The sequence below is a fragment of the Loxodonta africana genome, chromosome 3 (assembly GCF_030014295.1).
Source record: "Loxodonta africana isolate mLoxAfr1 chromosome 3, mLoxAfr1.hap2, whole genome shotgun sequence".
Taxonomy (NCBI): domain Eukaryota; kingdom Metazoa; phylum Chordata; class Mammalia; order Proboscidea; family Elephantidae; genus Loxodonta; species Loxodonta africana.
This window is the reverse complement of record NC_087344.1, coordinates 193804697-193948875: the sequence shown is the minus strand read 5'-3', so window position 1 is coordinate 193948875 and position 144179 is coordinate 193804697. Positions and strand designations below refer to the sequence as shown.

The window sequence follows — 144179 nt, the reverse complement described above, 5'->3', positions numbered from 1 at the left end:
TCACTGATTAGATAGTAGATAAGAACTATTTTAGGTGAAGGGAAAGGCAACACAAGATACAGGAGAGGTTGGCATAACTGGACTAAACCAAAAGCAAAGAAGTTTCCTGAATAAACTGAATGCTTCAAAGGCCAGGTAGCAGGGACGGGGGTTTGGGGCCCATGGTTTCAGGGGACATCTAAGTCAACTGGCATAATAAAATCTATTAAGAAAGCATTCTGCATCCCACTTTGGAGAGTGGTGTCTGGGATCTTAAACTCCAGCAAGCGGCCATCTAAGATGCATCAATTGGCCTCAACCCACCTGGAGCAAAGGAGAATGAAGAACACCAAAGACACAAGGTAATTATGAGCCCAAGAAAGAGAAAGGGCCCCATAAAGCAGAGACTACATTAGTCTGAGACCAGAAGAACTAGATGATACCCGGCTACACCCGATGATTGCCCTGATAGGGAACACAACAGAGAACCCCTGAGGGAGCAGGACAGGAGTGGGGTGCAGACCCCAAATTCTCATAAAAAGACCAAACTTAATGGTCTGACTGAGCCTAGGAGGACCCTGGAGGTCACAGTCCTCAGACCTTCTGTTAGCCCAAGACAGGAACCATTCCCAGAGCCAACTTTTCAGAGAGGGATTGGACTGGACTATGGGATAGAAAATGATAGTGGTGAAGAATGAGCTTCTTGGATCAAGTAGACACATGAGACTATGTTGGCATCTCATGTCTGAAGGGGAGATGAGAGGGCAGACGGGGTCAGAAGCTGTCCGAATGGACATGAAAAGAGAGAGGGGAGGGAAGGAGTGTGCTGTCTCATTAGGGGGACAGCAATTAGGAGCATATAGCAAGGTGTATATAAGTTTTTGTACGAGAGTCTGACTTGATTTGTAAACTTTCACTTAAAAAAAAATTAAAGCACAATAAAAATTAAAATAAGTAAAAAGATATTAACAACTAGGATAAAGTAGAATTGCCCCATAGGGTTTCCAAGGAGCGGCTGTTGGATTCAAACTGCCGAACTTTTTGATTAGCTGCTGAGCTCTTTACCACTGTGCCACCAGGGCTCCGATTAAAAAGATATTAATAACTAACTGACCTTGTTTTATATTTGAATGTACAATTCATTTATGGTGCTGTTAAGTTGTATGTGTTGGATTTCTTATAGACTGATCCCACAGTCATGAGGTAGAGAGTAAATACAAGGAAATCCTTTTGTTAATTGGACTGGATAACGTCACTGATGACACGTTTCATAGGTTTAAGTTCTTTCATGCAGAAGAGTTGAAGGTCTCCACAGGCAAGCTAGAAAAGGCACATGGAGCTGAGGCAGCTAAGCTGATGATTCAAAATGCTGACATAGTCTCTGCTGTGATGAAGATTATATGTCTTTTTTCAGAAGTTGAATTATATGCATGTGGCCAAAAGTCTGCAGGAGGAGAAGGAAGAAGGTAACATGGAAATATTCTCTCCTTTTGGTCACTTTGCTATCTAATCTAGGTATTTTATTTCATAACATCAGTGGTTTAATGTCCAGTGCATAATGCTGGAATAGTTTGCTAACTTCATGCACCTCCCCTCCGCCTCCTTTCACTGAGAATTGCTTTGTTTCAAATCCCACAAATCTATTCCAAGGCTTGTCATCTCTTGTTCTAACCCATAGGCTTACCACTTACCACCTCGTAATCTTTTCAGGAAACCTGGTGGTGTAGTGGTTAAGTGCTACAGCTGCTAACCAAAAGGTCAGCAGTTCTAATCCACCAGGTGCTCCTTGGAAACTCTGTGGGGCAGTTCTACTCTGTCTTACAGGGTCACTATGAGTCAGAATCAACTCGATGGCAACAGGTAATCTTTTCACTTTGCCCTATCTTTGCCTCCAGTCTACTTTGCAGTGAACGTGGACATAGGACTTCTATGTTAACGTCCCAAAGCACAGCTTACACAAGTATGCAATGTTCTTCAAATTTCACCAAAGGTTTGAAGATCACATAAAGGAATTACAGCACTAAAAAAAACCTTAAGCTGAAGTATTAGGCACATTGGTTTCTCCAAAAAGAATGGCTATCCTTCTCCTTGGTCCCAACTGTATAAAAAAAAAAAAAAAAAAAAGGTCACAGCTAATTAGCTGTATGGTCCCAGCTAGTCCTCCTTTCTTGAGTAGAAGTCATCTTTCCCCATATTCTCTCTTCCTCTAACTCAGGCTTCTCTCTTCTTCTCTCTATGTATCATTAAATGAAGCACTGAACAGCTCCATCTGAAGTATCTGCAATTGGTTTACATCCCTGATTTTCCTCCTAAGGACAGCTGACAATAAAAAGGACCAGCAAAGAAGCATCTCACCCACAGACTCTCCCAAATCAATGTTTCCAAATGCAACAATTCTAGGATTCTAAATTCAATTCTAACAGAAAGCAAAACTTACTGACAGGTTTTGTATAGTATTTGTATGCGCGCGCACGCGTGTGTGTGTGTACAACAGGGCAAATATGACTTCTCCCACATCATTTCTGTGAAGGCTAAGCGAGACCATGTAAGTGCATATCTAAAGCACTATAGTATTATACAGATATAAATAATGTGCTGCCATTGGCAAGTCAGAGAAAGGACTGATTTCATCATGCACTGTATTTTCCTGGTGTTACGGAAGGTGCTTTGTTAGGGAAGGTGCAGCTCTTAGAGATGGCCTCAAAGTGGCAGTAACTACACATAACTGCTCCAAAGTAACTAACATGCCTGTGTTTTTCTGATTCTGGGACAAGAGCCAGGAATCTAGGAATACCGGCAAACTTAAGCTGAAGATATTTAAGAATGCCTTCTATTTTCTTCCCCAAATCAAGAATTTGTTCTTCTCTCTGGCTAGGATAGCACCAGATTTCCTATAATGGAATTTTTGTTTAAAAAATTTTTATTTACTTATTTTTATTGTGGTAAATATATATATTTTTCTTTTTTTAATATATATATAATAAAACATACAGCAATTCAACATTTTTACATGTATAATTCAGTGATATTGATCACGTCTATCATGTACAACCATTAGCACTATCCTTTTCCAGATTATTCTATCACCATTAACAGATACTCAGTGCCCCCTAAGCAATGACTCCCCCTTCCCTCCTCCCTCCCACCCCTGGTAACTACAAATAAACTTATCTCTAGATATCTGCCTACTTCATATAAGTAGGATCATACAATATTTGTCCCTTTGTTACTGACTTATTTTAGTCAACTGAATGTTTTCAAAGTTCATCCATGTTGCAGCATGTACCAGGGCTTCATTTCTCATTACAGCTGAGTACTATTCCGTTGTATGTTTATGACACACTTTACTTATCCATTCATCTGTTGGGAGTGTCCCTGGGTAGCACAAATGGTTAAGTGCTCAACTATTAGCTGAAAGGTTGGAGGTTCGAACCTACCCAGAAGCACCTTGGAACACAGGCCTGGTGATCTGCTTCTGAAAACACAGCCTTGAAAATCCTATGGATGTGGAGCACGGTTTTGCTCTGCACATATGGAAATGCCATGGGTTGGAATAGACTTGACAATAACTAACAACAATAATTCATCTGTATAATGAGGTATGCTCTTCCACAAATGGAAACCTTGGTGGCGTAGTGGGTTGGGTACCACAGCTGCTACCCAAGAGGCTGGCAGTTCGAATCCACCAGGCGCTCCTTGGAAACTCTACGCGGCAGTTCTACTCTGTCCTATAGGGTTGCTATGAGTTGGAATCAACTTGACGGCAGCGGGTCTGGGTTTTTTTTTTCTTCCACAAATATTTCTTTGGTGCCACTATGGCTGAGCTGAAAATGGCTGATATGATGTAACGGAAAGGTATTTTGATTCCCTTGAACTCTCTTGCTTCTGTTTTCTCTCATATATGGTCAGTACAGAAGAGGGACATTACCTTCCTGAAACACCTGTTTCATGGAACTGACTTAGACATTGGAAGGTTAGTTTAACTTCACCAAAGCAGAAATCCCTCTATAATATCCCTGACGTATAGTCAACCACTTTCCGCTCTTTAATTTCAGTGACAGAAAATCCACTACCTCATAAGACAGCTTATTCTACTCTTTAGACAGTGCTAATAATTAAATCATTCTTCTTTCTTGACTGTTACTTCAGCCCAGAACTGTTCAAATTATGTTGAGAATAACACCCAATAATTTCTCACCAGCTCTTCTGCCTGGTAGTGAGTTAAATAATTGAACATGGCCATCTTGATACATGGCCTTTTTCAAATCAGGACTGAAAGTTGGATTTTCATAATTAAATATAATTTAGACATAGAGCTGAGAAACCAAATCCAGATTATACAGCCCTATTATGGTGGTGAGGAGCTAACACGTCATCCATCCATCCATCCATCCATCCATCCATCCATCCATCCATCCATCCATCCATCCATCCATCCACCCATCCACTCATCCACCCACCCACCCATCCATTAAATATTTATGGAGTTCCTTTTTTATAGGTACAAGGAACTCTTTTAGGTTCTGGAGATAAAACAGTAGGTTAAAAAAAATCCAAATGTTTACAAAGTTTATACTGTAATGTGGGTGGTAGATATTTTTAAAAAAGCAAACTAAGCAATGTAATGAACTGAGATAAGTACTCTGACAGAAAGGAAGACATTCCTTATACAGCATGTGTCAAGGGATCTTAACACAGGCAGGGGCTGGAATTAGAATTAGAAGAGGCTGTCTCAAGGAAGTGACCCTGAAGCTAAGAGCTGAAAAATGAACAGGAGTGAAAGGTCTCTTCAATCAGAGGAAGCACCATGTGAAAAGACCTTGTAGCAGAAGGTGTTGCCTTGCCTGAGGACTTGAAAGAGAGCCAGTGTGGCTGGAGTGCGGAGAACAGCTGGGGGGACACAGACAATGCAAGGCATTGTAGAACATGATTAGAATTATGTCTTTGTTTCAAGAGAAATTGAAAGGTATCAAAAGGTTTAAGCAGGGAATTGACTCTTGACTTGCATTTTGAAGTGTTCCCTCTGGATTCCTTGTGGAAGAAAAATTTGAGGAAGCCAATTTGGCTATGGGGAGATCAACTATCACCACAGTTTAGGAAGAGACAGTTGTACCTTCGATCAGGTTATAAAATGGAAAAGGAGGGAAATTTACTGAATTGAGAGAGATTTGGAGAGAGGAAGCATTAAGACTTGGTGTTAGATGGGAAATGAAAGGTTAACGTGTAGGCATTGCCAGGGAGGATGCTTTGGTTTCACTCAGATAACTAAGGTTACTTGAGTGATGTATATGTTTGTGTGTGTACATGTACACACTCTGTCAGTGATAGAATAATATCCATACACCTACAAGAAAGATGGAGCCCTGATGGCACTGTGGTTAGGCATTCAACTAGTAACCAAAATGCTGGCGGTTCGAATCCACCAGCCACTTCTTGGAAACCGTATGGGGGCAGTTCTACTCTGTTCTACAGGGTCGCTATGGGTCAGAATCGACTTGACGGCAGTGGGCGTACAAGGAAGACAATCTATTCTTCAGATGGTCTCTAAATTCTGGTGTGATATATTCAAAGTGGTACTTTGGCTCTCGCAGACTTGTTCTAATTTTCTTCTCCTTCAACTTGAACTTGCATATGAGCAATTGATGATCTGTTCCACAGTCGGCCCCTGGCCTTGTTCTGACTGATGATATTGAGCTTTTACCTCTTCAATTAAAAAAAAAAAAAAAATTTGTTTTTTTAATAAAAAATATACACAGTCAATTTGATTCCTGTGTATTCCATCCAGTGAGGTCCACATGTATAGTCTCATTTTACATTGTTGAAAAAAGGTGTTTGCAATAAAGAAGTCATCGGTCTTGCAAAATTCAATCATGCGATCTCTGGCATCGTTTCTATCACTAAGACCGTATTTTCTACCTACCAGTTCTTCTTTGTTTCCAACTTTTGCATTCCAATCGCCAGCAATTATCAATGCATCTTGATTGTGTGTTTGATCTATTTCAGACTGCAGAAGTTGGTAAAAGTCTTCAATTTCTTCATCTTTGGCATTAGTGGTTGGTGGGTAAATTTGAATAATAGTCATATTAACTGGTCTTCCTTTTAGGCATATGGTATTATGCTGTCACTGACAGTGTTGTACTTCAGGATAGATCTTGATCTTTTTGATGATGAATACAACACCATTCCACTTCAATTTGTCATTCTCTGTATAGTATACTACATGATTGTCTGATTCGAAATGGCTAATAACAGCCCATTTCAGCTCACTAATGCCTAGGTCATTGATGTTTATGTGTTCCATTTAATTTTTAACAATTTCTAATTTTCTTAGATTTATACTTCATACATTCCATGTTCCTATTGTTAATGGATGTTTGCAGCTGTCTCTTCTCATTTTGAGTTGTGCCACATCAGCAAATAAAGGTCTTGAAAGCTTGACTCTATCCATGTCATTAAGGTCGACTCTACTTTGAGGAGGCAGCTCTTGCCCAGTCCTATTTTGAGTGCCTTCCAACCTGAGGGGCTTATCTATTGGCACTATATCGACAATGTTTTGTTGCTATTCATAAGGTTTTAACTGGCTATTTTCTTTTCTTTTTTTTTTTCCAGAAGTAGACTGCCAGGTCCTTCTTCCTAGTCTGTCTTAATCTGGAAGCTCAGCTGAAACCTGTCCACCATGGGTGACCCCGCTCATATTTGAATACCAGTGGCATACTCAAGTATGGTGAATCAAAGCTTTGAGCCCACTGGGTTTGACAGCTGTCAGTATAGCCAAGAGGACTTCGAAGGGGCCAGCCCACTTCTGCTAAAGGGGGTTGTCTTTCAACAACTTGAGAAGGACTCAATCACCAGGCTGGAATGAATGAAGGGGCACCTCTGAATCAGGTGGACTCCTCAGGTAGGAATTTAGGGCACTCTCTTCCAATACCCTCTCTCCTTGCACCAGGAGTACTGGTCTTGGCTTAATGGATACTAGAGCCTCTCACCTCCCTCTCTCCTCAGGGGCCCTCCTCTTCTTGGGGTGCCAGAAGATGGGTCATTTTTCCACAAGATGGCGGCCAGAAATGTGGTCTGACTCTTCTGATTGGTGATTTTTCTATTTTCCTGTTCCCAGTCCTGATTGAAATATACCTGGTAGGCAAGCTCAACAAGCCATGAGATCCCCAACTCCACACCTCCCTCAAGTTTCTGAAGTTTTCTCCACATGTGAGGGGCACTCTGCCTAATGAAAATCATATTCACCATGTGAGCACTGTCAGGACTCTTAGGGTCCGTGTTTGGAAATTGTCTGAAAGCCTCATAAATTCTTTCCAGAAACTTGAGGAGATCTTCAGTTAGTTCTTGTTTTTTCTTTTTAATTTTTATTGTGCTTTAAGTAAAAGTCCACAAATCAAGTTAGTCTCTCACACTGAAACTTATATACACCTTGATACATACTCCCAATTGCTCTCCCCCTGATGAGACAGCCCGCTCCCTCCCTCCACTCTCTCTTTTCATGTCCATTTCGCCAGCCTCTAACCCCCTCTACCCTCTTGTCTCCCCTCTAGGGAGGAGATGCCAACGTAGTCTCAAGTGTCCACCTGATCGAAGAAGCTCACTCCTCACCAGTATCTCTCTCCAACCCATTGTCCAGTCCAATCCCTGTCTGAAGAATTGGCTTTGGGAATGGTTCCTGTCCTGGGTCAACAGAAGATCTGGGGGCCATGACCACCGGGGTCCTTCTAGTCTCAGTCAGACCATTAAGTCTGGTCTTTTTATGAGAATTTGTGGTCTGCATCCCATTGGTCCCCTGCTCCCTCAGGGGTTCTCTGTTGTGGTCGCTGTCAGGTTAGCCATCAGTTGTACTCAGACACCATCTAGTTCTTCTGGTCTCAGGCTGATGTAGTCTCTGGTTTATGTGGCCCTTTCTGTCTCTTGGGCTTGTAATTACCTTGTGTCCTTGGTGTTCTTCATTCTCCTTTGATCCAGGTGGGTTGAGACCAATTGATGCATCTTGGATTGCCACTTGCTAGCATTTAAGACCCCAGATACCACTTTCCAAAGTGGGGTGCAGAATGTTTTCTTAATAGATTTTACTATGTCAATTGAGTTAGCTGTCCCCTGAAACCATGGTCCCCAAACCCCTGCCACTGCTACACTGGCCTTCGAAGCATTCAGTTTATTCTGGAAACTTCTTTGCTTTTGGTTTAGTCCAGTTGTGCTGACCTCCCCTGTATTGTGTGTTGTCTTTCCCGTCACCTAAAGTAGTTCTTATCTACTATCTAATTAGTGAATACCTCTCTCCCACCCTCTCACCATCCCCCCTCTCACAACCATCAAAGAATACTTTCTTCTCTGTTTGAACTATTTCTTGAGTTCTTATACTAGTGGTCTTATATAATATTTGTCCTTTTGCATCTAACTAATTTCACTCGGAAATCCTGGTGGTGTAGTGGTTAAGTGCTACAGCTGCTAACCAAAGGGTCAGCAGTTCAAACCCGCCAGGTGCTCCTTGGAAACTCTATGGGGCAGTTCTACTCTGTCCTATAGGGTCGTTATGAGTCGGAATCAACTCGACGGCACTGCGTTTTTTTTAATTTCACTCAGCACAATGGCTTCCAGATTCCTCCGTGTTATGAAATGTTTCACAGATTCTTCACTGTTCTTTATCGATGCGTAGTATTCCATTGTGTGAATATACCATAATTTATTTATCCATTCATCCGTTGATGGACACCTTGGTTGCTTTCATCTTTTTGCTGTTGTAAACAGTGCTGCAATAAACATGGGTGTACATATATCTGTTCGTGTAAAGGCTCTTATTTCTCTAGGATATATTCCAAGGACTGGTATTGCTGGATTGTATGGAAGTTCTATTTCTAGCTTTTTAAGGAAGTGCCATATCGATTTCCAAAGTGGTTGTACCATTTTACATTCCCACCAGCAGTGTATAAGTGTTCCAATCTCTCCACAACCTCTTCAACATTTATTGTTTTGTGTTTTTTGGATTAACGCCAGCCTTGTTGGAGTGAGATGAAATGTCATTGTAGTATTGATTTGCATTTCTCTAATGGCTAATGATTGTGAGCATTTCCTCGTGTGTCTGTTAGCTACCTGAATGTCTTCTTTAGTGAATTGTCTGTTCATATCTTTTGCCCATTTTTAATTGGGCTATTTGTCTTTTTGCAGTTGAGTTTTTGCAGTATCATGTAGATTTTAGAGATCAGGTGCTGAACAGAAATCTCATAGCTAAAAACTTTTTCCCAGTCTGTAGGTAATCTTTTTACTCTTTTGGTGAAGTCTTTGGAGGAGCAGAGGTGTTTGATTTTTAGGAGCTCCCAGTTATCTAGTTTTTCTTCTGCATTGTTAGTACTGTTTTGTATACTGTTTATGCTATGTATTAGGGCTCCTAATGTTGTCCCTATTTTTTTCTTCCATGATCTTTATTGTTTCAGATTTTATATTTAGGTCTTTGATCTATTTTGAGCTCGTTTTTGTGCATGGAGTGAGGCATGGGTCTTATTTCATTTTTTTGCAAATGGACATCCAATTATGCCAGCACCATTTGTTAAAAAGACTGTCTTTTCCCCCTTTAACAGTTTTGGGGACTTTGTGAAATATCACCTGCTCATATGTGGATGGCTTTATGTGTGGATTCTCAGTTCTTTTCCATTGGTCTATGGATCTGTTGTACCAGTACCTGGCTGTTTTGACTACTGTGGCAGTATAAAAAAAAGGTCCTAAAATCAGGTAGGGTAAGGCCTCTCACTTTGCTCTTCTTTTTCAGTAATGCTTTACTTATCTGGGGCCTCTTTCCTTTCCATATGAAGTTGGTGATTTGTTTCTCTGTCTCATTAAAGAATGTCATTGGAATTTGGATTGGAATTGCATTAAATGTATAGATCGCCTTTGGTAGAATAGACATTTTTATAATGTTAAGTCTTCCTATCCATGAGTAAGGTATGTTTTTCCACTTATGTAGGTCTCTTTCGGTTTCTTGCAGAAGTGTATTGTGGTTTTCTTTGTATAAGCCTTTTACATCTCCGGTAAGATTTATTCCTAAGTATTTTATCTTCTTTGGGACTACTGTAAGTGGTATTGATTTGGTGATTTCCTCTTCAATGTTCTTTTTGTTGGTGTAGAGGAATCCAACTGATTTTTGTATGTTTATCTTGTATCCCGATAGTCTGCTGAACTCTTCTATTAGTTTCAGTAGTTTTCTGGAGGATTCCTTAGGGTTTTCTGTGTATAGGATCATGTCATCTGCAAATAGAGATAATTTTACTTCTTCCTTGCCAATCTGGATGTCCTTTATTTCTTTATCTAGCCTAATTGCTCTTGCTAGGACCTCCAGGACAATGTTGAAAAAGAGTGGTGATAAAGGGCATCCTAGTCTGGTTCCTGATCTCAAGGGGAATGCTTTCAGGCTCTCTCCATTTAGGGTGATGTTTGCTGTTGGCTGTGTATAAATGCCCTTTATTATGCTGAGGAATTTTCCTTTTATTCCTGTTTTGCTCAGAGTTTTTATCATGAATGAGTGTTGAACTTTGTCAAACGCCTTTTCTGCATCAATTGATAAAATCATGTGATTCTTGTGTTTTGTTTTATTTATGTGATGGATTACATTGTTTTTCTAATCTTGAACCATCCCTGCATACCTGGTATGAATCCCACCTGGTCATGATTAATTATTTTTTTGATATGTTGTTGAATTCTATTGGCCAGAATTTTGTTGAGGATTTTTGCGTCTAAGTTCATGAGGGATATAGGTCTGTAATGTTCTTTTTTTTGTGGTGTCTTTACCTGGTTTTAGTATCAGGGATATGGTGGCTTCATAGCATGAGTTTGGGAGTATCCTGTCCTTTTCTATGCTCTGAAATACCTTTAGTAGTAGTAGTGTTAACTCTTCTCTGAAAGTTTGGTAGAACTCTGCAGTGAAGCCGTCCGGGTGAGGGCTTTTTTGGGGGGGAGTTTTTTGACTACCTTTTCAATTTCTTCTTTTGTTATGTGTTTATTTAGTTGTTCTACCTCTGTGTTAGTTTAGGTAGGTAGTCTGTTTCTAAGAATTCATCCATTTCTTCTAGGTTTTCAAATTTGTTAGAGTACAATTTTTCATAGTAATCCAATATGATTCTTTTAATTTCAGTTGGGTCTGTTGTAATATCGCCCATCTCATTTCTTATTCAGGTTATTTGCTTCCTCTTCTGTTTTTCTTTTGTCAGTTTGGCCAATGGTTTATCAATTTTGTTGATTTTTTCAAAGAACCAATTTTTTTGGTCTTGTTAATTCTTTCAATTGTTTTTCTGTTTTCTATTTCATTTAGTTCTGCTCTAATTTTCATTATTTGTTTTCTTCTGGTGCCTGAGGGTTTCTTTAGTTGTTCTCTATTTTTTCAGGTTATAGGGATAATTCTATGATTTTGGTCCTTTCTTCTTTTTGTATGTGTGCATTTTTTCATATAAACTGGTCTCTGAGCACTGCTTTTGCTGTGTCCCAAAGTTTTGGATAGGAAGTGTTTTCATTCTCATTGGATTCTATGAATTTTTTTATTCCCTCCTTAATGTCTTCTATAACCCAGTTTTTTTTTTTTTTTTTTTTTTGAGCAGGGTATTGTTCAGTTTCCAAGTGTTTGATTTCTTTTCCCGTTATTGATTTCCACTTTTATGGCCTTATGATCAGAGAAGATGTTTTGTAATATTTCAATGTTTTGGATTCTGCTAAGGCTTGCTTTATGACCTAATATGTGATCTATTCTAGAGAATGTTCCATGTGCACTAGAAAAGAAAGTATACTTCTTTGCTGTTGGGTGGAGTGTTCTGTATATGTCTATGAGGTCAAGTTGGTTGATTGTGGCATTTAGATCTTGCGTGTCTTTATTGAGCTTCTTTCTGGATGTCCTGTCCTGTCCTTCACCGAAAGTGGTGTGTTGAAGTCTCCTACTATTATTGTGGAGCTGTCTATCCCACTTTTCAGTGCTGATAGACTTTATGTTATCTTGCAGCCCTGTCATTGGGTGCATAACTATTTAATATGGTTTTATCTTCTTGGTATATTGTCCCTTTAATCATTATATAGTGTCCTTCCTTATTGTTTATGATGGGTTTAACTTTAAAGTCTATTTTGTCAGAAATTAATATTGCCACTGCTGCCCTTTTTTGATTGTTGTTTGCTGGATATATTTTTTCCCATCCTTTGAGTTTTAGTTTGTTTGTGTCTCTAAGTCTAAGGCGTGTCTCTTGTAGGCAACATATAGACGGATCTTGTTTTTAAATCCATTCTGCCACTCTCTGTCTCTTTATTGGTGTATTTAATCCATTTACATTCAGCTTAATTATGGATAGGTATGGATTTAGTGCTATCTTTTTGATGCCTTTTTGTGTGTGTTGTTGACAGTTTCTTTTTCCCACTTAATTTTATGTGCTGAGTAAATTATCTTTATATATTGTCCTTTTGTCATATTCGTTGTTGTTGATTTTGTTTCTGCTGACTCTATTTTTTTCTTGTATTTTAATGAGTAGGATAGTTTGTCTCCTTTGTGATTACCTTATTATTTACCCCTATTTTTCTAAATTTAAACCTAACTTTTATTTCTTTGTATCACCATATCTTCCTCTCCATATGGAAGATCTATGATTACATTTCTTAGTCCCTCTTTATTGTTTTAGTGTTGTCTTCTTTTACATTGTATTAGTTTATGCTTGCTTACTGTGTCATAGCTCTAAAGCCATCTATAAGTTGTTGTATTTGTTTATGCTTGCTTACTGTGTCGTAGCTTTTTGCTTTGTTTTGTTTTGATATACACAAATGGGTTGTTTGAGTGAGCTAGCTTGATTATTTTCACCTTTGGAGCTCTGACGACCTGTACCCAGATGGCTAGAGCTGTTATCAGGTATATCAGTCTAGGAGTCCATTCATTTTTCTTGTATGAATTCAGCTCAGGTTTCCAGGTAGCTGATCATCAAGTGTGTGGTGCAGGCTCTGTCCTACAGTCTTTGAGGGGCAGAAGTGATTAGTGTAGGTACTGGTATCTGATTGCAGCAGGGGGTCATGCTCTGAGCAAGGCAGTGGGCTGAGAACTGAGTGTCTCTGAGGAAAGCGCATCCCTGTTCCCTAAAGCATGCAGGAGGGTGGGTTCTGTAGAGGGACCATGGGCACCCAATATTTTTTGGTTGTTAGGACTCGTAGGTACCAGTTATCCTTGCACCCCTATCGCAGGTGGCTGGGTGACCTGAGTGGAGCTACCAGTCCTTAGTCCCCTGATGTGGGTAGGTGAGGACCCTGTTTAATAGCCAACACAATGTCAAACATCAAAAACCCACCTCTCCACCACACGGCTGAAATGGTTGGAGTATGCCTACAAAGGCCTATTCTCCTGAAATAGGCCCATACAGGTCCATGTGGAAGGGAAAGGTTCTCAACGTCCACAGAACGTTTATGCCTGTACAGGAGCTGCTTCTGTCCTGAGCTCCCCCTGGTTAGTGGAGCAGGCAAATTATCTTTTCCCCCAGTTGCAAGTTTTTTCCTTCTCCAAGGCTGGGTGCATGGCTCTCAGTGCTCAACAGGGCCTATCTCAGGCCCAGGGAATTCAGCTGCTGAAGCCGGCTTGGGGGTGAGTTGGTGTGGTAAAACATATGCAAACACTTAGCTTTTGCCGAGAGTGCTGTTCTTCTCAGGTTCCAGAGGTGTCAGTAGGCTGTGTGGCTGGTGCTTCTACCTGAGGAAACTGCAGCCAAACACTAGTACCAGCGCGCCGTCCCCACTCCAGGAATGGTGCCTCAGGGCTCCCTGCAATTCAGGTCCAGTAACTCCCCTCTGCTTCTGAGCCATCTCTTCATCCCCTGCTCCTCAGTTCATTTTCTAAGCTTGCCTTTGATGCTCAGGGTTCCTAGCTTGTCATAAATATACTCATTTCACTTGTTTTTTTTGAGTCTTTGTTGTAGAGGGCTCACCGGAAATGTCTGTCTATTCCACCATCTTGGCTTTGCCTCTAGTTCTTGTTTGATCCCATGTATTTTGCTAAGGTTTTTTGTTTGTTTGTTTGTTTGCTTAGGCACCCCTTTTTTTCAGCCTTTCTAAAAGACACTCCGTATGATAACAAAGCAGGCCCATCCCTCAGCCATATTCTGATCCCAGCCAGGGTTCTCCATGGGGAAAGTCTCTGCCCCTGGCTGATTTACTGCCTGTACTTCATGGCACCTGTCGGCCTCAGCCTTAGCCTTTTCTAGGACTACGCACCTTTCTTTTGGGGTTGGGAGCACATCTAACAGCACCTGACAACATGCTCAGTTAGGGTTATGAGTGAAGAAAGTGGAGGCAAAAATATCCTGTATTCTTTTAGGGTCTTCCCAATACCCAGGACAATGGTTTTTCCAGCTATAAAGATCACTTGTTGAAAAAGATTGGTGGCCCCAGACCATGCTGGCATCTCCTGCTGGGACTTGTCAGAGGGAATGTATTCCCCTGGGCTTGACCGTGCTATGGCTCTCCCGAGAATTGGTCACCCTCACTTTCTTTCATTCTCCCTAGTCACCTAAAGAGGTGTCCAGAGGTCTTTCTGCTCCACATATGGGGCAATGAACTCATCACCAGGGTGGAAGGGCTTGGGAGGGGTGAATACAAAGGTTGAGGGAGCTTAACAGTAGGGGCTGTCACTGGCATGGCAGCTCAATTGGGTAGAGGCAGGGTGTAGGGAAGGGGCGGCATGGGCGCCTAGGAAGAAGACAACAAGAATTTTTCCTCAGGATCAGAGGGGAGGACTGGTGGTCGAGAACCACCAGTTCCCTTCTGGAGTAGAATTTTAAATTTCTTTTGCAGTCTCTTGTTCCGATACAGAGTCATGAAAACTTCCACATACTACTTCTCATCCCACTTTCCCTCATGGGTACGGAAAAGGTCTAATTGAAGGATGGTATGATAATTTAGGGACCCGTCCCCTAGCCTTTCCTCTCAGTCTGCCAGTTTATAATGTGGCCAGGCAGTATTGCAAAAGAAATTTTTTCCCTCGTGAGGCTTGGCCTGGAATAATTCCAGTTCTAAAGACACAGCCTAAGGGGCTGCAATTGGGAATCCCCTGAATGTTCCACCTTCTCTGGATACACACACACACCTTACACACTCACACAACCCATTTGGGTGCACCAACCTAATAACAGATACCTAGAACATTTTACACCCTCAACACTCAATTCCGCCCTCTTCTTGGAAATGATTAAATGCTAATGACTAAAGATCAGATAAGTTGTGGAATGACATCAAGGACATCATACACGAAGAAAGCAAGAGGTCATTAAAACGAAAGAAAAGACCAAAATGGATGCCAGAAGAGACTCTGAAAGTTGCTCTTGAACATAGAGTAAGTACAGTGAAAGGAAGAAATGATGAAGTAAAAGAGCTGAACAGAAGATTTCAAAGGGCAGCTCAGAAAAACAAAGTAAAGTATTATAATGAAATATGCAAAGATCTGGAGACAGAAAACTAAAAGGGAAGAATACCCTCCACATTTCTCAAGCTGAAAGAACTGAAGAAAAAATTCAATCCTCCAGTTGTAATATTGAAGGATTCTATATGGAAAATACAAAATGATGCAGAAAGCATCAAAAGGAGATGAAAGGATACACAGAGTCATTGTACCAAAAAGGATTGGTCGACATTCAACCATTTCAAAAGGTAGCATATGATCAAGAACCAGTGGTACTGAAGGAAGAGGTCCAAGCTGCAATGAAAGCTTTGGCTCAAGGGATTGAAACAATACCAATTGAGATGTTTCAACAAATGGATGCAGCACTGAAAGTGTTCACTTATCTATGCCAAAAATTTGGAAGACAGCTATCTGACCAATTGAAAGGAAAAGGTCCATATTTGTACTCATTCCAAAGAAAGGTGATCCAACAGAATGAAGAAACTATAGAACAATATCATTAATATCACACACAAGTAAAATTTTCCTGAAGATCTTTCAAAAGCAGTTGTAGCAGTACATTGACAAGGAACTGCCAGAAATTCAAGCCAGATTCAGAAGAGGACGTGGAATAAGGGATATCATTGCTGATGTCAGATGGATCATGGCTGAAAGCACCAAATACAAGAAAGATGTTTACCTATGTTTTATTGACTATGCGAAGGCATTTGACTGTGTGGATCGTAACAAATTATGGATAACATTGTTAAGAATGGGAATTCCAGGACACTTAATTGTTTTCATGAAGAACCTGTGCTTAGACCAAGAGGCAGTTGTTCCAGTAGAACAAGGGGATATGGCATGGTTGGTTTAAAGACAGGAAAGGTGTGTGTCAGGGTTGTATCCTTTCACCATACTTATTCAATCCGTATGCTGAGTAAATAATCTGAGAAGCCGTAGTCAATGAAGAACATGGCATCAGAATTGGAAGAAGACTCATTAACAACTTGCGATATGCAGACAACACAACTTTGCTAGCTGAAAGTGAAGAAGACTTGAAGTACTTAGTGATGAAGATCACTTCAGTATGAATTACACTTTGACTTAAAGAAAATTAAAAAATTCTCACAACCGAACCAATAAGCAACATCATGATAAATGGAGAAAAGATTGAAGTTGTCAAGGATTTCATTTTACTTGGATCCGCAATCAAAACTCATGGAAGCAGCAGTCAGTCAAGAAATCAAAGGAGAGGTGGGGCCAAGATGGCAGAGTAGTCAGATTCTGTGGTCCCTCTTACAAGAAATACCCAAAAAATACAAGTGAATCGATTGTATACGACAATCTAGGATCTCTGAACATCAAAGACAAAGTTGAGGAGCTAGACTGAGCAGCAGGGGGAGGGAGAGACAGTTCAGAAGCAGCAAGGATTTGCCAGATCTAACCTGGCCAGCACCCTGTAGGCTGGATTGGCCAACTCGTGCATGCTCAGGTAAGCAGGAGCACTCGGGATGCGTTTTCTGCACCAGGAGAAACTAAGTGGTAGAGGGTCTGCACAACCATGCAGAACCAGGGGAAAGAAGCACTAGATCTGTGTAAGTTAAGCACAAGCTTCTAACCCACCATGCAGGATCATAAAAATAAAATCTTCCCCCTCTGGGAAGTACCCCTCTCCCATTTACCCACCTCCCTCCCCACTCTGCTCCAGTCCCTGGTCCAGCTTCAGTGATTGTCGTGACCCCTGGGCTGGAAATGGGACATGTGGTGGGCCCTGAGGCATTCTCCAAGCTTTGGAGAGGGAAAAAATTAACACACAAATAACAAACAGGAGGTCCCTAAACCAGGACCTCACAGCAGGCACAGCCCCTTTGCCTAGGCAAAGCCATAAGGGGTCCATGGATTTTGAATGCCTTTCACTCGTGCCTAGACCTGTGTGGGCCCATTTCAACAGTGTAGACCCTCATTAGCATAGTACAACAGGGTGCATACCTGAAGCCTATTTTCAAGTGCAACAGCTAAGGTGAAGCAGCAGATTCATGACATTTGACACTTCCCTACCCATTAAGCAGGGTCCTTACCTACACACATCAGGCGCTGAGGACTGGTGGCTCCACCCATTCCACCTAGCCCCAAAACAGGGGTCTGAGAACAAATGGTGCCTCCCAGACTTTACAGCCAACAGCACTGGGTGCCCAAATTCTGGCTGCAAAAACCACCTACCTATGTGCTCTAGGGAATAGGGACATGCCTTCCACCCAGGCACTCGGGGCAGCTGTTAGCCCCCTACCTTGCTCAGCAGATAACCTACTATTGCAGCCAGATAACTGTGTCTGCTCTAATCACTCCTATATAGCCATGCCAGCCTAGGACTGTAGGTGAGAGCCAGCACCACACACTCAGTGACTGATGACCTAGACACCTGAACTGAATCCACATAAGAAAAGTAAATGGACTTCTGGGCTCACATACATAGTAGCAGCTCTAACCAGCTGGTGACAGGACGTGAGAGCTTAAAAGGCGCCAATAATCAAAGTAACTCGCATGACCAGCCAATCTGGACATATCAAACAAAACAAAACAAGAAGCTAGGACACAGTAAGTAAACATAAAATAAATAAATATAATAACTTATTGAGGACTCGGAGACAGCAGTCAATATCAAATCACATACAGTCTTGATGGCTAGTGACCATGATGGCTTCAGCAAGTAACTAAAACAAAGAATTAAGAAACCTTCCAGAGGAAGAAAAGATCTTGGAATTACCGGAGGTAGAATTCAAAAGATTAATATACAGAGCTCTTCAAGAGATCAGGTATATCAGGAAAAATGCAGATCAAGCCAAGAAACACGCAGACAAAGCAACAGAGGAACTTCAGAAGATTATACAAGAGCATAATTACAAATTTAACAGGTTGCAAGACTCTACAGAAAGGCAGCAAAGAGAAATCCAAAAGATTAACAATAAAATTTCAGAATTAGTCAACTCAGTAGAAAGTCATAGGAGCAGCATTGAGGTAATGGAAGTCTGAATGGCTGAGATTAAAGATAAAGCACTTGATACCAATTTATTTGAGGAAAAATCAGATAAAATAATTAAAAAAAATGAAGAAACCCTAAGAGCTATGTGGGATTATATCAAGAGAAATAACCTACGAGTGATTGGTGTACCAGAACAGGGAGTGATAACAAAGAATACAGAGAGAATTGATGAAGATTTGTTGGCAGAAACTTCCTTGATATTGTGAAAGATGAGAAGATATCTATCCAAGAAGCTCATTGAACCCCACACAAGGTAGATCCCAAAAGAAAGTCATGAAGACATATTATAATCAAACTTGTCAAAACCAAAGATAAAGAGAGAATTTTAAGAGTGGCTAGGGATAAATGAGAAGTCATCTACAAAGGAGAGTCAATAAAACTAAGCTCAGACTACTCAGCAGAAACCATGCAGGCAAGAAGGCAATGGCACGACATACATAAAGGAAAAAAATTACCAGCCAAGAATTACATATCCAACAAAACTGTTTCTCAAATATGATGGTGAAATTAGGACATTTCCAGATAAACAGAAGTTTATGGAATTTGTAAAAACCAAACCAAAATTAAAAGAAATACTAAAGGAAGTCTTCTGGTTAGAGAATTAATAACATCAGATAACAACCCAAGACTAGAATGCAGCACAGAACAACCAGATATCAACCCAGGTAGAGAAGTCACAAATATAAATCAAAGCTAAAACATTGAAAATAGGGAAAGAAAGATGTCATTACATCAAAGACAAGAACATTAAAACAAAAAAGAGGGACTAAATAATGTAGTCATAGAACCTTCATATGGAGAGGAAGTCAAGGTGATATCAAGAAATAAAAAGATTGGTTTAAACTTAGAAAAACAGGGGTAAACATTAAGGTAACCACAAATGAAACAAACAATCCTACACATCAAAATAAAGAAAAGGAAAAACAAAGACTCGGCAAGTACAAAATTAACAACAATGAAAAAGATGAAAAGAAAATACATAAGGAAAACAACTCAGCACAGAAAATTAAGTGGAACAAAGAAACTGTCAACAACACACACACACAAATACATCAAAATGACAGCACTAAATGCATAAACCCATCAAAAATTACACTGAATGTAAATGGGCTAAATGCACCAAAAAAAAAGAGAGACAGAGAGTGGCAGAATGGATTAAAAAAATACAATCTGTCTATATGCTGTCTACAAGAGACACACCTTAGACTCAGAGGCATAAACAAACTAAAACTCAAAGAATGTAAAAATATATATATCAAGCAAACAGCAATCAAAAAAGAGCAGGAGTGGCAATATTAATTTCTGACAAAATGGACTTTAAAGTTAAATCCACCACACAAAGGATAAGGAAGGAACCTATATAATGATTAAAGGGTCAATACACCAGAAGGATATAACCATAATAAATATTTACACACCCAATGACAGAGCTCCAAAATACGCAAAACAAACTCTAACAGCACTGAAAAGAGAAATAGACAGCTCCACGATAATAGTAGGAGACTTCAACACACCACTTCTGGTGAAGGACAGAACATCCAGAAGAAGCTCAGTAAAGACCCTGAAGATCTAAATGCCACAATCAACCAACTTAATCTCATAGACATATATAGAACAATCTACCCAACAGCAGTCAAGTATACTTCCTTTTCCAACCCACATGGAACATGCTCCAGTATAGCTCACATATTAGAGCACAAAGCAAGCCTTAACAGAATCCAAAACATCAAAACATTATAAAGCATCTTTTCTGACCATAAAGCCATAAAAGCAGAAATCAATAACAGAAAAATCAAGGGGAAAAAAAAATTCAAATACATGGAAATTGAACAATGCCTTGCTCAAAAATTACTGGGTAATAGAAGAAATTAAGGACAGAATAAAGAAATGCACAGAATCAAATGAGAATGAAAACACATCCTACCAGAACCTTTGGAACAAGGTTCCAAAAAAAAAAGCAAAAGCAGTGTTCAGAGGTCAATTTATAGCAATAAATGCACACATCCAAAAGAAGAAATGGCCAAAATAAAAACTTTAAACAACTTGAACAAATAGAAAGAGAGCAGTAAAAGAACCCCATGGGAACCAGAAGAAAGGAAATTATAAAAATTAGAGCAGAAATAAATGAAATAGAGAAAAAAAAAAAAAAAAAAACATTGAAAGAGTTAAGAGACCAAAACTGGTTTGTTGAAAAGATCAACAAAATTGAGACACCACTGGTCAAACTGACAAAAAAAAAAAAAAACAGAAGAGGAAGCAAATAACCCAAATAAGAAATGAAATGGATGATATAACAACAGACCCAACTGAAATTAAAAGAATCATAACAGAATACTATGAAAAACTGTGCTCCAACAAATACGAAAACCTAGAGGAAATGGAAAAATTTGTAGAAACACACTATTTACCTAAACTAACACAAGCAGAGGTAGAACAACTAAATAAATCTATAACAAAAAAGAGAGATTGAAAATGTAATTTAAAAACTCCAAACAAAAACCCTGGCTCTGAAGGCTTAACTGGAGAAGTCTACCAAACTTTCAGAGAAGAGTTAACACCACTTCTACTAAAGGTATTTCAGAGCATAGAAAAGGATAGAATACTCCCAAACTCATTCTATGAAGCAAGCATAACCCTGATACCAAAATCAGGTAAAGACACTGCAAAAAAGAAAATTACAGAACAATATCCCTCCTGAGAATAGATGCAAAAATCTCCAAGAAAATTCTAGCCAATAGAATTTAACAACGTATCAAAAAAATAATTCACCATAACCAAGTGGGATTCATACCAGGTATGTGGGGATGGTTCAACATTAGGAAAACAATCAAAGTAATCCATCACATAAATAAAATAAGTGACAAGAACCACATGATCCTATCAATTGATACAGAAAAGGCATTTGACAAAGTCCAACACCCATTCGTGACAAAAACTCTCAGCAAAATAGGAATAGAAGGGAAACCCCTCGACATAATAAAGGGCATTTATACAAAGCCAACAGCCAACATCATCCTAAATGGAGAGAGCCTGAAAGGATTTCCCTTGAGAACAGGAACCAGATAAGGATGCCCTTTATCACGACTCTTGTTCAACATTGTGCTGGAGAGCCTAGCCAGAGCAATAAGGCAATAAAAAGGAATAAAGGGTATCAAAATTGGTAAGAAAGAAGTAAAAGTATCCCTGTTTGCAGATGATATGATCTTATACACAGAAAACCCCAAGAATCCACAAGAAAACTACTGGAACTAATATGACTATTATTCAAATTTACACACCAGCCACTAATGCCAAAAATAAAGATTTTTACCAATTTTTGCAGTCTGAAATTGATGAAACATGCAATTAAAATCAAACATCGATAATTACTGCTGATTGGAATGCAAAATTTGGAAACAAAGAAGAGTGATTGGTAGTGGGAAAATACGTCCTTGGTGATGAAACCATGCTGGAGATTGCATGATAGGATTTTGCAAGACCAGTGATTTCATTGCAAATACCTTTTTTCAACAACATAAATGGCGACTATACACCTGAATCTCACAAGATGAAATACACTGGAATCAAATCAACTACATCTGTGGACAGAGATGATGGGGAAGCTCAGTATCATCAGTCTGAACAAGGCCAAGGGCCAGCTGCAGAACAGATCATCAATTGCTCATATGTAAGTTCAAGTTGAAGCTGAAAAAATTAAAATAAGTCTATGAGAGCCAAAGTACGACCTTGAGTATGTCCCACTTGAATTTAGAGACCATCTCAAGAATAGATTTGATGCATTGAACAACTAATCACAAAAGACCAGATGAATTGTGGGATGACATCAAGGACATTGTACGTGAAGAAAGCAAAAGGTCATTAGAAAGACAGGAAAGAAAGAAAAGACCAAAATGGATGTCAGAAATGAGGATGGTGAGATTATGTCTCACATACTTTGGATGCGTTATCTTGAAGGTCCAGTCCCTGGAAAGGACACCGTGCTTGGTATTAATTACCAAAAAGTAAATATACCATGGTGTCCCATCACCCTGATTAATAAGTGGAATTTTATCAGCACCCTCGAAGTCCCTTTTGCGCCCCCTTAAGCCTTGAGCTCAAAAATAATCATTAGCTTGTATTCAAACACCTCAGATTAGTTTTTTTCTGTTTTTGAACATAAAATTATACAATACAATCTCTTTTGCATCTTTCTTCCTTTTATCTAGTGGTATTAATAGAATCATCATAATGATTATTGTGATATTAAACTGTCAATATTATTTTATACTTACCTATATATATATATTTTTATATAGTTGCTTTATTTAATGCTCTTCAGTCCTTCTTGAAATTCTTGCTTCCATATGGGATTACAGGTAGTCCCAGGGTTAAAAACACCCAACCACCATACAATCTGTAGTTACAAACCAACTCTCAAAAGTCTATTATGTTAAAAATTCAAAGTATATACAATGGTTCATAATAACTAACAGGCACTATTTTGTGATGCACCTCAAAACATTATTATTATTACTGTGCTATTTTTTTTTTTTATTAAGTTAAAGACAAAACCCTGGTGGTGTAGTGGTTAAGAGCTAAGACTGCTAACCAAAAGGTTGGTAGTTTGAATGCACCAGGTACTTCTTGGAGACCGTATGGGGCAGTTCTACTCTGTCCTATAGCATCACTATGAGTCAAAATTGACTTTGAAAGCAACAGGTTTTATTTTGGTTTATTATGTTAAAGACATTTTAGTGTATCCGGAAGTGTTTTTCTTTTTTAAGTTTTTTAGGCATAGAAAGGTACACTATTAGGCTGGTTTCTCTAGAGAAGCAAAACCAGTAAAGCATGTAAACATATACATAGAGAGAGATTAATATCAAGGAAATGGCTCACGGGATTGTAGAAGCTGGAACATCCCAAGTCAATTGATCAGGATAGAGGCTTCTCTCAATTCACGTAGCTTCAGGGGCTGGGGAACCCAAGATCATCAGGTCGGAGAGCAGGGCTCCCACTCACTGGGTGTGAAGATTGACGAATCTCAAGATGATTGGCAGATAAACTGATAGCTCAAGTCCCAAGAACCAGAGGTCAGATGAAGAAGAGACAGATGCAGGATCCAGAGCGAGCAAGAAACCCAAAATGTCTGCTTATATTCATATGCAGTCCACACCCCAAGGAAACTCTCTTTCAGCTGATTGGCTACTCACAGAATGTTCATGGAAGTGATCGCGTATAAACACTAAGAATCATGGCCCAGCCAAGTTGACACACAATCTTAACCATCACAACTATATACTAACATAAGCATTTTACTAATGATGTTAGATACAAATCTTACCTAACTGTTCTGATATATGTACAAATTTGAATTAAAGATAGATTTAGGAAAGAAAGTTGTTCATAATCCGGGTACCACCTGTAGTTTCTTTCAGTCTGAAAAGTTCTCTTTGTCGTTTCTTGTAGTGGATTTCTGATAGTAATCAGTTATCCTAGATTTTGTCTGAAAATATTTGGCTTTTATTTTTGAAGGATATTTTCACTGGGTATAAAATCTTAAAATCTTAGGTTGGCAGTATTTTTCCCTCAGTACTTTAAGGACAAAGAATAAGGAAGATGGAAAGAGAATTGATGCTTTTGAATTGTGGTATTAGGGAAGAATATTGAACATACCACGAACTGCCAAAAGAACGAACGAATCTGTCTTCTTTGAAGAACAAACAGAATGTTCCTTGGAAGCAATTATGGTGAGACTATGTCTTACATATGTCAGATGTGTTATCAGGAGAGATCAGTCCCTGGAAATGGACATCATGCTTGGTAAATAGATGGTCATCAAAAAAGATGAAGAACCTCAGTGAGACGGATTGACACAGTGGCTGCAAGAATGGGCTCAAGCATAACGATTGTGAGGATGGCACAGGACTGGGCAGTGTTTTGTTCTGTTGTACATAGGGTTGCTATGAGTAGAACCAACTTGATGGCACTGAACAACAGCAACAACTTTAAATATGTCGAACTATGTCTGGCTTCCATAGTATTGATTAAAAAGTAATCTATTGGTCTTACTGTGTTTCCTTTGAAAGTAGTCTCTTTTTTTTTTCTCCTTTCACTGTTTTTAGGATTTTCTCTGTTTCTGTTTTTCAGCAGTTTGAGTATGATGTACCTAGTTGTTTTCTTTTATATTTTCTGCGTGTGGTTTACTGAAATCTGTTAATTGATGCCTTTCATCAAGGTTGACAAATTCCAAATCATTTTCTCAAATATTGTTTCTGCACTATTTTCCTTCTCTTCTCATTATGGAATTCCAGTCACGTACATGTTACAGCTGTTTGGAATGTCCTACGTATTTCTTATGCTCTGTTCTGTTTTTCCTTTTTTTTTTCTTTATGATTCTGTTTATACAATTTCCTTTGGACTGCCTTCCAGTTGACTAATCCTACCTTCTTCTGTGGTCAGTCTTCTCTATTAAACCCAGCTAATCAGTAATTAATATGTAATTAATATGAGATACTACATTTTCCCCATTATAGCATAGATTTGACTATTTGATTCTTTGTTTATGGATGACAATTCTATGTTGAAATCAACATTTTCCTCATTATTTTGAGCACATTTATTTTATTTAACATAATAAAATGTTTTTTTTTTATTTTTCCCAAAATTTTTTTTTTATTGTACTATTTAATGAGAACAAAGTAGTTTCTCATTAAATAGTAAGTACACATATTGTTTTATGACATTGGTTAACAACTCCGCAACATGTCAACACTCTTCCTTCTGAAACTTGAGTTCCCTATTACCAGCTTTCCTGTTTCCTCCTGCCTTCTAGTCCTTGCCCCTGAGCTGGTGTGCCCCTCTAGTTTCATTCTGTTTTATGGCCCTGTCCAAGTTTTGGCTGAAGGATGAACCTCAGGAGTGACTTTATTACTGAGCTGAAAGGTTGCCTGGGGGCTATACTCTCAGGGTTTCTCCAGTCTCTGTCAGGCCAGCAAGTCTGGTCTTTCTTTTTGAGTTAGAATTTTGTTCTACATTTTTTTCCAGCTCTGTCCAGGACCCTCTACTGTGATTCCTGTGAGAGCAGTCAGTGGTAGCCTGGAACCATCTAGTTGTACTGGACCCAGTCTGGTGGAGGCCGTGGTAGATGTGTTCTTTGGACTAATGTTTCCATTAGTCCTTTGGACTAATGTTTCCATTAGTCCTTTGGACTAATGTTTCCATTAGTCCTTTGGACTAATGTTTCCATTAGTCCTTTGGACTAATGTTTCCATTAGTCCTTTGGACTAATGTTTCTCTTCTATCTTTAATTTTCTTCATTCTTCTTCGTTGCTCCTGAAGGGGTGAGCATCCTAGATGGCCACTGGCAGACTTTTAAGACCCCAGACACTACTCACCAAAGTGGAATGTAGAACATTTTCTTATAAACTATTTTATGCCAGTTGAGCTAGATATTCCTAGAGACCATGTTCCCCACAGCTCTCAGGCCAGCAGTTAGGTCCCACAGGGAATTTGGATGTGTCTACGGAGCTTCCATGACCTTGACTTGTACAAGTTGTGCTGGCTTCCCCAGTATTGTGTACTGTCTTACCCTTTACAAAAGTTACCACTTATTTATTGTCTATTTAGTGTTTTTCCACTAAATAGACAATAGGAGCTTGCCTCACCAATTTCTCCCCCCTGTGGAACAGATATCATATCACTTTATAGTTGTAAACTTAGGGAAACTGCTTATATGTCACTCCCTTCTCTTTTTTTTCTCTAGAGCAGTCACTTACATGTTGACCAAAACTCCAGTGGCTTAGCCCAGAGTCCTCTGGAGTTGTCAGGGAGACTAGATTTAGAAATATTTTTTTATTTTTATAATGTCTCCCAGGCAATAGTAATGATAATGTACATTATTTAGTCTGGAAGACCCAAGTAAGGAAACATGACTATACCATAATTTATTTAATCAAACTCTTATTTTAGAATATTTAAATTGTTCAATTTTTATAATTATAGATAACTAGATATAATTATTGTACATGAACATAGTCATAGTGCACAGTAACATTATTTCTAAGGTTAAATTCATAAAATGTAGAATTGATTTTACTTTTTAATTCCACTTTTAACTCACTTGTAGGAACTCTGACCAAGGTCTCCCTCTGTACTCATTTTTAACAGAGTAGAACGAGTATCCAGACAGTTTTGGATGGGGGAACAAGAACATTGTGCATTCTAATAGAGTCGATAGAAGAGGACAGGGTCAGACTTACCCTTTTTGCCTTAGCAATGCTTCAGAGATCTGAAGTGCTCTTTACACATGATAGATGGTAAAGTAAGGACTCAGGCTAGGAGTCTGCCTCCAACACCTGTATTCTCAGGTACCATATTGTATTATCTCATTTGAACAAAGGACTTGAAATCATTCTTCTGTGTTTTTTCTTTGTATTATTTATTTATTTTTATTGTGCTTTAGGTGAAAGTTTACAGCTCAAGTTAATTTCTCATTCAAAAATTTATATACATATTGTTTTTTGACATTTGTTTCAATCCCCATAATGTGACAGCATGTTCCCCCTTTCCACCCCAGGTTCCCTGTGCCTGTTCATCCAATTGCTGTCCCTTCCTGACTTTTTGGTCTTACATTTGGACAGGAGATGCCCACTTGGTCTCTTATATTTGATTGAGCTAAGAAGCATGTCTCTAGCATGTGTTATTTTCTGTTTTATAGTCCTGACTAATCTTTGTCGGAAAAGTGGGCTACAGGAATAGTTTCAGCTCTGGGTTAGCAGAGTGTCTAGGGGCTGTCATTTCGTGGGTTCCTCCAGTCTCTGTCAGACCAGTAAGTCTGCTAATTTTTGTGAATTTGAATTCTGTTCTACATTTTTCTCCCACCCTGGATGGGACTGTCTGCTGTGATCCCTGTCAGAGGGGTTGTTAGTGGTAGCCAGGCACCACCTAGTCCTGGTCTCAGGCTGATGGAATCTCTGGCTTATGTGTTCCTTTAGTCCTTTGAGCTAATGTTTTCCTTGTGTCTTTGGTTTTCTTCTTTCTTTTTTGCTCCAGATTGGATAGGACCAATTGATGTATCTTAGATGGCTGCTCGCAAGGTTTTAAGACCCCAGATGCTACTCACCAATATGGGATGTAGAACATTTTCTTTAGGAACTATGTTATCCCATTGACCTAGATATCCCCTCAGACTATGATTTCCAGCCCTCAGCCACAGCTACTAGGTCCCTCAAAGTATTTGGGTGTGTCTAGGAAACTTCTATGCTTTTGCTTTTGTTCAGTTTTATTGACTTCCCATATATTGTGTGCTGTCCTTTCTGTCACTGAAGTTGACGCTCGTCTATTGTCTAGTTAGTGATTTCCCCTTCCCCTCCTTCCCCACCCTTGCAACCTCAAAAGCATCAAAGAATTTTTTTTCTGTGTTTAAACCTTTCTCTCTTCTCTTTTTTTTTCCAACTGCCAACAATGGCCAGATATGGGCTCTAGTTAGTGCCTTCATTTTCAGGCCTAGTTGATTCGGTCATTAAAAAGACAGGAAAGAAAAGGCAAAAATGGTTGTCAGAAGAGACTCTAAAACTTGCTTTTGAACGTTGAGTAAACTAAAGCAAAAGGAAGAAATGTTGAAGTAAAAAAGCTGAACAGAAGATTTCAAAGGGCAGCTTGAGAAGGCAAAGCAAAGTATTATAAGGACATGTAAAAAGACCTGGAGCTAGAAAACCAAAAGGGAAGAACGCACGTGCAGTTTCTCAAACTGAAAGAAGTGAAGAAAAAATTCAATCCCGAGTTGCAGTATTGAAGGATTTTACAAGGAAAGTATTAAATAACACAAGACACATCAAAAGAAGATGAAAGGAATACACAGAGTCAGTATACCGTGAAAAACTGGTCAACATTCAACTGTTTCAGGAGGTAGCATATGATCAGGAACTGATGGTACTGAAGGAAGGAGTCCAAATTGCACTGAAGGAATTGGCGAAAAACAAGACTCCAGGAATTAAGGGAATACCTATTGAGATGTTTCCACAGATGAATGCAGTTCTGGAACTATTCACTCATTTATGTCAAGAAATTTGGAAGACAGCTCTCTGGCCAACTGACTGGAAAAAAAAAAAAAAAAAAGGAAGAGATCCTTATTTATGCCTATTCACAAGAAAGATGATCCAATCGAGTGTGGAAATTATCGAACAATATCATTAACATCACATGCAAGCAAAATTTTGCTGAAGATCATTCAAAAGTGGCTGTAGCAGTATATCAACAGGGAACTGCCAGAAATTCAAGCCACATTTAGAAGAGGATGTGGAAGTAGGGGTATCATTGCTGATGTTAGATGGATCCTGGCTAAAAGCAGAGAATACTAGAAAGATGTTTACCTGTGGTTTATTGACTATGCTAAGGCATTTGACTGTGTGTACGATAACAAATTATGTATAATATTGCAGAGAATGGGAATTCTGGAACGCTTAATTGTGATCATGAGGAATCTGTACATGGATCAAAAGGCAGTTGTTTGAACAGAACAAGGGGACGCTGCATGATTTAAAGTTAGTTAAAGGTGTGTGTCGGGGTTGTATCCTTTCACCATGTCTATTCAATCTGCCAAAAGAATGAACAAATCTGTCTTGGAAGAAGTATAACCAGAATGCTCCTTAGAAGCAAGGATGGTGAGACTATGTCTCACATACTTTGGACATGTTATCAGAAGAGATCAGTCCCTAGAGAAGGGCATCATGCTTGGTAAAGTACAGGGTCAGCGGAAAAGAATAAGACCCTCAACAAGATGCACTGACACAATGGCTGCAACAATGGGCTCAAGCATAATGATGATTGTAAGGATGGTGCAGGACCTGGCAGGGTTTCGTTCTGTGGTACATAGGGTCGCTATGAGTCGGAACCGACTCCACGGCACCTAACAGCAACAACAACAGAAAATCAGTTGATCATGTATGTGTGGGTCCATTTCTGGACTCTGTTCTCTTCCATTCATCTATATGTCTACCCTTTTTCCAGCACCACAAAATTATCTCACTGTTTATATTTCTTTAAAAATTTCAGTGATTTCTCTAGGGCTTGCAATATACCTCTTTAATTAATTGGACTGTATCTTCAAATAATATTACACTGCTTCATGTGTTTTGTAAGGACCTTCCAAAAACATACTTCTAATTTCTCCATTTCACATTTCTCGAATAGTCTACAGACACACAATACATTGTTACTATTTTTGCTTTAGACCAAGGGTTGTCAAACTATGATCCCTGGGCCAAGTCTGGCCTGTTGCCTGTTTTTTTTTTTTTTTTTGAGTCTGCCACCTGTTTTTGTATAACCCACAAGCTAAAAGCAGTTTTTATACTTTTTTACTGATTGGAAAAATCAAAAGAAAAATACTTTGTGACACATTAAAATTGTATAACATTCAAATTTCAGCCTCCATAATGAAGTTTTATTGGAACAGAGACATGCTCATTCATTTATGTATTTTCTTTAACTGCTTTAAAAGTCAGTGGCAGAGTTAAGTAGCTGCAACAGAAACTGTACATCCCACAAAGCTTAAAATATATACTTTTTGGTTCTTCACAGAAAGCACTTTTTAAAAAATGAATTTTATATTACGTTTTTACGCCACTTTTCAAGATAGATTTTTGTGTAGATCCAAGTATCTGTTGGTATTTTTTTTTTTCCTAAAGAACTTTTAAAACATTTTTTTAACTGCACAATTTCTTGCAATAAATTCTCTGAATTTCATTTTCCTGAAAGTATCTTTTTTTCTCCTCTGTTTTTCAATGATATTTTTACTGGTTCTAAATTCTGGTTTGACAGATTTTGTTTTTTCTGTCAGAACTTTAACCTGTCAGTCCATAGTTTTCTGGCTTGCATAGTATCTGACAAGAAGTTTGCTGTAACTCTTATATTTGTACCTGTGTAATATATAATGTGTCATTTTTATCTGGCTGCCTCAAGATTTTTTTGCCTTTGGTTTTTAGTACTTCAAGTATGATACGCCTAGGGGAGTGTACAGGGGGGTATTATTCTGATTTATGTTTGCTGAGCTTTTTGGATATGTGGTTTGATGTCTCTCATTACTTTTGAATAATTCTTGGACTTCATCTCTTCAAATATTTCTTATGCTCCATTCTCTCTCCTCCTTCTGGAACTCTAGTGACACATATATTAAATCTCTGGATATTGTCCCACATCTCGTAGACCTTCTGATTTCTTTTTCACCCCCCTCCCCTTTTCACTTTCTTTCTCTTTGTGTTTCAGTTTGAGTAAATTTTTATTGACCCATCTTCAAGTTCAGGAGCCCTGGGAGTGCAGTGGTTAAGCATTAGGCAGCTAACCAAAAGGTCGGTGGTCAAAACCTACCAGCTGCTTCATAGGAGAAAGGTGTAACAGCCTGCTTCCGTGGAGATTATAGCCTTGGAAACTATGGGGCAGCTCTATTGTAGGGTCACTATGAGTGAAAATCGACTTGACAGCAATAGGTTATCTTCAAGTTTATTGATTCTTTCCTGTAATGGAGCAAGCCTCCTGGTGATTCCATTGAAGGCATTCTTCATCTCTGTAACTGTATTTTTTCATTTGTAGTTATTTCATTAGATTCTTCCTCATAGTTCCCATTTTTCTATTAAAATTATCTATCTGAAGATGCATGTTGTTGTTGTTTTTAGTTCCTGTCAAGTTGATCCCAACTCATAGCAACCACGTGTGCATAGAGTCGAGCTACTCCATAGCATGTTGTCCACCTATTTTAAATTTCCTATCTAAAAGTTTCAACATATGTACCATATCTAAATCAGGATCTTTTTTAGTGATTTGTCTCTTTATGGTGTTTTTTGTTTGTTTTATTCATTTTTTTTCCTTTGCTTCTTTGTCTGCCTCACAATTTTTGCTAAAAGCTGTCTGTGATGGTCAATAGTATGTATGCCTGTAAATGAGCATGGGTTGTCTTTCGCTATGACTTTACTGTGGAGGTTGAGTCAATCTGGTCAGGAGTAGAGCCTAGTATGTGATTTGTTGCATCGCTATGGTTACCACGGACTTAAAATTCCTCTAGTGCTACACTGTGTTTGTGCCAGGGATTTTGCCGGATGTGTATTCTTGGTGTTTGCCTCGCCATCGATTTTAAGTCTTCCCTTTATATCAGCAGGAAAGAGAACGTTTCTTTGCATGTAGTTAACTTGTTGTTTGATACTTGTTCAACCTGGTGAAAGGAAGTAGAGTGGGGAGCAGTGTGTGGGGAGTTCTCTATTGTTTTGGTTCAGCCTCAGTATTTAATAGACACTGTGTCCCTTGGTCTTGAGGATGGGATTTTCATTGTGATTCTGCCTTTGCTCAAGCTGTGAGAAACCCCTAATGTTCTATGGCCAGAATATATTCCTTCTGTTTCCCCAGGGATAGAACAACTTTTTTTTCTGCTTGCTTCCCTCTGTTACAATGCATTTTTCCCTGTGCTCCAAAGATTATAAGGTTTGCTGCCTTTCCCCCAGAGGTTTAAAACTTTGGTTCCATTAAAAATATATATATATATATATATGTAGTGGAGAAGAATTCAGGCAGGGGTCCATGCATTTCCTACAGTGGCTGCTCTTTCCAACCTCCCGGTCTCTCCTCAATATTTTCAAAAATTACCTAGTTAGGTCCTAAACAAACATATTTTATAAGGATCAGCACAAAGCTGGTTTCTATTATGTGGAGGTTAAAGATGTCCCAAATGTCCAGCTTTTCCAAACTGCTGTACCACCCCATCATTTCTAACATCTACTACTCCCTCTCTCTTCAGTACTCTCCCTCCTCTCTTTGGGTTCCCTAATTTGCTACAACGTCCCACAGAACTCATCAACTTATAAAGGAAATGACTCATGTGGTTGTGGAGGCTGTCAAGTCTCAAATTTGTGGGGCAGGCGTAGGCTTCTTCTCACCCACATGGTTGCAGGAGCTGATGAACCCAAACCGGCAGTTCAGACCACAGGCTGCTGGCTCACAAGGCTGTGGAAGCTGCCAAGTCAGGTCAGACAATAGGCCTCCAGCCCAAGGGGCTGTGGAGGCTGGAAAATCCCAGAATTGGCAGATCAGGCAGCAGAGTCCCAAGAGGCAGGAGGTCAATCGATCATGAACCAGACTTGAGGTCCAGATGCAAAGGCAGAGAGCCTTGCCAGGACACACACATCTTAGATGCAGGCTACACTCCAGGGAGGAGTGTAACTTCAGTAAGGGTGGGACTTGAGTCACTCCCTCCTGCCAGGTTGCAACTAAGCTGAAAACACACCCTGTACAAATCCTGCCTCATCAACATGTAGAGGTCAGGATCCACAACACATAAAATGGAGGACAACCATGCAATGTTGGGAATTATGGCCTAGCCAATTTGACAGATAGTTCCAACTGTCACAGGTTCCATATACTCTATTTGCATTGTCCCACTCAATCATCACGTGTGAGTCGTGAAGACCATGGCTAGATGGGCCATATTAAATAATTCATTGCACCACAGGACTATGGAAAAGACTGAAGGTGGGTACAAATTCTCATGGTTGTCGTTCCCAGTGATTCTATATTCTCGTGGTAGCCCAAGTGGAACCTTTAGCAATTCATTAAAAATTATAGATAAATTATTTTATTTTGTGTCATATGTAGAGTCCACTGTCTGCTCCTAGGTAAGCAAGTGTTTTCATCTCATCTCTCCTTGGAAGTGTAAGTCTTTCCTTAGATTTTAGAATAGTTGGTTGCCTACAAACTCAGCTCTCTAATGACTTCAAAAAGGTTGTGATTTCACAGGTTATATGACTTAACTTTTTTATTGTAAGTGTGAGAGCGAGGCTCTTTTCAGCTTTCTAAATCATAAGTGGACAACAGAGTTTTGTTCATTGTTTAATTATGTTTCTCTGGTTATTAGGGAAGTTGACAACATTTTCACATTTACTAGCTATCTTAGTTGGTTAGTGCTGCTATAATAGAAATACCATAAGTGGGTGACTTTAACAAACAGAAATTTATTCTCTCACAATTCAGGAGGCTATAAGTCTGAATTCAGGGTGCCAGTTTTAGGGGAAGTCTTTCTCTGTCGACTCAGAGGAAGGCCCTTGTCTCCTGGAGCTTCTGCTCTTGGGTGATCTTCATGTGACTTGTCGTCTCTCATCCCCCATCTCTGCTACTTAGCTTGCTTGTTTAATCTCTTTTATATCTCAAAAGAGATTGAAACAATATACACTCTAATCCTACCTCATTAACATAGCAAACATAACCTAATCCAGCCTCATTAATATAACAAACATAACCCATTTACAAATGAGATTATAACCACAGGAAGAGGTTAGGATTTACAACACATCAAAAAATGGAGAAAAATTACATAGGATCACAAAATGGAGGACAACCACACGATATTGGAAATCATGGCCTAGCCAAATTGACACATATTTTTGGGAGACGCAATTCAATCATAACACTAGCCTTACGTATTTTCTTTCTGTGAAATTAGTTATTTATATCTTTAATCAATGCATTAGAGTACTCCAGAAAAACAGGACCAATAGGAGATATACGTATATATGTATGTGTATGTACATACACACATATATGTATATATATCACAATGATAGTCACTTAAAATAAAAATCATATGTATTTATAAAGTACAAAAATAATGCAGAGAAGTAATCCCTTTTTCAGAGGCTACAAGGGTAAAAAAAAAAAAAGTTGAAACAGGACGGTGACGGCTTCATGAGAATAAAAAGACTTCTAATGTACTTGAGTTTGGCTACATCATTAACTTTGTGGCACATTAGTTTTTTGGGTTTACTTGTTCAGATTTTTATGTTTGTTTTTCCTCTATATAAAGCATTAAAACGAATGATTTCTAAAGGCCCTTCAATCTCAGAGTGGAGAATAAGTTGTTCTTACTAATCAATACAAAATTATTTATAGGAACTTATCTTCTGTATTACAAACACCCCATTCACAACTTTTCCAAGAGGTTGAGTTTGAAGCTTATTGATATTTGGGGTTTCACCAGCTTTTCTGAAAATGTGGTTTGGGACACTGATCTTTCAGTCAGATTCAGCATCAAACACAAATGGGGTACTATTTATCTCCAGAAAACCATTGTTCCAACACTACTGTGATATTATAATTATTCTCTTTGGGGCGCATTATCTTTTAGCTTTGTATTGAAAATTTCTACTAAAAAGAATTCACGCTCAGTAGCCACTGAAGCATGAAACATCATCTCCTCCTTCCCTTCTTAGGGTCTCAAGTTTGAATGGCTTCACTGCTTTCAGCACCATTGCTGCAATATGGCCTTTCTGCAACCCTCCTTCTTGGAGGAGTCCTCCTGGGGCACCATCTGCTTCTGCTCAGGATGAAGACACCAGAATAAGACATAAGCTGTGACTAAATAAGGTATTATCCAGGAACCTTACTTCACTCACAATGTTCAGTGTCAGGAAATCAGGTAAAGATAGGTTGAATAAAAGGAGGAGGTCTAGAGGGGTTAGGAAGAGATTTGAAACCTAGAACTATCTAGATAGAAAAGAGAATGCAAAGACCTATACAAAGAAAACTACAAAAACTACTGTAGGAAACCAGAGACCTACATAAGTGAAAAAACATACCATGCTCTTGGATCGGAAGACTTAACATTGTGAAAACGTCAATTCTACCCAAAAGACACAGATACAATGCAATCCCAATCCAAATTCCAACAGCATTCTTTAATGAGATGGAGAAGCAAATCACCAACTTCTTATGGAAAGGGAAGAGGCCCTGAATAAGTAAAGCATTACTGAAGAAGAAGAACAAAATGAGAGGCCTCACAGTTCCAGATTTTAGAGCTTATTATACAGCCACTGAAGTCAAAACAGCCTGGTACTGGTACAACAACAGACACATAGACCAATGGAACAGAATTGAGGACCCAGACATAAATTCATCCATCTATGAGAAGCTAATATTTGATAAAGACCCAAAGTCTGTTAAATGGGGAAAAGACAATCTCTCTAACAAAAAGTTTTGGCATAACTGGATGTCTGTCTGTAAAAACATGAAGCAATATCCATGCCTCACACCATACACAAAAACTAACTCGAAATGGATTAAAGACTTAAATATAAAATCTAAAACGATAAAGATCCTGGAATAAAAAATAGGGGCAATGCTGTTGTTGTTGTTGTTAGGTGCTGTGCCATCGAGTCACTTCCAAATCATAGTGACCCTATGCACAACAGAATGAAACACTCCCCAGTCCTGTGCCATCCTCACAATTGTCACTATGCTTGAGCCTACTGCTGCAGCCTCTGTGTCAATACACCTCGTTGAAGGTCTTCCTCTTTTCCACTGACCCTCTAACAAGCATGATGCCTTTCTCCAGGGACTGATCCCTCCTGATAACATGTCCAAAGTATGTGAGACACAGTCTCGGCATCCTTGCCTCTAAGGAGCATTCTGGCTGCACTTCCTCCAACACAGATTTGTTCGTTCTTTTGGCAGTCCATGGTATATTCAATAGTCTTAGCCAACACCACAATTCAAAGACATCAATTCTTCCTCGGTCTTCCTTATTCATTGTCCAGCTTTTGCATGCATATGAGGCAATTGAAAATACCATGGCTTGTGTCAGGCACACCTTAGTCTTCAAGGTGACATCTTTGCTTTTCAACACTTTAAAGATTTTTTTTTTGTAGCAGATTTGCCCAATGCAATGGATCTCTTGATTTCTTGACTGCTGTTTCCACGAGTGTTGGTTGTGGATCCAAGTAAAATGAAATCCTTGACAACTTCAGTCTTTTCTCCATCTATCATGATGTTGCTCATTGGTCCATTTGTGAGGATTTTTGTTTTCTTTCTGATGAGGTGTAATCCATACTGAAGCTGTGGTGTTCGATCTTTGTCAGTAAGTGCTTTCAAGTTCTCTTCACTTTCAGCAAGCAAGGTTATACCATCTGCATAACCCAGGTTGTTAATGAGTCTTTCTCAAATCCTGATGCCCTTTCTTCTTCATATAGTCCAGTATACTTGATCAACTGATTTTCTTCTAAGAGGCTAATACAATTCAACGAAAAAAGGGTAATATTTTCAACAAATGCACAGATAAGCCTTTATCCATTCCTAACTGTTTATACAAAAATGAATTCAAAATAGATCATTGACTTAGACGTAAAAACCTAAAGTAAAACTTCTGGAAGAAAACAGAGAAAACCTTTGTGAATCTTGGCTTAGACAAAGATTTTTTAGGTATGACACCAAAAGCACAACATATAAAATACTTTTCATAATTTGAAATTTTTCAAAATGATGAACTTCTCTTAAAAAGATACTGTTAACAGCATGAAAAGGTAAGCTATAGATTGTGAGTTAATATTTGCCAGTTACATAACTGAGAAAGAACTGCCTTTCAGAATTTATAAAGAACTCTCAAAACTAAATATTATGAAAACAGACAATGGAGTTTTTTTGTTTTTATTATTAATACTATTTTTACAATGAGGAGACTGAGGCATTCTAATTACAATTTCTATAAAGAAAGATGTATTTGTTTATGTACATATAAACATATAAATGAATGGAAAGATCTGGGGTCTGGAATGATACACAATGAACTTGATGATGATGATTTTCTTTGGAGAAAAAAGTATGATTGTTCCGGGTTTCAACAAGGATATCAACTTACTTGATTTTTTTTTTTACAGTAAAAATATAGTCATTTATCTTATGGGTGGATAAAAATATACATAAGAATGACTTTAAAATTAATCATGAAAATTTTAAGATGAGTAAAATATATAAAAAATGATGCAATTAATTTCCATGTCTCTCCATGCAGCTATAAAGAATATTGCCAGTACAGTTGAGTTTGTCTCTTCTAGTTGAAGGCATACTATGATACCCTAGAGATCCTCCCAGAGCTATTTCTTTGCCTCCTGCATTGGTAGAAACCACATTTCTATGATATCTTTGGTGGCAGATTAACATCTCTGTGGACTGCTGAGGCCATCTCTTTGGTCCATGCACTACAAATCTAGGAGAATCTCTAGCTTTTTCCTTACTTTCCTCTAAGGAGGGGCTCTGATATGAGGCAAATTGCAAAATATAAGATAAAGTAGGGGGCATGGAATTAGAGGACTAAGCTGTATAAGCAAAAAAAGAAAAAAAATCAGTGAGGCAAACTCTTTTGGATGGAGTGTCATTTCTTGCTTATCTCCATTTAGGGGCACCCTTATACTTAGAAGACAGATGCTTAAATGGAAATTAACATGATATTAAGGGAAAAACGGCATTGGGCAGGTCACTTAAATGATTCATTTTCTAACTCTTAATCACCATTACCTACATGCTCAAAAACAGTCAGTAACAGAAAGTTTACAGAAAGCAATATGAATTTGAAGTATTGGAATAGCTCAGAATATAAACATCATTTGTTCATGAAGCAGTCTTTTTTTTCAGTGTCCATAAATCAAATTTGAATTTGAGGTTTTAGTAATCTTTCATATTTTCTCAGGAGGAAATCTATTTCCTAACTGGCTGAGTGATCTTGTAATTTTGACCACTTCACCCAACCTCTCTGGACTTGAATTTTCTCATTTTCAGATGAACAAACTGGATTATATAACTTTTCAAGGGCCTTCAAAATCTGGTCTCTAAAGATGACTAAAATTATCTTGAATATATCTAACAGAATGCTATAGAATAATATTGGGCTAGGAAACAAAAAATGTCTAAATCTTATTCTCGGCATCTAAACCTCCCCCCTCACACACACACACAAAAAAAACAAGTGTGGTGAGTCAATAAATTGACTTTAACTCATGGAGACCCCATGTGTGTCAGAGGAGAAGTGCTCCATAGGGTTTTCAATGGCTATTTTTTTCATGGTAGATTGCCAGGCCTCTAATTTCCAAGGCACCTCTGTGTGGACTCTTTGGGTTAGCGGCTGAATGCATTACCTATGTGCACCATCCAGGGACTCTTATATGAAATGTAGAGCCAGAAAATGTGACTGCAGAGCTACTGAGGAGCTGTTGTTACTTGGGTAAATGAATGGGATATTTCAAATCAGACAGGACTAGAAATGCTTCTAACCTACACTACTGCCTTCATACAGATCATCAGAAGGTACCTCTTTGGGCAGTCAAATTACCCAGTTATGTCCTCTCTGAGAAGCTAATTCTGAAAAGATATCGCTTGTTCTGAGCTAAAGCAGTTCCTCTTCAGGAAAAAGGGCTTGGTAATGGAAGTACAGGCTGGATTTCAGCCCTATCCACCCCTTTGCCCGTGTTCCTTGGGGTAGGGCAAACCAACCAACCCATTGCCGCTGAGTTGATTCTGACACATAGCAACCCTATAGAACAGAGTAGAACCGCCCTATAGGGTTTTCAAGGAGCGGCTGGTGGATTCGACTGCTGATCTTTTGGTTAGTAGCCGAGCTCTTAACCACTGTGTCACAGACTGTTTATTCTTAGCCAGGGCCTTCTCCTCTGAAGATCCCACTGTCTTAGTCATCTAGTGTCACTATAATGGAAATACCGCAAGTAAATGGCTTTAATAAAGAGAAGTTTATTCCCTCATAGTCCAGTAGGCTAGAAGTCTGAATTCAGTGTGTCGGTCCACGGTAGGCTTTCTTTCTATGTCAGCTTGGGAGGAAGTTCCTTGTCGTCAGTCTTTCCTTGGTCTGGGAGTTTCTCAGTGCAGGAACCTCAGGTCCAAAGGACGAGGTCTGCTCCCAGCGCTGCTTTCTTGGTGTTATGAGGCTCCCACTCTCTGATTGCTTCCCTTTCCTTTTTATCTCTTGAGAGATAAAAGGTGGCGCAGGCCACACCTCAGGGAAACTCCCTTTACATTGGATTAGGGATGTGACCTGCGTAAGGGTGGTGTTACAATCCCACCCTAATCCTCTTTAACATAAAATTGCAATCACAAAATTGAGGACAACCATGCAATACTGGGGATCATGGCCTAACAAAGTTAATACACACATGTTTGGGGTGACATAATTCAATCCATGACACCCAGAGTGTGGGCCTGTGTGCCTCATCTTGATTTACAGGTCACAAAACATTTGCTTTTAAGCAACTGACAAATGGATTAGAGACTCTTAGGAAGCACCTTTGGAGGTGTGGGGGGAGAAGGTTTTTATTTTTTTTCAAATTATAAAAATTATACACAAAAATATGCTACTTAGGAAACACACACGCACACAAAAAAATTCTAATGCAGTTACCAAGAGCTAATAGCTGGCAAATATATTGCATATTTCAACTAGATATACGTATATGTTTCTTTTTCCATATCTGGGTCTCTTCTCCATCAACATCTTTATGATGACATCCAGGGTTTTAGAAGAAGGGCTCTAATCTAGTTTCTGTACTTGAATGAGGATGGAGGGGCCATTTGGTGTGTTGTTTGGTCTTGATAACCTTGAAGAATAAAGAGATAAAGATAGATAAATTGAAATGCAGCTGGTCATACATATTTCCCTTCACTCAATCTGTAGTTACCTACTCCTCTTGGGCTACATTCTTTTCCCTCATCCCTTTTTAAAGTCTTTTCTCTCACTCTCACCTATGTCCTTAAATGTACTCCTGTCCTTTAGCTACCATCCACCTCCCTCAATTGGGAGCCTGAAATCAAATATTCACTCATACCCAAGAGCACCTGTGGACTGGACAGGAGGAGTCAAGTAGCAACAGCAGAGAGGAAGGAGCTGGTGTACCCAATGTCGGAAAGTGAGGGGAAGATTTTGATACAGGAAGAAAGGTGAGAAGAGGGTTCAAAAGGTATTTCTGATGCAGTTGCTGGGAGGATAAATGTTGGGACATTTGCAATGATGGATCCAAGAAATAGAGATCTGAGAGTGTGTGCATTTTTGCGTGTCTGGATATATCAGCATCTGTATTTTATTTGTTTGGATTCCAATGTTAGCTTGGGTTAGTGTTACCACGAATCCCAAAGGGGTGTGCTTGAGTGTGACAAAGAGCATGTACTTTGTCATGTAGACCCAGCCACCTCTGTCTGTTGTTGACCAGGATGCACATTTCACTAAAGGCAGATACCACCGTGTTCTGAAATGCTCAGGGGAATCCTTGGTCTTTTAGGTTTGTTATGGGCTCTGTTGATCATCCTTTCCCTCCCTTGGCTGTTGTTTACCACAAAGTATTAAATGAGTTAATAAGTTAATACATGGAAGGCCTTAGAAGAGTCTCTGGCTCATTCTGAGCCCTACAGTCACTTCAAACCTAACCTGTTGAAAACAACACATTTTTGTTCTCTGAAATCTGCTCTTCCTACGGTGTCCTTTTTTAGTGAACAGTACCATCATCATCCATGAGACAGGGCCCCCACAGTGTTGCATTAAAAGTACTGTTTTCTTTGCTTGGCTTCCTCCCCCACAGCATTGCATTAAAAATCTTCTTTTCTTTGCTGGGCTTACTCTACACCTCCCCCCACCCCCAGCTTTAGATTTGAATCCTGCTTTTGTTTGGTGGTTTTATGTAAAAGCCCTATTGCGTAGTATGATTAAGACTGTTGCTGACGTAATTTGTATGAACTCCCTACTTGTAAACCCATTTTTGAATGATCTTCAGCAAAATTTTGCTTGCGTGGGATATTAATGATATTGATCTATAATTTCCACATTCAGTTGGATCACCTTTCTTGGGAATAGGCATAAATATGGATTTCTTCCAGTCAGTTGTCCAGGAAGCTGCCTTCCATATTTCTCTAGACGAGTGAGCACCTCCGGCACTGCATCTCTTTGTTGAAACATCTCAATTGATATTCCATCAATTCCTGGAGCCTTGTTTTTCACCAATGCCTTCAGAGCAGCTTGGACTTCTTCCTTCAGTACCATCGGTTCCTCATCACATGCCACCTCTTGAAACAGTTGAACATCGACCAATTCTTTTTGCTATAATGACTCTGTGTATTCCTTCCATCTTCTTTTGATGCTTCCTGTGTCGTTTAATATTTTCCCCATAGAATCATTCACTATTGCAACTCGAGGCTTGAATTTTTTCTTCGGTTCTTTCAGCTTGAGAAATGCTGAGCGTGTTCTTCCCTTTTGGTTTTCCAGCTCCAGCTCTTTGCACATGTCATTATAATACTTTACTTTGTCTTTCAAGTCGCCCTTTGAAATCTTCTGTTCAATTCTTTTACTTCATCAATTCTCCCTTTTGCTTTAGCTGCTCGATGCTCAAGAGCAAGTTTCAGAGTCTCCTCTGACATCCATCTCGGTCTTTTCTTTCTTTCCTGTCTTTTCAATGACCTCTTGCTATCTTCATGGATGATGTCCTTGATGTCATTCCACAACCCGTCTGGCCTTTGGTCACTGGTATTCAATGCGTCAGTCTATTCTTGAGATGGTCTCTAAATTCAGGTGGGATATACTCAAGGTCATATTTTGGCTCCTGTGGTGGACTTGCTCTGATTTTCTTCAGTTTCAGCTTGAACTTGCATATGAGCAATGGATGGTCTGTTCCACAGTCGGCCCCTGGCCTTGTTGTGACTGAGGATATTGAGCTTTTCCATTGTCTCTTTCCACAGATGTAGTCAATTTGATTTCTGTGTGTTCCATCTGGCGAGGTCCATGTGTATAGTTGCCGTTTATGTTGGTGAAAGAAGGTATTTGCAATGAAGAAGTTGTTGGTCTTGCAAAATTCTATCATTTGATCTCTCATATTGTTTCTATCACCAAGGCCATATTTTCCAACTACTGATCCTTCTTCTTTGTTTCTAACTTTCGTATTCCAATTGCCAGTAATTATCAATGCATCTTGATTGCATGTTTGATCAATTTCGGACTGCAGCAGCTGATAAAAATCTTCTATTTCTTCATCGTTGGCCCTGGTGGTTGGTGCGTAAATTTGAATAATAGTTGTATTAACTGGTCTTCCTTGTAGGGGTATGGATATTATTCTATCACTGACAGCGTTGTACTTCAGGATAGGTCTTGAAACGTCCTTTTTGACTATGAATGCAACACCTTTCCTCTTTGAGTTGTTATTCCCAGCAGAGCAGACTATATGATTGTCTAATTCAAAATGGCCAACACCAGTCTATTTCAGCTCACTAATGCCTAGGATATCGATGTTTATGCATTCCATTTCATTCCACGTCATACATTCCAGGTTCCAATGATTAATGGATGTTTGCAGCTGTTTCTTCTCATTTTGAGTCATGCCACATCAGCAAATGAAGGTCCCAAAAGCTTTATTCCATCCATATCATTAAGGTCGACTCTACTTTGAGGAGGCAGCTCTTTCCCAGTCATCTTTTGAGTGCTTTCCAACCTGGGGGGCTCATCTTCCAGCACTATATCAGACAATGTTCCACTCCTATTCATAAGGTTTTCACTGGCTAATGATTTTCAAAAATAGACTGCTGGGTCCTTCTTCCTAGTCGGTCTTAGTCTGGAAGCTCAGCTGAAACCTGTCCTCCATGGGTGACCCTGCTGGTATCTGAATATCGGTGGCATAGCTTCCAGGATCACAACAACACACAAGCCCCCACAGTACAACAAACTGACATTCAAAAATGGTTGCAGCAGTATATCGACAGGGAACTGCCAGAAATTCAGGCCGGTTTCAGAAGAGGACTTGGAACCAGGGATATCATTGCTGATGTCAGGTGGATCCTGGCTGAAAGCAGAGAATACCAGAAGGATGTTTATCTGTGTTTTATTGATTATGCAAAGGCATTCGACTGTGTAGATCATAACAAACTACGGATAACACTGCAAAAAATGGGAATTCCAGAACAGTTAATTGTGCTTATGAGGAACCTTTACATAGATCAAGAGGCAGTTGTTCGGAGAGAACAAGTGGACACTGATTGCTTTAAAGTCAGGAAAGGTGTGTGTCAGGGTTGTATTCTTTCACAATACCTATTTAATCTGTATGCTGAACAGATAATATGAGAAGCTGGACTATATGAAGAAGAATGGGGCATCAGGATTGGAGGAAGACTCATTAACAACCTGCGTCATGCAGATGAAACAACCTTGTTTGCTGAAAGTGAAGAGGACTTGAAGCACTTACTAATGAAGATCAAAGAACACAGCCTTCAGTATGGATACCACCTCAACATAAAGAAAACAAACATCCTCACAACTGGACCAATAAGCAACATCATGATAAACAGAGAAAAGATTGAAGTTGTCAAGGATTTCATTTTACTTGGATCCACAATCAACAGCCATGGAAGTAGCAGTCAAGAAATCAAAAGACGCATTGCATTGGGCAAATCTGCTGCAAAGGACCTCTTCAAAGTGTGGAAGAGCAAAGATGTCACCTTGAAGACTAAGTTGCGCCTGACCCAAGCCATGGTATTTTCAATCTCATCATATGCATGTAAAAGCTGGACAGCGAATAAGGAAGACCAAAGAAGAGTTGATGCCTTTGAATTGTGGTGTTGGTGAAGAATATTGAATATACCATGGACTGCCAAAAGAATGAACAAATTTGTGTTGGAGGAAGTACAGCCAGAATGCTCCTTAGAGGCAAGGATGGCGAGACTGCGTCTTACATACTTTGGACATGTTGTCAGGAGGGATCAGTCTCTGGAGAAGGATATCATGCTTGGCAGAGCACAGGTTCAGCGGAAAAGAGGAAGACCCTCAGCGAGGTGGATTGACACAGTGGCTGCAAGAATGAGGTCAAGCATAAAAACGATTGTAAGGATGGCACAGGACTGGGCAGTGTTTCGTTCTGTTGTGCATAGGGTTGCTATAAGTCAGAATCGACTCGATGGCACCTAACAACAACAACAACTTGTAAACCCTTTAAATGTAACTTGTCTCCTCACCCTTGGGAACAGTTTTGGTGAGAACAGTTCCAGCTGGTGCTTTCCTGTTCTTCCACCTCGGTCTTGTTTATTGGCCCATAGGAGTCATGTGGAACAAGAACCTGGGGTTTCCACCAGTTAACCCCCAGATGCCTGTGATAGCCACCTGGAAATTATCTTTGAACCCTTCTTCTCCCTTACCAATATCCTGTAAGTAGTCAGAAGGTAGCTAATAATACAAGGCTTTCCTCTTCATCTGCCTAAGGCTGCCTATACTTTTCACTTCTTGTTTGGGTTTCTGCAATAACCTTCTAAGTGATCTTGCCATCTCCAGGGACCTACTTCTAACATATTCTAGCTTGCTGTCAGAACATCATGGGTTCTCCTCCTAAAAAGCCTTCATTTCCATTCCACATATGTTTCTTTTCTCTCTTTCTGCCTTTCTTCCTCCCTTCTTCCCTTTCTTCCTTCTCCCTCTCTCTCTTTCATTCTTTACTATGAAATTTGTGTTCCTTAGCTTTTGACAAAAGACCAATCATTATCTGGCTCCCTCCACTCCACATTTACCAAAATTATGATTTTCTGAAACACCTTATGGTGCTTAACAGTTTTGGATCATTATATGCAGTGTTCTTTTTTCTAGAAGGTTACTCTCCATTTTTTTTTCATTTGTGTATGTGAAGCTGACAGTAATAGCTACAATATATTGAATGCTCATGATTTGTGAGTCACTGTTATAAATGATGTCTATGTACTATCTCATCAAATCTTCAGGACTACTTTTTGAGGTTGAAAATATTTCCCCCATTTTCCAGCTAAGGAACCTGAGGTTCATGGCATTTCATTTCCTCAGGCAAAAAGAAAAATCTCAGAGCCAGGGTTTGAAACAAATCTACCTTAATCAAGCCCAAATTCTTCTCTCTCAGGCTTGGTAGATTTTACCAATTCTTTAATATTTAACCTAGGTATCATATCATTTGAAAAAAAAAAAAAGAAAGCACCTCTGAATTTTCTTTCTTCAATATAATTAAAAATACCCTTCTTTAAGGAAGGAAGGAAGGAAAGAAATGAAAGGAAAAAAGGAGACAAAAAGAGAAAGTTTGTGCATATTAAAGAGCAAGGGTTAATTCTTTTGCTACCTACTGAAATCTCGGTGTAATAGCAGCAGTCTAGTTTTCCTAAACCTAAATGAAGTAATCCACCGTGATAGGAGAATGGTATTAACCAAGCAGTTCTCACCTTGAGGAAACTATGAAGTACAGATCTCAGCTGCCTCCTGTCCACATTTAATGCCAATTCAAAGCAGATGAATTGACATTCATCACCTTCCTCACATTTGACCTGCGTTAATCGTCCATACACCATTACTTCCATCTTCTCTGTATCATCTTGTATTTCATAGAATATGCATTTATTCTTCATGATTTTCTGCAAAAAATAAAATGAAAACAGGACCATCTTCTAAATGATTGAATAAGGAATTTTCACATCTCTGAGAAATACAAGAGTTTTAGTGGAAATTTGTCCCTGACAAGGTATATAGAAGAAGTAGACCAGGAATTACCACTAGGAAGTAGTTTTAGATGAACTGCTAAGAATATCCCACCTTTTAGATCTTCTGTCTAAGCTACCTAGTTTTAGGTCTTTATCTACCTGACTCTTCCAGAAAATTGTTTTCCTTATTTTTGCTGTTTCTATCTCAGGATAGCTGAGGTTTCTTAAGGAGCCTGGATATACAGGAATCTGATAAACTTGGTAGATTTCTTTGGGAGCTATCCCAGGGCGGGGGTGGGGGGAGCAGGGGGAAGACCACTCAAGATTCATTGTAAGGCTGAAAAGATTGTTTCAAGTCCTGATTAAGTAGATTGTTACCCAAGATGCAATTCTTTTTACTATCTTCTCCATTTATTCACCCTTCTCCAACCTGCCTACCCTCTTTGAATCTAGATCATCAAGTCCAGTCTAATTGTTCTAGTTTCTATTTCACTTATAATTTTATTCCTTTGTCCTACAAATACATATATAAGCCCTGTCATTGTTATGGATTAATCTGTGCCACCCCAGAAAATATGAGGAAATCCTAACTCCTGTACCTCTGAATGTGAACTTGTTTGAACATAGGGTCTTTGATGATGTTGTCAGTCAATTTATTATGAGGTAACATGGAAGTAAGGTGGATCCTAATCCTATATGACTGGTGTTTTTATAAAAAAATGAGAAGAGATACAGAGACAGAGACAGAGGATTGACAATCATGTAAAGATGCATATACAAGCCAAGGAACACCTGGGGCTACAAGAAGCTGGGAGAGAGAAGTAGCAATCTTCCCTAGAGACTTTGGAGGGAGCATGCCTTGACTGAAATCTTGATTTTTATTTCTAGCCTCCGGAACTGTGAGACAATAAATTTCCGGTGTTATAGACTATACAGTTTTGGGTATTTTGTTAGAGTTGGCAGGTGCTGTCGAGTCGGTTCCAAATCATAGCAACCCTATGTACAACAGAACAAAACCCTGCCTGGTCCTGACCCATCCTTACAATTGTTGTTATGCTTGAGCTCATTGTTACAGCCGCTGTGTCAATCCACCTCGTTGAGGGTCTTCCTCTTTTCTGCTGACCTTGTACTTGCCAAGCATGATGTCCTTCTCCAGAGACTGATCCCTCCTGACAACACATCCAAAGTATGTAAGATGCAGTCTCACCATCCTTGCTTCTAAGGAGCATTCTGGTTGTGCTTCTTCCAACACAGATTTGTTCGTTCTTTTGGCAGTCCACGGTATATTCAATATTCTTCACCAACACCACAATTCAAAGGCGTCAACTCTTCTTTGGTCTTCCTTATTCATTGTCCAGCTTTCACATGCATATGATGTGATTGAAAATACCATGGCTTGGGTCAGGCGCAACTTAGTCTTCAAGGTGACATCTTTGCTCTTCCACACTTTGAAGAGGTCTTTTGCAGCAGATTTACCTAATGCAATGCATCTTTTGGTTTCTTGACTGCTGCTTCCATGGCTGTTGATTGTGGATCCAAGTAAAATGAAATCCTTGACAACTTCAATCTTTCCTCCATTTATCACGATGTTGCTCATTGGTCCAGTTGTAAGGATTTTTGTTTTCTTTATGTTGAGGTGGAATCCATACTGAAGGCTGTGTTCTTTGATCTTCATTAGTAAGTGCTTCAAGCCCTCTTCACTTTCAGCAAGCAAGGTTGTGTCATCTGCATAATGTAGGTTGTTAATGAGTTTTCCTCCAATCCCGATGCCCTGTTCTTCATATAGTCCAGCTTCTCGGATTGTTTGATCTGCATACAGATTGAATAGGCATGGTGAAAGAACACAACCCTGACGCACACCTTTCCTGACGTTAAACCAATCAGTATTCCCTTGTTCTGTCTGAACAACTGCCTCTTGATCTATGTAATGGTCCCTCATGAGCACAATTAAGTGTCCTGGAATTACCATTCTTCGCAATGTTATCCATAACTTGTTATGATCCACACAATCGAATGCCTTTGCATAATCAATAAAACACAGGTAAACATCCTTCTGGTATTCTCTGCTTTCAGCCAGGATCCATCTGACATCAGGAATGATATCCCTGGTTCCACATCCTCTTCTGAAACCGGCCTGAATTTCTGGCAGTTCCCTATCGATATACTGCTGTGGCCATTTTTGAATGATTTTCAGCAAAATTTTGCTTGCGTGTGATATTAATGATATTGTTCTATAATTTCCACATTCAGTTGGATTGCCTTTCTTGGGAATAGGCATGAATATGGATTTCTTCCAGTCAGTTGTCCAGGAAGCTGTCTTCCATATTTCTCTAGACGAGTGAGCACCTCCGGCACTGCATCTCTTTGTTGAAACATCTCAATTGATATTCCATCAATTCCTGGAGCCTTGTTTTTCACCAATGCCTTCAGAGCAGCTTGGACTTCTTCCTTCAGTACCATCGGTTCCTCATCACATGCCACCTCTTGAAACAGTTGAACATCGACCAATTCTTTTTGCTATAATGACTCAGTGTATTCCTTCCATCTTCTTTTGATGCTTCCTGTGTCGTTTAATATTTTCCCCATAGAATCATTCACTATTGCAACTCGAGGCTTGAATTTTTTCTTCGGTTCTTTCAGCTTGAGAAATGCTGAGCGTGTTCTTCCCTTTTGGTTTTCCAGCTCCAGCTCTTTGCACATGTCATTATAATACTTTACTTTGTCTTTCAAGTCGCCCTTTGAAATCTTCTGTTCAGTTCTTTTACTTCATCAATTCTCCCTTTTGCTTTAGCTGCTCGATGCTCAAGAGCAAGTTTCAGAGTCTCCTCTGACATCCATCTCGGTCTTTTCTTTCTTTCCTGTCTTTTCAATGACCTCTTGCTATCTTCATGGATGATGTCCTTGATGTCATTCCACAACCCGTCTGGTCTTTGGTCACTGGTATTCAATGCGTCAGTCTATTCTTGAGATGGTCTCTAAATTCAGGTGGGATATACTCAAGGTCATATTTTGGCTCCTGTGGTGGACTTGCTCTGATTTTCTTCAGTTTCAGCTTGAACTTGCATATGAGCAATGGATGGTCTGTTCCACAGTCGGCCCCTGGCCTTGTTGTGACTGAGGATATTGAGCTTTTCCATTGTCTCTTTCCACAGATGTAGTCAATTTGATTTCTGTGTGTTCCATCTGGCGAGGTCCATGTGTATAGTTGCCGTTTATGTTGGTGAAAGAAGGTATTTGCAATGAAGAAGTTGTTGGTCTTGCAAAATTCTATCATTCGATCTCTCATATTGTTTCTATCACCAAGGCCATATTTTCCAACTACTGATCCTTCTTCTTTGTTTCTAACTTTCGTATTCCAATTGCCAGTAATTATCAACGCATCTTGATTGCATGTTTGATCAATTTCGGACTGCAGCAGCTGATAAAAATCTTCTATTTCTTCATCGTTGGCCCTGGTGGTTGGTGCGTAAATTTGAATAATAGTTGTATTAACTGGTCTTCCTTGTAGGCGTATGGATATTATCCTATCATTGACGGTTTGTACTTCAGGTTAGATCTTGAATTTTATTACAGTAGCCCTAGGAAACTAATAGAGCCATTTAAACAAACTATAGAAAATAGCACAGGTAAAAGTAAAGAGTCAGTGTAGAAGACATATATAATGGCGTGTGAAAAAATACTTCGAACAAGATGTTAAGTCAGCTAAGCTTAGTGTTTACATGGTTTGTTAGGGCAAAAGGACATACCCTAATTTTGGATCTCAACAAACTTTTCTGTATTTTATGGTCCATATTTATAAACTGAGTGTTAAACTGCATGAGTTCTTATGCTTTTTATCTTCTGTCTCTTATCAATTAATGCCAAAATCAATTGCTCAACATTAATTTGACAAATGAATAAATGGGACAAAGGTGATAGCCCTTTAGTATTCAGATGATTATAATCTTAGCTCACTATTGATCATAGCTGCATTCTAATGGAGAGTGGTCTATTGATTTCTTACCCAGGTGGTCCCAACCAGAATATAAACTCAGGTGGGCAATTCTTAATCCACAATTAAGTTCATGTAGTCACTAATACAAATGGGACGGAACTGAAAGAAATAAAATCCTAAGGATATATACGGTGATCTAAACTCGGTGCTGCTCTGGACCCCTATGGCTGTGAATGATCATCAGAGCTGAAAAAAATGGCAAAGTTTCCAGCTGAATTGCTTTCTAAAAAACTTCCATGGCAATATTTTGGGAAGAGGAATACAAAAAATAACTGAGTCCATATTCTTAAGTGGGAAGACTCCATCCAACTATCCCTGCTCAGGGGGGCCTTGAATTCCTGGGTTCATAATTTGACCAAATTCCAGTTAGCAAGTGAAGACTTAAATTCTAGTGTGGTAGAAGATGATATAAAACAATGGGGTTTAGACTTACCTTATGGACCTTAAACACCCCATTCACAAATGTTCCTAGATCTTGCAAGTAAAGATGACAGATTTTAGGAGTTGCATTTGCATTTTTAAAGACTGTACTTGAGATCTCCATCTTTTGGTCCACATTAAGGTCAGAAACAGATGAGACATTATGCACCTCTAAGAAGCCATTGAAGACAACATAATTCCATATGACAATGACCCTCTTCGGGGTAAACTTCTCCTTCAGGCTTATATCAAAAACCTTCACCCGGAAGAATTCACTCTCAGTAGCCACTGTGGCATGAAACATCCTTCTCTCCTCTTCTCTGTACTCATATGCAAATGGCTCTGTTGCTTTCAGCACCATCACTTTTTTGGGGCCCATCTGTGTACCCTCTTCTCTGGAAGCTTTTTTAGGTTCAGTCTTCAATCTTGGTTTCTAGAATGGACATACGAAACAGCAGGCATAATTAGGACAGGGAATACAGGGCCACTTTTTACTGAGAACTCTCTCGGATTCAAGGTTGAGTCACAAGAAACACAAAAATTGGATGGAGTTGTAGAATAACTATCCAAGGATGGCTGACATGGATGGAGAGAAGCTTATAAATTGTTATAATTTAGCTAATGGAAGAAGTTTGAGAAGATTTAAAAATTAATTTCATTTTTATTCTTTATTGCTTTATAAGTATACAAAGAAGAATACTTTTCTTTAACAAGAATAAACCCTAGGAGAAAAAATTTGTATCCTAGGAAAAGCTACACAGAAATAGTGAGCACAATGCTGTTTTGAAAGGTCTCCCAAGATATATGAGGATGGAAAATAGCGTCAATTTTTCCTTCTTCTTTCACATTAGTGACCAAAGTAAGATAAAAATAGGAATAAAATAAACCACACTTAATAGCGCTGAAGGAGTCCCTGAGTGGCACAAACAATTAAGTGCTTGGCTCCTAACAGAAAGTTTGGAAGTTCTAAGTGACCCAGAGACACCTCAGAAGAAAGGCCTGGTGATGTACTTCTGAAAAATCACAGCCATTGAAAACCCTATGGAGCACAGTTCTACTCTGACATGGGGTTTCCATGAATCAGAATTAACTCCGTGGAAAGTAGTTTGGTTTTGGTTTTTCAATGGCACTCAGAATGGAAAATGGTTCCAACCACACACTATAGATTTAAGGGGTTTCAGCTAGAAATAATCCCAGTAGACGGGACAGCTTAAAAACCCAAATCACAAAGCCCCTTTCTAAGAAAGCAGTGCTGTGTTACAAAGGGGTTAGTAAGGCAGTCGCCCGGAGAACATCATAAATTTTCATAATTTGGAAGGGTCCAGACTAGAGCTCTCCAATTAGAATAATGGCAGGACTCTGTGAGAAGCATGAAAATGGAAAAGTCTGGGTACTTTTCTCTAACCATCTTTTTCCACAGTGGTCTACACTATTTCTGAGTTGTGGGAGAGCACTTCGAATTAGCCCCACCTGTTGCTGTCAAGTCAATTCCGAGGCAAGGGTGGGCTGCTGGAGTCCTAAAAAAAAAAAAACTATGAGACTAAACTGCTCCTGAACCGTCTCTCCCTCCCCATGCTGCTCAGTTAGTGTCCTCAAATTTGCCTTTGATGTTCAAGACTCCTAGATTGTCATATTACAATTGATTTCACTCATTTTGGGGGGTCTTTGTTGTAAGATAGACCGCAGGAAGTGTCTGACTACTCCACCATATTGGCCCCATGTAGGGTAATGTTATTCAGCTATATGCATCCTCTCCTAATGGAATCAGCTTTGCTCTTCCCCGGAGCATGCTGGGGAAGAATTCGGGATGGACTACAATGCCAGGAGTGGCATGGCTGGGCCAGCGGCCAAGGCTGAGGAATGCCTTAGCAACAGGAAGGAAAACATCTGGGCCTGGATGTGAAGTCCCTGGGAACACTGACTGACCAATGATGTGGGAGAAAAACAATGAGCCTTGGTCCCAGCTGGAATGGTATATAAGCTTGTGTCCCTTGTTAGGTGGTTGCAGAGTGCTAAACTGGTCCAGCCATTGCCCTGGTCCACGGGCCTGTAAGTAAGCTTCCCAAATAAACCCTATGTCATGATCGCTGGTTCCAGAGTCTTTCTTCCGTCTCTTTGAGATGCGGCTGACCTTGGGTTCAGGTGCCGCTGGGTTGTTACCCAACACCCTGCTTCTCTCTTCTATCTTTTTAAAGCAAGCTATTTACTTTGCCAATTTTCTCTGGAATAATAGTTCCGTCTTCAGATACTTCTGACACCTCTGTTGTTCTACTTCCAAATAGATTTTACCTCTCATATTTAGGTCATTGATCCATTTTTAATTAATTTTTGTATGTGGTGTGAGGTATGAGTCCAACTTCATTTTTTTGGATGTAGAGATTCAATTGTCCTAGCATCATTTGTTGAAGAGAATTTTTGTTTTTCTTATTGAACAGATTTGGCACCCGTATCAAAAGTCAATTCGCCATAGATGTTTGGGTTTATTTCTGGGTTCTCAATTCTATTCCATTGGTCTATAAGTCTATCCTTATATGAGTATCATACCGTTTTGATTGCTGTAGTTTTGTAATACATTTTGAAATCAGGATGTGTGAGTCTTCCTACTCCCCCCCTCCTCCAATATTGCTTTTGCTATTCAGAGCCCATTGCTATTCCATATGAATTTAAGGACTGACTTTTTCATTTCTTGCAAATAAGACTATTTTATTTTTATAGGAATTGTGGTGTATCTACAGATCATTTTGGGTATAGTTGACATCTTTACAATATCAAATCTTCCAATCCATGAACTTGGAATGTCTTTCCATTAATTTAGATCTCCTTTAATTTCTTTTAGCAGTGTTTTATATTTTTCAGTGTAAAGGTCTTTCACCTCTGCTAAAATTTATTTGTAGGTATTTTATTCTTTTAGATTCTATTGTAAATAGAATGATTTTCTTAATTTCCTTTTCAGAATGTTTATTGCCGGTGTATGGAAGCACAACTGATTTCTGTATATTGGTTGATCTTGTACCCTGCACCTTTGCTGAATTTGTTTTTTAGTTCTAGTAGCTTTCTTGTTGATTCTTTGGGACTATCTACATATAGTGTCACGTCATCTGCAAACAGAGATAGTTTTATTTCTTCTTTTCTCATTTGGAAACATTTTATTTCTTTTTCTTGCATAATTGCTCTGACTAGAACTTCCACTACAATGCTGATTAGCAGCAGTAAAAGTGGGCGCCCTTGTCTTGTTCTTGAACGTACAGGTAAAGATTTTAGTCTTTTGCCACTGAGTATGATGTTTGCGGAAACCCTGGTGGCGTAGTGGTTAAGTGCTACATCTGCTAACCAAAAGGTCGGCAGTTCGAATCTCTTAGGTGCTCCTTGGAAACTCTATTGTTGCAATTCTACTCTGTCCTATAGGGTTTCTATGAGTCAGAATTGACTCGACGCCACTGGGTTTTTTTTTTTTTTTTTTTGGTTTATGATGTTCGCTGTAGACTTTTTTTAAAAATGCTGTTTATCACACTGAGGAATTTTCCTTCTGTTCCTAATTTGTTGAGTACTTTTATCATAAAAAGCTGTTGGTTTTTGTCAAATGCTGTTTCTGTGTTGAGATGATCATGTGAATTTTTTTTTCTTCATTCTATTAATGTGGTGTATCACATTACATTTTTTTTTTATGTTGAACCACACTATTACTCTTGGGATAAATATGACTTGGTCATGGTGTGATAATCCTTTTAATATACCATATCTTTACACAAATAACGCATGCCTTCTATATTTGTTTGCAAACCGCTCCCTCCCCCTGACAGATATAATATTAAGTGCTGCTATGCCAATTTTTTTTTACATGCTGTTGTAAAAAAAAAAAAAAAAGCATAGAATATTTACAAAAATACCTCAAGTAGGGAGGGAGCAGTTGGCAAACAAACATAGAAGACGTACATTATTTGTGTAAAAATGCAGTATGTTGAACTCAGTTTACTAGTATTTTTTGAGGAATTTTTTATTCTGTGTTCATAAGAGACATTGGCCTGTACTTCTTCTTTTCTTGTGGTATTTTTTATCTGACTTTGTTATCAGGGTAATGCTGGACTCATAGAATGGTCCTTCCTCTTCTATTTTTTGGAAGCATTTGAGAAGAATTGATGTTAATTCTTCTTTAAGTGTTTGGTAGAGTTTACCAATGAAGCCATCTGGTCCTGGATTATTCTTTGTTGGGAGATTTTTGATTTCTGACTCAATCTGTTCCCTTGTTACAGACCTGTTGAGATTTTCTATTTCTTCTTAAGAAAATTCAGGTAGTTTGAATGTTTCTAGGAATTCGTGCATTTCATCAATTACTATCATTAGTTGCCATAGAGTCAATGCTGATTCATGGTGATCCCACGTGTACAGAGTAGAATTGCTCCATAGGATTTTCAAGGCTGAGTCCTCTCAGAAACATCACCAGGCCTCCCTTCCGAGAGAAAAGAGGTGTTTATTTTCCACATTTCTGTGAAATATCTATCTAATATTAATTTCTAGTTTCATTGCACTGTTGTCAGAGAACATACTTTGTATGTTTCCAGTCTTTTAAAATTTATTGAGTTTCGTTTTGTGTTCTAACATGTAGTCTACCTTGGAGAATGATCCATATGCATTGGAGAAGAATGTATATCCTGCTGTCATCTGGCAAAGTGTTCTACAGATGCCTGTTAGGTCTAGTTGGTTTATAGTGTAGTTCAGGTTCTCCATTTCCTTGTCGATTTTCTGTCTCAATGTTCTATCTATTATTGAAAGTGATGCATTGAAGTCTCCAACTATTGTTGTAGAATTGTCTATTTCTCCTTTTAGATTTGTCAGTATTTCCTTCACATATTTTCAGGATCTACTTTTAGGTGCATATATATTTAAAGTTGTTATCTCTTCTTCATGAATTGATCCCTTTATCATTATATAATGTCCTTCTTTGTCTCATAACTTTTTTTCTACTTAAAATCTGTTTTATCTGATGTTAAGATAGCCACTCCAGCTTTCTTTTGGTTTCTATTACATAGAACTTTTTTTCCCCAGTCTTTCATTTTCAACCTATTTGTGTCTTTTGATTTAAAATTGGTCTCTTGTAGACAACATATAAATGTGCTATGTTTTCTTATCCATTATGCCAATCTGATCCTCTTGATTGGAAATTTCTAGAAGAAAGATAGCAGTAAGGATTTCTACAAGAAAAGGATTTAGCCTGGCATTAAAAAGATTTGGGTGAGGACACAAAAGAAAGGGATTATAAATAAACAGGTTTCTTGTTGCTGTTGTTAGGTGCTGTTAATATCAACACCATGTATGAAAGAAGGATACACAGCTTGGTCCTGCGCCATCCTCACAATCATTGCTAAGGAAAAAATAAAGTCTAAAGTGGGCCAAAGGCCACTGGGGAATGATAAGAGTGAGGGCCATGAGATGACTAGCCTCTACATGTCTTCTTTCCCACACTTATTGTTCACCCTGACCCCTTCTAAGAACTGATGACCTTGAAGTAAGAGATACTTGTTGTTGTTAGGTGTCGTTGACTTCTGACTCATAGCAACCTTATGTACAACAGAATGAAACACTGCCCTTTATCTCACCATTCTCACAATCATTGTTATGTTTGAGCCTGTCATTGCAACCACTGTGTCAATCCATCTTGTAGAGATTCTTCTCTTTTTTGTTGACCTTAACAAGCATGATGACCTTCTCCAGGGACTGGTCCCTCCTGATCACATGTCCAAAGTAGGTGAGAGAAATTTCTCCATCCTCACCTCCAAGGAGCACTCTGGTTGTACTTCTCCCAAGACAGGCTTGTTGGTTCTTCTGGCAGTCCATGGTATATTCAATATTCTTTGCCAACACCATAATTCAGGGACGTCAATTCTTCTTTAGTCTTCTTTATTCATTGTCCAGCTTTCCCATGTATATAAGGAGATTGAAAATACCATGGTTTGGGTCAGGTGCATGTTAGTCCCCAAACTGACATCTTTGTTTTTCAACACTTTAAAGAGGTCTTTTGGGCAGATTTGCCCAATGCAATGCGTCTTTTGATTTCTCGACTGCTGCTTCCATGGGTGTTGACTGTGGCTCTGAGTAAAATGAAATCCTTAACAGCTTCAATCTTTTCTCTGTTTATCATGATGTCACTTATTTGTCCAGTTGTGAGGATTTTTGTTTTCCTTATGTTGAAGTTTAATTCATGAAGGCTGTGGTCTTTGATCTTCATATGTAAGTGCTTCATGTCCTCTTCATTTTCAGCAAGCCAGGTTGTGTCATCTACATCTTCCAGGTTATTAATAGTCTTCCTCCAATCCTGATGTTGCATTCCTCATTATATAGTCCAGCTTCACGGATTATTTGCTTAACATACAGATTGAATAAGTATGAAGAAAGGATCAAACCCCAATGTACACCTTTCCTGATTTTAAGCCACACAGTATCTCCTTGTTCTGTTCAAATGACTGCCTCGATGTATGTACAGGTTGTGCATGAGCACAATTTAGTGTTCTGGAATTCCTCTTACTTGCAGTATCCATAATTTTTTATGATCCACACAGTCAAATGCCTTTATATAGTCATTAAAACAGAGGTAAATATCTTTCTGGTATTCTTCCTTTCAGCGCAGATCCATCTGACATCAGCAATGATATCCCTCATTCCATGTCCTCTTCTGAATCTGGCTTGACTTTCTGGCAGTTCCCTGTCAATGTCCTGCTGCAGCTATTTTTGAATTATCTTCACCAAAATTTTACTTATGTGTGGTATTGATGATATTATCCAATAATTTCTGCATTCTTTTGGGTCACCTTTCTTTGGAATGGGTACAAATATGGATTTCTTCCAATCTGTTGTTAAGGCAGCTGTCTTCCAAATTTCTTGACATAGATGAGCAAGCACCTCCAGTGCTACCTATGTTTGTCGAAACATCTCAGTTGGTATTCCATCAATTCCTGGAGCCTTGTTTTTCATAAATGCCTCCAGGGTGGTGTGTATTCCTCCCATCTTCTTTTAATGATTCTTGTACTGTTTAATATGTTATGCAGACAAAGGAGGTAGCATATGTCAAAACAGCTGATGTGGGAAGGAACATTAGTATTTGAAAATAATCCCTGAAGTAATGTCATTGATCAAAGGGGAAAAGGGCGTAAGGAAATAAGGAGGTAGATGATGAAAATACTTTGTGTTCATATCTACTTGTCTGATTATTTCCCAAACTTTCTCTACACATAAACTAACATAACACAGGAATTATCTTGTGGTCTGGAGTTGGTTTATGAATTCACACATTATAAATAGCAAAGGACTCAGATTCTTATGGAATTTCAAATTATGAACTTGACAATTGAATGAATGATTTAATGAAAACAAGGAATTGCTATAGTATAGGATTAAAGGAGAGGCTCTCGAAAGAGTCCGATCACCCTATTATTATGTTGTAGGGAGACAAAAGGAGTGGGAACAGCAAGTTATTACCTCAGATAAGGAATTACTGGGTGGAGTGAATAGAAACATCGGAGAAAGCTCAAGAGCACTCTGAGCTGGAGGTGTGATGGCCACTAAAACTTGTTGCAACTGGCACTGCTCCTGGGGTAGTTTCATCCCTTTGACATCAGTTTGGGTGACTGTGTCTTTCATTCCCTAAAAGAAAACAGATATTTATTTTGGCTAAAGATTTCCAATATGAGATGAGGCATGGTATATTTTGTCTTTTTTCTTTTGAACAGGGTCTATACTGTGCTTGTTTTGTAAGAAATAACAACATAGAACCGTGTTCTCTAACCCCTGCTCTGCTACCACTGCAACCAGAATTACACTCTTCACTCTGAAAAAAACAAAACTCAAGTGATTGAAATTTCATTGATCTGTGATAGAGTCTCTACATCTGTTGAAAATTAGCCCAACAAAACATGGCGAGTTACAGGTCTTGAGATTCTTTGGTAGATAATCCTACATGCTATAAAGAAAGAAAGTCTCCCAATAATTTCTTATGGATATTTATTAACTAAATTTTCTCATCAGCCAAATACATAAGTTGGTTCCTATCATCTGCTCTTCATGCTCCAGGAAACCAAGCTGTCTGCCCTTTTGGGTGCATTATCATCACTGTGTTGGTAGGATTCTCTCAACGCTGCAATTCTAGAAGCAGGGTTCTGTTGATAATCTAGTCTGCATTAGGCAACCAGATTTCTTCAGGGTTCTCAGACATATTCAGGACTATTCAGGATTCCACCTAGTGTATTACCATTAGCTGGACTTATATACTTTGTTTAAGAAAGGACAGTGAGTGTCACTAAAATAATACATCTTGACTACCTTTAATTTCACTAATAAAAGTCCATTTCTAATATTCAGTATACTAGGTCAATTTGTCCCCGTTTTTCCATTTATGGTATTCATTAATCTAAATTGTGCAGTTCCAATAGTTTATAGATAGGTGAATGAGTAAGCAACTTGAAGTACCTACTTCTAGCGTGTGGTTTCATAAGTAGAACACGCTCTAAACTACTTGAGGGCACCTCATTCCTCATCAAAAGGTTTTCATAATCTGGGTTATAAAAACGAACCCTAAATAGAACACTGTCGATTCTGAAATATTTCAATACAAATTACTGACATTGCAACATCTGGATCGAGGCTTGAAGCAATCAATGCTCAAGTGTTACAGTTGAATAAGGTTGAATTCGAATGCTGACCTTAACGCATTATTTTCCTGACATTGGGGGTATTTTTAGCTTCTATGAACCTGAGTATTCCCATATGTGAAAAGGAACTTAGAGTAGCATTTTCATAGAGATGTTATGAAGAATAAATAAGATAGTGTACATGAATAACAGAAGTTTTAGAATCCAGCATCCAGTAAATGCTCAGTAAACAAAATATCGTTATTGTCATTGTTATTGCATTATGTATGCTATGGTTTGTATGTCTGCTCTGATCCTCAGATGGTTCCTATTTTATGCTGACCCTGACTTGATGGCACTGGGTGTTTTTTGGATTGATGGAAACCCCAGATGGAGGTGTCAAGGAAACACGTTATGAAAGAAGCATTTCTATTTCACCTTGGGCCGGAGTAATTAATGTAATCTCATTGACTGAAGCTTCTTGAGTGACTATTTTTTCAAAATCAGTTGAATTAAATATCTCCATTACTCTAGAAGGGTTTGGGTGCCTAAAATATATCTTTAGTTAGATAATATCTCAAAACAGAAACTAATTTTTGTTTCTTAGAGGAATGCATTCCCAACTCTCAGTAATCTTCACAAATCATGCCATTCTGTGTTTTTTGTTTTTGTTTTTTCCCTTAAGGGTAGACTTGGCAGTAGAAATGAAAAGTAATAATGGTCTGCTTCTGGTTTGGAATTCAAAATAGATAAAGATCTCCTATCATGGAACAAATGTTTGGAGAACTTGTGCTTCGAAGAAGCATAGATTTCCTGCTGACATGGTGCATAAAGACGGGAGTCATCAGACACCCTTTTAGTGGCATCCAAGGAAGATGTCTGGACCCCAAAGAACGCATGGTGTATTTAGGTGTTTGAGAATGTGGGCACATATCATCCTCCCTGGGATTCCTCTGCTCAAGGTGCTGTTCAGGCCTAGTTAAATTATTCATACGGATGTAGAAATGTCCACGTGGCATATTTAGGCAGGTAAGACACTAGAAAACATCACATAGACCCTTACAACTTAGTATGTTTGGAAAAGCAGAGATGTCCTGAGATATCCACTTTATGTCATTGAAGTAGCAGAGAAACCATGGGTCTGAAATGGTATTGTCTAGACAAGGGCTCCATTCACAGTCAATTGGGTCGAAATGGCACAGTAGAAACTATAGAGGGATATGTAGATTCTTGGCACTAACAGCACAACAATACCTGCAAAAACAAGAAACAATTGAGAACCATTATGCATTCCTTGGACACTCTGTGGGGCAGTTCTACTGTGTCCTATAGGGTCGCTATGAGTTGGAATCGACTTGACGGCAGTGGAGTGGGGTACATAGGAACCTTGACTTCCAATGATATGTGTGGGTTCTGCCACCTAGGTCAGAGGGAAGTATAGGCCTTGTGTAAGTAACTATATTAGAAAATAGTGATATAATATTTCCTCTTGTTTTTCACTCAAATTGCATGCACAACCACCTCAGACACCAGCTTCTGAGCCCCAGATGCTGGTGATTATAGGGCTCATGACAAAACACAGCAAAAGACAGAATAGGGATAGGAGTAAATGAACACAGGTATGACCCCACATTTCCAGTCTTGTCTTCTGTTTTCCTTGGTCTGGGGATCTATTATCTGAGTGTTATATCTGATAAGGGGTGAAACACACATTTATTACAGTTGTAATCATTGCTACAGCAAAAAGTAAAGGGACCGGGAGGCGGGGCCAAGATGGCTGACTAGGTAGGATCCCTCTTGCAACAAAGACTCAGAAAAACAAGTGAATAGATCACATACATGACAATCTACGAACCCTGACCATCAAACACAGATCTAAAGAGGTGGCCTGAGTGACAGAGACTGAGAATTAACAACCACGGGGAAGCAGCAACTGTTTTCAGAGCCTGGAGCCAGCATCCCAGTCAGGAAACCTTGGTGCCGGGCTTTGGACTGGGTGCCAGGGAGCTGAGCACGGCATCCTGAGATGGCGCAAACACGGGGCGCAGCCCCAGCCACCTGAAGTGACATCAGGGGAAGCCCAGCCAGTGCATGCAGGCAGCGCAGTGATGTGGCTGACAGGAGGAGAAGTCACCAGGACGTAGCAACTGGTTTTGGAGCCAGGAGTGCAGCGTCCCAGCCGGGGAACCTTGGCACTGGGCTTTGGACTGGGAGCGGAGGAACTAACCACAGCTTCTGAGACAGCGCAAGCACGGGATGCGGGCCTGACCCTTGGGGGCAATCTTTACCCAGCCAGCTCACGCAGTCGATGTGCCCCTCAGGAATCTCAGATAAAACAGTCATCCCAAGCAAGATAAGTAACTTTGTCTATATTCCAGGGTTCTACTCTCTCTTATTTATCCGAACCCTCCCCTCCCCTTCCCAGGCGGCTTCATTAACATTGGAATTTCCTGAGCCAGAGAGTGAACTGCGCCACAGTTTTTCCTTCTTTTTTGGTCTTTTCCTAACCCATTCTCCTGGCCTGAGAGAAGCAGCTACAAAAAACCCAGGGACCAAAAATCCTTCCCTAACTGGACTAAAAATACAGAACCAGCTCCAGCCAAACATATGTGATCCACAGTCTTGGGCTTTCATCCCTACAGGGAACAAGGTGGCTATTATAATGCAAAGGCAATTCTGATAGGGATCTGACTGTAATTGTTTTAGCAGATTCCTGGAAAGACAAGTTTCCCAGGTCTGATATCTCTGCGTATTCAGCAGAGCCCTCACTGACCCACAACAGGGAACTGAGGGCTGAAGCTCTCCCCGAACCACCTAGCCTCCTGCCTTAGGGGTCTAAGGAGGGTGACACCTACCAATCTGTAGAGGTACTTGCATTGGGGGCCTAAGGTACAGCTGCAGAGCCCACCCACCAAAGAGCTTTAGGAATAGAGACACACCTACCTCACTGGCACTTGGGGGAAGCCTGCCAGCATCCTGACCCCCCTGCCCCCTGGAGTGTGAAACCCTCCTGCTACTAGAATCTGGTGCACACAACTATCACAACTACTTCTCTAGGTGGACAGGTGACAGTCTGCACCACACACTTGATGACCAAAATCAGATTCTACTCAAGAATAGTGAATGGACTCTCAGGCTTATATACCTGGTAACAGCCCAAACCAGCTGGTAATAGGACATAAGTGATTCAAGGGCTACAACAATCAAGACAGTGCAATCTAGTAGCCCATCTACGTATATTGAAAGAAAACAAAACAAGATAAGACTCAGTGAGCAAATATAGAATAAACCACTACAATATCATAGATGGCTCGGAGACAGCAGTTGACATCAAACCACATAAAGAAGCAGACCATGATTGCTTCTACAAGTCCCCAAACAAAAGAATCAAAATCTTTCCCAAGTGAAGATACAATCCTGGAATTGCCAGATGCAGAATATAAAAAACTAATTTACAGAATGCTTCAAGACATAAGGGATGACCTCAGAAATGAAATAAGGCAATCTACCGAAAAAGCCAAGGAACACGTTGATAAAGCAGTTGAAGAAATCAAAAAGATTATTCAAGAACATAGTGGAAAAATTAATAAGCTGCAAGAATCCATAGAAAGATATCATTCAGAAATCCAAAAGATTAACAGTAAAATTACAGAATTAGACAATTCAATAGGCAGAGGAGCAGACTCAAGCAATGGAAATGCAGGGTGGGGGATCTGGAGGACAAGGGAATTGAGACCAATATAGCTGAAAAAAAATCAGATAAAAGAATTTTAAAAAATGAAGAAACCCTAAGAATCATGTGGGACTCTATCAAGAAGAATAACTTGTGTGTCATTGGAGTCCCAGAACAAGGAGGGATAACAGAAAATACAGAGAGAATAGTTGAAGATCTGTTGGCAGAAAACTTCCCTGACATCATGAAAGACGAAAGGATATCTATCCAAGATGCTCATTGAACCCCATATAAGAATGATCCAAAAAGAAAATCACCAAGACATATTATCATCAAACTTGACAAAACCAAAGATAAAGGGAAAATTTTAAATGCAGCCAGGGAGAAAAGAAAGGCCTCCTACAAAGGAGAATCAATAAGAATAAGTTCAGACTACTCAGCAGAAACCATGCAGGCAAGAAGGCAATGGGATGACATATATAGAACATTGAAGGAGAAAAACTGCCAGCCAAGGATCATATATGCAGCAAAACTCTCTCTCAAATATGAAGGCGAAATTAAGACATTTACAGAAAAACACAAGCTTAGAGAATTTGCAAAAACCAAACCAAAGCTATAAGAAATACTAAAGGAAATTGGTCAGAAAACCAATAATATCAGATACCAGCACAACACAAGGTCACAGAACAGAACATCCTGATATCAACTCAAATAGAGAAATCACAAACACAAATTAAGATTAATTTGAAAAAGAAAAAAATGCTCAAAACAGGGAATCATTAAAGTCAAAATGTAAAAGATCACAATAATCAAAAAGAGGGACTAAATACAGGAGGCATAGAACTGCCATATGGAGAGGGAAACAAGGCGATATACGACAATACAAGTTAGGTTTTTCCTTAGAAAAATAAGGGTAAATATTAAGGTAACCACAAAGAGGTATAACAACTCCATAACTCAAAGTAAAAACCAAGAAAAACATACCAACTCAGCAAACATAAATTCAACTACTATGAAAATGAGGAACACACAATTTGCAAAGAAAAAAGTCTCAGCACAAAAAAGTAAGTGGAAAAATGAAATTGTCAACAACACACCCAAAAAGGCATCAAAACGACAGCACTAAACACACGGTTATCTATAATTACATTGAATGTAAATGGACTAAAAGCACCAATAAAGAGACAGAGAGTCTCAGACTGGATAAAGAAACACCATCCATCTATATGCTGCCTACAAGAGACACATCTTAGACTTAGAGACACAAACAAACTAAAACTCAAAGGATGGAAAAAAAATATACCAAGCAAACAATAAGCAAAAAAGGAGTAGCAATATTAATTTCTGACAAAATAGACTTTAAACTTAAATCCACCACAAAGGATGAAGAAGGACACTACATAATGATAAAAAGGGACAATTGACCAGGACGATATAACCGTACTGAATATTTATGCACCCAATGACAGGGCTGCAAGATACATAAAACAAACTTTAACAGAAGTGAAAAGTGAGATAGACACCTCCACAATTAAAGTAGGAGACTTCAACACACCACTTTCAGAGAAGGACGGGACTTCCAGTAAGAAGCTCAATAGAGACACGGAAGACCTAATTGCTACAATCAACCCACTTGACCTCATAGACTTATACAGAACACTCCACCCAACTGCTGCAAAGTATACTTTTTTTTCTAGCGCACATGGAACATTCTCTAGAATAGACCACATATTAGGTCATAAAACAAATCTTTGCAGAATTGAAAACACTGAAATATTACAAAGCATCTTCTCAGACCACAAGGCCATAAAAGTGGAAATCAATAACAAAAAAATTAGGGAAAAGAAATCAAATACTTGGAAAATGAACAATACCCTGCTGAAAAAAGACTGGGTTATAGAAGACATCAAGGAGGGAATAAAGAAATTCATAGAATGCAACAAGAATGAAAACACTTCCTATCAAAACCTCTGGGACACAGCAAAAGCAATGCTCAGAGGTCAATTTGTATCGATAAATGCACACATACAAAAAGAAGAAAGAGCCAAAATCAGAGAACTGTCCCTACAACTTGAATAAATAGAAAGTGAGCAACAAAACAATCCATCAGGCACCAGAAGAAAACAAATAGTAAAAATTAGAGCTGAACTAAATGAAATAGAGAACAGAAAAACAATTGAAAGAATTAACAAAGCCAAAAGCTGGTTCTTTGAAAAAATTAACAAAATTGATAAACCATTGGCCAGACTGACTAAAGAAACACAGGAAAAGAAACAAATAACCCGAATAAGAAACGAGATGGGCCACATCACAACAGACCCAACTGAAATTAAAAGAATCATATCAGATTATTACGAAAAATTGTACTCTAACAAATTTGCAAACCTAGAAGAAACGGATGAATTCCTGGAAAAACACTACCTACCTAAACTAACACAATCAGAAGTAGAACAACTAAATAGACCCATAGCAAAAAAAGAGATTGAAAAGGTAATCAAAAAACGCCCAACAAAAAAAAGCCCTGGCCCGGACTGCTTCACTGCAGAGTTCTACGAAACTTTCAGAGAAGACTTATCACCACTACTACTAAAGGTATTTCAAAGCATAGAAAATGACGGAATACTACCTAACTCATTCTACGAAGCCACCATATCCCTGATACCAAAACCAGGTAAAGACATCACAAAAAAAGAACATTACAGACCTATATCCCTCATGAACATAGATGCAAAAATCCTCAACAAAATTCTAGCCAATAGAATTCAACAACATATCAAAAAAATAATCCACCATGACCAAGTGGGATTTATACCAGGTATGCAAGGCTGGTTTAATATTAGAAAAACCATTCATATAATCCACCATAGAAATAAAACAAAAGACAAAAACCACATGATCTTATCAATTGATGCAGAAAAGGCATTTGACAAAGTCCAACACCCATTTATGATAAAAACTCTCACTAAAATAGGAATTGAAGGAAAATTCTTCAACATAATAAAGGGCATCTACACAAAGCTAACAGCCAACATCACTCTAAATGGAGAGAGCCTAAAAGCATTTCCCTTGAGAACGGAAACCAGACAAGGATGCCCTTTATCCCCGCTCTTATTCAACATTGTGCTAGAGATCCTAGCCAGAGCAATTAGGCTAGACAAAGAACTAAAGGGTATCCGGATTGGCAAGGAGGAAGTAAAATTATCTCTATTTGCAGATGACATGATCTTATACACAGAAAACTCCAAGGAATCCTCCAGAAAACTACTGAAACTAATAGAAGAGTTTGGCAGAGTCTCAGGTTATAAGATAAACATACAAAAATCACTTGGATTCCTCTACATCAACAAAAAGAACATCGAAGAGGAAATCACCAAATCAATACCATTCACAGTAGCCCCCAAGAAGATAAAATACTTAGGAATAAACCTTACCAAAGATGTAAAAGACCTATACAAAGAAAACTACAAAGTACTAGTGCAAGAAACTAAAAAGGACATACATAAGTGGAAAAACATACCTTGCTCATGGATAGGAAGACTTAACATAGTAAAAATGTCTATTCTACCAAAAGCCATCTACACATACAATGCACTTCCGATCCAAATTCCAATGACATTTTTGAATGTGATGGACAAACAAATCACCAACTTCGTATGGAAGGGAAAGAAGCCCTGGATAAGTAAAGCATTACTGAAAAAGAAGAAGAAAGTGAGAGGCCTCACTCTACCTGATTTTAGAACCTATTATACAGCCACAGTAATCAAAACAGCCTGGTACTGGTACAACAACAGGCACATAGACCAATGGAACAGAATTGAGAACCCAGATATAAATCCATACACATACCAGCAGCTGATATTTGCCAAAGGCCCAATGTCAGTTAATTGGGGAAAAGATAGTCTTTTTAACAAATGGTGCTGGCATAACTGGATATCCATTTGTAAAAAAATGGAACAGGACCCATACCTCAAACCATGCACAAAAACTAACTCCAAGTGGATCGAAGACCTAAACATAAAGACTAAAACAATAAAGATCATGGCATAAAAAATAGGGACAACATTAGGAGCTCTAATACAAGGCATAAACAGAATATAAAACATTACCAAAAATGATGAAGAGAAACCAGGTAACTGGGAGCTCCTAAAAATCAAACACCTATGCTCATCTAAAGACTTCACCTAAAAAGTAAAAAGACCACCTACAGACTGGGAAAGAATTTTCAGCTATGACATCTCCGACCAGTGCCTGATCTCTAAAATCTATATGATTCTGTTAAAACTCAACCACAAAAAGACAAACAACCCAATCAAAAAGTGGGCAAAGGATATGAACATGCACTTCCCTAAAGAAGATATTCAGGCAGCTAACAGATACATGAGAAAATGCTCTCAATCATCAGCCATTAGAGAAATGCAAATTAAAACTACGATGAGATTCCATCTCACTCCAACAAGGCTGGCATTAATCCAAAAAACACAAAATAATAAATGTTGGAGAGGCTGCGGAGAGATTGGAACTCTTATACACTGCTGGTGAGAATGTAAAATGGTACAACCACTTTGGAAATCTATGTGGCATTCTCTTAAAAAGTTAGGAATAGAACTACCATACAACCCAGAAATCCCACTCCTCGGAATATACCCTAGAGAAATAAGAGCCTTCACACAAACAGATATATGCACACCCATGTTTATTGCAGCTCTGTTTACAATAGCAAAAAGCTGGAAGCAACCAAGGTGTCCAACTACAGATGAATGGTTGAATAAATTGTGGTATATTCACACAATGGAATACTATGCATCGATAAGGAACAGTGACGAATCTGTGAAACATTTCATAACATGCAGGAACCTGCAAGGCATTATGCTGAGTGAAATTAGAGGTACAAGGACAAATATCGTATAAGACCACTATTATAAGACCTTGAGAAATAGTATAAACTGAGAACACATACTTTTGAGGTTACAAGGAGGGGAGGGAGGGAGGGAAGGTGGGAGAGGGTTATATACTGATTAGTTAGTAGATAAGAACTACTTTGGGTGAAGGGAAGGACAATAGTCAATACACGGAAGGTCAGCTCAACTGGACTGGACCAAAAGCAAAGAAGTTTCCAGGGTAAATTGAATGCTTCAAAGGTCAGCGGAGCAAGGGTGGGGGTTTGGGGACTATGGCTTAAGAGGACTTCTAAGTCAATTGGCAAAATAATTGTATTACGAAAACATTCTGCATCCCACTTTGAAATGTGGCGCCTGGGGTCTTAAATGCTAACAAGAGGCCATCTAAGATGCATCAATTGGTCTCAACCCACTTGGAGCAAAGGAGAATGAAGAACACCAAGGTCACAGTATAACTAAGAGCCCAAGAGACAGAAAGGGCCACATGAACCAGAGACTTACATCATCCTGAGACCAGAAGAACTAGATGGTGCCTGGCCACAACGAATGACTGCCCTGACAGGGAGCACAACAGAGAACCCCTGAGGGAGCAGGAGAACAGTGGGATGCAGATCCCAAATTCTCATAAAAAGACCAGACTTAATGGCCTGACTGAGACTAGAGGAATCCCGGCGGTCATGGTCCCCAAACCTTCTCTTGGCCCAGGACAGGAACCATTCCCGAAGACAACTCATCAGACATGGAAGGGACTGGACAATGGGTGGGAGAGAGATGCTGACGAAGAGTGAGCTACTTGTATTAGGTGGACACCTGAGACTGTGTTGGCATCTCCTGTCTGGAGGGGAGGTAGGAGGTTAGAGAGGGTTAGAACCTGGCAAAATTGTCACGAAAGGAGAGACTGGAAGAGATGACTCATTAGGGGGAGAGTAAGTGGGAGTATGGAGTAAGGTGTATATAAGCTTATATGTGACAAATTGACTTGATTTGTAAACTTTCACTTAAAGCACAATAAAAATTATTAAAAAAATATTGAATATACCCTCGACTGGTAGAAGAATGAACAAATCTGCCTTGGAAAAAATACAGCCAGAATGTTCCTTAGAAGCAAAGATGGTGAAACTTTGCCTCACGTACTCTGGACATGTTATCAGGAGGGACCAGTTCCTGGAGAAGGACACCATGCTTGGTAAAGTAGAGGGTCAGCGAAAATGGGGAAGACTCTTGACAAGATGGATTGAGGAAATGATTGCAACAATGGGTCCAAACATAGGAACAATTGTGAAAATGGTGCAGGACTGGGCAATATTTCATTTTGTTGTACATAGTGTCTCAATGAGTCAGAACCAACTCGAAGGCACCTAACAACAACAATCATGTCACAGTTCCTTTTCCTTACTGAGTGCTTTCTGTGTGCCAGTCACTGAATCATGCAATACACATTCAGTCTTTCACTTAATCCTTAAAAGCAACTTTTATTATTACTAACTGTTATTAAAGTGGATATTATTAGCTTTATTTTATAGAGGAGGAAATTGGGACTCTGAGGAATTGATGAAATTACCCAAAATCATGAAAGAGGGCATAAAAAGTGGCAAAATAGGAGTTGAACTGTATTCTGTCACTGAGGTCCCTGAATTTTCCATTATGTAACATGGAGTGAGAAACACCAGTGAGAATTACAAATTCAGTAGAAAGGAGCAAACCACCTTAAAAGAAAGCAAATAAAGTAATTACTTTGCATAATGGGTATTTATGTGCGTGTGTGTAATTTTAAATAACAAAGAATAAAAGTAATTAATCCGTAAAAAAAAAAAAAAAAAAGTAAAAGAATCGATGAAAGCATACATTTGGAGCCCTGAGCTATTCTGGGAGTGATGTGGAGTGAAAACTTGCGGGAGGAAGGAATTTAGTTTGGCACCTGAAGAGATTTGGGGCCAGGGAAGACACAGAAGAAAGGGATTCCAAATAAAGAGCCTGCCATATCTCAGAATACCTGATGTGGGAAGGAATATGTTGCTGCTGTTATGTGTTGGAGAGTAGATTTCAACTCATAGTGGCCTCTTGTGACAGAGTAGAACTGCTCTATAGGGTTTTCTTGGCTGTAATCTTTAAAGAAGCAGATCACTAGGTCTTTCTCCCGAGGAGCCACTGGGTGGGTTCAAACTGCAAACCTTTCGGTTAGCAGCCAAGCACTTAACTGTTTGCGCCACCAGGGCTCCTGCAAATAAACCCTGAAATAAGGTAGGTGATCAAGGGCAAGGGGTTGAAAGGCAACAGGGATGTAAGGAGTGAACAGACTCTTGCATTCATTTCTCCTTGTCTAGATACTTTCCAAAATTTTCTTTCTACACCTGGATCAACACATGACAGTAACACTCTTGAGGTCAGGAATTATTTCATGAACACATACATAGTACATAGCAAAGTACTTAGAATCTTGTGGAAATCTCAATTTTTACATTTGACGAATGAGAGATTTAATTAAATCAAGAAATTGTTATAGGATTAATGAAGAAGCTCTTTAAAGATTCTGATCACCCCTGTAATTATATTGTAGGGAGCAAAAGATAGTGCTTCTGGGATAGCTTCATTCTTTGAAGTCATAAGTCTGGATGATTGTGTCTTTTAGTTTCTGGAAGTAATTTGATTTTTTTTTTTCTGGTTAATGGATTTATTTTAGAGCACAATACTCACTTTGCCAATTCTCTGAAACAATAGGCCATATTCAGATTCCCTGTGCATCTACCCTCTTCCCACCACACCTTACATTACAAACATCACTGAGAAAATATCAAAACTCAGATGATTGAGTTTTTGTTTGGGATGGAGTTCTATTGATCTTGGATGGAGTCTCATTGATCTGGAATAAAGTTTCATTGATCTGGGATGGGTTCTTGGCTCTACATTTGCTGCCACCTTGCCAATGCCAGCGTGGTGGTGTGCAACTGTTAGAGTTGTTTTTGGTTGGTAGATAACACTACCAGTTGATAAAGGAAGGAAGTCTCAGAACAAAGTATGCTGCACTTATGGACATCTGCTAAGTCCTTCTCATCAAGAAAATACACAAATGGGTTCGTATCATCTATTTTTCAGTCTCCAGGAAACCTAGCTGTCTGTCTTTTCAGGTGCTCTGATTATCACCATGCTGGGCGGAGTCCCTCTAATCCACAATTTTAGAAGCAAGATTATCTTAATTTTGTAGTGTACATCAGGCACCTAGAAAACTTCATAGTTCTCAAATGAATTCAGAATAATTCAAGATTCCAACTAGGACATTACTATTAGCTGGATTTTTATCCCTTGTTTAAGAAAGCAGCAAGTGTCTCTAAAATCATACATCTTGCCTACCTTTAATATTACTAATGAAAGCCCATTTCTAACATTCAATATACTAGGTTACTTGGTCATTTACTAATCTAAGTCATTCAGTGTCACAAGCTTATGGATAGGTGGATAAGCAAACAACTTGAAGTACCTGCTCTCAGAGTTAAACCTCCTGACTATTTCTTCTACTGACCACCCCTGGGCTCCTCATTCCTCAGCTGAAGGCTTATAGATACTGAGCTATGGAAACAAACCCCCCAAATATCAGTGTCTATTCTGAAATTAAAAAAAAAAATTACAGACACTGTAACAGCTGCACTTCAAATCTGGAAGACATAAGCTCATTAAATGCTTATGTTTCAGAGTTGAATGAGGCTAGATTCGACTTGTGGGAAAATTTTTAACACCTATGAGCCTCAGTTTTCTCATAAGAAAATGGACTTATACTAAATTATTCCTGGAGGTGTTATGAAGAATAAATGAGATAATATACAGAAATAACACAGGTTTTAGAATCCAGCACCCAGTAAATACTCAATAAACAAAATATCATTATTGTCATTGTTATTGGTGAGGTTCAATGGAAAGCAGTTTACAAAAGTAGCTTCTCTATTCTTTAATACTCCACATAGTAACGCAAGTTTATTGACAGAAGTGTCTTTAGGGACTGTCTCTTTAAAATTAGTTAATCCAAATGTTTCCATATAGCAGAAGGATTTGGGTGCTTCAAATATACTCTTGGGCCAGTGAAGAGATAGGAGAAATGTATCCCAAACAAAGGAAGTAGCATAGGTCTAAAGATCTGATGTGGGAAGAAGCATGGAATGGTAAACCTAAGCCCTGAAGGATGGTCAATGAGCAAAGAAGGAAAGGATGAAAGCAAACTGGGATGTAGGGAATTACCACACTCTTGTATTTATCTCACCTTGTCTGGCTGCTTCCTCAAACTCTCTTTATATACCAGGACCAACCTAAGACAGTAAGCTTGTTGAGGTCAGGAATTATTTTATGAACACATTCATTGCAAATTGCCAGGATTTAGAATCTAGTGGGAATCTCAAATTATACACTTGATAATTGAATGAGAGATTTAATTTAAAAATGCAATTTTTATAAGATTAGAGGAGAAGCTCTTTCAAGACTCTGATCAACCCTGTTTTATGTCGCGGGTGGAAGCTAGGAATCAAAAGATGAACTTGGTACTTTGTGTGAGGAACTGCTGGATGGCGTGAGTATGAACATCTGAGGAGGCTGGAGAGTTCTGAGGTGGAGGTGGGTTGAACATTAGAATCTGTGGCAACTGGTACTGGTGCTGTAGTAGATTCGTCCTTTTGAAGTCATAAGTGCAGGTGATTGTGTCTTTCTTATGTTTTCTGAAAGAATATATATATATATTTTCCTGGTTAATTGTTATCAATATGAGATGACGCACAATGCCTTTCTCTTTATCTCTCTCTCTCTCTTTTTTTTTTTTCCTCTCTCTATTTCTTTTTATTTTGACCAGATCCACACTCTGACAATTTTCTCTGGAATAAGAGTACAGAATCACATTCCTGTAACCCCACTTGTGGCCCCACCCAAACCAGCATTACACTCTTCATTCTGAGGAAGTTAAAACTAAGGTGACTGAAATTTCATTGGTCTAGGACGGAGTCCTGGCTCTACATCTGCTGCAAACTGACCAAAGCCAGCATGGTGGTGTGCAACTGCAAGGGTTGTTTTTTGTAGATAATCCTACCATATTATGAAGGAAGTCTCAGAATAAAGTCTGCTGCATTTATAGAAGTTTATACACAAATGGGTTCCTATCGTCATCTCTTCAGTCTCCTGTAAATGGAGCTCTTAGTCCTTTTTGATGCTCTGGTCACCACTGTGCCAGGGGATTATCTCAAAGTTGCAGTTCCAGAGGCAGGATTCTGATATTCTTATAGTCTGCATCGGGCAACAAGAATCCTTCAGAATTCTTAACCTTAATCAGAAGTATTCAAGATCCATCTAGTTCACTTACCTTGTTTAAAAAAAGGTTGGTAGTGTCTCTCAAATATTTCTTGAGTTATCTTTAATTTTACCAACGAAAGCCCATTTCTAACATTCAGCATACTGGGTCAGTTGGCTTCACTTTTTACCACTTCTGGTATTCACTGGTATAATTCATACAGTGACCATTGGTGATAGGTAGATGAGAAAACAGCATGAAGTACTTTTAGAGTGTGGCTTCACAGTACAATATCATCTGACCCCCACTGGCCAGGTCATTCTTATTAGGAAGCTTCCAGAACCTGGACTATGGAAAGAAACTCAACACAGAACACTGTCTATTCTGAAATTTAAAATATATATATATACAAAAACATTGTAGCATCTGCACTTTGGTCCTGGAAACAATGCAGACCTATTAAATGCTCAAGTTTTACAGTTAAATAAGGATGGATTTGAATCCTGGCTCCACCAGTCACTATTTTTGTGACCTTGGGTAAGATTTTTAACCTCTATAAACCTCAATTATTTTTTTAAAAATAGAAGTTAGACTAACATCATAATAGAGTTGTTATGAAGGACAAATGAGACAATGTACATAAATAATGCAGGTTTTGGAATCCAGAACCCAGGAAATGCTCAAAAACCAGAAATATCATTATCATCATTGCTTTCCATGATATATTCAAGGGTCTGTATGTCTTCTCTGGTCCACAGTGTTTCCTCCTGATTGACTGAAACCCTACACAGAGGTCCAATGGGAAGCACTGTATAAAAAAATGCTTTTCTATTTACTTCTGTCCCATGTAGTAATGTAAGTTCATTGACATAAGCATCTTTAGGATTATCTCCTCAAAATTAGTTAAACCAAGTGCCTACATTTTATCAGATAGATTTGAGTTTCTACAAAAAAACATAAAGATCCCCTATGATGGAGCAAAACTTTGGAAGAACTCCTGATTAGAAAAAAACAAGTTTTCCCAGTTCAACTAGTGGGTCACAGAGACAATGGTCAGACATGCCTTTTGTAGGCCCCTTAGGGAAGTGTCTGGACCCCAAAGAATAAATGGCCAAATGGTGCGTGTAGTTGTTTGAGGCCACGGAGGCATATGACCTTCTTTGCATTCCTGTGGTCTAGGGAGTGTTCCAGTGTATCAAAACTTTTAGAATCCATTACCAAGTAAAAGCTCAATAAATAGAAATATCATTATTATCATTGTCACTGCACAATCTATGAAGGGCTTTCTATGTTGATTCTGATACACCAAATGCTTCCTGATTTAGGCTGACATATCAATTTATGGGAAACCCTGGTAGCATAGTGGTTAAGAGCTACAGCTGCTAACCAAAAGGTGGGCAGTTTGAATCCACCAGGTGCTCCTTGGAAACTGTATGGGACAGTTCAACTCTGTCCTATAGGGCCGCTACGAGTCGGAATCGACTAGATGGCAACGGGTATCAATTTATGATAAGTAAGCAAAGCTTTCCTGCTCAATTTAGTGGGTCACAGAGTATTCAGACACCCATAAGTTTACCATAAGCCGTAACCCACTTGATGGAAACTAACAACAACAACCGAAAGCTGATTGGACCCCAAAAAATAAATAGATTGCTTAGCATTTTGGGGTGTATGAGGCCTTGAAGATATATGACCCACTCTGGGATTCCTCTGTTTAAGGGTGGTAAGGGGGGTTCAGACCTAGCAGAATTACTCCTATTGATGTAGAAATGACCATGTCACATATTTAGACAGGTGGGACTTTAGAAAAGGCAACACAGTCCCTTTCAAGTATGTATATGTGGGGAAAAAGAGGTGTCCTGAGATGTCATTATGTCATTGGAATAAAAGAGAGACAACAGGCCTGAGATGGTAATGTCTAGACAAGGGATCCATCTGTGACCACATAGGCCAAGCTGGGAAACAGACACAGGCTGCTAGCTCCATCCTAGCAATTAAAGCCTGTAGAAATCATAGATGGAAGTACAGATTCTTGGTACTAAAAACACAGCAACAGCAATACAAGAAAAACAAAAACAATTAAGAACCACTGTATATAGGAAGCCTGTCTTCTAATGGTATGCGAGATGGTGGTGGGTTCTGCAGGCTGGGTCAGAGTGAAACTTGGGGCTTGAGTGAGAAACTGTATTAGAAAATAGTGATTCAATACCTTCTCTTCCTTTTTTCTTCAAGTTGCATGTCTATTCAACAGAGATACACGCTTCTGTGCCCTGGGTGTCTTTGACCACAGGGACAAGTCACGGAAGAGTAAATGGCCTGGTGAGGTAGGAGTTGATGAACACAGATGTGAACTAACTTTTTCACCTTTTATCTTCTGTTTCCCTGGATCTGGATACTTGTGTTATTGTGTAATACAGAAGTAAATATACATTTATTGCAGCTGTGATTAATGCTTTAGGGAAGTAAAGGAATAAGTGAGCAAGTAACAGAGGATCTGATCTATCCTGGGTGACAGATAGCCTTAAGAACTTGTCTGAGCATCAAATTTAGGCTGGCACTTGAAGAGACTTGCACTAGTAAAGAGGTAGTAGACAGGGATTTCAACAAAGGATGTTGCATAGGTCAAAACAAGCATGGAATGTTGAACCTAAGCCCTGAAATAAGGTCAGTGAGCAAAGGGTAAAAGGAAACTGGGATGCACGGCATGGACACACTCTGGTATTCATCTCTGCTTGTCTGGCTACTTCCCCAAAATCTCTAAATCTGTAACAAATTAAGACAGTAACCCTATTGAGGCCAGGAGTTATTTCATGAAATCATACGTTACAAATTACAAAGAACTTAGAATCTTGTGGGATGCCAAATTATATACTTGATAATTGAATAAGACATTTAATTAAATCAAAAATTGTTTTAATTTATGATAGAAGAGAAGCTCTTTCCAGATTCTAATCACTACACGTTGTAGGGAGGCCAAAGGAATGGGAACAGGCAGTTGGTACCTGGGTTAAGAAACTGCTGGATGGGGTGAGCAGAAGCATCTGAGGAGTCTGAGGAAGGCTCTGAAGTGGAGGTGAGATGGTCTGTAGAGTTTGTGGCAACTGGTACTGCCCCTGGGGTAGCTTGATCCTTTTGGTGTCATGAATTCCGGTGATTTCATCTTTTATTTTCTAAAACAACATAGATTTATTTATTTATTTATTTAGGTTAATGGCTTTTAATATGAGATGAAGCATGATACCTTTTTCTTTTTTCCCTTTGAACAGGATTCTCACTCTGCTGCTGTTCTCTGGAGTTGTAACATAGAATCACATTCTCTAAATCACTGCACGATCCCACTGCAATAATCATTACAAACTCAACTATGAAAAGGTCAAAACTCAGATGATTGAAATGTCATTGGCCTAGGATGGAGTCGTGGCTCTACATCTGATGCAAGCTGGCCAAGATGGTAACATGTAACTCTTGGGGTTGCTTTTATGGTAGCTTTTTTTTTTTTTTTTTAATACTACCAGTTGGAAAAGAAATCTCAGAATAAGTTGGCTGTATTTATGGAAGCTTATATACAGGTGTCTTCCTATCATCTTTTTTTCAGTATCTAGGAAATACAGATCTTTATTCTTTTGGCTGCTATGATCACCATTGTACCATTCCAGATGCAGGATTGTCAGATCCTTGTAGTCCGCATTAGAGAACTAGAACACTTCAAATGCATTCAGAATATTCAAAATTCTACCTGCGGAATTACTGTTAACTAGATTTTTAATTCTTTTAACCTAGGCAGAGAGTGTCTATAAAATCATATAACCCAGTAAACCATATATCTTGACTAAATTTAATTTCACTAATAACAGTCTATTTTTAATGTTGCCATACTAGGTAAATTGGCCTTATATTTTACAACATCTGGCATTTGGTAATCTAATTTGTACTGTGCTACCTATTGATAAAGGAGACCAGGTGGTGCAGTGGTTAAGCACTTTGCTGCTAACCAAAAGGTCAGTGGTTCGAACTTCCATCAGCTGCTCCCCTGGAGAAAGATTGACAGTCTGATTCTGTAAAGATTAAACTAAAAAAAAAAAAAAAAAATCCTATTGCTGTTGAGTCCTTCCCACTTGTGGTGTCCTACCCTGTTATACAGAGTAGAACTGCCCTTAGAGTTTCTAAGAAGTGGCTGGTGGGTTCGAACTGCCAAAATTTGCTTAAGCACTGCACCACCAGGGCTCCACCATAAAGATTAAGGCCTTCTAAACCCTACCGGGCAGTTCTATTCTGTCCTATAGGGTCACTATGAATTAGAGTTGACTCAGTGGCACCAGGTTTGGTTTTGGTTTGGGGCCTGTTGACAGATAATGAGGATAAGGAGCAGCTTGAAGTGGCTTCTTAGTACAATATCTTTGACCCTTATCCATCAGCTCACTTCTTATTTGAAGAACTGCAGAACCTGGCCTACGGAAAGAAACCAAAACAAAATACTGTTTATTCTGAAATACTTAAAGGTAAATAGCAGGCATTGCAGTATTTGCACTGTGACTTTGGAAGCAATGTATACCCATTAAATTCTCAACTTAAGAGTTTGAATAAGGCTGGATTTGAATCTCATCTCTAAGTTCACTCTCTTTGCCACCTTGGGTAAGATTTTTAACGTTTATCAACCGCATTTTTCTCATTTGTGAAATGGGACTTAGAGTATCAGCCTTATGGAGTTGTTAGGGAGAATAAATGACATACTGTACATAAATAACACAGGTGTTACAATACAGCACCCAGTAAAAACTCAAACAAAATATCATTATTGTCATTGTTATATAATGGTCTATGGTAGGACTTGCATGACTGCTCTGGTGCACAGATGCTTCTGGCTTCATGCTGACTCTTTTTCTGGAAATACCAGATCAAGGTCTAAACAAAAACGCATTGCATCTAATCGATTCTGACTCACAGCAACCCTATAGAACAGAGTAGAACTGCCCCGTAGGGTTTCCAATGAGTGGCTGGTAGAAGATTCGAACTGCTGACCTTTTGTTTCGCAGCCAAGCTCTTAAGAGCTGCGACACCAGGGCTCTGATCAAGGTCTAGTGTAAAGCATTTTTTAAAAGAACTTAATTCGCTTGCACTCCAAGAAATAAGTAATCTCATTGACATGAACATCTTGAAGGATTATCTTTTCACAATCACTTAAATGAAATGCCTCCATTAAATAAGATTTTTGTGCCTAGAGTAAAATATTTAGACAACATATTTAAAATAGTATTTGATTTTTATTCCTTAGAGTAATTTTTCCGCCACTCCCAGATGCCTGTGACCACAAGAGACTTGTGACATCATAGCAAAATGTAGGCTGGGACAGGAATTTGATGAATACAGGTGTGAACTCACTATTCTACCCTTGTCTCCTGGGTCTAGATGTCTATTAACTTACTGTCCAGTAAGGAAGAAAAACATAAATTTACCAGACTTGTGATAGGCAGTCTAGGTGGCACAAACAGTTAAGCACTGTACTGCTAGCCAAAAGGTGGGCAGTTTGAAGCCACCTAGAGGCACCTCAGAAGACAGTCTTGGCAATCTGCTTCCAAAAGGACACAGCCTTGAAAATACTATGCAGCAGTTCTATTCTGCATACATGTGGTTGCCATGAGTCAGAGTTGTGATTAGTTTAGATAACTAAAACAAAATTAAAGCCATCACTGAAAGCAAACAATGGGCCTGGTATATTCTGAGAGAGGGATAGCTTTGAGGAATTGCCTGAGGAAAGGATTTAGGCTGGACCTGAAGAAACTTCAGCCAGCGAAAAGACAGGAGAGATTCCAAACAAAGGACATAAAATACGTAAAAACAGCTGAAGTGGTGGAACATGGACTATTGAAAACTAGCCCTGAAGTATGACTAGTGAGCAGAAGAAAAGGATGAAAAGGAACTGGAATGTTGTGATGAACACACTCTTGTATCCACCTCAATTTGGCTAATTCCCCAAACTATCTTTCTAAATATGGAGCAACGTAAGCCAGTAACATGGAAACCCTGGTGGCATAGTGGTTAAGAGCTATGGCTACTAACCAAAATGTCAGCAGTTTGAATCTACCAGGCAGGTCTTGGAACCCGTATGGGGTAGTTCTACTCTGTCCTGTAGGGTCGCTATGAGTCGGAGTCCACTCAATGGCGGTGGGTTTGGTTTTGGTAAACCAGTAACACTCTTGAGGTCAGAAATTATTTCATGAAGGCATATGTTATAAATAGTGTAGTTAGAATCTTGTTGAATCTTAAATTTATACAATCGATAGTTGAATGAGTTGTTCAAATTAAAAAAGAAATATTACAATATAGGGCTAGAGAAGAAAGTCTTTCAAAATTCTGATCACCCTTATAATTATGAGCTATCCTTGTAGTTGTTATGAGTCAGAATTCACTCAACAGCAATGGGTTTTTTATCCTTGTAATCTGCATCAGACAACCAGAATCTGCTGGCTTCTCAACTGCATTCAGAATTACTCAAGATTCTACCTAAAATATTACTGTTAGCTGGATTTCTATTCTCTGTTTAAACAATGGCTTGGAGTGTCTCGAAAATCATGTACCTTGACTACACTTAATTTCATTAATGAAAGCCCATTTATGACATTCATAATTCCATAGTGTGTTCTTGTACAAGGAGAAATACAAGCCTTCCTTGGATTTCTATCCTCAAGGAGGCTCCAGGTGCAACAGAATTATTCTTATGGATGTAGAAATGACTTTGTTACCTATTTAGACAGGTCAGAGAGCCCATTGCCATCAAGTTGATTCTGACTTATAGCAACCTTACAGGTCAGAGTAGAACATCCCCATAGGTTTTCCAAAGCTGTAAATTTTTATGGGAGCAGATTACCACATCTTTCTCCCATGGAGCAGCTGGTGTGTTTGAACCACCAACCCTTCAGTTAACAGCCAAGTGCTTAATCACTGCACTTGCAGGGCTCCTCTTTTTGACAGGTAGGACTTTACAAAGCATCACATAGTCCCTTTCAAAGCAGTATGTATAAGAAAAGCTGAGTTTCCCTCAGTTGCCTATTAAGTCATTTAAGTAGTACAGAGACAATGGACATGAGGTGATAATAACTGGACTGGGTTCCATCCATGATCACCTGGGCCGACACAGCAAACAGACACAGGCTACAAGCTCCATCCGCCAATCAAAACCTGTAGAAACTATAGAGGGAAATATGGATTTCTGGAAGTAACAAGAGTGAAAACAATAACAACAGAAAACAAAAACAAAATTTAAGAACTGCTATCTATTTTTTTCTTTTTTTATCTATAGGAAGACTCTTTACAGCTGGTGTGTGTAGGGTGGTGGTAGGGGCTGCAGCCTGGTCAGAGTGTATCTTGGGTCTTGGGTGAAAAACTATACTGGAAAGTATTGATTTAAATTCTCCTTTGTCTTTCCCTTAAGTTGCCTGACCGTTTGGCACAGTTATAGGCTTCTAGACCTGGGTTTCATTGCCCACAGGGATTATATTCTTTCACAGCCAAAGGCAGGCTGGGATAGGAATTGATGAACACAGATGTGATGTCATTTTTCTACTCTTGTCTTTTTTTCCTGTGATACAAGGTACCCATAATCTTACCTTATTATGTAGCAGGGAAGTAAAAAATACACTGATTACAGTTGTGATAAGTGCTAGAAACAAAAGTAAAGGGACATGTGATAGCAAACAATGGAAGACAATCTATTCTGGAAGTGGGTTATCAGTGAGGACTTGCTCCAGAAAGGGATTTAGGTTGGCACCTGAAGAGACTTGGGCCTGTGGAGAGACAGGAGAATGGATTCCAAGTAAAGGAGCTAGCATACATCAAGACACCTGCTGTCGGGAGGAACATAGAGTGGTGAAAATAATTTCTGAAATATGGTCAATGAACAAAGGGGAAAGGGGCTGAAGGAAACTGGAATGTAGTGGATGAATATACTCTGGTATTCATCTCTAATTTTCTGGCCCTTCCCCCTCCCTCTCTGTACAGCTGGATCAAGATAAGACTGTAACCCTCTTGAGGTCACGAATTATTTAATAAATGCATACCTCATAAACTGCAAAGGACTTAAAATGTAGTAGAATTTCAATATATGCATTTGATGAATGAGTGATTTTATTAAAATATAGACAACATGATTGAAATCAAATAAAGATAAAATTATAGCATAGTTCCAAGATGATGGAGTAATCAGACACATCACAATGTCCCACTTACACAAGAAAGGCCAAAAAAAAAAAAAAAATACTAGTGAATCGGAAATAGATAATACCTAGGGAACCCTAAGCATAAAAATCAAGACTATAGAATTGGACTGAGAGCCAAGAGGAAGGAGAGACAATACAAAAACAGTGGAAATGGAGAATTACAGATCACCAGTGCCCTGCTAGCCAAACCCACTCAGTGTGGCCATACCAAGACAAAACAAGAAGCATTCCCAGTGGAAATATTCATCATCTCATGTAGCTGAGCAGGAACAACTCTGTATGCACATTCAGAACCAGACAGGAGTGCTTCTCACCCTGTGAAAGCTAAGTGCACACACCTCACCCACAACACCCACTCCAGCTCCCTGTGTCAGAGGTATGTGGGCCTGTGAGGAGCCCCCACATCCCTTGCCTACTCCCCCTCCCTGCTTGAGATCACAGCTCAGTGGCTCTCACCACTGCCCCTACCCCTAAGCCAGGAACCCAGTAGCAGAAGGCACCTGCCCAGAGACAAGAGATGAGAACTTCAAACAGGCCTGATTAGTGACCAGAATAGTACACATGCTCAGCCTACTCAGATATATCAAAACAAAACAAAACAAAAATTCAGGGCTAAGCAAACAAACATACAACAAATAAATAACTATAATAACTTCTTCATCTCTCAGAGACAACAGACAATATCAAGCCACATGAAGAAGCAGGGGAAGATGGTACCAGAAAGTGACAAAAATAACAGAAAATCTCCCAGAGGAAGAAACAGCAATGGAACTACCTGGTAAGGAATACAAAAGACTAGTATACAGGGCTCTCCAAGAAAACAAGAAAGAGGTCAAGGAAAACATAGACAAAACCAAGGAAGACAGACAAAATCAAGGAAAACACAAACAAAATCAAGGAAATCACAGACAATAGAAGGGAGAGTTCCGGACACAATACAAGAACAAAATGACAAAATAAATAGACAACTAGAAACCATACAAGAACTGCAATTAGACATTCAAAGGATTAACAATAAAATTTCAGAAATAGACAACACGATAGAAGGATATAGGAGTAGAAATGAAACAACAGAAGACATAATTAGTAAAATTGAAGATAAATGCCTTGTCACCAATTTGTGTGAGGAAAAATCATAAAAAAAGAATGAAGAAAGCATAAGAATTATGTGGGACACCATCAAGAAGAAAAACTCATGTGTGATCAGAGTGCCAGAATGGGGTGGGAGGGAATAGAAAAAAAAAGACAAAATTGTCAAAGAAATGCTAGCAGAAAACTTCCCTAACATCATGAAACATGAGAAGATATTCATCCAAGAAACTCAGTGAAAATAGACCACAAAAGAAAGTCACTAAGACATATCATAAACTTGGTAAAACCAAGAACAAAGAAAGAATTCTGACAGCAGCGAGGAAAAAAAGCAAAGTCACCTACAAATGGGAACCAGTACGACTAAGATCTGATCCAAGCGGGCAGAAGACAATGGGATGACGTATATAAAACCTTGAAAGAAAAAATTGCCAGTCAAGAATTACATGTGCAGCAAAACTGACTCTCAAATTTGATAGCAAAATTACATTTTTAGGTAAACAGAAGTTAAGGAAATTTGTAAACACCAGACCAAACTTACAAGAAATATTAAAGGAAGTCCTTCAGATAGAGAGCCAATAACATCAGAGAACAATCTGAGATTAGGACACAGGACAGACCATCCAGATAACAACTCAGATAAAGAATTCTCAAAAATAAAACAAAGCTAAAAGAATGAAAACAGGGAACCAGAGTCATTAGTATGTATATGATGATATTGTCAAAATAAAAAAGAAGGATTAAATGGTGTAGTTATACAGTTTTCATATGGAGAGGAAGTCAAGGTGATATCAAGAAATTGAAGACTCTTTTAAACAGCAATATAAAGGTAAATTTTAAGGTGACCACAATGAAAGTTAACAATCCTATCCTTCAAAATAGAATACAAGAAAAAAATAGACTCAGTAAACACAAAACAACAATAATGAAAGAAATGAAAAGAAAATCCACAAACAAAAAGAACTCAGCACAGAAAATCAAGCAGAACAAAGAAATGCTGATACCACTAAAAAAGGTAAAACAAAATGACAGCAGAAAACATACCTATCCATAATTACTCTGAATGTAAATTGATTAATTGCACCAGGAAAAGAGATAGAGAATGGCAGAATGGATTACAAAACATGATTCATCAAAATGTTGTTTATAAGAGACACACCTTAGGCACAAAGACATAAAGAAACTAAAACTAAACAGAAGGAAAAAAAAAATATATCAAGCAAGCTATAACCAAAAAACAGGAGTGGCAATTTTAATCTCTGATAAAATAGATTTGAAAGCAAAATACACCATAAAAGATAAAGCAGGACACTATATAGTGCTTAAAAGGTCAGTCCACCAGGAGGACATTACTATAATAAGTATATACGCAACCAATCACAGGACTCCAAAATACATAAAACAAACTCTAACAGCATTGAAAAAAGAAATTGATGATTTCTCAATAATAGTAAGAGACTTCAACACACCACATTTGGTGAAGGACAGAACATCTAGAAAAAAATACAATGATACAGAAGATCTAAATGCCACAACAAACCAACTTGACATCGTAGACACACACAGAACACTCCATGCAACAGCAACAAAGTATGCATTCTTTTTTTTTTTTATTGACTTTTATTGAGCTTCAAGTGAACGTTTACAAATCAAGTCAGACTGTCACATATAAGTTTATATACACCTCCGTACTCCCACTTGCTCTCCCCCTAATGAGTCAGCCCTTCCAGTCTCTCCTTTCCTGACAATTTTGCCGGCTTCCAACTCTCTCTATCCTCCCATCCCCCCTCCAGACAGGAGATGCCAACACAGTCTCAAGTGTCCACCTGATACAAATACCTCACTCTTCATCAGCATCTCTCTCCTACCCACTGTCCAGTCCCTTTCATGTCTGATGAGTTGTCTTCGGGAATGGTTCCTGTCCTGTGCCAACAGAAGGTTTGGGGACCATGACCGCCGGGATTCCTCTAGTCTCAGTCAGGCCATTAAGTATGGTCTTTTTATGAGAATTTGGGGTCTGCATCCCACTGATCTTCTGCTCCCTCAGGGGTTCTCTGTTGTGCTCCCTGTCAGGGCAGTCATTGGTTGTGGCCAGGCACCAACTAGTTCTTCTGGTCTCAGGATGATGTAGGTCTCTGGTTCATGTGGCCCTTTCTGTCTCTTGGGCTCTTAGTTATACTGTGACCTTGGTGTTCTTCATTCTCCTTTGCTCCAGGTGGGTTGAGACCAATTGATGCATGTTAGATGGCCGCTTGTTAGCATTTAAGACCCCAGACGCCACATTTCAGAGTGGGATGCAGAATGTTTTCATAATAGAATTATTTTGCCAATTGACTTAGAAGTCCCCTTAAACCATGGTCCCCAAACCCCCACCCTTGCTCCGCTGACCTTTGAAGCATTCATTTTATCCCGGAAACTTCTTTGCTTTTGGTCCAGTCCAGTTGAGCTGACCTTCCATGTATTGAGTATTGCCCTTCCCTTCACCTAAAGCAGTTCTTATCTACTAACTAATCAGTAAAAAACCCTCTCCCACCCTCCCTCCCCCACCCCGTAACCACAAAATATGTGTTCTTCTCAGTTTATACTATTTCTCAAGATCTTATAATAGTGGTCTTATACAATATTTGTCCTTTTGCCTCTGACTCATTTCGCTCAGCATAATGCCTTCCAGGTTCCTCCATGTTATGAAATGTTTCACAGATTTGTCACTGTTCTTTATCGATGCGTAGTATTCCATTGTGTGAATATACCACAATTTATTTAACCATTCATCCGTTGATGGACACCTTGGTTGCTTCCAGCTTTTTGCTATTGTAAACAGAGCTGCAATAAACATGGGTGTGCATATATCTGTTTGTGTGAAGGCTCTTATTTCTCTAGGGTATATTCCTAGGAGTGGGATTTCTGGATTGTATGGTAGTTCTATTTCTAACTGTTTAAGATAACGCCAGATGGATTTCCAAAGTGGTTGTACCATTTGACATTCCCACCAGCAGTGTACAAGAGTTCCAATCTCTCCGCAGCCTCCCCAACATTTATTACTTTGTGTCTCTTGGATTAATGCCAGCCTTGCTGGAGTGAGATGGAATCTCATCGTAGTTTTAATTTGGATTTCTCTTATGGCTAATGATCGAGAGCATTTTCTCATGTATCTATTAGCTGCCTGAATATCTTCTTTAGTGAAGTGCGTGTTCATATCCTTTGCCCACTTCTTGATTGGGTTGTTTGTCTTTTTGTGGTTGAGTTTTGACAGAATCATATAGATTTTAGAGATCAGGCGCTGGTCGGAGATGTCATAGCTGAAAATTCTTTCCCACTCTGTAGGTGGTCTTTTTACTCTTTTGGTGAAGTCTTTAGATGAGCATAGGTGTTTGATTTTTAGGAGCTCCCAGTTATCTGGTTTCTCTTTGTCATTTTGGGTAATGTTTTGGATTCTGTTTATGCTTTGCATTAGGGCTCCTAAGGTTGTCCCTATTTTTTCTTCCATGGTCTTTATCGTTTTAGTCTTTATGTTTAGGTCTTTGATCCACTTGGAGTTAGTTTTTGTGCATGGTGTGAGGGATGGGTCCTGTTTCATTTTTTTGCAAATGGATATCCAGTTATGCCAGCACCAGTTGTTTAAAAGACTATCTTTTCCCCAATTAACTGACACTGGGCCTTTGTCAAATATCAGCTGCTCATATGTGGGTGGATTTATATCTGGGTTCTCAATTCTGTTCCACTGGTCTATGTGTCTGTTGTTGTACCAGTACCAGGCTGTTTTGACTACTGTGGCTGTATAATAGGTTCTGAAATCAGGTAGAGTGAGGCCTCCCACTTTCTTCTTCTTTTTCAGTAATGCTTTGCTTATCCGAGGCTTCTTTCCCTTCCATATGAAGTTGGTGATTTGTTTCTCTATCACCTTAAAAAATGACATTGGAATTTGGATCGTAAGTGCATTGTATGTGTAGATGGCTTTTGGTAGAATAGACATTTTTACTATGTTAAGTCTTCCTATCCATGAGCAAGGTATGTTTTTCCACTTAAGTATGTCCTTTTGAATTTCTTATAGTAGAGCTTTGTAGTTTTCTTTGTATAGGTCTTTTACATCCTTGGTAAGATTTACTCCTAAGTATTTTGTCTTCTTGGGAGCTACTGCAAATGGTATTTATTTGGTTATTTCCTCTTCGATGTTCTTTTTGTTGATGTAGAGGAATCCAAGTGATTTTTGTATGTTTATCTTATAACCTGAGACTCTGCCAAACTCTTCTATTAGTTTCAGTAGTTTTCTGGAGGATTCCTTGGGGTTTTCTGTGTATAAGATCATGTCATCTGCAAATAGAGATAATTTTACTTCCTCTTTGCCAATCCGGATGCCTTTTATTTCTTTGTCTAGCCTAATTGCTCTGGCTAGGACTTCTAGCACGATGTTGAATAAGAGCGGTGATAAAGGGCATCCTTGTCTGGTTCCCGTTCTCAAGGGAAATGCTTTCAGGCTCTCTCCATTTAGAGTGATGTTGGCTGTTGGCTTTGCATAGATACCCTTTATTATGTTGAGGAATTTCCCTTCAATTCCTATTTTGGTGAGAGTGTTTATCATGAATGGGTGTTGGACTTTGTCAAATGCCTTTTCTGCATCAATTGATAAGATCATGTGGTTTTTGTGTTTTGCTTTATTTATATGGTGGATTACATGAATGGTTTTTCTAATATTAAACCAGCCTTGCATAAAAAATACCTGGTATAAATCCCACTTGAATTGTGGTGAATTATTTTTTTGATATGTTGTTCAATTCTATTGGCTAGAATTTTGTTAAGGATTTTTGTATCTATGTTCATGAGGGCTATAGGTCTGTAATTTTCTTTTTTTGTGATGTCTTTACCTGGTTTTGGTATCAGGGATATGGTGGCTTCATAGAATGAGTTGGGTAGTATTCTGTCATTTTCTATGCTTTGAAATACCTTTAGTAGTAGCGGTGTTAACTCTTCTCTGAAAGTTTGGTAGAACTCTGCAGTATAGCCATCCGGGCCAGGGTTTTTTTTTTGCTGAGAGTTTTTTGATTACCGTTTCAATCTCTTTTTTTGTTATGGGTCTATTCAGTTGTTCTATTTCTGATTGTGTTAGTTTAGGTAGGTAGTGTTTTTCCAGGAATTCATCCATTTCTTCTAGGTTTGCAAATTTGTTAGAGTATAATTTTTCGTAATAATCTGATATGATTCTTTTAATTTCAGTTGGGTCTGTTGTGATGTGGCCCTTCTCGTTTCTTATTCGGGTTATTTGTTTCCTTTCCTGTATTTCTTTAGTCAGTCTAGCCAATGGTTTATCGATTTTGTTAATGTTTTCAAAGAACCAGCTTTTGGCTTTGTTAATTCTTTCAATTGTTTTTCTGTTCTCTAATTCATTTAGTTCAGCTCTAATTTTTATTATCTGTTTTCTTCTGGTGCCTGATGGATTCTTTTTTTTTTTTTTTAATAACTTTTATTAAGCTTCAAGTGAACGTTTACAAATCCAATCAGTCTGTCACATATAAGTTTACATACATCTCACTCCCTACTCCCACTTGTACTCCCCCTCTTGAGTCAGCCCTTTCAGTCTCTCCTTTCTTGACAATTTTGCCGGCTTCCCTCTCTCTCTATCCTCCCATCCCCCCTCCAGATAAGAGTTGCCAACACAATCTCGAGTGTCCACCTGATATAATTAGCTCACTCTTCATCAGCGTCTTTCTCCCACCCGCTAACCAGTCCCTTTCATTTCTGATGAGTTGTCTTCGGGGAGGGTTCCTGTCCCGTGTCAACTGAAGGTCTGCGGAGCATGGCCGTCGGGATTCCTCCAGTCTCAGTCAGACCATTAAGTTTGGTCTTTTTATGAGAATTTGGCGTCTGTATCCCACTGATCTCCTGCTCCCTCAGGGGTCCTCTGCTGTGCTTCCTGTCAGGGCAGTCATCGATTGTGGACAGGCACCAACTAGTTCTTCTGGTCTCAGGATGATGTAGGTCTCTGGTTCATGTGGCCCTTTCTGTCTCTTGGGCTCTTAGTTGTCGTGTGGCCTTGGTGTTCTTCATTTTCCTTTGCTCCAGGTGGGTCGAGACCAATTGATGCATCTTAGATGGCCGCTTGTTAGCATTTAAGACCCCAGACGCCACATTTCAAAGTGGGATGCAGAATGATTTCATAATAGAATTATTTTGCCAATTGACATAGAAGTCCCCGAAAACCATGTTCCCGAGACCCCCGCACTTGCTCCGCTGACCTTTGAAGCGTTCATTTTATCCCGGAAACTTCTTTGCTTTTGGTCCCGTCCAATTGAGCTGACCTTCCATGTATTGAGTGTTGTCTTTCCCTTCACCTAAAGCAGTTCTTATCTACTGATTAATCAATAAAAAACCCTCTCCCTCCCTCCCTCCCTCCCCCCCTCGTAACCACAAAAGTATGTGTTCTTCTCAGGTTTACTATTTCTCAAGATCTTATAATAGTGGTCTTATACAATATTTGTCCTTTTGCCTCTGACTCATTTCGCTCAGCATAATGCCTTCCAGGTTCCTCCATGTTATGAAATGTTTCACAGATTCGTCACTGTTCTTTATCGATGCGTAGTATTCCATTGTGTGAATATACCACAATTTATTTACCCATTCATCCGTTGATGGACACCTTGGTTGCTTCCAGCTTTTTGCTATTGTAAACTGAGCTGCAATAAACATGGGTGTGCATATATCTGTTTGTATGAAGGCTCTTGTATCTCTAGGGTATATTCCTAGGAGTGGGATTTCTGGGTTGTATGGTAGTTCTATTTCTAACTGTTTAAGATAACGCCAGATGGATTTCCAAAGTGGTTGTACCATTTTACATTCCCACCAGCAGTGTATGAGAGTTCCAATCTCTCCGCAGCCTCTCCAACATTTATTCTTTTGTGTTTTTTGGATTAATGCCAGCCTTGCTGGTGTGAGATGGAATCTCATCGTAGTTTTAATTTGGATTTCTCTAATGGCTAATGATCGAGAGCATTTTCTCATGTATCTGTTGGCTGCCTGAATATCTTCTTTAGTGAAATGTGTGTTCATATCCTTTGCCCACTTCTTGATTGGGTTGTTTGTCTTTTTGTGGTTGAGTTTTGACAGAATCATGTAGATTTTAGAGATCAGGCGCTGGTCGGAGATGTCATAGCTGAAAATTCTTTCCCAGTCTGTAGGTGGTCTTTTTACTCTTTTGGAGAAGTCTTTAGATGAGCATAGGTGTTTGATTTTTAGGAGCTCCCAGTTATCTGGTTTCTCTTCATCATTTTTGGTAATGTTTTGTATTCTGTTTATACGTTGTATTAGGGCTCCTAGGGTTGTCCCAATTTTTTCTTCCATGATCTTTATCGTTTTAGTCTTTATGTTTAGGTCTTTGATCCACTTGGAGTTAGTTTTTGTGCATGGTGTGAGGTATGGGTCCTGTTTCATTTTTTTGCAAATGGATATCCAGTTATGCCAGCACTATTTGTTAAAAAGGCTATCTTTTCCCCAGTTAATTGACACTGGTCCTTTGTCAAATATCAGCTGCTCATACGTGGATGGATCTATGTCTGGGTTCTCAATTCTGTTCCATTGGTCTATGTGTCTGTTGTTGTACCAATACCAGGCTGTTTTGACTACTGTGGCTGTATAATAGGTTCTGAAGTCAGGTAGGGTGAGGCCTCCCACTTTCTTCTTCTTTTTCAGTAGTGCTTTGCTTATCCGGGGCTTCTTTCCCTTCCATATGAAATTGGTGATTTGTTTCTCTATCCCCTTAAAATATGACATTGGAATTTGGATCGGAAGTGCGTTAAATGTATAGATGGCTTTTGGTAGAATAGACATTTTTACTGTGTTAAGTCTTCCTATCCATGAGCAGGGTATGTTTTTCCACTTAAGTATGTCCTTTTGAATTTCTTGTAGTAGAGCTTTGTAGTTTTCTTTGTATAGGTCTTTTACATCCTTGGTAAGATTTATTCCTAAGTATCTTATTTTCTTGGGGGCTACTGTGAATGGTATTGATTTGGTTATTTCCTCTTCGGTGTCCTTTTTGTTGATGTAGAGGAATCCAAGCGATTTTTGTTATGTTTATTTTATAACCTGAGACTCTGCCAAACTGTTCTATTAGTTTCAGTAGTTTTCTGGAGGATTCCTTAGGGTTTTCTGTGTATATAATCATGTCATCTGCAAATAGTGATAACTTTACTTCTTCCTTGCCAATCCGGATACCTTTTATTTCTTTGTCTAGCCTAACTGCCCTGGCTAGGACTTCTAGCACAATGTTGAATAAGAGCAGTGATAAAGGGCATCCTTGTCTGGTTCCCGTTCTCAAGGGAAATGCTTTCAGGTTCTCTCCATTTAGAGTGATATTGGCTGTTGGCTTTGCATAGATGCCCTTTATTATGTTGAGGAATTTTCCTTCAATTCCTATTTTGGTAAGAGTTTTTATCATGAATGGGTGTTGGACTTTGTCAAATGCCTTTTCTGCATCAATTGATAAGATCGTGTGGTTTTTGTCTTTTGTTTTATTTATGTGATGGATTACATTAATGGTTTTTCTGATATTAAACCAGCCTTGCATACCTGGTATAAATCCCACTTGATCAGGGTGAATTATTTTTTTGATGTGTTGTTGGATTCTATTGGCTAGAATTTTGTTGAGGATTTTTGCATCAATGTTCATGAGGGATATAGGTCTATAATTTTCTTTTTTTGTAATGTCTTTACCTGGTTTTGGTATCAGGGAGATGGTGGCTTCATAGAATGAGTTGGGTAGTATTCTGTCCTTTCCTATGCTCTGAAATACCTTTAGTAGTAGTGGTGTTAACTCTTCTCTGAAAGTTTGGTAGCACTCTGCAGTGAAGCCGTCCGGGCCAGGGCTTTTTTTTGTTGGGAGTTTTTTGATTACCGTTTCAATCTCTTTTTTTGTTATGGGTCTATTTAGTTGTTCTACTTCTGAATGTGTTAGTTTACGTAGGTAGTGTTTTTCCAGGAATTCATCCATTTCTTCTAGGTTTTCAAATTTGTTAGAGTACAATTTTTCATAATAATCTGAAATGATTCTTTTAATTTCATTTGGTTTTGTTGTGATGTGGTCCTTCTCATTTCTTATTCGGGTTATTTGTTTCCTTTCCTGTATTTCTTTAGTCAGTCTAGCCAATGGTTTATCAATTTTGTTAATTTTTTCAAAGAACCAGCTTTTGGCTTTGTTAATTCTTTCAATTGTTTTTCTGTTCTCTAATTCATTTAGTTCAGCTCTAATTTTTATTATTTGTTTTCTTTTGGTGCCTGATGGATTCTCTTGTTGCTCAGTTTCTATTTGTTCAAGTTGTAGGGACAGTTCTCTGATTTTGGCTCTTTCTTCTTTTTGTATGTGTGCATTTGTCGATATAAATTGGCCTCTGAGCACTGCTTTTGCTGTGTCCCAGAGGTTTTGATAGGAAGTATTTTCATTCTCGTTGCTTTCTATGAATTTCCTTATTCCCTCCTTGATGTCTTCTATAACCCAGTCTTTTTTCAGGAGGGTATTGTTCGTTTTCCAAGTATTTGATTTCTTTTCCCTAGTTTTTCTGTTATTGATCTCTAGTTTTATTGCCTTGTGGTCTGAGAAGATGCTTTGTAATATTTCGATGTTTTGGACTCTGCAAAGGTTTGTTTTATGACCTAATATGTGGTCTATTCTAGAGAATGTTCCATGTGCGCTAGGAAAAAAAGTATATTTTGCAGCAGTTGGGTGGAGAGTTCTGTATAAGTCAATGAGGTCAAGTTGGTTGATTGTTGTAATTAGATCTTCCGTGTCTCTGTTGAGCTTCTTACTGGATGTCCTGTCCTCCGAAAGTGGTATGTTGAAGTCTCCTACTATAATTGTGGAGGTATCTATCTCACTTTTCAATTCTGTTAAAATTTGATTTATGTATCTTGCAGCCCTGTCATTGGGTGCATAAATATTTAATATGGTTATGTCTTCCTGATCAATTGTCCCTTTTATCATTATATAGTGTCCTTCTTTATCCTTTGTGGTGGATTTAAGTCTAATGTCTATTTTGTCAGAAATTAATATTGCTACTCCTCTTCTTTTTTGCTTATTGTTTGCTTGATATACTTTTTTCCATCCTTTGAGTTTTAGCTTGTTTGTGTCTCTAAGTCTAAGGTGTGTCTCTTGTAGGCAGCATATAGATGGATCGTGTTTCTTTATCCAGTCTGTGACTCTCTGTCTCTTTATTGGTGCATTTAGTCCATTTACATTCAGGGTAATTATAGATAAATAAGTTTTTAGTGCTGTCATTTTGATGCCTTTTTATGTGTGTTGTTGACAATTTCATTTTTCCACATACTTTTTTGTGCTGAGGCGTTTTTCTTAGTAAATTGTGAGATCCTCATTTTCATAGTGCTTGACTTTATGTTAGTTGAGTTGTTACGTTTTTCTTGGTTTTTATCTTGAGTTATAGAGTTGTTATACCTTTTTGTGGTTACCTTATTATTTACCCCTATTTTTCTAAGTAAAAACCTAACTTGTATTGTTCTATATCGCCTTGTATCACTCTCCATATGGCAGTTCAATGTCTCCTGTATTTAGTCCCTCTTTTTGATTATTGTGATCTTTTACCTATTGACTTCCATGATTCCCTGTTATGTGTATATATTTTTTTTAATTAATCTTAATTTGTTTGTTTTTGTGATTTCCCTATTTGAGTTAATATCAGGACGTTCTGTTTTGTGACCTTGTGTTGTGCTGATATCTGATATTATTGGTTCTCTGACCAAACAATATCCTTTAGTATTTCTTGTAGCTTTGGTTTGGTTTTTGCAAATTCTCTAAACTTGTGTTTGTCTGTAAATATCTTAATTTCGCCTTCATATTTCAGAGAGAGTTTTGCTGGATATATGATCCTTGGCTGGCAGTTTTTCTCCTTCAGTGCTCTGTATATGTCGTCCCATTCCCTTCTTGCCTGCATGGTTTCTGCTGAGTAGTCAGAACATATTCTTATTGATTCTCCCTTGAAGGAAACCTTTCTTTTCTCCCTGGCTGCTTTTAAAATTTTCTGTTTATCTTTGGTTTTGGTGAGTTTGATGATAATATGTCTTGGTGTTTTTCTTTTTGGATCAATCTTAAATGGGGTTCGATGAGCATCTTGGATAGCTATCCTTTCGTCTTTCATGATGTCAGGGAAATTTTGTGTCAGGAGTTCTTCAACTATTTTCTCTGTGTTTTCTGTCCCCCCTCCCTGTTCTGGGACTCCAATCACCCACAGGTTATCCTTCTTGATAGAGTCCCACATAATTCTTAGGGTTTCTTCATTTTTTAAAATTCTTTTATCTGATTTTTTTTCAGCTATGTTGGTGTTGATTCCCTGGTCCTCCAGATGTCCCACTCTGCATTCTAATTGCTCGAGTCTGCTCCTCTGACTTCCTAGTGCGTTGTCTAATTCTGTTATTTTATTGTTAATCTTTCGGATTTCTACATGTTGTCTCTCTGTGGATTCTTGCAACTTATTAATTTTTCCAGTATGTTCTTGAATAATCTTTTTGAGTTCTTCAACAGTTTTATCAGTGTGTTCCTTTGCTTTTTCTGCAGTTATCCTAATTTCATTTGTGATATCATTAAGCATTCTGTAAATTAGTTTTTTATATTCTGTATCTGATAATTCCAAGATTGTATCTTCATTTGGGAAAGATTTTGATTCTTTTGTTTGGGGGGTTGGAGAAGCTGTCATGGTCTGCTTCTTTAAGTGGTTTGATATGGATTGTTTTCTCTGAGCCATCACTGGGAAACTAGTTTTTCCAGAAGATCCACTAAAAAAAAAATGCAGTCAGATCCCTATCAGAGTTCTCCCTCTGGCTCAGGCTATTCAGATGTTAATGAAGCCGCCTGGGGAGGCTGGGGGAGGGAACAGAGAGATAGGAGAGTAGCACCTCAGAATATAGCCAGAGTTGCTTGTCTTGCTTGTAATGACTATTACATCTGAGATTCCCGCGGGCGCGTCGCCTATGTGTGCTGGCTGTGTGGAGATTGCCCCCGGGGGGTCTGGCCCGCTGGAGTCACGGTCAGATCCTCCGCTTCCAGCCCCACGCCCAGCGTCAAGGCTCCCCTACTGGGATGGTGCACTCTCGACTCCAAAATCAGTCGCTGCCTCCCGGGGACTTCTCGTCCCTCCAGCCACGTGGCCGTGCCTCCTCCGAGAACCAGTTAGGCCTCCTCCCGGGGTTAGTTCAGATGGGTGGAGCAGCTCCCCGTGCTCGTGCCGTGACCGAGTGTCCCGGCTGGGATGCTGTTCTCCCCGCTCCAATACCAGTCGCTGCCTCCCGGGGACTTCTCCTACCGGCTGCGTCCCACGCCGCCCGCGCTACCCGGCTGGGCCCCTTCCCGGGGTTAGTTCAGGGGGGTGGAGCAGGTCTCTGTGCTTGTACCGTACCTGACTGGTACGCTGGCTCCAGGCTCTGGAAACAATCGCTGCTTCCCCGTATTAGTTCGTTCTCCGTCTCTAAATCTGTGTTTGTTGTTCAGGGTTCGTAGATGGTTATGTATGTGATCGATTCACTTGTTTTTCCGTGTCTTTGTTGTAAGAGGGATCCGAGGTAGCGTCTGCCTAGTCCGCCATCTTGGCTCCGCCTCCCCTGATGGATTCTTTTGTTGCTCACTTTCTATTTGTTCAAGTTGTAGGGACAGTTCTCTGATTTTGGCTCTTTCTTCTTTTTGTATGTGTGCATTTATCGATATAAATTGACCTCTGAGCACTGCTTTTGCTGTGTCCCAGAGGTTTTGATAGGAAGTATTTTCATTCTTGTTGCATTCTATGCATTTCCTTATTCCCTCCTTAATGTCTTCTATAACCCAGTCTTTTTTCAGGAGGGTATTTTTCAGTTTCCAATATTTGATTTCTTTTCCCTAGTTTTTCTGTTATTGATTTCCACTTTTATGGCCTTGTGGTCTGAGAAGATGCTTTGTAATATTTCGATGTTTTGGATTCTGCAAAGGTTTGTTTTATGACCTAATATGTGGTCTATTCTAGAGAATGTTCCATGTGCGCTAGAAAAAAAAGTATACTTTGCAGCGGTTGGGTGGAGAGTTCTGTATAAATCAATGAGGTCACGTTGATTGATTATTGTAATTAGGTCTTCCGTGTCTCTATTGAGCTTCTTGCTGGATGTCCTGTCCTTCTCTGAAAGTGGTGTGTTGAAGTCTCCTACTATAACTGTGGAGGTGTCTATCTCACTTTTCAGTTCTGTTAAAATTTGATTTATGTATCTTGCAGCCCTGTCATTGGGTGCATAAATATTTAATATGGTTATATCTTCCTGATCAATTGTCCCTTTTATCATTATGTAGTGTCCTTCTTTATCCTTTGTGGTGGATTTAAGTCTAAAGTCTATTTTGTCAAAAATTAATATTCCTACTCCTCTTCTTTTTTGCTTATTGTTTGCTTGATATATTTTTTTCCATCCTTTGAGTTTTAGTTTGATTGTGTCTCTAAGTCTAAGGTGTGTCTCTTGTAGGCAGCATATAGACAGATCGTGTTTCTTTATCCAGTCTGAGACTCTCTGTCTCTTTATTGGTGCATTTAGTCCATTTACATTCAGAGTAATTATAGATAAGTAAGTGTTTAGTGTTGTCATTTTGATGCCTTTATATGTGTATTGTTGACAATTTCATGTTTCCACTTACTTTTTTGTGCTGAGACATTTTTCTTTGTAAATTGTGAGATCCTCATTTTCATAGTATTTGACTTTATGTTTGTTGAGTCGTTACGTTTTTCTTGGCTTTTATTTTGAGTTATGGAGTTGTTATACCTCTTTGTGGTTACCTTAATATTTACCCCTATTTTTCTAAGTAAAAACCTAACTTGTATTGTCCTATATCGCCTTGTATCCCTCTCCATATGGCAGTTCTATGCCTCCTGTATTTGGTCCCTCTTTTTGATTATTGTGATCTTTTACACGTTGACTTTAATGATTCCCTGTTTTGAGTATTTTTTTTTTTTAATTAATCTTAATTTGTTTTTGTGATTTCCCTATTTGAGTTGGTATCAGGATGTTTTGTTCTGTGACCTTGTGTTGTGCTGGTATCTGATATTATTGGTTTTCTGACTGGACAATTTCCTTTAGTATTTCTTGTAGCTTTGGTTTGGTTTTTGCAAATTCTCTAAACTTGTGTTTATGTGTAAATGTTTTAATTTCACCTTCATATTTGAGAGAGAGTTTTGCTGGATATATGATCCTTGGCTGGCAGTTTTTCTCCTTCAGTGCTCTGTATATGTCATCCCATTGCCTTCTTGCCTGCATGGTTTCTGCTGAGTAGTCTGAACTTATTCTTATTGATTCTCCTTTGAAGGAGACCTTTCTTTTATCCCTGGCTGCTTTTAAAATTTTCTCTTTCTCTTTGGTTTTGGCAAGTTTGATGATAATATGTCTTGGTGTTTTTCTTTTTGGATCAATCTTAAATGGGGTTCGATGAGCATCTTGGATAGATATCCTTTTGTTTTTCATGATGTCAGGGAAATTTTCTGTCAGCAGATCTTCAACTATTCTCTCTGTGTTTTCTGTTATCCCTCTCTGTTGTGGGACTCCAATCACACCCAAGTTTTCCTTCTAGAGTCCCACATGATTCTTAGGGTTTCTTCATTTTTTTAATTCTTTTATCTGATTTTTTTTCAGCTATGTTGGTGTTAATTCCCTGTCCTCCAGATTTCCCACTCTGCATTCTAATTGCTCGAGTCTGCTCCTCTGACTTCCTATTGCATTGTCTAATTCTGTAATTTTATTGTTAATCTTTTGGATTTCTGCATGCTGTCTCTGTATGGATTCTTGCAACTTATTAATTTTTCCACTATGTTTTTGAATGATCTTTTTGAGTTCTTCAACTGTTTTATCAGTGTGTTCCTTGGGTTTTTCTGCAGTTTGCCTTATTTCATTTCTGAGGTCATCCCTGATGTCTTGAAACATTCTGTAAATTAGTTTTTTATATTCTGTATCTGATAATTCCAGGATTGTATCTGCATTTTGGAAAGATTTTGGTTCTTTTGTTTTGGGGGTTGTAGAAGCAGTTATGGTCTGCTTCTTTATGTGGTTTGATATCAACTGCTGTCTCTGAGCCATCACTAAGATATAGTGTGAAAAAAGATATAGTAGTGATTTATTCTATAATTGCTCACTGAGTCTTATCTTGTTTTGTTTTCTTTCAATATACGTGGATGGGCTACTAGATTGTGCTGTCTTGTTTGTTGTAGCCCTTGACTTACTTATGACCTATTACCAGCTGGTTTGGGCTGTTGCCAGATATATATGCCTGAGTAGAATCTGATTTTGGGTTATCAGGTGTGTGCTGCACCCTAACACCTATCCACCTCGAGAAGTACTGGTGATAGTTGTGTGCACCAGATTCTATTAGCAGCTGGGGTTCACCCTCCGGCGGGGGGCAGGATGCTGACAGGCTTCCCCCAAGTGTCAGTGAGGTAGGTGTGTATCTATTCCTATAGCACCTTGGTGGGAGGGCTCTGCAGCTGTACCTTAGGCCCCCAATGCAAGTACCTCTAATGATTGGTAGGTGTTACCCTCTTTAGACCCCTAAGGCAAGAGGCTAGGTGGTCTGGGGCAAGCTTCAGCCCTCCGTTCCCTGTTTTGGGTCAGTTAGGGCTCTGTTGAATAAGCAGAGATATCAGACCCGGGAAACTTGTTTTTCCAGTAAATCCGCTAAAAAAAAATGCAGTCAGATCCCTATCAGAACTGCCTTTGCATTATAACAGCCACCTTGTTCCCTGTAAGGATGAAAGCCCGAGATTTGGATCATATGTGCTTGGCTGGAGCTGGTTCTGTGTTTTTAGTCCAATTAGGGAAGGATTTTTGGTCCCTGGGTTTTTTGTGGTTGCTTCTCTCAGGCCAGAAGAATGCGTTAGGAAAAGACAAAAAAAAAAAAAAGGGAAAAGAAAAGCCGCGGATCCAGAGCCGTTCTCCCTCTGGCTCAGGAAATTCCAATGTTAATGAAGCCACCTGGGAAGGGGAGGGGAGGGTTCAGAAAAACAGGAGAGAGTAGCACCCTGGAATATAGCCAAAGTTGCTTATCTTGCTGGGATGACTATTTTACCTGAGATTCCTGAGGGGCGTGTTGCCTATGTGTCCTGGCTGTGTGGGGATTGTCCCCGAGGGTCTGGCCCACTGAAGCCGTGGTCAGATCCTCCGCTGCCAGTCCAAAGCCCAGCGTCAAGGTTCCCCTGCTGGGACGCTGCACTCCTGGCTCCAAAATCAGTTGCTGCCTCCTGGGGACTTCTCGGCCCGCCAGCCGCATCGCCACGCCGCCCCTGTGGACCCGCTTGGCCCCCTCCTGGGGTTAGTTCAGGGGAGTAGGGCTGCGCCCCGTGTTTGCGCCCTGACCGGATGCCGTGTTCAGCTCCCCTGTGCCCAGTCCAAAGCCCGGCGCCAAGGTTCCCCGGCTGGGATGCTGCACTCCCGGCTCCAAAACCAGTCACTGCCTCCCGGGGACTTCTCCTCCCACCAGCCGCAGTGCCACGCTGCCCGCGCGGACCAGCTGGGCCCCCTCCTGGGGTCAGTTCAGGGGGGTAGGGCTGCGCCCCGTGTTTCCGCCATCTCAAGATGTTGTGTTCAGCTCCCCTGGGCCCAGTCCTAAGCCCGGCGCCAAGGTTTCCTGACTGGGATGCTGGCTCCAGGCTCTGAAAACAGTCGCTGCTTCCCTGCAGTTGTTCATTCTCCATCTCTGTCACTCAGGTCAACTCTTTAAATCTGTGTTTGTTGTTCAGGGTTCATAGATTGTCATGTATGTGATCGATTCACTTGTTTTTCTGAGTCTTTGTTGCAAGAGGGATGCGAGGTAGCCTCTACCTAGTCAGCCATCTTGGCCCCCCCAAAATATGCATTCTTTTCCACACAGATGGAACATTCTCCAGAATAGACCATATTTTAGGCCACAAAGCAAGCCTTAACAAAATCAAAAACATCAAAATAATACAAAGCATTTTCTCTGATCACAATGACATAAAAGTAGAAATCAATATCAGGAATAACAAGAAAAAAAAAATCAAAGACATGGAAACTGACTAACACCTTGTTTAAAAACCACTGGGTAATAGAAGGAATCAAAGTGGAAAAAATTTTCTAGAATCTACTGAGAATGAAAACACATTTTACCAAAATATCTGGAACAACAAAAGCAGTGCTTAGAGGTCAATGTATAGCAATAAATACACACATCAACAAAGAAGAAAGGGCAAAAATCAAAACATTTATCCCTACAACTCGAACAAGTAGAAGGAGAAAAGAAAAGAGGCCCATGGTCACCAGAAAAAAGGAAATAATAAAGATCAGAGCAGAAATAAATGAAACAGGAACAGAAGAGCATTGGAAAGACTCAGCAAGAACAAAGGGCAACAACGGTAATTTCTATAACATAGAAAAAAAAATAGCATAGACAATCCTACAAAAATAGTGTTAACAAACACTAATTTATGAATGGATTCATAGCCAGATAGATATGGCAAGAGATGTGGGAGGGTATAAGGTAATACACCCATCTGAAGATATAGGTCTGGTGGTGGAAATTTCTACACACATAACTGTAGGTGATGCTTCTATATCAGTACAGGCAATAAACCACACAAGGGTCACAGCCAGGGCAAAGTTTTAGACATAACCAAATGCCCCTCAGGATGAAGTTCCTGGGCTCAGAGGTGAAGGACTGTAGACTCGGTGGACATCTATATCAGTTGGCAGAACTTAGGTCATAAAAACAAAGTTCTACATCCTACTGAGTAGTGTTGGGTTCTTCAAAGCTTGCGAGTGACCATCTAAGATACAATTATCCATCTCTTCTCTTACTCTCCGGAGAAAAAGAGAATTAAGAAAACCAAAGATCCAAGGGTGCAACTAGTCCAAAGGAGTAAGGAGCCGCATGAACCACAGCATAAAGGACCTCAAGAGCAGAAGAACTAGATGGTGCCTGGCTACCACTACCAACCACTTTTTTTGAGGGACACAACAGAGAGTGCTGTATAAAGCAGGAGAAAAATCGTAGAAAAAAAAATTCACAGAAAAGACTAGATTTACTGGTCTGATAGAGACTGGAGGAACCCCTGAGACTATGGCCCTAAGACACCTTCTGAACCAGAAATGAAGCCATTACCAGAGACCACCTTTCAGCCAAACCATAAACAGGCCCATAAAATAAAGAACACCCAAGAGGAACATGTTCCTTAGGCAATCTATTATATGTGATCAAAACGGCAGCATTTGCCAAAAGCAAAGATGAGAAGGCAGAAATGGGTAGCAATTCAGCATGATAGAAAACAGGGACCTAGGATGAAAATGGGGGAAAGGCAGGCACATCATGGGGTATGGAACCAATGTCATTAAACATATTGTGTACAAACTATTGAACGGGAAACTCATTTGCCATGAATTTTTCACCTAATGCTCAATTAAAAAAAAAATGATAGCGAAGAATTAGATGAGAGGCTCTTTAAGTGTTCCAATGATCCCTGAAATGTTGTTGTGTGGAGGGGCAGAGGATGCGGCTAGACCAGGGAGCTGGTACCTTGTTTAAGGAACTGCTGAATGGGGTTGGCAGAGGCTCCTGAGTAGTTTGGGGACCACTATCAGTTGGAGGTGTGCTGGCCACTGAAGTCTTTGGAAGCTGAATCTGCTTCTGGGTTGGCTTCATCCACTTGAAGTCGTCAGTGGTTCTGTTTGGTTTTCCCCATCTCTGAAAGTATTTAGTGTTTTTCTGGTTAATGGTTTTCAGTAGTACTTGAAGCACAACATCTTTTCATTACTTAGAATAACCTTTTTATTACTAAAAAAAAAAAAATTATCCCCTTGACTCCAAACACGTCCTTTCTCTGATAACAATTCCTCCGGATAATTGTCAGAGTGTTTCTCCTGCAATGTAAAGCTTATCAGACATTCTGCATAAAAGTTTTAAATTTGTTATCTAATTTTTCACAATGAAGTTTACCTTTCTTGTGTTCTGACAAAAGATTATACTATCTGGTCTGTTTTTTATCCTCTGGCCTCATCTTCCCATTGTCTTCCACATTTTCTTTAAAATTCCGCTTGTATTGAACTTCTTGTGTTGTTTCATACTTTTCAGAATTTGTATCTGACTTCTTCTCTTCCTATTACATTTTCCAACATCTTCATCTTGGTAGGAACACTAGTACCTACTACGAATTGATTTCTTCTGATATACCAGGAACTTAGATAAGCAATGCATATGCATTATTATATTTAACTTTCAAACCAACTCTGAGGTAGAAACTTTCCCCATTTTAGAGAGGAACACTAAAGCCACTTGCTCTATATTATGCAACTAGTGAGAGCTGGAGTCAGCTCTATCTTACTCCAAAGCCTTGCTCTTGAATACTACGTAAAATGACTTCCCTGCCCCCCTAATTCTTTCAAATATTACATTATTTAGCACAAATTCATAATCTTTGAAACCTGCCTCAATGCCATTTCCTTAATGTCTTTTTACAAATTTTCCATTTAAAATATGAGAAGAAGGGCATTGTTCAACTCCTCCCATCTCCTGCTCTACTGTCTGAGTAAAACAACAGAAATCTAGTCTTCCCAAATCTTAAACCAAATTATTTGTCTCTTTGAAAACTCACATTTAAACTAACATCTATCTAACTCCCACCTGTATGAAACTATGATTTTCAGATGTCAGCTTCCAGGCTTGGTCTGTTTTTCTCAGTCGAAAGCAGAAGCGTTGAAGCTTATCTCCTTCCTCACATTTGATATTGTGACATTTTCCTTTCCCCACTACATCCATCTTTCCTGTTTTGTCCTGAATTTCATAGACAGTGTTCTTCTTATTCACAGTTTTTTGAAACAGAAAATTAACATCCGTTTTCTGAGAACATAGTTACTACCACATATGTGACAAAGACCCTTGTGACAGAAGAAAGAGAAGATGTAGAACAGCAACTACTGGTATAAAGATACATGCACCTTAGGCTAGGTCTTCTCAGACAGAGAACATTCCTTTTATTACCGCTCCCCCACCCTGCCTGCCCCTCTTTTTAGCCATTCTGGTCCCAGATGTTTGTTAGCTATGCTTTCCATGGTACTCTCAAGTCACCAATGTAAACACTACTATGTCTGCTTTTATAATGTTTTAAAGCCCCTTATGTTTGAGTTGGAGCCCTGGTGGCACAGTGGTTAAGAGTTTGGGTGCTAATAAAAAAAGTTGCTGGTTCGAACCCACCAGCTGCTCCTCCAGAGAAAGATGTGGCAGTCTGCTTCTGTAAAGATATACAGCCTTGGAAATCTTATGGGACAGTTTTACTCTGTCCTGTCAGAGTTGACTTGATGGCAGTTTTTTTTTTTTTCTTGTTTACATTTGAGTCATTTATAATGTAAAGTTGGAAATAGAGAATTTCTGAACTTGGAAATAGAAACCTATATACTTCCATGATGCTCTCTAGCCACTAACTGTAAGTTATTAAAACTGTAAATATAAGCCATTAGAAAGTTATTCTAACTTCAGAAATAGAGATGGAAGTAAAAGAGGTATGTCATAAATGCCATCTCTAAATTGTTCTATGTACCTGCATGCTGTGATAAAGAAATATAACATTAAGCAAATCTTTATAGGGTGGCCTTGAGATATGAGTATGCTACAAAACAACTCCCTTAATTAAAAAAAATTGCTGTAAAAATATAAAGACTATAACATGCCAATTCAACATTTTTTTACATGTACAATTGAATAAAACCAATTATATCAATCTAGTTGTACAACCATTACCAATACCTGTTGCCAAATTTTCCATTACTGTTTAGGCAGCATAGCATTTTTGTTTATGAGGATGGAACAGTTGTCAATAATCCCATTAATTTTTAATTAATCAAATCTCTATAAATTGGTATTAGGGCGTAAATACGTCATACAAAAATTTTCTTAATTGGCTTTGAGACATAAACATGTCATAAACAACCCCCTTAATCTCTAATCTTTTTTTTATTATGCTTTAAGTGAACATTTATAAATCAAGTCAGTCTTTCATACAAAAACTTACACACATCTTTCTATGTACTCCTAGCTTCTCTCCCACTAATGAGACAGCACATTTCTCCTCTCCACCCTGTATTCCCCGTGTCCATTCGACCAGATCCTGTCCCCCTCTGCCTTCTCATTCTGCCTCCAGACAGGAGCTGCCCACATAGCATCATAAGTCTACTTGAGCCAAGAAGCTCACTCCTCACCAGTATCATTTTCTGTCTTACAGTCCGGTCCAATCCCTGTTTGAAGAGTCAGCTTTGGGAATGGTTCCTATCCTGGGCTAGCACAAGGTCTGGAGATCATGTCCTCTGGGGTCCCTGGAGTCTCAGTCAGACCATTAAGTCTGGTCTTTTTACAAGAATTTGAGGTCTGCATCCCTCTGCTCTCCTCCTCCATCAGGGATTCTCTATTGTGTTCCCTGTCAGGGCAGTCATCGATGGTAGCTGGGCACCATCTAGTGCTTCTGGTCTCAGGCTGATGTAGTCTCTGGTTTATGTGACTCGTTCTGTCTCTTGGGCTCATATTTACCTTGTGTCTTTGGTGTTCTTCATTCTCCTTTGCCCCAGGTGGGTTGAGACCAATTGATGCATCTTAGATGGCAGCTTGCTAGCATTTAAGACCCCAGATGCCACTCACCAAAGTGGGATGCAGAACGCTTTCTTAATACATTGTGTTATGCCGATGGACCTAGATGTCCCCTGAAACACTGGTCCCCAGACCCCTGTTCCTGCTACTCTGGCCTTCGAAGCATTTAGTTGTATTCAGACAACTTGTTTGCTTTTGGCTTATTCCAGTTGTGCTGACCTTCCCTGTATTGTGTGTTGTCTTTCCCATCACCTAAAACAGTTCTTGTCTGCTATCTAATTAGTGAATACCCTTCTCCCTCCCTTCCCACCCTCATAACCATCAAAGAATATTTAAACTTTTTCTTGAGTTCTTATAATAGTGGTCTCATACAATATTTGTCCTTTTGCAACTAATCACATTCAGCATAATGCCTTCCAGATTCCTCCATGTTATATGAGATGTTTCACGGATTCATCATTGTTCTTAATCATTGCACAGTATTCCATTATGTGAATATACCGTGATTTATCCATTCATCCATTAATGGGCACCTCGGTTGCTTCTATCTTTCTGCTATTGTAAACAGTGCTGCAATCAACATAGGTGTGTATATATCTGTTCATGTAAAAGCTCTTATTTCTCTAGGATATATTCCAAGGAGTGGGATTGCTGGATCGTATGGTAGTTCTATTTCTAGCTTTTTAAGGAAGTGCCAAATCGATTTCCAAAGTGGTTGTACCATTTTACATTCCCACCAGCAGAGTATAAGTGTTCCAGCCACTCTACAACCTCTCCGACGTGTATTATTTTATGTTTTTTGCATTAATGCCAGCCTTGTTGGAGTAAGATGGAATCTCACTATAGTTTTGATTTGCATTTCTCTAATGGCTAATGATTGGAAGCATTTCCTCATGTATCTGTTAGCTACCTGAATGTCTTCTTTAGTGAAATGCCTGTTTATGTCCTTTTCCCATTTTTTATCTGGGCTATTTGTCTTTTTGTTGCTGACTTTTTGCAGTATCATGTATATTTTAGAGATCAGATGCCGATCGGATTTGTCATAGCCAAAACCTTTTTCCCAGTCTGTAGGTGATCTTTTTACTCTTTTGGTGAAGCCTTTGGATGAGCATAAGTGTTTGATTTTTAGGAGCTCCCAGTTATCTAGTTTCTCTTCTGGTGTTTGTGCATGGTTAGTAATGTTTTGTACACTGTTTATGCCATGTATTAGGACTTCTAGTGTTAATCTCTAATCTTAAAGAAAGAATGCTATATATAGTTATTCTCTGATGTTGAAAAAGCAATAAAGCATACTGAGGTATGTTTAAATATGACAGCAGCTTGCAAAGTCAAGGTGTGGAAATTATATATAAACTTTGGGTTTCTGTTTACTTGTTGAGAGAAGACTGTGGTAAAAGTTCTGTCTGACAACCGAGCACCTGCTGAGATACTGCCCACTGGAGCTGACCTTGGTTCTTAGTTATGGGGGACCTCTTCTGAGTTTGAGATGTGGTCAAACCTTACTTTTGAGATCCCTTGTTAAAGGTAAATGCCTGAAGTCTCCAGATTTGGACTCTAATAATTGAACTAACATTGTAATTACATAGTAAATAATGGCCATTTCGATTTCGAGAAGAGTACAATTTAGTATTATCAGAAACAGGCAATTATAAATTGCAGTTGATTTTTTAAAATTTCTAGGTGTGTGTTTATGGTCTTTGTTCTACCTATATATTTCCTTCCTCCTAAACTCCCTTCCTCACTCTTCCACCATTTCTTTGTTTGATATTACACTCTTTAGACCTCAATTTAGATATCACCTACTTGACTGCATTAGATGACCCTGATTTATCCTTCATCCGCTGTACTGATTCTTATCTTAGTACTTGGTTTTTATTATTTAACTGAGTAAATGTATTTATTAAGAGTCTCCTGTGAAGTAGGCAAAGAGCCCTGGTGGCACAGTAGCTTGGCTGCTAACCAAAAGATCGGCAGTTCAAACCCACCAGCTGCTCCTTGGAAAGCCTATGGAGCAAATCTACTCTGTCCTATAGGGTTGCCATAAGTCGGAATCAACTCAAAGGCAATGGCTGAAGTAGGCACTGAAGTAGGTGCTGGTGTACAGTTGTTCACAGGGCTAGCAGAGTAGCCCTACACTTGAAGTCTATAATCAAGTGGGGAAGAAAAACATTGATTACCTACCACTACCATAAGTGCTAGAAAAGAAAAGAAAAAAAAAAAAAATGGGGTCCTTCCAAAGCTAACTCCATGACGACTTCATCTAGTCTGAGTGAGGGCTCTAGGAAATTTTCCTGAGGAATGATATTACTACTGAAGTCTAGAGGGTGATAGGTTTAGCCAAGTTGAAAAGTTTCCAGGTAGAGGAAACACAGTGCGTGAAAACCCTGAAGAAGAAAGGAGCCAGGTGTGTTGAAGAAATGTTAATAGATAAGCGAGCAAAGGGAGGCTGTGTGAAAGAGACCCAAGCAGTCGACAATGGACACGCTGCTGTGTGCGCCTGCACTGTTGTGGATGCCACACCTCTCTCTCCCTCCTCCTGAGACAACACAAGACAGAAAACTTCCTGAGGTCAGAAGTAATGTCAAGTTCATCAAATATGTCTTGTGGAAGCAAAAGATTAAAATACAGTGAATTCTTAATATATACACTTAATTAATTATTGGAGTTTTAAAAATAATAAGATTAGAAATTTCAAGCCTATATTTTAGGCTGAGGAAAAGAGGAAGAAATTACCTCAAGTAAGGACACAGAAGTTGGAGTTGATGATGAGATCTGGGGAGGTGGGTAGTGCCCTGTGGTTACAGATGTGCTGGCTGCTGAAGGACAGGGAGGCTGACTCTGCTTCTGAGACACTTTATTCCTTTTGGTTCCAGGGTTCTCTTCGGCTGTGCTTTTTCTTTTCTAAAAGTAATTTAATTTTTACTGTTGATAGTATTAAGTAATAACTGAAACAGAACATATTTTAATTACCATGTAGTAGGTATACTTATATCTCAATGCATTTTCCAGGAGAACTTGAGGGAGTGCTGCCCATAACCTGTCCAGGTTTAAGAGGTAGACACAGATGGATTCATTAAACTAGAGGGAAATTTATACACATCAGTCCTCTGAGACCTTTGTGGTGGGTTATAACTGACTTGGAAAAAGGAAATCCAGGTTAGTGTATGTAAATATAAGCAAAGTGTCTTTCTAATCTGATTCTCATGTTAACACATCTCTGTAGGATGGGTTGGGTAGGAGGGATGATGATATCATATTTATGTCATAGTAATTTACGTTCCTCCTGAGCACAATTAACTGTTCTTGAATACCCATTCTTGTAATATTACCCATAATTTGTTAAGATCCACACAGTTGAGTGCCTTTGTGTAGACAGTAAAACACAGGTAAATATCTTTCTGGTATTTTCTGTTTTTAGCCAAGATCCATCTGACATCAGCAATGATGTGCCTCGTTTCATGTACTCTTCTGAATCTGGCTTGGACTTCTGGCAGTTCCCCGTGAATGTATTGCTGTAATCACTTTTAAATGATCTTCAGCAAAATTTTACTTGCTTGTGGTATTAATGATATTGGTCAATAATTTCCACATTCTGTTGGATCACATTTCTTTGGAATGGGAACAAGTACAGATCTCTTCCAGTTGGTTGGAAGCTGTCTTCCAAATTTTGACATAGATGAATGAGCACCTCTAGCACTGCATCTATTTCCTGAAACATCTCAACTTGTATTCTATCGATTTCTGGAGTATTGTTTTTTGACAATGCCTTCAGTGCAGCTTGGACTTCTTCCTTCAGTACCATTGGTTCTTGATCATATCCTATTTCCTGATATGGTTGAACATTGACCAGTCCTTTTTGGTATAGTGATTCCTTCCATCTTCTTTTGGTGCTTCCTTCATCATTCAATATTTTTCCAGTAGAACCCTTCAATATTGCAACTTGAGGCTTGAATTTTTTGCCAGTTTTTTCAGCTTGAGAAATGTGAGTATGCTCTTCCCTTTTGGTTTTCTAACTCCAGGTCTTAGCACATTTCATTGTAATATTTTGTCTTCTCGAGCTGCCCCTTGAAGTATTCTGGTAAGCTCTTTTACTTCATCATTTTTTCTGTTCCCTTTAGCTACTCTACATTCAAAAGCAAGTTTCAGAGTCTCTTCCGACATCCATTTTGGTCTTTTCTGTCTTTTTAAGGACCTTTTGCTTTCTTCATGTATGGTGTCCTTGATGTCATCCCATAACTCGTCTGGTTTTCAGTCATTAATGTTCAGTGCATCAAATCTATTCTTGAGATGTCTCACAATTCAGATGGAATATACTCAAGATCGTACTTCGGCTCTTGTGGATTTGTTTTAATTTTCCTCAGCTTCAACTTGAACTTGCATATGCACGACTAATAGTCTGTTGTGCCGTCAGCTCCTGGCCTTGTCTGACAGATGATATTGAGCTTTTCTATGGTCTCTTTCCAAAGATGCAGTTAATTTGATTTCTGTGTATTGCATCTGATCATTTCCACGTGTATATATGTCATTATGTTGTTGAAAAAAGGCATTTCCAATGAATAGGCCATTGCTCTTGCAGAAGTCTATCACCTATTCTCTGTTGTCATTTCCTTCACCAAAGCCGTATTTTGCAACTATGATACTTCTTTGTTCCAACTTTTACATTCCAATCACCAGTAATTATCAACGCATCTGGATTGCATGTTTGGTTAATTTCAGACTGCAAAATTTGCTAAAAATCTTTAATTTCTTCATCTTTGGCACTAATGGTTGGTGCATAAACTTCAATAATTGCCTTATTAACTGGTCTTCCTTATAGGTGTATGGGTATTATCACTGACAGCATTGTGCTTCAGGATAGATCTTGAAATTCTTTTTTTGACAACGACTGTTATGCTGTTCCTCTTCAATTTGTCATCCCAGCTTAGAAGAGTGTGTTGTTGTTGTTGCTGTTAGGTGCTGTTGAGTCAGTTTTGACTCATAGTGACCCCAGGTACCACGGAACACTGCTGGGTCCTGTGCTATCCTTACAATCGTTGTTGTGCTTGAGCCCATTGTTGCAGCCACTGTGTCAATCTGTCTTGTTGAGGGTCTTCCTTTTTTTCTGCTGATGCTGTACACCAAGCATGACGTCCTTCTCCAGGGACTGATCCCTCCTAACAACACATCCAAAGTATGTAAGACGCAGTCTTGCCATCCTTGATTCTAAGGAGAATTCTGGTTGCACTTCTTCCAAGACAGATTTATTCATTCTTTTGACAGTCCGTGGTATATTCAATATTCTTCACCAACACAATTCAAAGGCGTCAATTCTTCTTTGGTCTTCCTTATTCATTGTCCACCTTTCACATGTATATGATGTGATTGAAAATACCATGGCTTGGGTCAGGCACACCTTAGTCTTCAAGATGACATCTTTGCTTTTCAACACTTTAAAGAGGTCCTTTGCAGGAGATTTGTCCGATGCAATGTGCCTTTTGATTCCTTGACTGCTGTTTCCATGGGTGTTGACTGTGGATCCAAGTAAAATGAAATCCTTGACAACCTCAATCTTTTCTTCATTTATCATAGAAGATCATATGATTGTCCAATTCAGAATGGACAATACAGTCAGTACATTTCAGCTCACTAATGACTAGGATATTGATCTTTATTTATTCCATTTCATTTTTGACAACTTCCAATTTTCCTTGATCTGTACTTCATATATTCCATGTTCTGATTACTAACAGATGTTCACAGCTGTTACTACTCATTTTGAGTCATATCACATCAGCAAATGAAGGTCTTGAAAGCTTTACTCTCTCCATATCATTAAACCTGACTCTACTTAAAGGCGGTAGTTTTTCCACAGTCATATTTTGAGTGCTTTCCAACTTGAAGGGCTCATCTTCCAGCACTATATCAGACAATATTCTGTTGCTATCCATAAGGTTTTCACTGGCCAAATTTTTTCAGAAGTGGATTACTGGGTCCTTCTTCCTAGTCTGTCTTAGTGTGGCAACTCTGCTGAAACCTGTCCACCATGGTGACCCAGCTGTTATTTGAAATATCAGTGGCATAGCTTCCAGCAGCACAGCAACATGCAAGCAACATCAAACTGACATACAAATGGTGGCAGTCATTTGAACAGAACTAGCGGTACTGTGTGATTTAAAATCAGAAATGGTGTGCATCAGGGTATATCCTTTCATCATACTTATTCAATCTGTATATTAAGCAAGTAATTTGAGAACCTGGACAATGTGAATAAAAATGCACCATCAAGATGGGAAGAAGGCTAACAGCCTGCGATATACAGATGGCACAACCTTGCTTGTTGAAAGTGAAGAGGACTTGAAGCACTTACTGAAGAAGATCAAAGACTGTATGAATTACGCTCAACATAAAGAAAACAAGAAATCCTTACAACTGGACCAATAAGGAACACCATGATAAACAGAGAAAATATTGAAATTGTCAAGGACTTCATTTTGTTTGGATCAACAATCAATGCCCATGAAAGCAGAAGTCAAGAAATAAAAAAATGTATTGCATTGGGTAAATTTGATGCAAAAGACCTCTTTCAAGTGTTAAGAAACAAAAATGTCTCTTTGAGGGCTAAGGCACACCTAATCCAAGCCCTAATATCTTCAGTCACCTCATATGCATGCAAAAGCTGCATAATGAATAAGGAAGACTGAAGAATTGATGTGTTTGAATTATCGTATTAGAGAAGAATAATGATTATGCTATGGACTGCCAGAAGATCTAACAAATCTGTCTTGGAAGAAGTATAGCCAAAATGCTCTTTAAAAGCAAGGATACTAAGACTTCATTTCATCTATTTTGGACATGTTATCGAGAGGGACCAGTCCATGGACACAGACATCATGCTTTGTAAAGTAGAGGGTCAGCAAAAAAATAGGAAGACCCTCAGTGAGATGGACTGACAGTAGCTGCAACAATGGGCTCAAACATAGCAACTGTGAGAACGGTGCCGGACTGGGCAGAGTTTCATTCTGATGTACGTAGGGTCACTATGAGTTGAAACGGACTTGATGGGACCTAACAACAATTTACATTTATTAAAGTGTCTAGCTCATTGCCTATTACAAACGGGATGGTCAATAATTACTCAATTTTGAAAATCCATACCTTGATGGAAAATTAATGAAGAGCCAAGCATCTAAATGGGGAGAATTTATGAAAGAGCCATAAAAGAAATTTCTTCTATGGCTTTGCAAGTTTAGTTCTCTTCCTCGAGCTTACCTGGCCCCCAGGAGTCTCCTCTGCTCTTTCAAATGTAAGAGATTTACTTGTGGTGGGTGCAGGTATAGCAGGACTTGTGGCTTTCTGCTTGCTGTTGTTCACTGGAAACCTTTTTTCTTTGATTTTCTTTTCAACTAATGCAAAAAGGAGGACACAATGAACACAGAAAGCTGGTTTAACTGGTATAATTTCAGAGAGAGAATACTATTTCATTTCAGCTCCTGCTTGTGGGTCTAAGTATGCTCTCATTCACCTCTACTGCATTAGCCCAGCCTGGCCACAAGGCGAATAATCGTCCCAACATAGGACAGACCCTGTCTCATGCATCCTCAATGGTTTCCTTCATGTTCCTGTGTCCTCAATGGTTTCCTTCATGTCCCTGTGCAATCAGCATGTCCAACTCATCCTCTGGACTCCTATGCACCTAAGGAAATCTCTTTCCCATCCTATCATTACCTTTAAAAAATCTAAGGTGTTCTTAATGCTGACTGGCGGGTTATCTTCTGTAGAAGATGTGTTCAAAGTAAAGAAATCAGTGAAAGAAAATATGATCTGGATTTATGAGGTGACAAAGTAAAGATACTAACATTTGACATTTTAAGGTTTCCATTTGTTTGCTTGCTTGCTTTTGTGTTTTACAGTGATTTTACAAGACAGGAAGCTCTTCACATCTTTGAGAAGTAAACTTTCACATAAGCACCACCTCATCTCTGTTACTTTGAGGATAATGACAATGGAGTCAATAGTCTTAAGAGAGCATGGGCATTCATTTGTTAAATATAACTATTTTAAAGAGAAACCACAATATTTGTTATTTCGCTTTTTCATTTTCTAATCTAATGTACTGGTGGCCTCAGTCTCTCATTCAGTTTCCTCTGCCTTTTATTCTTTATCTGCACCTACATATACCCTCCAAAATACATCAATTTCTATGTTTTCAACTTGTTGGAAGCTGAGGTTCCACCATTATTATGGCTACCGATTCTTAAGATGAGAAAGAGATATATCAACTATGACCAAGCAGGGCTCTATTCAAGGTTGAAACAGGTGTGAGGAAAGTTAGAGTAAATGAGTCTCCCCTATTACCTTTTATCTTCTCATGTCTAAGAGTTTTAGCAAGGTCTTTAAGGCCTTCGATATCTTCAAACAATTCAATTAGAATGTCCAAACAGGTAGCACCTGGGAACTTGTCTTCCATCAAGTCAGCAATCTGAATTTTATTATATCCATATTGTGCTTTTTTATTCAGCTGCAAATCATGGGCTAGTACAGACTTAACCATGTTAAATTGATATTCACTGATGGGCTGTAGTCCCTTCAGTAGAAGAATTTTCTTGTATTCATTCACCATCTCTCAAGTTATGGCTGAGCCTGCCAGAGAAAAAAATGACAGGCAATGTTACACAATTATACGGAGAGTTTTGAAGACAGGACATGCCTATTTGAGTGAATGGCCTGGGGCAAAATGTTGTCAGTGAGTGTGTGTGTGAAAGAGGAACTATAATCACCAGCTGTGTCACTGTGGAAACTGGGTTCTGTGTTAGGAAATTCTAAAAAATGATTCCCTATTAATGATAGTTGAGTTTGGTCATGCGTGGGTGTGGTGGAAGGAGGTCTGAAAACAGATCATTTAAACAGTGTTTAGAGTATGGGTTATGCAGCGTCCAAGTCCTTGGCTCCTTTTCCCTTTCTATGTTGGGGCTGGTACCTGGCCCTGAGTCTCTGCCTGTTGATTCCTATCTCTTCCCACACCCATTATGAATGACAAGGCAAAATGAAAATGGGCTCCAACCTCTTTCTTTATATACCCTTCTGCCATGGTACTGCAGTTCCATGCTGGGATACATACTCTTGTCCACTTGACTTTTTCCTACTCTGTGCTCACTAATATCCTCTCTCCTTCAGGGTTGAGCCACATCCTTTGTGTCCTTTGTGCACATAATACCATCACTTTCTTGGACTCCTACATACATAATGGTGCAGGGCCACAGCATGGCCTGGATTATTTTAATATTTTGTTATCATCCTTACAGGCTTAATTTCTCTAATCAGATCTTTCCACCCAGCCAGTTAACTTTCTAAAAAAGCCATGGTTCCATCCCACTTGAAGACCTGCAACAGTTTCCCATTTTCTTTAAAAGAATAAATCCTTATTTCTTACATGACTTGGAAATTTTGCATAATCGGTGTCTTTTTTACTTCTTTCCATTTAAGCTCCAGGATTTTGTAGCACACATTGCTTTTCAAGCTTTTTGCCTTGAATGCACTTCCTGAACTTGTCTAGGAAGATAGCTTTAGAGAACGCATGTTCTAATTCAAACTAATCAAGTTTAATTTATACTTCCTATCATTTTTTTTTTTAATCAGGATATGGAAACCCTGGTGGCGTAGTGATTAAGTGCTATGGCTGCTAACCAAGAGGTCAGCAGTCCAAATCTGCCAGGTGCTCCTTGGAAACTCTATGGGGCAGTTCTACTCTGTCCTCTAGGGTCACTATGAGTCGGAATCGAATCTACAGCAGTGGGTTTTGGTTTTTTGGGGGGTATCAAGATATACACATAGGCAGATGTATTCTAGTCTGATACCAGTCATGTGGGAATCCTTCTATTTCATATTTTTACATAAAACCAAAAAACCAAACCCATTGCTGTCAAGTTGATTCCAACTCATAGCAACCGTATAGGACAGAGTAGAACTTCTCCATAGGGTTTCCAAGGAGTGCCTGGTGGATTTCAACTGCTGACCTTTTGATTAGCAGCTGTAGCTCTTAACCACTATGCTGCCAGGGTTTCCCATTTTTACATAGACTGTCCTAAATTCTGAATATAATATGGGGCCTAGTGACTCAGTGGTTAAGATAACCCAACCAAACCAAACCTGTTGTCATCAAGTCAATTTGCATCATAGCATTAATAGGCGTGAAAATCACTATTTGTAAAAAATGACTCATCTCAATACGGTCTTTTTTTGCTCAGTATTTTCCCTCAATGACTGACACAAGAAGCAAAATACAAGTGTTAAGAGCTTAGGCTTTGGAGTTTAGAAGACCAGGCTCCTTGTACATAATAATTTGATTATACAGTTTAATAGACATAATTAGAAAATATATTAGTAATTTGTAAGATCAAATTAAGACTCTCAACAAGGAGATAAGATGGAATGAAGAAGTAGAATACATAAAATAAAATGTAAGAGATGTCAGAGTGCAGGTGAAAATGTCGATGTTTCTACACTATTAGTTGCAGAGGGAGAACAAACTAAAATGAAAAAGAGAAAATATTTGAAGAAATAATGGAATAAACTTCTTGGAATTAAAGTAATGTGAATGTCCTCAAATCAAACCAATAGGGTGTTAAATAGGAGAGTGAAGGAAAACTCACACTAGGACACAAAATGGCGAGGCAGAAAAATATCAAAAAGAAAGGAAAAATCTGTAAGCTTCTAGAGATAAAGAGTAGATCACCTACAGAGTGGAGCAAGATGGCAATATAAGGAGTTCCATATGCCCATTCTCCTTCAAAAAACTGAGAAGAAAACAAGTAAAAACTGATGAAATTGATAATCTTGGAACTCTGGTCATCAATTAAAGGGTTGGAGGACCAAAGTGAGCGCTGAATCAAGAAAAAGGTATATATGAATAGGGGGAGGACTCCCTGCTAGGAGAGTCTTCTGCTACAGCTGCAACTCCTGTGTGGGAACTCTATTGCCAGAGTTGCATTTTGATGCTCGTGAGATGGGAGATTTGCGGCAAGCAATTAGTGGCAGTTGGTAATTCCAAACAGGGGGGCAAGTAGTGGAGGGGCATAGTCCGTGTCCCTGAAGGGGTGTAGTACCAAAGCAGCATGGTCAACATCCCTGTTATGTGGTGAGGAGTTGACCACACCAAGTGCTAAAAGCCTTAGAGTTTGGTGATGAAGTGTCACATCTAGCAACCCCTATCCAAGGAACTTAGAGGAAAAAATAGTGACAGCCGGAGCCTCTGGGCAGGGAGATCAACAGGGAAGGGATAGCAGTGAGTGCACCTAGATAAGGAGTCTGGAGTGGAAGCAGGGAACTACAATCTTCAATAATTTAAAATCATAATAATAATAAATAATAGCAAGAATGAAGAGGAAAAAAGCAAACTCAAGAGAAGGGGAATAATGTAATAGCTTAATGTCCTGATTACAACAGACAGTCAAAAAGCATATGAAAAGGCAGGAAAGGATGGCCCATGCAAAAGATCCAAATAAGAATATGAAACTGTTCCCAAGAAAGGACAGATAGTGGAATCTCTTGATGAAGACTTTAAAACAACAGTATTAAGTTTTCTCAAAGAATTAAAGAAAGACTCTGAAAAAGAACTAAAGGAAATCAGGAAAATAATACAAGCCAAGAATTTAATTAAAGAGATAGAAATTTATATATACATCAAACCAAACCAAACCCATGGCTGTCAAGTCGATTCCAACTCATAGCGACCCTATAGGACAGAGTAGAACTGCCCCATAGAGTTTCCAAGGAGCGCCTGGCAGATTAGAACAGCTGACCTCTTGGTTAGCAGCCATAGCACTTAACCACTACGCCACCAGGGTTTCCATATATATATATATATATATATATATATATGTATATATATATATATGTATATATATATACACTTACAGAGCTAAAAAATACAATAATAGAAATGAAAAATTTTCTGGAAGGACTCAGTGGCAGATTTGGGTTGGCATAAGACAGAATCAGAAAACTTGAATATAGTTGCATAATTTATTTATATATTTTAGATATTTGACCCTTTTAGATACATGGACAAATTTCTTGAAACACATAAACTTCATACATTGACTCAGGAACAAATAGTGGATCTCAACAGATCCATAAAAAGTGAAGATACTGAATCAGTAACCAAAACTTCCTGACTAAGAAAAGTCCTGGACCAGATACCTTCACTGGGGAATAGAAGAAGTGACCCCAATCCTATTTAAAATTTTCCATAAAATAGAAGTAGGAACACTTCCTTACTTATTCTAGGAGGCAAACATTACTCTAATACCAAAGCCAGACATAGACACCACAAGAAAAACAAAAACAAAAACAAAAACAAAAAAACTACCTATCAATATCCCTAATGAAAACAGATGCAAAAATACTGAACAAAGTATTAACTAATAGAGTCCAAAAACGTATTAAGAGTGTTATACACCATGATCAAATAGAATTCATCACAAGAATGCAAGGTGGTTTAACTTAAAAAAAAAAAAATCAATCACTCATTAATAGAACAAAGTGGGGAAAAAAACCACGATCATCTCAATCTATGCAGAAAAGGCATTTGACAGCATTCATTCACGACCAAAGCATTCAACTAGATAGAAATAGAAGGGAAATTCCTCAATATAATAAAGGGCACGTATGAAAAACTCATAGGTAGCATCATCCTCAGGAACAAGACAAGAATGCCCCCTCTCACCTTTGCTATTCAACATTGTTTTGGAAGTCCTAGCTAGAGTAATTAAGATAAAAAATATATATATACACACACACACACACACACACACACACATATATATGGTATCCAAATCAAGCAGGAAAAAGTGAAACTATCCCTTTTTGCAAATGACATGATTCTATACGTTAAAAAACCCCAAAGATTCTATGAGAAAGCTATTGGAACACATGAATTCAGCAAAGTGGCAGAGTACCACATCAACCCATAAAAATCCATTGGGTTTCTATACATCAATGAACAAGTAGAAAAGGAGATGAAGGAAACATAACCATTTATAATAGCATCTAAAAGAATAAAGTACCTAGGGATAAATTTAACAGTGATGTCTCTAGAGGGATCCGGGAGTGGCGACCACACTGGATGACACCATCAGAAGGTGTGAGCACCAGGAGCAGTGATGATTTCTAGTGCCAGGCAAGCCTCCAGGTGCATGGTGCTGCTACCATCTTCAGAGTGGAGTGGATTTTTAGATTGGCAAGGACCTGGACATCACCATGAGGAGTAGAAGCCCAGGAGGTGGGAGCAGAGGGGCTGTGAGGGGTCACTAGGCATGTGCCAGGGAGAGAGGTACACAGGGAGCAGAGAGGGTACAGCCAGCCCACCTCCGCCACTACTCCTGCCTAGAGGGGCGAGGTGATGGGTTTCATCTGTGAACCCACAAGCGTGCCCTGTTGTTTTCTTTGCTGGGAGAGGGAGGATGTGTGTGACACCATCAATTATTGCGCTGGCAACACCACCCCTAGTGACGCCACTGACATTTAACCAGAAAGATGAAAAGCTATACAGAAAACTATAAAACACTACTAAAATAAATTAAGGAAGACTTTTAAACAGAAAGATATTTCATGTTTGTTAACGGGACGTTTTATTATAGTTAAGATGACAAATACTACCCAAAGTAATCTGTAAATTCAATGAAATTCTTACCAAATTTCCAACGGCCTTCTTTGCAGAAATGAAAAAGCCAGTTCTCTAATTTTCATGGAAGGGCAAGGGACCCCCAAATACCTAAAGCAGGCTTGAAGAAGAAGAATGAAGTAGGAGGAGTCACATTGCCTGATTTCAAAGCATACTATAAAAACACAGTAATTAAAACAGCCTGGCGTCGGTATAATAATCAACATATAAATGAATGAAACAGGCTTGAGAGCCCAGAAATAAATCCATACTGCTATGGTCATCTGTTTCGTTCTGTTGTACATAGGGTCAGTATGGGTTGGAACCCGCTGGATGGCACCGAACAACAACATGGTCATGGGGTTTTAGACGAGGATGCTAAATCAATTCAATGAGGAAGGAATAGTCTCTTCAATAAATGGTGAAGGGAAAATTGAATTTCCACCAGCAAAAGAATGAAACAGGATTTATACCATGATCAAAAACCTAAATGTGAAATCTAAAACTCTTGGATGAAAATATAGAGGCATGGCTGAAGGTTCTAGTTTTTGACAATGGATTATCACATATGACTACAAAAGCATGAGCATCAAAAGATAAAATAGATAAATGGGACCTCATCAAAATTAAATAATTTTGTTCATCAAAGTACTATACCAAAAAAATGGAAAGACAACCTACAGATAAGGAAAATTTTGGAAACCATATATCCTTTAAGGGTCTTATGCTCAAAATATATAAAAGCTTCTACAACTTAACAGCAGCAAGACAAACAATCCTATCAAAAAATGGGCAAAGGACGTGAACAAACATTTCACCAAAGAGGATATTCGAATGGCCAACAAGCATGTGAAAAGATGCTCAAGGTCATTAGCCATTAGGGAGATTCAAATCAAAACCACGATGCAAGTATGTATACACCTCACCCCCATCAGAATGGTAGTGGTCATTAAAACAGAGAACAACAGGTGTTGGCAAGGTTGTGGAGAAACTGGAACCCTCCTTCATTGCTGGTGGGTGTGCAAAATGGTAGAGCCACTGTGGAAAACAGATGGGCAGCTCCTCAAAAAGTTGACTGTAGAACTACCATATAAGCCAGCAACCCCAAACCTAAGTATATTTCCAGGAGAAATGAAAGCAGTAATGCAAACAGACACTTGTACATCAAAGTTCATTGTAGCAAATTTCGCAACAGTCAAAATGAGGGAACAACTGAAATGGCCAACAACAAATGAATGGATAAACAAAATGTGGCATATATACACAGGGGAATATTACCCGAAAGAGAAATGAAGTCCTGATGTATGTCAAAACATGGATGAATGTAGAAAACATTATGCTGAGCTAAATAAGTCATAAAAGGACAAATACTGTATGATCTCTCTTACTGAAATAACCAAACTGTAGCAACCAAAGATTATTAGTGGTTACAAGGTGGGGAGAAAGAGGGGAAAAGGGAGAATTTTGCTTAGGAGACACTGAGTTTATGTTAACGGTGGTAGAATAATTTGGAAAAGGATAACAATAAAGTTTGTACAAGATAAAGAATGTAATCAACGTGACTGAACTATACGTGTAGAAATTGTTGAATTGGCAGATGTTTTGTTGTATATATTTCCAGCACAATTAAAAAAAAAAAAGAGTAGATTACCTACAAACTTTCAAGAATGAGCTGTTCAACAGCAAAACTGCATGCCGGAGGACAATGGAGTTTTTTTTTTTTTTTAATAGCACTCGCCTAAAACCCATATTTGTAATTTCGAAACCCCAAAAACTTTTGAAACCAAATGGTTATTGATTTTTTTTTATAATTTGCAAACAAAATTTGTTACCAAAATATAAGCCGATCTTAGATGACAAGAGGCTATGTATGATTTCTTTTAATTCTACTTTAGTATGAATGTTCATATGCTTTGCTGCAGAAATATTAGAGCATTTAATCTGATTGTAATAAACTACACCCTTCTGTTGTCTGCCTTAAATAGATTTTCTACGGCCACCTAAAGGAACCTGGGTGGCTCAAGCCGTTTGCTCTCAGCTGCTAACCTAAAGGTTGGCAGTTGGAATCCATCTAGTGGATCTGCAGAAGAAAATGCTGGGCAAACTGCTTCTGTAAAGAATATAGCCAAGAATATCCTATGGATATTCTGTAACACATGGTGTCTCCGAGTCTAGGGGTCTACTTGATGGCAGCTAACAACAACAAAAGATGCAGAAACTTGTCAAAATATAGTATTCAAAAGAATATACAGAAAGGACTAAACCCGTTAAATTTTCAAAGTGAATTTTTAATAAACTTACTTATATGTTGTTGACAAAAGGTCACGTAAAGTTGGAAAAAAATAGTTGGAAAAAGTTTTATCATGCAAATGGTAATTTAAAGAAATAACTTTACCTATATTAACATTTTTTTTTTTTATATTAACATAGGAGCCCTGGTGGTGCAGTGGTTAAGAGTTCAGCTGTTATCCAAAAGGTCGGCAATTCGAATCCAACAGCTGCTCCTTGGAAACCCTATGGGGCGGTTCTACTCTGTCCTATAGGGTCCTATAAGTTGAAATCAACTAGATGGCAGTGGGTTTTTTGTTTGGGATATTAGTGTAGCTTTACCCTTAAGGCAAAAAGCATCATTGGAATTAAAGCTTTAGTACACAGTGATAAAAGCTTCAAGTCCCAGGAAGATACAACAGTTCTAATTATCCATTTACCTTATTATTATTTTATATTCCTTCATATTATTACTATAAATATTATGTAGTATATTTCTCTATATATACGTATCAAAGACTTGAAGGCAACTAACCACGACAATATATATGCATATACGTCGATACATGGATATATGTAAGAAACTTATTTACGTTAGAACTCTTTACAGTAGAAATTGAAAGAACTAAAAGTTGGCAAAAATCATGATTGTAGTATGAGATATCAGTGTATCTCAATTGCTGAACAAACAAATTAAAGAAAAAATATGCAAGTACTTAGAAAATTTGGCCCACACAATTAACAAACTTGAATGACAAACTTTATCTAACATTCAGAAAACTCTGAAAGTGACATGTAAGCCTTCCATTCCTCTGAAGCACACACGAAATATTTTTGTACCAGGCTCTACAGAAATTCTAAAGCATTGCAAAAGGTAGGTATAGATTTAATTTACTCCATCTCCCTCTCTCCTCCACCACTTGCCTTTCAGTTTGTGATACTGTGGGGGGCTGTGTGTTGCTGAGGTGCTGGAAGGTATGCAACTGGTATTTCAAATACCTGTAGGGTCACCCATGGTGGACAGGAAGCAAGAACAGTGAGACTTGGTCTCATGTACTTTGGACATGTAATTACGAGAGACCAGTCCCTGGAGAAGGATATCATGCTTGTTAGAGGGTCAGCGAAAAACAGGAAGACTCTCAACGAGATGAATCAACACAGTGGCTACAACTATGAGTTCAAATATATCATTATTGTGCGGATGGCACAGGGCTGGGCATTGTTTTCCTTCTATTGTAGATAGGGTCGCTGTAATTGAAAACTGACTGGGTGGCACCTAACAACAACAACAGCAACCTCTCTCCTACAAACTCTCACCGAGAATGTTTATCTATGACTCTGAAGAAAGCAGAGGCAATCCTTAAAGGACTGAAATAATATCTTAACAGCTGATTTAGAATTGAGCTAAAACAAAATAAAAACATACTTATGAAAACATTAAGATGCCCTCTATTTGAACAACTGTGTCTGTCAAACTGAGAATTTTTCTGCTATGTGTATGTGTGCTTGCTTTCAGGTTTTTAAGATTGAGGTAATTCCATATATTACAGCCTTATATCCAGATTTATGTTTTAGTTAGTATTATATTATGATACTTTTCTCATGCCACTGTCTTGTCTTTTACCCAGGCCTCCACCACAGCCACAAAGTTTCCTTCTTATCCTGGAGCCAAGAACACCAAAGCCCTCCTCTAAATACCGACTCATGTCAGTAGAAGCCAAATAACTAATTTAAAACCTGCTTTAATCAAAATGCATTCCCATTTGTTTAGGTCTCAGTTGCGGTAGAATAAAAGATGTCTTATTTTTTTTTTTTTTATAGTTACCTAGGTAAGCAAAAAATGAGAACCAAGCTACTGCTGTTTTCACTTTTCTGACTAGAGTTGCCATCCGCTCTTTTCCTGTATTAGAAACTCCAAAACAAATTCTCCCCTTGTAATCTTTGGTGACCACAGGACTCACCTAACGTGGAACTTCTTCCGCAGAGGTCTATATCTTTAGATCGTCTTCAGAAATACAAGAAACACTATTTATCCTGTAAGAGTACGAAGTAAACCAGGAAAGCTCTCCACAGATTGAAATGCAGTCATACTGTTGTGAAAAAAACGCCAAGAAAATGAAGTATTTCAAAAGATAACAAGGAAAAATGGCACTGGTTAGGGTCATTTAAAAACTCGTCTACTGCTGGCTGTCTTACACTTTGTTATAACACAGGAAGATAGAAATTGTTTTTTATGAAACAACTTTTGATACTGTTCCAATAGTGTTCTTAGCTTTCAGTTTCCTGAGGCAGAGAAACCGAAGGGTTTCCTTTCTGCAAGCATATGAGTCATAAGGATGTCGTCATGACTAAAAAGACCAGTTAAACTTGGTAGATAATCTGAGGTTTTCTTAAGGGAAGAAAAATACTAACTGAGTTAATCCAAACTACAGTCATGGAAGTGAGAATTGAAGTCTGGCTTTAGAAAACATCTAAGTAATTCCATCACAAAAGGAGTAAGTTAGGAAGTAGCAAACAGAAGCTGAAGTGACTTCCACAAAAACTTATGGCTGTTCACCATTCTCTTTTACACATGTTACTATGATGCTTATGTGGATACATTGAGGTGGTCTTAAAGTAAAGATAGAAAGTGATGTTAGGGAAGATCAGAGGGAGCCCCAATCCAGAGGTTAGTGGGTAGGAGACACACAGCAGGAATGATCATGATTCAGGACATGGTCTCATCCATTTTTTAGAAACTAACTTATCGGGTCTATATAAGTTGGAAGCCACTCTACGGCAACAGGTGTTTTTTACCTTATGCGGAGAGATGCCCTCTGTTGGTACTCCAGCAGACAAAAACAAATTTCTGACCCAAATAAAGGTAAGTCAGAATCGTGTTCTCAAAAGCATGTGTTGATAATATCAATCTGTGCTTTCTCTGACATAAAGACACAATTCTTCAGGCAGGATTCTGCAGTCCTTGTAGCCTGCCACAGGCAGCTGGAATCTTCCAGATTTTAACCTCATTCAGAATTCCTCAAGACTCCATCCAGGGCATTATTATTGTCTGGATTTTTACACCTTTTAAAAGAAGGGAGGGTAGTGTCTCTAAAATATTTATTACTTGACCAGCTACAATTTCGTCAATAAAAGCCCATTTTTAACATTCATCATATGAGGTCAATTTGCTAAAATTTTTACTACATCTTGCAATCAGTTATCTAAATCATAAAGTGTCACTTTCTGATAAAGGGTAGATGAGAGAATTCTTTGTAGAACCTGCCTCTAGACTGTGGTTTCTTGACTAAAACAGCCTATGATGAGATCTGCAATTCCATTCCTCAATAGAAGACTTGCAGTCCTGGGTTATGAAATCTAAAGCAGCATTAAATGCTCAAACAACCTCGGTTTGAATTCTGGACCTCATTTTCACTATCTTTGTGACATTTGGTAAGATTTTTAATTTCAAGGAATCTCACATTGCTCACATGTGAGTTGGGATTAACAATAACATACTCAAGGGTGTTTTATAAAGATCATATGTGATAATGTACATAAAGCATGAAGGCTTTTGAACACAGTACACAGAAAATGCCTGGTATAGAGACATCATTATCATCATTGCTCTTCCGCAACGTCTAAGCAGTGATTTGTATGTCTGCTCCATTCAGCAGATGTTTCATGTTTTATGCAGCTACTACTAATGGAAAACCCAGTTCAAGTTGTTATGCGTGGTACTCTATACGGAATACTTTTTCATTCTATTCTTCCGTGGTACTAATGTCAACTCATTGAGAGGAGCTTCTTGAGCTATTGTGACTTCAAATTAAATTAAATTCTTCCATCACAACAGTAAAATTTGGGTGCCAAAAACACAATGCTTGATTGAATAATATTTTAAAATAACTATTAGTTTTCCTCAGAATAATTTCTCCCCCATCACCAACTCTTAATATCACTCACAAGTAAACTTTCACTGAAGATAATTCAAAAGTGGTTGCAGCAGTATATTGACAGTGGAGTGTCAGAAATTCAGGCCAGATTCCGAAGTGAACATGGAATGAGGATATCACTGCTGATGTCAGATGGATCTTGGCTGAAAGCAGAGAATACTAGAAAGATGTTTACCTGTGTTTTATTGACTATGCAAAGGTATTCGACTGTGTGGATGATAAAAAAAATTATGGATAACATTGCAAAGAATGGGAATTCCAGAACACTTAATTGTGCTCATGTGGAACCTGTGCATAGACCAAGAGGCAGTCATTCCAACAGAACAAGGGGGTACGGTATGGTTTAAAATCAAGAAAAATGTGCATTAGGGTTGGATCTTTCACCATACTTATTCAATCGGTATGATGAGCAAATAATCTTAGAAAGTGGACTATATGAAGAAGAAGGTGGTATCAGGATTGGAAGAAGACTCATTAAAATCTTTGATATACAGATGACACAAACTTGCTTGCTGAAAGCGAAGAGGACTGAGGTACTAACTGAGGAAGATTGGAGATTACGGCCTTCAATATGGATTACACCTCAACACAAAGAACAAAAAAATCCTCACAACTGGGCCAATAAGCAACTTTATCATAAGTGGAGAAAAGATTGAAGTTGTCAAAGATTTAATTTTACTCAGATCCACAATCAACATCCATGAAAGCAGCAGTTAAGAAATCAAACGATATATTGCATTGGGCAAATCTGCTTGCAGTACCTGCATCTGGAGTGTGAGTTCCTGACTAGAACACCCACTGACCACCTCCTGCCAGGTTATTCCTCTTTGAAAGTCTTGCAGCGATTTGTCTATGGAAACAAATCCAATACAAATAATGTCGGTTCTGAAAATTATCAAAATATATCACAGACATTGTACTACCTGCTATCCAACTCTGGAAATCACAAAGGGATGTTTACTGCTCAAGTTCCAGAGTTCCACAAAGTTGCATCTCACTCTCAGTGCCTCTGTGATATTGTAGAAGATTTATGACCATAATGGACCTTGGTTTTCACATGTGAGCTGGGGTTAACAATAGCTATCTCATGGGTGTTATGTCGAATGAATGAGATTACGTACAGAGGAACAAAAGTTTTAGAGTCCAGTAATAGAGTAAATGCTCAGTAAATGGAATTCTCACATTGTCCTTGTCATTCTACTATGTCTAATAAGGGTTATTAAAGTGATGTGGTTGGACTCCAAAGAAGATATTGTTGCATGGTCTATTCACTTGACTTGTATGAGACCACGGTCATTACAGGGACTCCTGAATTCCTTGGAACCCCTGTAGTGTGTGTTCAGGCACAGCAGAATTATTCCTTTGGATTTAGAAATGGTTATGTCACAAATTTCGGTAGATGGGATCTTAATAAGCATCACTTAGTCCCTTGCAAGCCAGTATGTATGCCAAAAGCTGAATTGTCCCAAGATGTTCACTTTATGTCATTGAATTAGCAAGGAGACCATGGGCCTGAGGTGTTGATGACCAGAAAAAGGCTCTATCCATGGCCATCTGTGCCAAGATGGTGAACACATACAGGTTGCTAACTCCATCCCACCATAAAATCTGAAGAGAATATAGAGGAAAATATGGATTCTTGGAACTAACAACAACACCAACAACAGCAACAAAATGGACAGCCACTATATGTAGTCAGTCTGTCTCCCACTGACATGTGTGGGGTAGTGGTATGGGCTGCACCCTTGTACAGATAACAATTTTCAGATTGGGTGAGAACTAAAGAATAGTGATTTATATGCTTCTTTTGTCTATACTTCACATTGCCTTGTTGTTGCTGTTCTGTGCCACTGGGTTGATCCCAAATCATAGTGACCTTATAGGAGAGAGTAGAAGTACTCTAGGGTTCCTTAAGCTGTAAGTATAGAGGAGCAGTTGACAGGTCTTTTCTCCAACAGAGATTCTAGTGTGTTTGAACTGCCCACTTTGGTTAGCAGCTGAGTGCTTAACCGTTGTGCCACCAGGGATCCTTTTACCACTAGTGTAGTTAGGGCGATTTTGAGAGTACAATCTACAGAGCTTTTGCTTAAGAAATAGTGCTCTGCTACCACAAGTGAGAACAATTGCAGGCAGATCCCTCATCACCCTCTAATAGAAATAGGCTGAGACCAGAGGCACTCTGGTGAATGCTGTTTTCCTCCACTACAATGTTTTTCAAAGTCAGGGCTCTAGGAATCAGCTTGCTAACAGAAAACCAGGGATCGGGGTGCTTTGTCTTTCATCTCCTTTCTCTACAGTGTCCGGGTCTCCTTTCAGGTCTCCTTGAATTGTAGCAAAACACTTTAAATGGAGAGAAGGTTGTTTATAAGAGGAAGTGCTAGAGGCAGTGGTGGACCATGAGCTTCAGAAGAACAAGCGGAGAGAGCCATGCTTGGCTCCTCCACATACCAGCCAGCAAGGATTAGAGTGCTTGGACCTGGGATGTTACACACGACCATTGTCTACGGGTGATTGGACTTTACTTGGGTCTGACTTCTCAATGTGACTAATTCACCATATCACATGTAACAATAGACTCAGACATGACGATAACAACAGTAACAGTGGCGTGCAACCTGACATGAATACAAGACCCAAATGAAAGAAATTATATAACTATTCAGAGAGACATGGTAGGACAATGAGGGGAACAAGTACAAGTAGGTTCATTGAAGAGATAGTTTTAATAGGTGATACTGGAAAGTCAATCTTAGGGAATTATTTTTTTCAATAAAATTTAGTACATCCATGCAATTGAGCATATTGTATCAGTTAAGTAATTTATTTCTGTCTCTACTTTTAGGCTTGGCAGATGGTCATAATAGGTTAAATAAATAAAACAGATCACAGAATATTAATTTTGTTTGATACTATTTAAAAACATTATGTATATATTTACACAGGAGAAACTCTGAAATGGTATACAGACACATGTGGTATAATCTAGAGGTTGGAATTTCGGGTAATTTAAATTGAATTATTTTAGCTTGGCTGGCTGTCTATATTTCTTATTTTTTTCTAAAGTAATCATGCATTACTTGTATAGAAGGCAAGAAAAAAAGGAAACAGCACAAATCGTGGCTGATGTTACAGGCTTGCCACTTCATCATTATCCCCTTTATTGTGTAGCAATGAAAAATTACACCCTCATATTTAGAATAATGTTCATTGGGGTTTCAATTTGTTATTAGACTGTCACTGATGCTTGGGAAACATAGTAAACAATGGCCATTTCAATTTTGAGGTGAATATAACTTAGTATTATTAGAAACAGACAATTATAAATTGCAGTCAATTTTTTTCATTTCTAGGTGTTGGTTTATGGTCTTCCTTCTTCCTGTATTTCCTTCCTCCTAAACTCCCTTCCTCACTCTTCTACCATTTCTTTGATATTACACTCTTTAGACCTCAGTTTAGATATCACCTACTTGATTGGATTATATGACCCTGATTTGTCCTTCATCAGCTGCACTGATTCATATCTTAGTACTAGGCTTTTATTATTTGACTGAGTAAATGTATTTATTGAATGCTTCCTGTGAGGTAGGCACTGAAGTAGGTGCTGGGATACAGTGGTTAGCAGGGCTGACAGGGTAGTCCTACACTTGGAGCCTATAATCAAGCAGTGAAGAAAAACACTGATTAACAATTACTTTCATAAGTGCCAAAAAAAAAAAAAAAACAGTGGGGTCTTTCCAAACCTACCTCCGTGAAGATTTTGTTTAGTCTGAGTGAGGTCTCAGGGAGAATTTCTTGAGGAATGATATCACTATTGAAATCCAGAGGGTGGACAGGTTTGGCCAAGTCGAAAGGTTTCCAGGTAGAGGAAACATGGTGTGCGAAAGCCCTGAAGAAGAAAGATCCAGGTGTATTGAAGAAACGTAAATAGATTAGTGAGCAAAGGGAATTAGTGTGAAAGAGACTAAGGCAGTCAATGGACACTTTGTCTTCTTGTGCTGTCCTTTAAAATCTTCTGTTCCGCTCTTCATCATTTTTTCTGTTCACTTTAGCTATGTCCAAGAGCAAGTTTCAGAGTCTCTTCCAACACCCATTTTGATCTTTTCTTTCTTTCCTGTCTTTTAAATGACCATTTCCTTCCTTCATGTATGATATCCTAGATGTCATTCCACAATCCATCTGTTTTCAGTCATTAGTGTTCAACGTATCAAATCTATTAATGAGATGGTCTTAAAATTCTGGTGGAATATACCCATGGTTGTACTTTGGCTCCCATGGACTTGTTTTAATTTTCTTTAGTTCCAACATGAACTGGCATAGAAGCAATTGATGGTCTGTTCTGCAGTGCCCCCTGGCTTTTTTCTGACTTATGATACTGAGTCTTTACATCATCTCTCTCCACAGATGTAATTCATTTGATTCCTGTGTGTTCCATCTGACGAGTTCCACATGTATGGATGTTATTTATGTTGCTGAAAAAAGGTATTTCGAATGAATAGGTCATTGATCCGGCAGAATTCTATCATGTGTTCTTCAACATTGTTTCTATCACCAAGGCAGTATTTTTCCAACAAGAGATTTTTTTAAATTTCTTTCCAACTTTCACATTCCAATCATCAATAATTATCAATGCAACTTGGTTGCATGTTTGGTCAATATCGGACGGCAGAATTTGCGAAAAATCTTTAATTTTTTCATCTTTTGCATTAGTGGTTGGTGCATAAATTTGAATAACAGTCATACTAACGGGTCTTACTTGTAGGTGTATGGATATGGTCCTGTTACTGACAGCATTGTACTTCAGAATAGATTTTCAAATGTTCTTTTGGCAATGAATGCTATGTTGTTCCTCTTCAATTTGTTGTTGCCAGCATAGTAAACCATATGATTGTCTATTCAAAATGCCCAGCACAGTACATTTCAGCTCACTAATACCTAGAATATCAATGTTCAAGCGTTCCATTTCACTTTTGACAACTTCCACTTTTCCTTGATTCTTACTTCATATATGCCACTTTCTAATTACTATTGGATGTTTGTAGCTATTTCTTCTTATCTTGAGTCATACCACATGAGAAAATGAAGGTCCAGAAAGCTTTACTCCATCCACATCATTAAGGTTCACTCTACTTAAGGAGGCAGTTCTTCCACAGTCATATTTTGAGTGTTTTCCAACTCGAGAGGCCCATCTTCCAGCACTAAATCAGATCATGTTCTGCTGCTATCCATAAGGTATCCAATTTTTTTTGGAAGTAGATTACTGAGTCCTTCCTAGTCTGTCTTAGTTTGGAAGCGCCACTGAAACCTGTCCACCAAGAGTGACCCTGTTATTATTTGAAATGCTGGTGGCATAGCTTCCAGCATTATAGCAGCATGTAAGCCACCACAGAATGTAAAGCTGACACAAAAATGGTGGTAGTTTAAAACCAGAAATGGTGTATGTCAGGTTGTATCCATTCACCAAAGATATTCAATCTGTATATTGAGCAAATAACTTGAGAAGGTGGGCTATATGAAGAAGAATGCAGAATCCGGATGGGAGGAAGACTTATTAATAACCTGCAATATGCAGATGACACAACCATGTTGCTAAAAGTGAGGAGGACTTCAAGCACTTACTGATGAAGATCAAAGTCTATAGCCTTCAGTACGAATTACACTTCTTAAAGAAAACAGAAATCCTCATGGCTGTACCAATAAGCAACATGGTGATAAGTGGAGAAAATAGTGATGTTGTCAGGGATTTCATTTTACTCAGATTCACAATCAATGCCTATGAAAGCAGAAGTCAAGAAATTAAATAATGTATTGCATTGGGCAAACTGCCGCAAAAGACCTTTTCTAAAATGTCAAAAACAAGGATGTCACTTTGAGGACTAAGGTTTGCCTCATACGCATGAGAAAGCCAGACAATGAATAAGGAAGATTGAAGAAGAATTAATGCATTCGAATTATGGTATTGGTGAAGAATAGTGAATATACCATGGACTTCCAGGAGATCTAATAAATTTGTCTCGGAAGAAGTACAGCCAGAATTCTCCTTAGAAACAAGAATGGTGAGATTTTGTCCCATGTACTTCAGACATATTATCAAGAGGGATCAGTCCCTGGCGAAGGACATCATGTTGGTAAAAGCAGAGGGTCAGCAAAAAAGAGGAAAATCCTCAATGAGATGGATTGGCACAGTGGCAGCAAATTTGGGCTTGAGCATGGCAATGATTGTGAGGATGGCACAGGACCTTGCAGGGTTTCACTTTGTTGTGCATAGGGTCACTATAAGTTGGAACTGACTCTGTGGCACCTAACAACAACATCAACAATTTACATTACATTTATTGAAGTGCCTAGCTCATTGTCTGGTACAAAGGAGATGGTCAATAATTATTCAATTTGGCAAATCTAAGTCTTGATGGGAAGCTAATGAAGAATTTAAAATCTAAATGGGGAGAATTTATGAAAGAGCTGTAAAAGAAATTTCTTCTATGTTCTGGAAGTTTTTTTCTCTTCCTCGAACTTACCTGGCCTGCAGGAGTCTGCTTTGCTCTTTCAGATGTAAGAGTTTTACTTGTGGTGGGTGCAGGTGTAGCAGGATCTGTGGCTTCTTGATTGCTGTTTTTCACCTCAGTAGCTCTTTTTGCTTTGATTTTGTTTTCAGCTAATGCAAAAAGGACAAAATGAACACAGAAAGCTGGTTTAATTGGTATAACTTCACAGAGAAACTACTAGTTCCTCTCAGCTCCTGCTTGTGGGTCTAAGTATGCTTTTGTTCACCTCTACTGCATTAGCCCAGCCTGGCCATGAGGTGAAAAATGGTCCTAACACAGCACAGGCCCTGTCTCATACGTCCTCAATGGTTTCCTTCATGTCCCTGTGTGATAAGCACGTGCAACCTGTCCTTTGGACTGCCATGCACCTCAGTCAAACCCTTTCCCAACATTGTTCTCCTATCAATACCTTTAAAAAAAAACTAAGGTATTCTTAATGCTGACTGGTGGGTTATGTTCTGTAAAAGATCTGTTCAAATAAACTAGTAAAAGGAAATATGATCTGGATTTATGAGGTGACAAAGTGAAGATATTGACATTTGGCTTTTTTAAAGTTTTTGTTTGTTTTTTTCCTTGTTTTTGTGTTTTACATAGTGATTTTACAAGACAGGAAGGTCTTCACATCTCTGAGAGTTAGATTTTCATATACATACTGCCTCATCTCTATTACTATGAGGGTAATGACGACGGAGTTAATAGTCTTAAGACAGCATGGACGTTCATTGATTAAATGTAACTATTTTAAAGAAAAACCACAATATTTGCTATTTTGTTTTGTCATTTTGTAGCCTTTCTAATGTACTGGAGGCCTCAGTCTCTCATTCAGTTTCCTCTGCCTTTTATTCTTTCTCTGCACCCACATATGCCCTCCAAAATGCATCGGTCTCCAGTATAGGAATAGGAATGTTATAAGTTGTCAACTTGTTGGAAGCTGAGGTTCCACCATTATTATGGCTACTGATTCTTATCTTGGGAAAGAGATGTATCAACTATGACCAGGCAGGGTTCTATTCAAGTTTGTGACAGGTGTGGGAGGGTTAGGGTAAATGAGTCTCTCCTATTACCTTTCGTGTTCTCATACGTAAAAGTTTTAGCAAGGTCTTTAAGGTCTTCAATATCTTTGAACAACCCAGTTCGAACGTCCAAACAGGCAGCACCTCGGAACTTGTCTTCCGTCAAGTCAGCAATCTGAATTCTATTATATCCATATTGTGCTTTTTTATTCAGCTGCAAATCATGGGCTAGTAAAGACTTAATCATGTTAAATCGATATTCATTGATGGGCTGTAGTCCCTTCAGTAGAAAAATTTTCATGTATTCATTCACCATCTCTCAAGTTATGGCTAAGCCTATCAGAGAAAAAATGACATATGGTGTTAAACAATTATACAGAGAGTTTTAAAGACTGGACATGCCTATATATATGAGTGAGTGGCCGGGGGGGACAGTGTTTTTCAGTGGGTGTGTGTGGAAAGACGAACTATCACCACCAGTTGTGTCATTTTGGAAGTGGGTTGAGAACTTCTGCATTAGGAAATTCTAAAAAATGATTCCCTATTAATGATAGTTGAGTTGGGTCAGGGATAGGTGTGGTAGAAGGAGGTCTGGAAATAGGCAATATAAACAGTTCTTAGAGTATGGGTTATGCAGTGTCGAAGTCCCTGGCTCCTTTTCCCTTTTCTCTGTTGGGGCTGGTACCTGGCCCTGAATCTCTGCCTGCTGTTTCCTGACTCTTCCCATATCCACCATGAATGAAAAGGCAAAATGGGCTCCAACCTCTTGCTTTATACAAATACCTTTCTGCCATGATACTGCAGTTCCATGCCGGGGTACCCACCCTTGTCCACTTGACTTTTTCCTGTTCTGTTCTCATTACCATCCTCACTCCTTTGGGGATGAACCATGTCTTCTCTGTCCAATGTGCACAGGATACCACCAGTTTACTGGACTCCTACTTGCTTACTAGAGCGGGGTCACGGCATTTGGCCTGGATTATTTTAATATTTGATTATCATCCTTATAGGCTTAATTTCTGTAATCAGAGGTTTTTATACAGCCTTTAACTTTCTAAAAAGCAATGGTTCTATCCCACTTGATATCCTTCAATAGTTTCCCACTGTCTTTAGCAACATTCTTATTTCTTACATGGCTTGGAAGCGTTTGCATAATCAGTCTCTTTTTTACTTCTTTCAGGTTGTCATATTTAAGCTCAAGGGTTATGTAGCACACATTGCTTTACAAGCTTTCTGCTTGGAACACACTTCTTGCCTTTGTTCTAGGAGGATAGATCTAGAGGATGCCTGGTCTACATCAAACCAAACAAGTTTAATTTATAAATTCTCCTGAGACGTACAGATATACTGATATAGTCAGCATGAAAGCAGTCGTATGGGAATTCTCCTATTTCATATTTTTACATATACTGTCCTAAATTCTGAATATTAAAAAAAAAAAGTATAGCATATGAAAATCACTATTTGTAAAAAATGACTCTTTTTTCAATGCGGTTTTTTATTTTTATTTTTTGGCTCTATATTTTCCATCAATGACTGACTCAAGAAACAAAATATAAGTGTTAAGAGCTTAGGCTTTGGAGTTCAGAAGACCTGGCTAATTGAACCTAACAGTTTGGTTATACAAGGCAAGAGACAGAAATGGAAACCAACCCTGGCAGCATAGTGGTTAAGAGTTACGGCTACCAACTAAAATATTGGCAGTTCAAATGCATTAGGTGCCCCTTGGAAACACTATGGGGCAATTCTACTCTGTCCAATAGGATCGCTATGAGTCAGAATCAACTCAGTGGCAATGGGTTAGACATAAATAGGGAATAAATTAGTAATTTTTTTTTTATTAACTTTTATTGAGCTTCAAGTAAACGTTTACAAATCAAGTCAGTCTGTCACATATAAGTGTACATACATTTTACTCTGTACTCCCACTTGCTCTCCCCCTAATGAGTCAGCCCTTCCAGTCTCTCCTTTCGTGACAATTTTGCCAGCTTCCCACTCTCTCTATCCTCCCATCCCCCCTCCAGACATGAGATGCCAACACAATCTCAAGTGTCCCCCTGATATAATTAGCTCATTCTTCATCAGCATCTTTCTCCTACCCACTGTCCAGTCCCTTTCATGTCTGATGAGTTATCTTCGGGGATGGTTCTTGTCCTGTGCCAACAGAAGGTCTGGGGACCATGGCCGCCAGGATTCCTCTAGTCTCAGTCAGACCATTAAGTATGGTCTTTTTGTGAGAATTTGGGGTCTGCATCCCACTGATCTCCTGCTCCCTCAGGGGTTCTCTGTTGTGCTCCCTGTCAGGGCAGTCATTGATTGTGGCCGGGCACCAACTAGTTCTTCTGGTCTCAGGATGATGTAGGTCTCTAGTTCATGTGGCCCTTTCTGTCTCTTGGGCTCTTAGTTGTCGTGTGACCTTGGTGTTCCTCATTCTCCTTTGCTCCACGTGGGTTGAGACCAACTGATGCATCTTAGATGGCCGCTTGTTAGCATTTAAGACCCCAGACGCCACATTTCAAAGTGGGATGCACATGTTTTCATAATAGAATTATTTTGCCAATTGACTTAGAAGTCCCCTTAAACCATGGTCCCCAAACCCCCGCCCTTGCTCTGCTGACCTTTGAAGCATTCATTTTATCCCGGAAACTTCTTTGCTTTTGGTCCAGTCCAATTGAGCTGACCTTCCATGTATTGAGTGTTGTCGTTCCCTTCACCTAAAGCAGTTCTTATCTACTAATTACTCAATAAAAAACCCTCTCCCTCCCTCCCTCTCTCCCTCCCCCCCCCCGTAACCACAAAAGTATGTGTTCTTCTCAGTTTTTACTATTTCTCAAGATCTTATAATAGTGGTCTTATACAATATTTGTACTTTTGCCTCTGACTAATTTCGCTCAGCATAATGCCTTCCAGGTTCCTCCATGTTATGAAATGTTTCGCAGATTTGTCACTGTTCTTTATCGATGCGCAGTATTCCATCGTGTGAATATACCACAATTTATTTAACCATTCATCCGTACATGGATACCTTGGTTGCTTCCTGCTTTTTGCTATTGTAAACAGAGCTGCAATAAACATGGGTGTGCATTATCTGTTTGTGTGAAGGCTCTTATTTCTCTAGGGTATGTTCCGAGGAGTGGGATTTCTGGGTTGTATGGTAGTTTTATTTCTAACTGTTTAAGATAACGCCAGATAGATTTCCAAAGTGGTTGTACCATTTTATATTGCCACCAGCAGTGTATAAGAGTTCCAATCTCTCCGCAGCCTCTCCAACATTTATTGTTTTGTGTTTTTTGGATTAATGCCAGCCTTGCTGGTGTGAGATGGAATCTCGTCGTAGTTTTAATTTGCATTTCTCTAATGGCTAATGATCGAGAGCATTTTCTCATGTATCTGTTAGCTGCCTGAATATCTTCTTTAGTGAAGTGTGTGTTCATATCCTTTGCCCACTTCTTGATTGGGTTGTTTGTCTTTTTGTGGTTGAGTTTTGACAGAATCATGTAGATTTTAGAGATCAGGCGCTGGTCGGAGATGTCATAGCTGAAAATTCTTTCCCAGTCTGTGGGTGGTCTTTTTACTCTTTTGGTGAAGTCTTTAGATGAGCATAGGTGTTTGATTTTTAGGAGCTCCCAGTTATCTGGTTTCTCTTCATCATTTTTGGTAATGTTTTGTATTCTGTTTATGCCTTGTATTAGGGCTTCTAGGGTTGTCCCTATTTTTTCTTCCATGATCTTTTTCGTTTTAGTCTTTATGTTTAGGTCTTTGATCCACTTGGAGTTAGTTTTTGTGCATGGTGTGAGGTATGGGTCCTGTTTCATTTTTTTGCAAATGGATATCCAGTTATGCCAGCACCAGTTGTTAAAAAGACTATCTTTTTCCCAATTAACTGACACTGGGCCTTTGTCAAATATCAGCTGCTCATACGTGGGTGGATTTATATCTGGGTTCTCAATTCTGTTCCATTGGTCTATGTGTCTGTTGTTGTACCAGTACCAGGCTGTTTTGACTACTGTGGCTGTATAATAGCTTCTGAAGTCAGGTAGAGTGAGGCCTCCCACTTTCTTCTTCTTTTTCAGTAATGCTTTGCTTATCCGAGGCTTCTTTCCCTTCCATATGAAGTTGGTGATTTGTTTCTCTATCACCTTAAAAAATGACATTGGAATTTGGATCGTAAGTGCATTGTATGTGTAGATGGCTTTTGGTAGAATAGACATTTTTACTATGTTAAGTCTTCCTATCCATGAGCAAGGTATGTTTTTCCACTTAAGTATGTCCTTTTGAATTTCTTGTAGTAGAGCTTCGTAGTTTTCTTTGTATAGGTCTTTTACATCCTTGGTAAGATTTATTCCTAAGTATTTTATCCTCTTGGGGGCTACTGTGAATGGTATTGATTTGGTTATTTCCTCTTCGATGTTCTTTTTGTTGATGTAGAGGAATCCAAGTGATTTTTGTATGTTTATTTTATAACCTGAGACTCTGCCAAACTCTTCTATTAGTTTCAGTAGTTTTCTGGAGGATTCCTTAGGGTTTTCCTTGTATAAGATCATGTCTTCTGCAAATAGAGATAATTTTACTTCCTCCTTGCCAATCCGGATGTCTTTTATTTCTTTGTCTAGCCTAATTGCCCTGGCTAGGACTTGTAGCATGATGTTGAATAAGAGCGGTGATAAAGGGCATCGTTGTCTGGTTCCCGTTCTCAAGGGAAATACTTTCAGGTTCTCTCCATTTAGAGTGATATTGGCTGTTGGCTTTGCATAGATGCCCTTTATTATGTTGAGGAATTTCCCTTCAATTCCAATTTTGGTGAGAGTTTTTATCATAAATGGGTGTTGGACTTTGTCAAATGCCTTTTCTGCATCAATTGATAAGATCATGTGGTTTTTGTCTTTTGTTTTATTTATGTGATGGATTACGTTAATGGTTTTTCTAATATTAAACCAGCCTTGCATACCTGGTATAAATCCCACATGATCGTGGTGAATTATTTTTTTGATATGTTGTTGTATTCTATTGGCTAGAATTTTGTTGAGGATTTTTGCATCTATGTTCATGGGGGATATAGATCTGTAATTTTCTTTTTTTTGTGATGTCTTTACCTGGTTTTGGTATCAGGGAGATGGTGGCTTCATAGAATGAGTTGGGTAGTATTCCGTCTTTTTCTATGCTTTGAAATACCTTCAATAATAGTGGGGTTAACTCTTCTCTGAAAGTTTGGTAGAACTCTGCAGTGAAGCCGTCCGGGCCAGGGCTTTTTTTTTGTTGGGAGTTTTTTGATTACCGTTTCAATCTCTTTTTTTGTTATGGGTCTATTTAGTTGTTCTACTTCTGAATGTGTTAGTTTAGGTAGGTAGTGTTTTTCCAGGAATTCATCCATTTCTTCTAGGTTTTCAAATTTGTTAGAGTACAATTTTTCATAATAATCTGATATGATTCTTTTAATTTCAGTTGGGTCTGTTGTGATGTGGTCCTTTTCGTTGCGTATTCGGGTTTTTTGTTTCCTTTCCTGTATTTCTTTAGTCAGTGTAGCCAATGGTTTATCAATTTTGTTAATTTTTTCAAAGAACCAGCTTTTGGCTTTGTTAATTCTTTCAATTGTTTTTCTGTTCTCTAATTCATTTAGTTCAGCTCTAATTTTTATTATTTGTTTTCTTCTGGTGCCTCATGGATTCTTTTGTTGCTCACTTTCTATTTGTTCAAGTTGTAGGGACAGTTCTCTGATTTTGGCTCTTTCTTCTTTTTGTATGTGTGCATTTATCGATATAAATTGGCCTCTGAGCACCGCTTTTGCTGTGTCCCAGAGGTTTTGATAGGAAGTATTTTCATTCTCGTTGCTTTCTATGAATTTCCTCATTCCCTCCTTGATGTCTTCTATAACCCAGTCTTTTTTCAGGAGGGTATTGTTCATTTTCCAAGTATTTGATTTCTTTTCCCTCGTTTTTCTCTTATTGATTTCTAGTTTTATTGCCTTGTGGTCTGAGAAGATGCTTTGTAATATTTCGATGTTTTGGACTCTGCAAAGGTTTGTTTTATGACCTAATATGTGGTCTATTCTAGAGAATGTTCCATGTGCGCTAGAAAAAAAAGTATACTTTGTAGCCGTTGGGTGGAGAGTTCTGTATAAGTCAATGAGGTCAAGTTGGTTGATTGTTGTAATTAGGTCTTCCGTGTCTTTATTGAGCTTCTTACTGGATGTCCTGTCCTTCTCCGAAAGTGGTGTGTTGAAGTTTCCTACTATAAATGTGGAGGTGTCTATCTCAGTTTTCAATTCTGTTAAAATTTGATTTATGTATCTTGCAGCCCTGTCATTGGGTGCATAAATATTTAATATGGTTATGTCTTCCTGATCAATTGTCCCTTTTATCATTATGTAGTGTCCTTCTTTATCCTTTGTGGTGGATTTAAGTCTAAAGTCTATTTTGTCAGAAATTAATATTGCTACTCCTCTTCTTTTTTGCTTATTGTTTGCTTGATATACTTTTTTCCATCCTTTGAGTTTTAGTTTGTTTGTGTCTCTAAGTCTAAGGTGTGTCTCTTGTAGGCAGCATATAGACGGATCGTGTTTCTTTATCCAGTCCAAGACTCTCTGTCTCTTTATTTGTGCATTTAGTCCATTTATATTCAGCGTAATTATAGATAAATAAGTGTTTAGTGTTGTCATTTTGATGCCTTTTTTTGTGTGTTGTTGACAATTTCATTTTTCCACATACTTTTTTTGTGCTGAGACGTTTTTCTTAGTAAATTGTGAGATCCTCATTTTCATAGTGTTTGACTTTATGTTTGTTGAGTCGTTACGTTTTTCTTGGCTTTTATTTTGAGTTATGGAGTTGTTATACCTCTTTGTGGTTACCTTATTATTTACCCCTACTTTTCTAAGTAAAAACCTAACTTGTGTTGTTCTATATCGCCTTGTATCACTCTCCATATGGCAGTTCTATGCCTCCTGTATTTAGTCCCTCTTTTTGATTATTGTGATTTTTAACATATTGACTTCCGTGATTCCCTGTTATGATTTTTTTTTTAATTAATCTTAATTTGTTTTTGTGATTTCCCTATTTGAGTTGATATCAGGATGTTCTGTTTTGTGACCTTGTGTTGTGCTGGTATCTGATATTATTGGTTTTCTGACCAAACAATATCCTTTAGTATTTCTTGTAGCTTTGGTTTGGTTTTTGCAAATTCTCTAAACTTGTGTTTATCTGTAAATATCTTTATTTCGCCTTCATATTTCAGAGAGAGTTTTGCTGGATACATGATCCTTTGCTGGCAGTTTTTCTCCTTCAGTGCTCTGTATATGTCGTCCCATTTCCTTCTTGCCTGCATGGTTTCTGCTGAGTAGTCTGAACTTATTCTTATTGATTCTCCCTTGAAGGAAACCTTTCTTTTCTCCCTGGCTGCTTTTAAAATTTTCTGTTTATCTTTGGTTTTGGCGAGTTTGACGATAATATGTCTTGGTGTTTTTCTTTTTGGATCAATCTTAAATGGGGTTCGATGAGCATCTTGGATAGATATCCTTTCGTCTTTCATGATGTCAGGGAAGTTTTCTGTCAGGAGTTCTTCAACTATTTTCTCTGTGTTTTCTGTCCTCCCTCCCTGTTCTGGGACTCCAATCACACGCAAGTTATCCTTCTTGATAGAGTCCCACATGATTCTTAGGGTTTCTTCATTTTTTTAAATTCTTTTATCTGATTTTTTTTCCAGCTATGTTGGTGTTAATTCCCTGGTCCTCCAGATTTCCCAGTCTGCATTCTAATTGCTCGAGTCTGCTCCTCTGACTTCCTATTGCGTTGTCTAATTCTGTAATTTTATTCTTAATCTTTTGGATTTCTACATGCTGTCTCTCTATGGATTCTTGCAACTTATTAATTTTTCCACTATGTTCTTGAATAATCTTTTTGAGTTCTTCAACAGTTTTATCAGTGTGTTCCTTGGCTTTTTCTGCAGTTTGCCTTATTTCATTTGTGATGTCTTGAAGCATTCTGTAAATTAGTTTTTTATATTCTGTATCTGATAATTCCAGGATTGTATCTTCATTTGGGAAAGATTTTGATTCTTTTGTTTGGGGGGTTGTAGAAGGTGTCATGGTCTGCTTCTTTATGTGGTTTGCTATGGACTGCTGTCTCCGAGCCATCATTGAGAAACTAGTTCTTCCAGAAAATCTGCTAAAAAAAATGCAGTCAGATCCCTATCAGAATTGCCTTTGGGTTGGTTATAACTGCCACCTTGTTCCCTGTGAGGATGAAAGTCTGAGTTTTGGATTATATATGCTTGGCTGTAGCTGGTTCTGTGTTTTTAGTCCAATTAGGGGTTGATTTTTGGTCCCTGGGTTTTTTTTGTTGTTGTTGTTGTTCCTTCTGTCAGGCCGAAAGAGTGGGTTAGGAAAAGACCAAAAGAAAAAAAAAGGGGGGAAAGCAAAGCCGCTGCGGAGCCGTTCTCCCTTTGGCTCAGGCAATTCCAATGTTAGTGAAGCCGCTTGGGAAGGGTGGGGGAGGGATCAGCGAGATAGGAGAGTAGCACCTCAGAATATAGCCAGAGTTGCTTGTCTTGCTTGGAATGACTATTATATCTGAGATTCCTGCGGGGCGTGTCACCTATGTGTGCTGGCTGTGTGGAGATTGCCTCCGGGGGTCTGGCCTTCTGAAGGCAGCCGCTGCCAGTCTAAATCCTAGCGTGAAGGTTCCCCTGCTGGGACGCTTTACTCCCAGCTCCAAAATCAGTCGCTGCCTCCCGGGGACTTCTCGTCCCACCAGCCGTTGCCGCGCCGCCCCTGCGGACCAGCTGGGCCCCCTCCCAGGGTTAGTTCAGGGGAGTGGAGCAGCTCTCCGTGCTTATGCTGTGCCAGCACCCAGTCAAAATCCTGGCGAGATGGTTCCCCAGCTGGGACGCTGCTCTCCCAGCTCCAAAACCAGTCACTGCCTCCCGGGGATTTCTCCCACTGGCTGCATTGTCACGCCGCCCGTGTGAACCAGCTGGGCCCCCTCCCGGGGTGAGTTCAGGGGGGTAGGGCTGGGCCCCTTGTTTGCGCCGTCAGCTTCCCTGGGCTCTGCCCTAAATCAGGCGCCAAAGGTTACCTGACGGGGACGCTGGGTCCAGGCTCCGAAAACAATCGCTCCTTCCCTGTATTTGTTCGTTTTCCATCTCTTAATCTGTGTTTGTTGTTCAGGGTTCGTAGATTGTTATGTACTTGATCGATTCACTTGTTTTTCCGAGTCTTTGTTGCAAGAGGGATCCGAGGTAGCGTCTCCCTAGTCCGCCATCTTGGCCCCGCCCTCCAGTAATTTTTAAGATTAGATTAAAATTTCCTACAAGGAGATAAGATGGAATTAGGAAGTGGAACATGTAAAATAAAATATAAGAATGCAGGTGAAAATGTCAAAGTTTGTGTATATATATTTGCAGAAGGAGAGCAAACTAAAATGAACAGGAGAAAGTATTTTGAAGAAATAATGGAATAAACTTCTTGGAATTAAAGTAACATATGCATCCTCGCATCAAGCCAATACAGTGCTAAAAAGGAGAGTAAAGGAAAAACTCACACTAAGTTACAAAGAGGCAAAGCAGAAAAGTAACAAAAAGAAAGGAAAAATTTGTAAGTTTCCAGAGATAAAGAGTAGATCATCTACAGAGTGGAGTAAGATGGCAGTATAAGCAGTTACACACTTCCATTTCCCGTCAACAAATTGAAAAGAAAACAAGTAAAAACTGATGGAATTGATAGTCTTGGAACTGTGGTCATCAATTAAAGGGTTGGAGGACCAAAGCAAGCACTGAATCAAGAAAAAGGTATCATATGAATGGTGGGAGGATTCCCTGCTAGGGGAATCCTGTGGTATGCCTGCTATAGCTGCAACTCATACATGCGGGCAACAGTGCCAGGGTTTTGCATTTTGGTGCTTACAAGGTGGGAGATTTGTGGCGAGCAATTAGAGACAGTTGGTAATCCCAAACAAGGTGTTAATATCTGTCTTCCCTGAAGGGGTGTAGTACCAAAGCAGTGTGATCAGCATCCCTGATATATGGTGGAGAGGTGACCACACCAAATTGTAAAAGCCTTAGAGTTTGGCGCTGAAGTGCCAGAGCCAGCAACTCCCATCCAGGAAACTTAGAGGTGAAACAGTGATGGTCGGTGCCTCTGGGCAGGGAGATCAATAGAGAAGGTATAACAGCACATGCACCTAGATGGGGACTCTGGAGTGGAAGCAAAGATCTACAGTCTTCAATAATTAAAAAAAATAATAACAAGAATGGAGAGGAAAATGTAAACTGTAAAGAAAGGGAATAATGTAATCTCCAGAGGTTCCATAGTAAATAGCATAATGTCTCGATTACAGCAGATAATCACAAAGCACATGAAAAGGCAAGAAAGGATGACCCATGCAAAAGATCAAAATAAGGGGATGAAACACTCCTTAAGAAAGGCCTGATAACAGACTCCTTGATGAAGACTTTAAAGTAACAATATTAAATTTTCTCAAAGAACTAAAGGAAAACACCAAAAAAGAACTAAAGAAAATTGGGAAAATAATGCAAGAACAATGCAGGGATTTCACTAAAGAGATTGAATTTAAAAAAGAGAGAGAGAGAGCTAAAAAGTACAATAACAGAAATGAGTAATTCTCTAGGTGGACTCAGTGGCAGATTTGATTTGGCATAAGAAAGAATCAGAAAACTTGAGGATCAATGCAGAAGTTATGTGTACATTTTGGATATTAGACTCTTATCAGATATATGGACAAATTCCTTGAAACCCACGCTCTCTGCATTACTCAAGAAGAAATGGTGGATTTCAACAGACTCATAAAAACTGAAAGTAATGAATCAGTAATCAAAAGCTCCTAACAAAGAAAATTTCTTGACCAGATGGCTTCACTGGGGAATTCTATCAAACATTTATAAAAGAAGTGACCCCAATTTTACTTAAATATTCCAAAAAATAGAAGTAGGAACTCTTTCGAACTCATTCTATGAGGCCACTGTTACTCTAATACCAAAGCCAGACAAAGACACCACAAGAAAAATCAAAGCCAAGGCCAAAACCAAAACCAAATCAAAACACACACACACATAGACTGATAGCCCTTATGAATACAGATGCAAAAATAGTGAACAAAATACCAGCTATGGTAAAATGATTTTAGACAAGGGTGCTAAATCCATTCAATGACGAAGGAATATCCTCTTCAATAAAGTGATGGGAAAATTGAATTTTCACCAGCAAAAGAATGCAACAGGATTTATGCCTATACCACACACAAAAACCAATTCAAAATGGACCAAAGACTTAAATGTGAAATCTAAAACCATACAATTCTTGGAAAAAAAATACAGAGGCCTAGCTGAGGGACCTACTTTTTAATGATGTATTATCTCATATGACAACAAAAGCATGAGCAACAAAAGACAAAATAGATAAACTAGATGTTATCAAAATTAAATACTTTTGTTCATAATATAGTTTACCAAAAAGAAAAAAGAAAAGACAGCCTACATATTGAGAGAAAATTTTGGGAACCATATATACGAGAAGGCTGTAATACCCAAAATGTATAAAAACTCTACAACTTAACAGCAACAAGACAAACAACTCAATCATAAAATGGGCAAAGGACTCGAACAAACATTTCACCAAATAGGATATTCAAATGACCAAAAAGCACGTCGAAAGATGCTCAAAGTCATTAGCCATCAGGGAGATTCAAATCAAAACCGCAATGGGATAATGTGTACACCTCACCCCCATTAGAATGGTAATGGTCAAAAAAACAGAGAACAACAGGTGTTGGCAAGGTTGTGGAGAAACTGGAACCCTCCTTCATTGCTGGTGGAATTGTAAAATGGTACGGCTGCTGGGGAAAACAGATTGGTGGCTCCTCAAAAAGTTGACCATAGAGCTAACTACCATATACCTCATCTTACAGTCTAGTAGGTTACAAGTCCAAATTCAGGGTGTTGGCTCCAGGGGAAGGCTTTCTCTCTCTATTGGCTCTGGAGGAAGGTCCTTGTCCTTAATCTTCCCCTGGTCGAGGAGCTTCTCAGGCACAGGGACTCCATGTCCAAAGGATGCACTCTGTTCCTGGTGCTGCTTTCTTGGTGGTATGAGGTCCCCAACTCTCTGCTTGCTTCCCTTTCCTTTTATCTCTTGGGAGATAAAAGGTGGTGCAGGGAAAATCCTTTTACAGTGGATCAAGAATGTGCCCTGAGCAAGGGTGTTACATCCTACCCCAGTCCTCTTTAACTACAGGTAGAGATTATGATTTATAATACAAAGGAAAATCACAAAATGGAGGACACCCACACACGGCCTAACCAACTGGGCACATGTTTTTGAGGGACACAATTCAAATCATTACACCTCAGCAACCCCAATGCTAGGTATATATCCAGAAGTGAGAGCAGTAATGCAAAGAGAAACCTGTACACCAATGTTCATTGCAGCAATTTTCACAACAGTCAAAATGTAGAAACAACTGAAATGCCATGAGCAAATGAATGGATAAACAAAATGTGCTATATATACAAGGGAATACTGCTTAGCCAAAATGAAGTCCTGATGCATGCCACAGCCTGGATGAATCTGGAAAACGTTACGCTGAGCTAAATAAGTCACAAAAGAAGAAATACTGTATGATCTCACTTATATGAAATAAGCAAATACATAGAAACTAAAGATTATTAATGGTTACCAGGGGTGAAAGGGAAGGGAAAAGGGGAATTTTTGCTTTATACTAACGGTAGATGGATAATTTGGAAAAGGATAATGGTAAAGTTTGCACGAGATAAAGAATGTAATCAGTGTGACTGAATTATATATGCAGAAATTGTTGGCTTGCTGAATGTTTTGTTTTATATATTTTCACCACAATTAAAAAAAGAAATAAATCAACTACAAACATTCAAAAATGCTCAACAGAAAAACTGCATGCAGGATGACAGTGGGGTAATTTTTTTTTTTAACAGTACTTGCCCAAAATCCATATATGCAATTCTGAAACTCCAAAACTTTTGAAAGAAAATGGCTATTGATTTTTTTGATAATTTGCTAACAAAATTTATCAGCAAAATATGACCTGATACTAGATGTGTGATTTTTTTTTAAATCCCATTTTTTGTGTAAATGTACATATGCTTTGCTACAGAAATATTAGAGTGTTTAATTTGTTTGTAATAACCTACACCCTTCTGGGCCATTTATGTATGTGGTCTGCATTAAATAGCTTTTCTAAGGTCACTCAAAGGAACCTGGGTGGCTCAAGCCATTTGGGATCAGCTGCTTATCTAAAGGTTAGCAGTTCCAATCCACCCAGCAGCTCTGTGGAAGGAAAGCCTTGGTGAACTGCTTCTGTAAAGATTATAGTCCAGAAAATCCTATGGAGCAGTTCTACTCTGTAACACATGGTGTCTCCACGTGTAGGGTGCC

The 144179-nt window shown here is 38.9% G+C and overlaps 3 protein-coding genes across 7 annotated transcripts in view; 1 reads left to right on the top strand and 2 right to left on the bottom strand.

The window, feature by feature from the left end:
* The window catches only part of PYDC5 (pyrin domain containing 5), a 13102-nt gene extending 11053 nt beyond the window's left edge, over positions 1-2049 (top strand). Inside the window, 3 exon segments of the mRNA XM_023553947.2 lie at positions 1176-1335; positions 1338-1385; positions 1388-2049. Coding sequence (XP_023409715.1) covers positions 1176-1335; positions 1338-1385; positions 1388-1489 — 310 coding nt within the window. The 3' untranslated portion in view covers positions 1490-2049.
* Positions 2050-29670: 27621 nt separating this feature from the next.
* LOC111751912 (interferon-inducible protein AIM2) lies at positions 29671-38674 on the bottom strand. The gene is given in 5 exon segments (XM_023553946.2): positions 29671-34521; positions 34524-34614; positions 34616-34684; positions 34687-34763; positions 38671-38674. Coding segments are annotated over 5 exon segments (474 nt in total). The 3' UTR covers positions 29671-34288.
* Positions 36814-121568, bottom strand: LOC100662402 (gamma-interferon-inducible protein 16). 5 transcript variants are annotated; one of them, XM_023554150.2, is made up of 11 exons: positions 121240-121566; positions 117041-117131; positions 111706-111990; positions 110620-110753; positions 106105-106272; positions 100315-100482; positions 75504-75671; positions 57523-57687; positions 50066-50485; positions 45384-45572; positions 36814-39781 (listed from the first exon to the last, which is right to left on the bottom strand). In XM_023554150.2, the coding sequence occupies exons 3-11, from the start codon at positions 111968-111970 to the stop codon at positions 39701-39703; spliced, it is 1758 nt and encodes a 585-aa protein (XP_023409918.1). In that variant the 5' UTR covers positions 111971-111990; positions 117041-117131; positions 121240-121566; the 3' UTR covers positions 36814-39700. The 5 variants fall into 5 exon arrangements, with proteins under 5 accessions (XP_023409918.1, XP_023409917.1, XP_023409919.1 ...); XM_064282775.1 differs by lacking the exon at positions 117041-117131 and adding an exon at positions 43891-44002 and having other exon boundaries at positions 39688-39781; XM_023554149.2 differs by lacking the exon at positions 117041-117131 and having other exon boundaries at positions 121240-121565.
* Positions 121569-144179: the final 22611 nt, after the last annotated feature.

Excerpts from the sequence above, each read along its gene's own strand:
- LOC100662402 (XM_023554150.2), bottom strand. The coding sequence starts at position 111,970 with ATGGTGAATGAATACAAGAAAATTCTTCTACTGAAGGGACTACAGCCC. Across the intron at positions 75,672-100,314 it reads TCAGCAGTTCCTTAAACAAG|AAAATAAAAGATGAAATCAC; the intron begins GTACCAGCTCCC and ends ATGTTGTTTTAG. Across the intron at positions 57,688-75,503 it reads CCAGCAGTTTCTTAACCCAG|GGAATGAAAGACACAGTCAC; the intron begins GTACCAACTGCC and ends GTTTTCTTTTAG.